The sequence below is a fragment of the Crocodylus siamensis genome, chromosome 2 (assembly GCF_052110815.1).
Source record: "Crocodylus siamensis isolate JL-2025a chromosome 2, ASM5211081v1, whole genome shotgun sequence".
Taxonomy (NCBI): domain Eukaryota; kingdom Metazoa; phylum Chordata; order Crocodylia; family Crocodylidae; genus Crocodylus; species Crocodylus siamensis.
Window position 1 is genome coordinate 56,132,143 of NC_143396.1, and position 144,179 is coordinate 56,276,321.

A 144,179-nucleotide genomic window follows, 5' to 3' on the forward strand; every position below is an offset into this window, starting at 1 on the left:
AGCAGTTGCAGGGGAGGCCTTATCCAGAGCCACATGCTGGGAGCTGCACCACCAACAGCACTTCTCCCAGGTTGCGGGATGAATCCAGCTTCCAGCCAGAGGGAAGCTGCATCGGAGAAATGGATCTGGAAACTGCTTCCGTGCTGCTGCTGCTTTTCCCTGCCCTCCCAAGCAGCTCAGCCCTATTGCAGCTTTACTCAGTCTGGAAGTTGCGCTCGCGCCACAGCCTTTGAGGAAGTGGGACAAGGGAAGGGGTAGGTAGACACCAGCCGCAGCAGCATGGGAACAGCTTCCAGCTCCGGCACAGCTCTCCTTTAGCTGGAAGCCGTGCCCATACTTTAGACTCCTGGAAGGGAGACAGAAGTGGCAGCAATGTGGAAAGATTCCAGCTCCCCAGCCCTGATGCAGCTCCTTGCTTGTTAACTCCCACATAGACAAAGTCCTGCTGCTCTGTGGGCTAGATCCAGTGGCTGCAAAGGCCAGATCTAGTACATGAGCCATATGTTGCCAGCTCCTGTTCTAGGTGAGCTTCTATTGAGCGGAAACTTATGAGAGAATTATTTAGTTTTGGCTTTTGATGAAAACAATATGTCTGTACAAGCACACAGTTACAGTTGTTTTTAATAATTTTAGAAATAAGGTTTCATTCACAGTATTACATACTAACAAACAGTATTTGAAAGTTTTGAAAATACCAGCTTCATGCTGACAATGTAAAGGTACATTATTTAATCAAAGTGCTTTGTATGTGATGGGTAAAAACCTTCACCTTATTTAATCATTAAAAAAATATTTCAACCACTGTCATTTCAAGAGACTTCCAGGAATTTTTCACGTAATGTGTTCATAATTTCTTTTATAAATGGAAAGTAGCAGGTGGCCAGGAGTTTCTGCTGCTCACTAAAGATCTTTGATTATTATAATGAATCAAATATAAAAAAATACAAACTTAAAAACAGAGCCTTGTGCCCTAATTTATCTTCAGTTCTTTCTAAAGGGTGTTTCTTTGACAGGTACCACTTTTTGCAAGACTTGCCTTTTCTTGATGTGCAAATTGACAATTCACAATTTTATTTTACAAATATACATTTGATCAAAAAAGTGCAGAGAAAAACTTATGTCCATGTTAAGGAGCTTGTTTTCGGTGTCAAATCATTTGTTGCCTTCTATGAATGCATATTTTATAAAAAAGTTCCAGGCCATGACACGATAGTAAGAGTAATTTTTCCTTTCAGTTCTTTGAGCATCCTTGCCAAACAGGCATGCATCATTCCTGATGTACTTCTTCCATTGACAGCAAGTAGGATATCACCACATCTGGAAAATTAAAGATGGAGATGGGATGTTAGTCGTAACACTCGAGAGTGTTTATGAGATTAAGATCATGTCAATTAGGCAGCTGCTTTGGCTTGTCTGGTATATTTGTTCACCATTTCTCTACCAAAAGGTTGGTAGTAACTAGGTAGGACCAAAGAATGGGATTGAAATTCCTTCTTCTCTGAAGACAAGTTAGTAAAAGACAACTTTAGTTCCAGCTATAATATTTGCATTTATTCTTTCCTGGTATTCACTCCTTTACAAATCAGACATTTGGAGGGAAATGAAAGATGAACAGCTTTTTTTAAGATCTGAATGCATCAGTATGACCCACTTTCTCAGACAAAACTTAGTCTGAGAATTTTCAGGTCTTTAATTCTCTTATGTTTTTCTCTCTCTCACACAGTTTATATTATTGTTAAGTTGTAAATGTGGAAAAAGTATATATTTTTTCAGTTTCAAATTACTATTCACTGGTGAATACTGAACACAATGACACCCCTTTCTCAAGCAGTATATGTACCTCTTGATACACTTGATAATATTCTGCAAGTGATGCATATTGTTAAAGCACAGTATTCGAGGTTCTTCTACCATGTCACAAAGGGCCCAATTCTTGTACTCCGCTGACTTCAGTGGAAAGATTTTATTGCACTTAAACTTCAGCAAGTACTTTGGCCTGTTTGAGCTAGTTTCAAGTTTTAACATACAATCCATGAAAACCTGTAGCTTCTCCAAGTTCCTGGGATAAAAAATATTTAAATGTCATCTTTATATGTTAGTTGTTGCCATACCTAATTCTTCCATCATTGTATGCCGGTGTTCCCCCAACAATGGATTTGATAAAGAATGGTTTGTTTCCAGTATGTTCTTCATAACCTCCTACAATACTGAAGCCAAGACTTCCTGCTGTATTCCTCCGCAATACAATTTCTTTGCAGCTGTACAAATACCTGGAAGAAATTTATTAGTATCAGTAATGAAGCAAATTTAATTGTTAATGTGCTGTTAAGGATGCCTCCATCTTTTCATACATTAGCAGTATATTTTGAGTACACCAAAAACATGAGAGCTGAAATGATCTTTTTTGGTGCATTGTTTTAGTCATACACTGCTGATTTGGGTGTCTCGATTTCCACGAGTGGTCATTCCAAAATCACAAATATCTGCTTAGTATTTACTTTAAAATGGCAAAACCATATAGAACCTAAAAAAGGGAGGAACATAACAATTTGTTTTAACTGAAAATCACAAAAAAAGGAAAATATTTCAAAGGAGATTGGACTTTATTTAATATTGGTAAATTCTACCTTTAAAAAAATCTTGAAGCTGTCTGTAGGAGTCAGTTTCCTTATTTGCCCTCCTCTAGAGAGAAACCTGCATCAAATCAACTGATCTATATGTAATATGTTTTCTTTAGGATGTGCTTTGAAAAGAAATGAACCATGGAAAAAGGGGGGTAGATATCAACTATAGTACATTTCAGAACCCAGAAGTCTTGGGTGCTTAGTAAGTGACATTGGGAGCTACAGTGTGGAGAAGTGTATGGTGCAGTGTATTGGACATTCATAGCCCTGGCAGTGAAGTTACAGAGCAATATCAAATGTTGGGAAGACAGATTGTTCTAGTTAAGATTAGTGCAGTGGTTTTTGACCTAAAGAGTGAATAACCTTAATCTCTTCTGTATCCTTTGTCTATGAGTTTGGCCTATTTTATACTACAATCCATTTGTTATATTACCTCTCAATATAATGTACAACCCAAATATATCTACCTGATGCAGTACTGAAGGAGATCAGTATGTTCAGTAAGCACTTAAGTTGGGCCATGTGTAGTGTTCAGCGTGGCTAAATCATCCACTTAGTTTAAGGCCAGGTTTTTTGTTAATTTTGCTAAGGGCTGTTATAAAACTAACACCTTGAAAATACTGCAGTGTTAGAAGCTGTATTTCTGTTGCAGTTCAAAAGAAGAGTGCTGACATCTTTATTAGCTATGCAGCAATGCTAAATCTGGCCCCAGATATGGATAAAACTTTACCATCCGCTCTAAAAGTGGCAGACAAAGCAGAAAAAGTCTTGCTATTTTAAATGAGAAATGTGGTTTTGGAACAGGCTGGTTAACTTACTATACACAGTCTAAGGCAATTACTCGCGTTATCACTGTATCAAAAAGCATTTTTCATTCTCATTGAGAAACAGCTGGCCCTTTTTCTGAAAAAGGGTAATATTAAAACTTTAAATACAGAGTATGTTTGTTTTAAAAAAAGAGGAGCTTAAGGTATATTTTTCTTGTAAAAGAATATGCCTTTGCTGTGTTTCACAGCAGGATTTTACGGTAGTGCTAGATTAGTCCCCTAGGATCTACAAATATTCACCTGCTGCCAGGATGTTAGGCTTAATATTTGCACAACAATTCACTGGCTGCTAATGTAAAAAGCAGGTGAAACTTGGTTCTTCACCCAAAGGCAGGATCTATTACTTTACCATCTGTGGGGTTTTTAGTGTGCCGAATCACTTAAGAAAAGAAAAACTCCAAAAACAAAACGAGAAAAAAACCCTAAGCTCAGGATTTGATGGTACTTACCAAGGTCATGGCCAGATGTTCCCAGGATTTAGCCATTATTAATATTAATACAGTCTTTTTAGTGACTGACAAGTGGAGTTGGGTAAATTCGGGTAAATTCACTGTATCTGAAAATTATTGTCTGAAGGAGGAAGTTTGATATCTCTGTTAAGGACAATTTTACAGTAAGCTTTCCTGTCCATTAAAAAATGTATAGGTTTTCTTTCACTCTCTGTCCTTACTTACTGTAATTATAATTACATTCTGTATAATTTTTACAAGGAACTAAACTGCATGAGTACATTCTGTAAGACTACAAAGTTGTCACCATAGGACTATATATTAACTAAACTAATGTGAGATCTTGTAATATATACATGTTGTCAATGTGACTGATCTGTTAAGCATCTAATTTTAGCTTCAGTGTTAGTAACCCAATTGGGTTACTATAAATTAGAGACTCAAAGTCCTATTAATAACAGATCTGGGTTTCAGATGTCAGACTGCTTTATGTTCTTGCCCATTGCCCATAGACACTAGCTAGAATGAGAATCCCATTCAATTTAGTTTCTATAATGCTATTTTTAGCTACAGCATCTGTTCCCTGTGGATGGATCAGGTAGGTCCACTTCTCTGTAATGCTGCGGATAAGATAACTTTGGCAGTAATTGAACATAACTGGACCTCACATTAAGCAGCAGTACTATGCAGGACTTGCGTTTGCAAAGAAATGCATTGGTGAAATCTTCAGAATTTTTTTTTCCAAAAAATCAGAGCAAAGCACAGAAACAATACTTTCTAGGCTAAAGTATTTTTTTTTAAGTTTAGTTTACATCTGTATGGGACAGCTCATTCTAAATGGGGTTAAGCTAATTTTTGGCTTTAATAAATGTGGGCTCATTAGTCAGGCAACATTTGTTCTAGATCACAGGGAAAGCATGTTAGTGGTTTGGCATCACTGTGCAATTGATCAGCTGAGAGCAACTGTGCTGCATTTTGAGCGTTTGCTGTTCAATAAGGCAAAAAAAAAAAAGGGCCTACTTACTGTAACAATTTCCAGCCCTAGGGGGACACACACATATCCCACGATGATTCAGCAACATTTCTCTGTGTGAAGTTACCATGTTCTGAAAACCTGGCTTGGTTTGTATGGAATCACAAAATGAGGAGTGTTGCAAATTACTTAAGGCAGGAGCTGATTAACTCAGTGGGATGTGTGTGGTTTTGTGCATCATGTGCCTTTAAATGAGCTCCCTGGGCAAAAGACTGTCCTTTCCTGAATGTCTGAAAAGCATACAGAGCATTGGGATTCCTACCACATAGCAAAATGGGCACCCATTAGTTATATCTAAGAAAATCCCTAATTGAGATGAAGATGGGGGTAGTCTGTGCGACTCAGGAGACATGGCATGAGAACTGGAGTCTCAGGCACCTGAGAAGACTTCTGTAGCTTAAGCTACATAAACTAGGACACTAATGCTGCCTGGCAGCTGGGTTGTCTCTGCCTCAAAATGTGCTGGAATACTCAAGGTGGAGGTTTTATTCCTGGGTTTGAACTAGATATGTTGTAGTTCTTCCTTCTTTAGTAACTGCACTTGTTGAGCTGTCCAGATATATCAGAAAACATTATCAAACTTGGAAATACCTGTGTTGCAGTGTACCTAAATGCACTGTTTAGACCAGTGATTCTCAACCAGGGGGTTACAGCACCATGGGGTGCTGTGAGATCCTTTCAAGGGTATTACAGGATAACACAACGTTAGAACTATTAGGTATACAGACATGATTCACAGGATAAACCTAGAGACTTCAAATTGGAATTGACAGAATTAAAAACAAATGAAGATGCAAATACTGACCTGCTCCGGCCTTTCTGAGTTCTTTGCAACAGAATTGTGGGGTGTGAGGCTTGTGCAGAGTGTGTGGGGTTTGTGGGGTGCAGCAGCAGGCCCTTGGGCCCTGTGCAGCTCCAGCCAGTTCCAGGAGCTGCATGTGGCCACAAGGAGTGGAGCCAGGCTGGCCTGTCTCTATTGCATGGGGGTCACATCAACTCCTGGGACTTGCACACCGTGGAGGGAAGCCCTGCATGATGGAACTGGCTGCCTTCCCTGCTACCTGCTACCACGTGCAGTCTGCAAGCCCCCTGAGGGCCTGCTGCTGCTGCTACCACCACCAGTGGCAGGAGCTGTGCACAATGAGGTGTGGGGGGGGGGGGGGGGGTTTCCCTCTCCTCGCATCCCACAAACCCCACACCCTACACACGCCCCCACAACCCTCTCGTACACACCCATATTCCCCACACACAGCCATGCCCCCTTACATACATTCTCCCACACACAATATACAAGAGTAAGACTATTTTTGAGCTATTATGCAATCACCTCTATACACATGATGCAAACTCAAATTAGGACAAAAATATTTTAAAAAATAAAATGTTATAATGGATGTTTGACTTTTAGTATATGATTTGGGGGTTTTTTGTTTCTAAGATAGCAACTCTGCCCCCCACCCCACCCCCACAGGAGTACTTCTGTGGGGTAGGTGGGTGCAAAAAGAAGGACTTCTGGTGGCAAAGGCCAGGGGTTAAGGGATGGGACATCTGATCCCAAGATGGCAACTGGGGGTGGAGCACCTGTCAAGGGGCAGGGCTACTTTGACCCTTGACAGCTCATTAGAACTCATTAAGTGGCCTTCCAGCCAAAATCATTACCTACCCCTGTGCTACCTACTACTATATTTGCTGAAATCCAAGATTTTTTTTCCCTATTCAGTACAGTGTTGGGTTGGGGAGAGGCTGTGCAGTGGCAGGGGAGCTGCTTTGGTCCCAACCCAACCCAGCCCAGCCTAGAACTGCTGCTCAACTTGGCTGGCCAGAGCTAGAGCTGGAGCTACTACTGCTACCTACCCCAGGCTGAAGCCAGAGACCAAGCTGCTGTACTGGGTAAGCAGTGGCAGGAAGAGGTCAAGCAGGGGCACTCAGCAGGGGGGCAGGTGCAGGCACTGATGAGGAGCAACTGGCAGGGGGGTAAGTGATAGGGGTCAAGCGGCAGGAGAAAGGTACCAGGAGAGGGTGGGAGGAGGCGGCAGTGCTAGTGGGCAGACAAGGGGCAGAAGTCTGGCTGCCTGCTCCCGTGTTGCTGCTTTCCCTGCTATAGCAGTAGCGGGGGATATATTTAAGACAACTGTCCAATAATTAGATTCTATACGTGGAAAATTGTAACAAAGTTATAACTTTCCATTTAATGAATGTAATTATTGGGGGTCATCTTAAATTTGAAGGTGTCTTGGGTTCAGGTAAACATGGTAATTTGTAATAGTAAAGATACAGAAGTTTCTCTCTGTTATGGGCTCTCACTTCTTCAGGACCTAGAATCAAGTAGTCCCATGACACTCAGAGTTTCAAGAGGACAACAGCAAACACTGATAAAACGGATCATGCACCAAATACGATCCATTTCTACCTTGTTATAATGGATAAAAAATACAGAACACTTTGGCCCGGATTCTCAATCCAATAAAAGTGGCATTGTTGCCATGGGACTGGGATGATTAGAGGGATGCCTGAGAGAGCTGCTTACAGCAAGGCACAGTTCTCTGTGTAGTTGCTAAAATGGGGGAGCTCTCATCCAATTGCATGTGTTATATCTACTTTTACCACTACCTCTGTGTGGTGTTGGAGAACTCATATAACCTTTCACTCATAAGCTTTCACTTCACCTTCTAGATGATTTTAAGAGGGCTCCAGTGAAATACTAATGTTCCTACATGTTAGGGTGATCTATAAGGTATTTTCAAAGTACTGGTGTGTTACTCAGAGCAGGGTAGGCTCAGAAATGTGAATAGAGAAAGGAGATATTAGAAAGGAAAGAAAAAGGACTGCAAAAAGCTGGAAAAACTCCCCAGGTGCTGAACGTTTGTTTTTTTTTTATTGCTTTTGAGCATATGCACTTCCTTCAGCAATTAACTGGGTTCATATTCCTCTGCAACCAATCAAAACACAAGTAGGTTTGCAGGGCGAGCCACTTCAATAAATCTCACTCTCTCACATCTACCAAATATGCCCTCCACTCATTTAACAGCTCTGCTCTCAAAACTGGACAAATACTAGAAGCCCACATGCATCTTGTCTTTTAACCACTACACAGTCTGTCAGTCTTACAACCATCTCACAGTCTTTCACACTATGAAGTGAACGGGTGAGTTAGGTAATTTTGAATACATTTGTAAAAAGACAGAGACCAGATTTGATTATTTGTTTAGTGTATAGCTTTCTCCTCTGTGAGCCCTTAAATAGGGTGAAAGTTGCAGTTATTTCTAATACCTGTGCTGTTAGAAATGCTATGGGATCCTGTGAGATATAGAAAATATTTGGCTATTGGACAAGAACATCATAAAGTAAACAAAAAATATACCAATTCAAAGTAAGGCACTTTGGAGACCTGATTAGGACAAAACAATCCTACCCTCATGCTTTCCCCCAAATTCACACGGACCTAAAATACTAAGGTGAAACAAAGCACAGCTGCTAAATAGAAAGCATGTAGCACACTTACAAGGAGACCAGATGCTGAACATGTTCAAGTCTCTTAATGAGGGAAAAGTGTGGCTATCTTGGAAAGCGATAAAAACATTGTCAGAATAGCTGTTCTGAAGAAACAGGTACAGGAAGGGAATGCTTGGAAAATTTGACACTTTGAAGCCCAAATACTAGACACAAGAATTCAGTTTATGGAGGACACTTTGCTGAAAAGAGATTCATTTCTTTCACGTAAGCAAGGCTCTCTAGAACCTGAGGTTCGTTAGTCTGAATACCACTGAACCACTCATTTGCAGAATATGATCTCTGGGGTAGGCTAAGTCTGAGAGAGAGTAGTATTCCCTACAGTAACAGACCCAAATTTGTAGCCCCAGGGGAGCCCCACAGATCAGTTTCTGAGTGTTGAGCTCCTAAAGCCGCAACAATTAATTCTGCCTTCATCAGGTCCAGCCCATGGCCTGGCCCTGCGCTCTGGCCCACAGGGCTGGAATTTGACACCCCTGATGTACAGCAGGTCTGGTCCAAGGGGTGGTGGTGAAGAGAAGACTAGGTAATAGAATCAGACAAAGTAACTAGCCAGTAGCAGGCTGGGAAAGGGACCCAAAGGAAAGAAAGTGAAGGGAAGGAACAGTTCACAAACTGGTATAAAATGGGAGCAAACAGGAGAGGACAAGACATGATGCTGGTCTCAGTAACAACTCAGAGCAGCTTGGAGTCCCTGCTCTCCTGGAGGCAATCACTGCTGCATATTATAAGTCTTTGGGCTTTGTTTTTTGCTGGTTATAAGTATTGGAAATGTGCAATGCTGCACTAATACAGAACCTCTTTCTCATCCAAATCCCACTCTGTGTCCTCATGGCATTTGGCACAGATAGGAAACAAAGGACTTGGGGGTCAGTCAGTTTGCCTAGGATCCTACTGAAAACTAAAGTGTTGGAAATCGTAAAGCTAAAGTGTCTGCCACTTGCTGCTTGTGTTCTCCTCTAGCAGTGTGGTGTTGTTAAATTGACTTGTAGCTTAAATCATCCACCCCCTATATTACAGACTTTTTTTCTTGCCCAATACTTTGACCTTAAGGAAACCTATATTAACAGTGACTAATCAGAAGTGTATTTGAATTGGATCAGCTCCCAAGATGGCTTGGTAAATGCAGCAAGAGTTTAGAAAATATCTCTGCGTTCCAACTGACCCCTTGAGATCTACTGGGGTGTGGCCCCTGCCAACAACATACTAGAAGGCCAATCGGGAAAGGTTAAATTCTCAGACTGCAGGGAAATGAGTTAATGTGTATTAATGTGATACATGTCCTGGTGAGAGAACTTGCTGAAGGACTTCCAGATGTATAATGCAGACCCCAGAGAGGGCAAAAAAGCAGAGGGTAACCAGTATTCACGCTAAGCAAGATTGAAGTATCCGATAACCTGTATTGTTAAGTGAGTAAATCCAAATCTGATGCTTGGGTGCTTACCCAAACAAGCAAGCACTAATAAGGATGAAATACACCTCTGTTACTGTCAGTTCTAATCATCTTTATTCCCTGTCTTTAATCTGACTTTAAGATAACTAGTGTACCAGTTCAGCATACTAATCCCCCCAGTCTTCAGGCACACTGTGGCCCTTTTCTGTGAGTTGCATTGCAGCTGGGGATATGATTACAATGAATTTCCTGTTTTCAGACTTGCTGATGTGGTGGGTAATTTTCCTTCAGAGGAAGGGGGTGGGGCACTGCACGTGCAGCTTTGGAGCAGGAGCATAGTAAGCTCAGATGCTGCCTTAGGTTCTTTTAGCCCCTAAATCAATGGTAGTATCTGATTGCTTGATGGGGAGCTGCGCATCTGCCCTTCACCGTGACTGCAGCTGTCAGTGGGTGGCTACAGAATGCTCACTAATGGAGGGTCCTCCATCAGTGTGGATACTAAGACAAGTAAGCGGACTGTAATCACGGCTCAATTAGAATTACAAAGTACATCCTATCACTGTGGAAACTGTAGGAGGAGAACTGCCAGCTGTACACATGGGAGTTTCCAGAATCTGTCCACACAGCAAATGAAGGTGTGACTGTAGCACTCCCAAAGCAAATTTAACCTGGCTAGCTAGCATGGGAAAAAGCCTAACTTGCTCTGAAGACACGGGAGTACTGGTTTCAGTACAGGCAAGCAGCCATGTCTTGTTTATAGTATCACTTTTATTTTGCCATTCAGACAGCTAGCCTGTGGGGGCAAAAGAGTTAATATACACAGCAAAGACATGCACACCTTAGCACTGGTGGAAGGGATGTATGGGGTGGATCACCAGACCTGCTGGAGGAATGAAAACCAACCCACCCTCAAAAGTAACAAGTCTAGCTGAAAACAGTCTAGCTCAGGGGTGGACAAAATATGCCCTGCAGGCCAGACCTATCCCACCAACTGACCTATCCCACCAGGGGCAGGTGACCACCAACTCATGGAATCTGGCGCATAGGCAGCTGGTGGCTCTGGCTGCCACTGTGTGCTGTTTCTGCCACACTGGGTGGATGGGTGGGACTACTTCCACCCAACAGTGGACCCAGGTAGATGCCCTGATCCCCAGCCAGAACCTGCTTGCCACATCCACAGTTGATGCTGGCACCTGCCCAGGGCTGCTTCCACTATGCTGGGCAGGTAGCAGAGTAAGCTGTGGATGGGTCCAGTAGGTTACAGGTTGGGGAGGGAATCAGGGCATGCTACAGCTTCATGAGGGAAAGAGAGGGAGAGAGAGGGGTGTCTCTTGAGAGGACAGCAAAACTCATTAATTGGCCCTCGGGCCAAAATAAGTGCCCACTCCTGCTCTAGCTCTTACATCAAAGGGGACAATTCATTGGACCAGCTGTTCCTATCCAAAGAACAAATGGTAGCAGACCCGGAATTGTCTTTTCACCTTGTGGTCTCTCACCATCTATGTGGGAGCTAGTTACTTCTTGCCCTCGGTCTAAACTCAGAACCATGGGCAACTGGTGCCTCCTGAGTTGGGGGAGTCAGCGACTGGGGAGAGGGTCCCCCCATGGCCGATCCTGCTGACCCGCAACTGGCAGTGGTGTGCCACTGGCACTTCCAGGCATAGGAGACTGGTAAGGGGTTCATATGCTCCCCCTACAGGGTCAGTGCTCCCCCGATAGCCAACACTGATGCCGTTGGTAGGGCTGGTGTCTCCCCTGACAGGGCCGCTGCTGTTGGCGACTTCTGTGGGTGCCCCCCCAGATTCAGGAGGCACTAGTCACTCATGCTTTTGGGTCAGTGGAATTGGCTGCAGGGGGACCACTTCTCCTGGCACACTCCCCAGCTGGCACACTCCCCAGCTGGCGCGCTCGGGAGGGGGGGCACCAGCACTCTTGCCTGCCCTGCCTGGGAACATTTCTGTCAGGGGATGCATATGCACCCCTGTGCACCCCCCATGCATCACCTCTGCTCAGAACCATGTCAACACAGGCCCAAGTCAGTGAAATATAGAAAAGTCCAAGACCTTCAATTTGGCTCTGGCCTTGTTGCAAGGGGAAGGAAGGGTTGTGGATAGCTCAATGAAGAAGAAAGAAGAATGAGCAATAATAAAGAATGGAATCTAACATAATGCACGACTAGTGTGAACAAGGAGCCAGGAAGCCGTGTATGTCATAGAAACATAACTCAACTGGTTTCACTCTTGCCTTTGCTGGAATGGGTCTACTTAGTGGTGCCCATTAATGGGGAAAGGAATGTTCTGAACTGCTCAAAAGTAGTGTTGGGTTGAATTCTGCACTCCTTAAACTCAGTGGGAGCTCTGCTTCATTTAAGAAAGACAAATTCAGCCTTTGCGTGACTTATGTCCACGTAATCATAAAATTGTGACACATCTTCATTAAAAACCCAAGTTCAGAGAAATGTTGCACAATCACAGAATCATGTATGCTGAAGATGTTCAAAATCCCTGCATGTGTGTCAGACAAATGACACGCTATGTGGCTTTTATTATTTTTACTAACGTTACAACACAGCTGCTTCCTGTATATTACAAATGAACTTTTTTCAGGCAGGGGCTGGGGTGAGAGGAGGTGATTCTGAGACATTCGCCAACTGCGTGTGCTTTTTAACATCTGGGCAAAGTCAAACAATTCAGCTGTATTTAACTAATGGAGGGGCTGTGCAGCTTGAAAGCAACAGCAGGGGTAGTTCTGGACTTTACAGGGTGGTCCAGAGAGATGAGATCCCCCACTCCAAACTCAATGAACCCCTGTGTTCAGACAAGTTTTTCCCTTCATTCCCTGAATGCCAGATCCATTTTCAAGAATAGGCACTGCTCAGGCGCTGCTCTTAAAGTATACCTATGTGTATATTTCTCATCTATTTAATACACAGTTACAAAGGGGAAGTATTTAAAACAACAGTCCTTGACAAAGCCTGGATTTAATTAAAATGTTAGTACTATGAATCAGACCAAAACAAAGAAATGTCCAAGAAATATAAATCTTTCCTCCCACTTCCCTTTGACAAAAAGATATAGTATTTGGACTTACCGTGGCAGCCCAAGCCACATAACCCAGGAAGGTGACCATTCGCTGCTCTCAGATGTGTTCTGACTGGCAGTGGGGAGTGCTGCATTGCTCCTGTCCCCCTGAGCCTCACATGCTTTCATTTCCAGGGCTTTGAGCATTATGGAGGAGGTGGTGTTTTTCAACAGGGCTACTGCCTCACTGCGGTTCACACCAGTCAGGTCAATTCCATTCACATTCAGCAAAATGTCACCTGAGGGCCAATGAAAAGGGCACAAATACTTTATGATTTTAATTTCTCATTTGAAACAGAAAGAGGACTAAGCATTTTAGGACTGACCCAGCCCTGGGAGCTTCCTACCCATTTAAAATGTTTGTTAATATTAATGTGAAATTAAAGAAAGGCACAATAACATTGAATATTAGAGTAACATGAGGGTTAAAATCTTCCTTGCAGTTAAGATGGGCAATGGTGTTTTGCTTTGTTTCTTAAATAATACATCTTCTTATACCCTGGATCACAGAAACTGCCTGATGTAACTGCAGAGGAGTATAAGGGCTGCTCTAAACTGTAATGGGTTATAGTGGCCCTATCCCATTTATTATGCACTGAAAGACTACCTTCCTGGCACATGGCTACACCGGGGAAGACCTGGGTAGCATGCCTATGTGGACTCTGTGCCAGTCCAGATTTCCCCTACAATAAGGGAATCTTCAGCTGCATATTTAAGACCACCCTCGTCCCCTCTACACTCACAAGCAGCACAAATGGGACAGATCATACCCTAAGACACTAAAACTTGGATCTTCTCCAGGATGCAGACTTCTTCTGTGACCTCCACAAGCTAATCAGAGCAGAGTTTTGCTGTCTCTAATATAAGGATAATGCGTACTTTACAAGAGTAGTAAGATCTACCAAGTTCACTTCTAATTGATGCTATATTGTTATATTCAGGTATGTTTTCAATCTGAATTTCAAACATAGAGTTATGAAGGTGTAGGTTTTCTCCTTGAGATGTCCAGAAGTGAAGACAGCAATTGTAGTAGCATTTCTACAATTTTTTAGCCACACCCCCATGAACCTCCAAGGTACCTCCACTTGAGTGTTGTTTTGCCCCAGGTGTATGATCCTTAGAGACAGGGGTTAGGCATTTAGGCTTCCAGCACACTGAATGTGGAAACCTAGGAGCCACCCAGGATTGACTAGTTGCTTAGCAAGGAGGAGGAATAGGACTGTGCTCCCTAACAGCCTAGTGGCAAGAGCACTTGCTCAGGAAGTGGGAGAGCTGGGTTCCCAGAAACCCAAGCACAATGGAAGCTTAGCAAGAGATGCAACACTCTGTTGGGGGTTAGAGTAGATGATTTCCTGAGGTCCCTTCCAAACCTACTTTTCTATGATTTTGTGATCTTCTTGATTAACTTTATCAGCTTCTTTGGAGTTGGGAGAGTGTGTTACTCTCTCATTCACTTCAACATGCCTCATTTCTACACTACTGGTACAGACCTAAGATGACACAGAGATGTTCCCTCAGTGGCTGAAATAAGGTTCTTTTGAGGAGCTAACTGACACACTGTTCCTGGGGACTCCTATCTGTAAGTATCAAACAGTTTCTATCAAGGAACCTGTCTTTTTAAAAACACCTCCAAGGCTTTTTGCTCCCTTCTATCTGACAGAAACCTACATGGGTACTGAACTCTACAGGACATGACAGCCTTTTGTGATTCGTGTATTCTTAAGCAGAGGGCTTTACATTTACCCAATCCCACTGGCCTTACCTGTCTTTATCCTGCCATCTCTGTTGATGACTCCTCCAGGTTCAACACTTATCACATAGACAGGTAAATCCCATTCCCCATTAGATGCTCCACCTGCAACAGTCATTCCTAGCGACTCTGTGTGATCTTTCCGCACAACCACGACCTTCTCATGACAGGTGACAGCATGAAAGACGTTCTGTGGGGGCCAAAGAGTAGGCATAAGTGCAGCATAAATGTATAGCCCTCTGACAGCGTTATCATTTATTATCTTTAATGGAAATTAACAGGCAGTTCTACAATGATCTCAAAACACTTGACAGTCACTGAAGCTCACACCTTTCTGTGCAGGTGGCAAATATGAGTACAGGCAGTCCTCAGACTTACGACACAATTGGTTTGTGAAAACTGAGTCTTGTGTCAAAACATAACTCAGAACCGATTTTCCCATAGGAAACAATGTTATAAATAGATTGGTTCCTGAACCAAGGCCCGATACCCTATTTTCACCAAAAATAACCCAGAATTTTGTACTCAATCAATTATACATGAGTAACATAGCTACACTAATATATTTATATTGTAAATAGCAACCATATTGATTTGGAAGGACTTGTTTGAGGTGACTTTGCAGACGTTTTGAAGGATTCTTGGCTGGAGTCTTCTCAGGAGTCCTGGCTGCAGGTTTTTCTGGAGTCTTGTCTGCTTTCTTAAAGGAAGTGTCCAAGGAAGTTTGGAGAGAGATTCTCCAGGGAAATGGGAGACACAGCGAACTTGTTCACTGGTGTGGGATCGCGTTGGATTAAGCATTGTAAAGTTAAAACTGATGTCAGAAAGTTGAAACAGGGTGTCAATTTATAAACCCTGTAAGTGTGAAACACTGTAACTCGAAATGTCATAAGGTGAGGACTGCCTGTAAATGCACTGTATAGGATTCTACAATGTTGGAGCTATAACCAAAGCATTCCACGTTTGGGTGGATAAAGTCAGACACCTAGGCTAAGTACAGATCATCAAAGGCTAGGGACAGAAATTACACATAAGTTGGTATAAGTGATTGGAAACTGGTTCAAATCTGTTGTACAACAGAAGTTCAGTGCATGTAAACCACTTTCAAAATGTCTGAAACCAGTTTGAGATAAACCTGGATGGATATAGTATCAGACTTACCTGATTTAAGTTAAATCAGTTTATTGAACTTCTGTCCCACATCCCCTACAGATTCAAATTAACTCACACTCCCCCAGAATCCCAGGATGCTTTTGATCTCCTCAGCAAGCCCCTCCTTGCAGGGTGGGTGGGCTAGCATTGGCCCAAGCTGTATGCTCCAGCCAAGCAGGGAGGCATGCTCTAGGACCTCTGTATATATATATATGCTTCCATAGAATGTTCTGGTAGAAATTGGAGGAGAGAATGTGAATTTAATTCAGAATAATAAGGACTTTTACTGAATGAAGTGCCAATGGCTTCTGGAGTAATTCATTCATTGCTGATTTTAAAAGATCAAATCTTTGAGATGGCCATATGAAATTTATGAAGTCATTCATCTTTTTCTTCCAATAAGAAAAGTTATCCACAAGTTACTAGACAAGTCATCCACATGTTGCCTCGTTTGTTTATGCTTCTTGGCTAAGTACAGACAGTTAAAAAGCCCAAGGCTGAATCAGTTCAATCTTCAAAAATTATTCTAAGCTATGTAGATTGAACCGATAAGCAAGTGAACAAACATTCAATTTTCATTCTGGAAATGCTGCCACACGCCTGCAGTGGCCCAGGCTAGAAGCCAGGGAGCACTAGAGCACGCCTCCCTGCTCAGCAGGAGCAGCCAGCTTTGGCCAAGCTTAGCCTGCTTACCCTGAAAGGGAGAGTTTGCAGGGGAGGTGAAAAGCAACCCAGGATGCTGTAGGACAGAAGTTCAATAAACTATAAACCTAAATCAGTTGTCTGATACTACATCCATCCAGGTTTATCTTAAACCAGTTTTGGCCATTTTGAAAGCGCTTTATGTGCACTGAACTTCTGTTGTGTCAGATTTGAACCAGTTTCTGATCACTTAATGACAATTTCTTATATGTAATTTCTGTCCCTCCTTGTTGGAAGAACAAAAGGTAGCAGGCTCTAGAATGTAACACTAGCCACAGAGCATCTTCCCAGTGTCCAAACAGAACTTTTTCCTCCTTCTGTAACCTGAATATGTCAGTGCTCCCAATCCCTATGGAATACTTCATGCTTACAAAAGAAACAAGGATTGAGCAAAAAAGATCTGGAGTGAAACACTACGGAACAACTTTAAGTTCCCTAAATATTTCATATGCCTGGGATTTTCTCCCACCCTCTAAAGCAGGAGCAGCACAGCATTTTAAATGCATTAAGCCATACTAAAAAGAGATTTCGCCATTCACACACATGACCTCACACCCCTAATACACAAAATAACCTATAAATCTCATCCATGGTTATGCAAGTCTCATTCCAGCTACGTAAAATTCAAGCAAGACATTCCACTTCAACTCCCTGGCCAATAGCACAGAAACAGAGCAGTCAAATCTATGCTTGTTTTGCAATAGTTAAAATGAACTGTGAGGAAAGACAGCACCAAGAGATTTGTGTGGAAGGAGGGATAAAGAGGGAACAACTCCAATGGGAAGCTTGCAGATAAATGGGAAATGGGCTCAAATATGTGTATTATTAACAGAACTTTTCTTATGAAAGGCACGCTTGGAATGACAAGACTATAATTACATAAATTCATCTCAAGAGTTCTCCAGTTATGCAATCAAACCAACAAAACAAAACAACACAACACAACTCCCAATTCATATTTCATGCATAAAATAAGTAGAGAGAACTGCAAATTGATGACGTTTCATTCCAAGAAAAATAAAATAATTAAATTCCACTAAAAACGCTCCCTTCTTCATTCATAGGGACAGTAGTTGCAAAGATAGTAGTAGTTTTGGACACGCCGCACCCTAGTACCTCTGACTGGAATGGAACACAGTGTCAGAAAACTTGATATTACGGCTTTAGGAAGGGGATTTAATTCCTGCAAAACATTGACATGTTTTTTTCATGTTAAACATACAAAGCTCTAATGACTCCAATCCTGCTTCAACTTTTTACGTAAAGTTGTTCTTCTACCTTGATGATGCATTGATTTTTCACTGAAAATGGCCCATTATAAAGGAAACTAAGTACTAGTTTGGTACAGAAGGACAGTTGTTTTGTAGCAAAATAAAAAAGCTGTAGTGACATCATATTTTGGAACAAAATATGAATTATATCCTGCAATTCAGAGCATCCTAGTTATTTATGCTGTGCTCTTTCTGGCTCAGACATCAAGAATCTTACTGATAAAATACATTGTTTATGCTTTATTTCTGAAAAACAGCATAGACATTATTGGCTTTCAAAAGTGATGCCCAGGAACAAATTGTCATATGCTACGGATAAATGAAGAATGATGAAAAAATGTCTTTTATACACATATACAGTATTCAGCAATATTCAGCTTCCTTTGAAGATTCCCTGCACCATCTTATTTTTAACATGGTTGTAGAAGAGAATTTTGGAGGCTCAGCTGAGGGGAAGATAGCAATAAAAGGAAATGAAAGCCTTTTTAATAAACACATGTAGTGCTTTCATGGAGGTATTACTGATAATGAGTAAACCAGTTAAAAGGCCATGTTTATCAGTCAATACATTTTAATACATTCTCCTCTAAACAACTGCTCTTTTTCATCATTTGGAAATGACCTGGGAGGCCATGGCAGGGAAAACCTAACAGCTTGTGTTGTTTTTTTTTAAAGTTTACTGTGAAATAAATATTTATAGCAGATATCACAACCTCAAAGTCCTGACGCGTGTCTCTCAGGCAATGGACACAGCTGAATCTACTTGGAAAATATATACTACCTGAAGGCTAACCAACTAATACAGATACAGACTATTATGTCCCTGAGCAGCAAGGGCAATGGGTACAGGTTTTATGGACTGGACAATGTGTAATAAACAACAGGAGTCAGAAAGTAGTTATCATATAGAGACAAGTCATATATCAGAGGCCAGTACTGTACCCCCACTGAAGTCAATGGCAAAACTCCCACTGACTTGAAAGGAGTGGAATCTGGCCTATTTATGTATTATAAACACTTTTTAATAGTTCTCTTTGCCATACTAAAGAGTGTTTCTGACATCTTCTTTATTGTGGGTCCAGGCAATGGCAATGACTCTGACTATACATTCCCTTTATCTTTGTACATGGGAGAACAACTTAAAAACAATTCCAGACATGAGCAATCATATAGCTCACTATATGCAAAATTCACTCCCACCCCACTGAAGAGGGCATGGTAATCACAGATTGCCTTTCTACTTCATCACTGTTCAGTTGGCTGACCTGCTTTTTTTATTGGCATTAGCCTGAAAGAAAGTCTCTTTGCAGATGGAAGCAGGATGTTGTGAGGGCAAGGACTTGGCCAAAAAAAGTTCCTGAGCCATGATTCAATAAAGGAGAATACTGAAGGCTGGAGTTTATTCTTGAAACTGAATAACATGGAAACTTGAAGGTAAAATTCAACAACTATACTCTTCAGATACGCAGGGGAGAACAGACACACAGACAGGAGCTATGACACTAAAGTTCACTCCTTGGAAGGAATGAAGGAAAGAAATAAAGAGAAAGAAAACCTTGGACTTCAAATCACTGATACTTAAAGTTAATTAACAATTTATCTATTATAGCTACATTTAATGTAGCAAGCTCACTGGGAGCAAGTAAAGAGTTTCATCAAACCACGCTCCTAAATAATGCCTTTGGTTTCAAGCCACAACTAAAATGTGGAGTAGATCTAAACAGGAGTACACACTATTTTGGAGACTGCACATATCTGCAAGCCCTGAATTAGGGTCTGGTTAAAAAAAACAACCCCTTTTCTAATGGCCGCTCAAGCTGAATTTTAAAGACAGTGAATTAAAAGAGTGTGTAGAACAGAATTTAGGCTAAAGACAAAACAGTCCAGACTGATGCTCTCATATCTGACTGAAGAGCAAACACCACAAGAGTGAAGGTACTACAGTGAAGAATTACGGTTACTGCAAATAATCAAACCCATGCGTTTCATTGGCTATTTTTGAATGGTTTGGTCTATTGAATTCCTGCAAGGGGTCCTTCTTAGCAACAGCTAGATTCTAGTTACCTGGCGTGAGAGCACCTGGATTCAGCTGAGGGAAACAGGAGCGCCTGCACTCCCAGAAGCCAGACAGAATCACGGTGGTTGATCTACTTCTCAGAAAATTGAGAACTAAACAGTGCCAGGGGTATGTGAGCCAGAGTGAGCTGCGTGCTTGGAGAACTGCAGCAATCCCAGAAACATTCTCCATTACAGCCCCTTTCCCTCAGCCTTCCTATGATTCTCAAGACCAGAACTGAGTCTCAACTCTAACTATTCAGCACTCAGCATATAGAAGTATTGCACTGTGTAGCTAGATAACCTATTTTTCAAACAAGAAATACCCAAATAATTATTCATTGTCAGTAGCTCAGAAACACCACAGAAGCTGCTACAGCAGCTCCTTAAGTGAAATTGCATTAGATGAGAATTAAAAAATAAAGAATCTGAGATCCACTTTTGCTGTGCAAGGTGGAAACCAATAGAAGTTATGTGGAGCAGGTGGGGCTACACAGCCTATTCTCTTGGATTTTAATTACATAGCCACTGCAAAATCTTCACAGCAGCCCAAAAATCATGTCAAACCAACAAAGTAAGGGGCATTAGCCCTATGGGGAGAGCTGCAGTAAAAACATAGTTCCCTAAATTCCACAAGCCACCACAGCTTCCAGAACAACTTCATATGAATTCAGAATTGCCTTCCTGCTGCTTCCTGTACAGGACAGGAAGACAGGAGCCTGAAGTTTGGTATGGTATGGAAATCTCCAAAGGGCAGAATAGTGAGAGAGGCACACTGGGCATAGCAGGTGCTCAGGAATCATACAGTAGTGATATAAGTTAATTGCTGTCACACTCAGAGATCTCCCTGAGGGACTTGAAATCATTATTTCATTAGCAAATAATGACTTGCAGATGCAATATCAGTTAGGCATTTTCTTATGGCAGGCTGGTAGCTGACTTGTGTCATCTCTGCTGTTCTAGACAGCACATATGGTTATAATCTCACTATAGCATGATAGAAGAATTATGCTTGTGAACTTTATACTAGAGGATGGGCTACAGGCATGAAGTATAATTTCTGATACTTAAAACAACATAAAATATGTGCCCACTCTTTTCTCCTAGGTGACTGCAGAATTGGACTATAAAGACACTGCTGGCTGCCTGGCCAGCTGTCTCTGTACACTGAGGGCTGTCTCTATGAGCTTTGGATTATGCTCTAGCACAGATCACCTTCTAGGTAATTCCATCATATTTGCTGTCACTCAGCAGGCACTCTTTGTACATCTCCCTCTGCCTATTTCTCCTGACTTCCGTTAAGGGTGGTGGATAAGCTGTAGCTCTGCTTTCCATATACTACACTTTTAAGGTTTCTCTATGGAGGAACAACAAAGGAAAATTAATCTGAATTTAGAACAATGTAAATGTTAAAAGGGCACAAGTTGAACCTTCCATTTATTTATAATTAGTTGGTTTTAATTCAGTTTTTTGTAACTTGCTTGGACAGCAAATTAAACTAAAATGAATTAAAGCCACTTGTACTCAGAATGAGAACATCCATACAAGGGCTTAACATGGTTTCAGTCAATGGTGCTCAAGGTTTTGTCCCTGTGGGCCAGATGAATGATGTGGAGGCAGTCTGCAGGCCAGATCAGGCCCCATGCCACCCCATGTGCCACTCCTGCCCAGGTCCACATGCCAGGATGGAAGTAGTCTGGACCAAATTCTGTGTGGATGTATATGCAGCACACGCCCACTGGAACCAATTCCTGCTGCTTTCTGCTCTCAATTTTCCCCATATAATGCATGTGTAAAATACTACAGGAGCAGAATGCTAGCATTATATACCCACTTCTTGTGAATGTAACAAGATGCAAGGCTGAGGAAAATCATAGCAACTGTCTTCAAAGCTTGTAAGTCAGCTTTGAAGATGGTCAAGATACTGGAGATACAGTTAAATATGTAGCCTCACATCTACTCTCTTGAGTAGATAATGGTTATTCTAATAAATGAATGATGGGGCAGTAATCAAAATGATCTTTAACCAGATGGTACAAGTATGTTAAGTCCATGTGGGGAAGCTTCTTGCCTTCAGATGCTGTAAATTCATACAAGTCTCTTATTTTTATTACAACACATTACATTTGGCAAGCTCAGAATAGTTTGTATACAGTTCAGTATATATGTGTAAAGCTTTGCCCCATTATTATCCTTCAGTTTCCTCTTTCACCAAGTCTCCCCCACCCCCACAAACTGAGTCAAGACAGAAGCACTTCCCAATGTATAAATAAAGATGACCACAGTTTTTATATGTACATAGCACAACAAGATGTGCTTCTTTCGATGATACAGTCCAGAGACAACACCTAGAGACATTAAAACATTAGCCAACCTTCTCATCCCTCTTTCCCACAGAAGAAGCAGTAACTATAAGATAGATCCAGGCCTCACCTTGTTAGGATTGTTTTTTTCAGTGGGGCAGGACTGAGGGTTGCTGCTGTAATTCCACCCAGCCTCCTGCAAGATGTCAGGGGTCTGCTGTCTGGTCTGCCGTGACACAATAAAGTGAACTCGCTTTTCACTGGCCTGCATGATGAGAGACAGATGTAAATCCTGCTGTTATGCAACTACAAAGCCAACCTTTTCAGCACTACAAGTTCACAAAGCACAGGTCTCAATGAAGCTTGCTCTTGGTTTGATTTCCCTTTTTAAGACAATTATTGGATATTAGATTTTTCTCAATTGAACAATTCTTTTCTGTTCCTCCACACTTACTGCTTAGTCATCACAAGAGGAAACAATAATTTTCAGCTCAATATAATGCAGAACTAAAACTCAATCATTATCTCTCCACAAACCTATTAGCATTTATTCAGAATTGAAGTACTGAGGGCATCACACTTGAGTTCTCTTTGATTTTTGCTGTAGACTTGAATAGACTTCCAAGTGGCCTGTGAATATTTAAAACAGCTAACTAATGTGATAGAAATGTGAGAAATATATAATACTAGATCTACTATCATTTGATGGAAACTATGGAAGAGATACCACTATTCTCAAAGCACCGCCCTTGGCAAAAATGACTAGTGGCTGAATCTGAGGTCAGTCGTTCTCAACAAACACACCTACCTTAGTGAAGGGAGCTTATAATTTTGAACAGTAAAATACAAATGGATGCAGAATAAAGGGAACAAAGAAGCACTGGCAAATGAGGTAAGCACAGGCCTGGGAACCTGGCACAAACTGTAATCCTGGGAGTACTAATAGCTGGTACGGTCCAGGAAGTCATGACATTTCTTGACCTTTCTGCAAAATGGGAATTATAAAAGGGCACTGGGCGCATCTACATGCAACTCTACATTGCCACAGTGATGAACTACAGCAACGTAGCATCAGCGGACACAAACCATGATACCGCTGCTACATCACTGTAGTGACAAGCTACCTTGCTATAGTGCATCGCTACAGCAATGTAGCTGCTAAAAACAACAGTCCACTGCTGGGACTGTGCAGTAACAGCTGTTACTGAGCCATCATTTAGTACTTCCTAAAGCAAGTACTAAATGACAGCGCAGTAATAGCTGCACCATGGGGGTCACATGGAGATGCGCTCACTGTAGCTCACACAGGTGTCATGAAGATCTACACATTTTGACTTGTGCACTGCTCTGAAGATAAAAATGCCATTTTAGTACTATATTTTATTATTATGTAATGGTGTTGGACCAGCATGTGAGGACCAGTTCTCCATCTGGAGTAGACAGCAACATTTTGCTCACAGCTGGACTCAGGCAATTCCACTGAAGTCGACCATGTTGTACTGGTGTAACCAAAAACAGAATCCACCTGAGTAAAATGATGCCTGGTGCTTGCCTGCCAAAAAATAAACTAATACAGTAAAGAAAAATGGAGTAGTAGCTTCAATTTTAGAGGTGTCCTGCTGTGTGGGAAAGTCCAAATGTAACCCTAAAATCTCTAACCTCTTGCTCTTCAGGCTGAAAAAGCTAGATCTGTTGCAGATTTAGGAAACTCAGGGGCCGCCAGAGGAATCTTATGCATTTAGGCTCAGAAGAGAGCTGTAAGGTTGAGCTTCCTTGTAAGAGTTTAATGAGGATAAAACAGCACAGACCTTTGGAACTCTAAGCAGGCTGCTCTGTTGGAATGGTCTCTAAGGAGAGTTGAAACTGGAAAAGGATTTAAAATATAAAAGAACACAGAAACCAAGTCCAGGCTCAATTCTGCTCTCAAAGTCCAATTTCTCCGTGAATTCAGTGGGAGCTGAAGAGGCACCTGGGTTTTGTATTTTTACTGTTTAACTTCCTTTGCTACAGTCAAGAGAATTTCCTATGTGTTCAGCACTGTTTAGATAAATCCTATAAGACTGCTGGAAACAAGCAAATTTCCACATCTTTGAAGTTGAGATCAACAGAAAACTTGCACTTCCCTCCAATCCTTAGAACTCCTTTGGGTTTTCCTTTATATTAGATTTTACCAATAGCATAGAAGTCAGTCACACTCTCTTAATGGAGACAACTTACATACATATACTCACATACATATATATTCATATTATAAAAGCTAAATTATCTGTTTCAAGTATTTATGCCCAACTCATCACTATGGTACACTATTATTTGGCATCTGAATCCATGTGGCACCTGAGAGTGGAATCTGGAATCTCAGTTAAAAACATGCCAATCCCTATTCTGTGAAGATGTTTAAAAAAAAACAACTATGAACATAAGGCTAAACTGCTTAACAACAGACCTCATGAAATCAGAACTGCACTGCAAAACTATTACAATGGATAGAATATTCACTCACTCAGCTTGTCTCAAAATTGATTATTCACAAGAAGGTTGTCAATTTGATTAATTCCTTTTAGAATGACTAGGAAAATCTCAATAAGGATATCTACTATAAATGTTACATTAGCCAGGTCAGACCTGTAGAATGCCTTGCATTCAAGAGCTTGTCTAACTTTATTCCAACTATACAGTTGGCCCACTAAAAGATATTGCCTTAAGATATTCTTATGCTTGCTTTTTTCTTCAGGTCACTAACTATGTCACTTATCATAAAGTCATGGGATTTTATGAAGTTATAAAAGAGACAAAAATCAGCTTTTGATTTAGCATTTTTCCATATAAAAACTATTAACATTTTTTGCTTGGTCTATTAATAATTGTTTCATCAGATCTAATTCTCCTGCTAGTCGAGAACATAGGCATTGGTCAAAGTGCACAAAGCACAAATCAGGGACCGTGGACCAATGGTGACTTACAAGTCATCTTTGCACTCTCCTAGTCCTAGTAGTGTTTTATACAGGCTATCGTGCCAGCCCCTACAAAGCCAAGTTGGCCTTAGAGCTGCTGTAAATACACTGTGCTGCAACAGGCAGAGTTATCATTTGTATTATGATATAGCCTAATCACCACAGTTGAGGCTGCACTGGAACCCTGCACAATATAGCATCAGAGAAAGACCTTGCCCCAAACAGTTTACAATGTAAATGGGCAAGAAGACAAAGATACAGTGGGCAGTTGTGAGTAATGCAGGGGATTGAGAAATGTCCCCTTTCTTTCAGCAACAGGAAGAGTAGGTTTCTCCAGAGATGTAACAATTATACAGGGATTAAATTATACCAGTATAAAATATTCCGATTTACCTATTATATATGTCCACAATTTTTGGCTGAAGTAGACGTAAAAAGCTGTAAGTTTAAACCAGGGGAGGCCACGTAGATAGTTCTGGGGAGCTGCCACTGGCTGGTCAGCACCTCCTATCCCCCACAACAGCCCAGAGCCCATGTGCCCTACGGCTCCTCATCGCCAACCGTGCACAGCCACATCTCTGACCCCGGCCCACCCCATGCCAGACTCACCCTGGCCAGAGTGGACCAGCCAGGACCCACATGCACAGGCCCGAACCCAGCCTCCCCTGTGCCTGCTCCAAACTGCCCACCCACACCAAGCAGTGGCAGCAGCCAGGCAGAAGCTGCTGCTTAGCACAGGGGGAAAGCAGCCTCTCCCCTGCGCCGCTGCTGGGCCCTTCTTGCTGCAGCTGCCTGGAGCCCCTCCCTGCTGCTGTCACCACCACCTCTGGCCTGCCCAGAAGGGCAGTGGTGGCAGTGGAGAGGAGCCACAGGGCAGCTTGGGTGAAGGCTCCAAGTGGCTGCAACAAGAAAGGACCGGCAGTGGATAAGGAGAGGAGTCATTCTGCCTCCACACCAAGCAGTAGCTTCTGCCTGGCCATCATCACCACTGCTTAGCCTGGGCCCCTGAATCTGGAGCAGGTGCAGGGTGGGCCAGGCCAGGGCTGCACACATGGGTTGCGGCTGGTCCAGAGATGGGCCACTCCACTGGACCAAGTCCAGAGTGGGTGTGGGGTGGGGTTGGTGCTGTGCGCGCAGGTCCCCACCAGTATCATGGGGTTGGGGCCAGCAGTGGTGGCAGTCAGAAGGAGCTGCTGCCACTACCTGGGCTTCCTAGAAAGGCAGTCTAGCTACAGAGCACCTCTGCCCTGCCATGTGCCTAGGGGTGATGGGACACGCCATAGGCCAGATGGTGCTTGGGCCAGGCAGGGCTGGGGGAACTACCACTGGAAAAAGTCCCTCCGTGGACCAGATCCAGCCTGCAGGCCATATTTTGCCTACTCCTGGTTTAAACCAACTTCATTCATTTTGACATAAGGCCTTGATAATTGGTGGTGAGACAAATGTGAAGGATACAAAATTAAAAAATTGTATCTGATGTACAACCCTAATTATCACCTTTATATTTTCTTCATTTTGGCTTTTGTGAATGAGCTTATGAGAGCCAGACACCTAACCCACTGATTAACAACTACTTCATATATGCTAATATCTAAACTGCTAGGGCTAATGAATCAGACCTCTTTCACTTATTTGTTATTTAGAAGCGATATGTAAAGATGCTGTACATAAACCTGATGTTCTCTCAGCTATATTAAGTGCAATGAGTCAGGACACTGAAGCTATAGAACAAAATGATACAAGCTTATCTGCTAACACCACTAGAGACATATGGCACTTTGCAAATGTTAATTAAGGTTATGTATTTTTATATTATATTTTAAGCTTCAGGCAGTATGGATTTTTAGGCTTTTGCTGAACCTGAATGTCTCACATTTGGGTTTTGGAAATTGAAGAAATTAGTGACTGCAATATGTTGTGTAAAAAAAATAATCCAACATTACATGTTTGTGGTCATGATACGATGGCTTGCCCCTGAAATAACATGAAAAAAAGTAAGGCAAAAGTAAGACAAATCATAATTTATGAAGCAACATGACAAAAAGGAGAGAGTCTGGGGAGAGAGTCTGGGAATTCAGTCCTTCATGAATCAAACTCACACCAGTGCACTAGAAGCCTGGCCTGCATGGAAACATGACTGACTCTTTGATGGGCCTGTTGTTTAAATTCCTGGAGGCTGCTGTGTGTTTCAGACATGTGTATAAATAACAGACACTCTCTGGATTTAGTAAGATCTTTAGTTGTGTTTTTAAACATTTGTGTGAATGGTCTCGTTATTCATTTTTTCCATCTCATCCCAGGGCTGTTTTCTGCTTATAAAGCATTATTGCTTTGCTTTGTAAGCATAAGGACATGTTCCAGGAATACTGATTTTCATGAAAGGTTTCATTTGAGACTTTGTTCTCTTCAGAGACCATTCCCCCTTTCCGTTCCCAGTTTACATAAGAAAACCCAGAACTTCAACAACTGATTCTATTTAAGATGGCACCGAAACACACTCCTCAGCCAGCATGTACTCTACTTGGATTAGAGCTAGTATGGAACATCTATCTCTAGGCACACACCCATCTCCACTACAGACTTTCAATGAACATTGATCCCTGGAGTCCATGAACTATGCTAAAAAGTATGCCTGTTAAAACGGTACACTGAGCCAAATGCCAAGCCCATGTACCCTGGTTAAATAGGTATGCCTGAGGAGAGAACTGTGTTTGCATTTATGCATGTAAAAATCTTTGCTACATAAACATTGTGTACCCCCCTTCTAAACCAAACAAACAGATTAAGCATGAGGAATGCCAGAAATAAAAGGTTTAGCAGTTGACTGAGTGGTTCTTCATTGTCTTGCTGGCTGCTTTGTGGATTTTTAAAAAGGAATTTGCAGGGATTAGATCTGAAAAAAAGACAAAAAGGTCTCGGGAGGGACAAGTTTGGAGGGAAGTCAGGCAATGTACGTAAGTTTGTTTCAATAACTTTTGCTAAGGGTGACTTGGAGAGATGCTATTTTAATATTTTGTATAAAGCTAAATCAGTAAAACTGGATGAAATTATAAGAATTCAGGTGCAGTTTCAATCTTTCCAAATGTGCCTGGCTGTCTCTGGATTTAGGCCTCTCTCTAAGTGACTGTAAGTGGGATGCAGCCATTGAGACTGAAGGTCAATAAATGTCCTCAATATTTTTCTCTGTTGGGCACAGAGCAGGTGTTCTTAATCATCTTTGACAAAAGGTGCATATTCTAAGGCTGCAGTCACTTCATACCAGGTTGCCTATCCCAAGAATTGTAATTGTGACAAATGTCAGCAAAACTAGCATCCAAGAAGTTAAAAACCTTATTACATACAAACAAAATATGCAGAGATTAAAGTTAATGTTTAAGCTTTTTGAATGACCTTGAACATATAGCAGATATCCATTAAGGCAGCCTTTTTATGGAGTATTTGGCTGGCAGTAGCAAAATTTAGGCTCATTTTCATTTCATGAAGTCAGTGGGATCACATAGGTGTCACCTGTCTGCAAATACTGCCTGTGGGATGCTCCTTCAACCCCCCACAGTATGTGTGGCTAGGGGTCTGGCAGGGGCATGGCACTGGGTAGAGAAAATGATTTTTCACTCTAATTAAATGAAGCTGGGGTTAAGTCACCATGACAAACCTGTATCAGCTGGGCTGCACTTTCTGGGCTGCCATACCGATGATCATGCCCATTAATAGCTAAAACCCGGTCGTTCTCTTGAAGCTGTCCATCACGGGCAGCCACACCTCCTTCCAGCAAGTTGAAAATAAATACCCCAGGTTCATCTGCCTTGCGGACCAGTTTTATTCCCAGCTGCTCATCTGGGCTGCTTTTGCTTAGAACCACATGAAAACTGTCATCCCGGTTGTGAGCTTCAAAAGAAAGTCCATTGTTTCGGCATCGGTACCTCTGCTCTCTGAGTACTGTGAGTCGGAGCACTTGACAGGGCTGCTTTAGAATTGACAGGGCATAGTTGTGAGGCACATTTTTGATGTCCATGCCATTTACCTAGAAGAGAGAATCATAAATCAATGGTGAAAAGACTGCCTAATCTGAACTGGCACTGTAGATAGCTCATCTATTTGCACAGATGCGTTCATGTTAAGTGACATGCAGCATTGCAAGCTGTGACACACAAAAGGCCAAGTTCCTATTACATAATATTATTCCCCTCAAGGAAAGGATGCAGCATATGGATGATTGCTGTCTTTTTCTTTTCTCACTGACTGTCTCCAGACATGACTGTTATTTTTCAGTTTTATTACTATTCCTCCTCAGGCCCCAATATCTCTTCATATATCTTATCTTTATTCCACTAACTTCTAATCTGAAATCTTCTTCCCTGCTATCCTTCCTTTCACTCCCAGTAACTTGTCTGCAGTGCCCTTGTTCATTATCTCAAAACTGCTACGGTTACAGTAGACAATCTGAATCTCTCATTTCCTACCTAATCAAAAAGCTGATCAGAACAGGGAAAACAAGCCTGCATAGTTTGGTCCACTTCTAGTCCAGATAGTTAGCTATAGCTGGACCTTAGGGTGATTTATTGCATCAGAGAAAAAAGCTTTCCAAGTTTTCCAAAATGTTCTGTTTTTTCTTTTCTTTCAAGTAGCCACAAATGATAGAAATATAAACCAAGCCTGCAATTCTTGCTTTGCAGAACAGACAGGATATTTCACTTTATCACTACAAAATGAAAAATATTTGCCTAGTTTTAATTTGCTGTTGGGAAAAGCAAATTAGACAGCAATTTCTATGCAGTTTTACATTATGATGAGTGCTGCTAGACTGCAACAACAATTATTCTTGGCATAGAGAAGAGTTCTGCTTGGCTTTGTTTGGTAGGTGGTTAATATTGTCACTCTTAGAAAGTCAACACTGAAAATCCAAAAGAGCCACTACAGCTCATTTAGACATGAACAAGCTTGCTTTAAACTCACTAGACTTGGGAACCAATAAGTGCTATCAGCAGCAGAATGATATTCATCATGGACTACAGAGTTCACTCAGGACTCTTTGTAACTACTTGGGTGGCTAACACACTGGAGTGCTGCTATGGCTCTGTTCTCAGCACTCAAGCCAGTTAGTTTCAAGCTACCTGGGGTATGTCTATGTAAACTGCAATTCTACTGTTGGACTGCAGTGTACGAATATCCTAAATTCAGTGTCTGCTCAGCAGTTCTACAACTCTGTTACTCTGAGCTGGGACCAAAACAAAAGAAAAACAGAAACTAAAATTTCCATGATACTGGTTAAGTTTTTTCTTTTAGTTAACCTAGAACTGGTGCTTACTGGAGGATTTAAACAAGACAGTGGATTAATAGAACAAGCATCATTGACTACAAATGGTGAGTTTCGTTTTGATCTTGCGAAATTCCTTTAATGACCATAAGAATACAGAACTGTTAAGGCACTCCATGGCCATCAAATCTAGATCCCTGGATTCACAAGCAACTGCTACCAAAGAATTCCCAAAATTTCCTGTATCACTTCAAACTCTCAACCATGAGGCATAAAAGCAGGAACACCCACCCCCACCCCACAGTGTGCTATAGATAAAAGCTAGGGAGACAAGGGCACCACCAATGCTTTACCACTGCAATGACAGAACTGGTTAATATGTGCTTCTACATCTACTCAACCCCCAGCTGATAGGACAGATTCAGCCCCCAGCACTAGGTCATCTGGCTTGCAGGGCTCTCCCCATGGGTATGTGGGGTGTCCCATGGGCCACAGCATCGCATGCTAGATCAGGCTTACAGGGCAGCACTGGGTCCGATCCCAGGATATGGGGCCAGGTGGAGGTAGTGCTGCAATTGGGCTTCAGGGGCCCTGTAGCCTGGCAACCAGCATGCAAAGCTTGGCAGAGGTGGTGAGGGGCCCTGTGGCTCAATCTAGGCACTCGGGGCCAGTGCAGGGCCTGAGCCTGGGACTGTGGACTGGCCCAGCATTATTCATATGGCCTGTGGGACCTAAATGTTGAGCACCACTGATTTAGACTAATTGGTAAATGGATAAAAATTATATAATCTGAGGTCACAATTCTGCAAGGTGCTAAGTTTTCTTAGTTATCACTTATCAGTGACATTAATAGAAATTGATAAAGCTCAGCAATTTACTGGTGGTGCTCTGTATTCCAAAGGATCAGGCCCTGTTAGATTACTGGCAAAGAAAACTTAACACAAATCTGCAGAGTACGGTGTTGCTGGATATACTTTCTACCAGCAGCCAAAAGGCAGGCATTATGAAGGAAGCAGCAAGTTGGCTGTCAAGAGGTATGCCTCTGAGAAAGCCTTGGTGTTATATATTGGCAGTTTGTCTGCACTGAAGTTCAAATAATTATTTACAGCTCATATCTGTAACAGGGTCCCTACCCTATTACTGAGAAGGGAGGGCAGAGTCCTGAGGGTCAGCTGGTCAGACAAGCTCAGGCACGGAGCAACAATGGGAAAAGACTGGAACAAGCACTTACCACCAGAGCCAGCACCAGTGGCAAGGAGCCCTGAAGCTGCCTGAGATCGGCTAGGACATGGGTCCTGGTAACAGCTCAGGAATGCAGGTGACCAGCAGGTGCAGGGGCCAGAGTGCCCTATAAATACAGGCCCTGCAGGCTGCACAGAAAATAAGCTCCTTGCTGAGAACTGGCCAAGGGGTGCCTGCAGGACTGCTGAGCTGCCTGGGAACTACTGGCCAAACTGTGAGAGCCCCAAGGAGGGCCTAACCTGGGAGGTGGCTGCTCTGGGTGCTTGCCTGCCTTTTGGTGGGTGGGGAGGGAAGATATTCCTGTGGATTAAAGGGTTATTATGCTATTTTTTCTGCCGAGTGTTATTCAATTACCCAGGAGGGGAGAGTTTTGGTTGTAGCCCAGGGGGCTTTTCTTTTGGTTATGGTTTACTGCCAGTGGCTTAGGTTTGGGACTAAAGGGGTTTTTTGGAGGTCCTGTTGGTCCCCAAGAGGCACGTATCAGCCCTGAGCACTCCTGAAGGCAGACTCAAGGTGTTACGGGGAAGTGGGAGGCCCAGAGTGGGGTGCAGTATAGGGGCCAGCGAGCCCAGAGTAGGGCAGTCCTGCAGTGGGCCAAGACAAGACTGGGAACCAAAAATCGGATCTGACCCAGTGGGCCTAGGCTGTGAGACCCAGCTGAGATGAAAAAGGACTGAGGCTAGAAGTGCCAAGTCCTGGAAAACATATCTGAGTGCCCAGACATTAGCTAGCCCACAGACCAGGGGCTGGGACCTACTTTGGGACTCTCAGAGGCAGCCTCGCTCAAATACAGAACACAACATCAAGTTGTGGCAGATGAGAGGGGAGAAATACTCAGAAGAGGAAACTGAGCAGGGGCTGGGCAACTATCGGGGTGTTGCAGTCACTCCTCTCTTCCCCTGGGATAGTGCCTTGTTACAATATCACCACATCTAAGTGAGCTTTAGACTAGCTAGTGGGGGTACTGATAGTGGTGTATTCTCTACAGCATTGAGTTCAACTCAGCTTACTTCCTCAGACAGCTACCCAGGATCCTGAAAGGGTTGCAGACTGAGGCTTTTGGGCCAGGGACAGAAGTTACATATAAACTGGTTTAAGATAACTTTGTTCGATGTAGTATCAGACTTAACTGATTTAGGTTAAACTGGTTTGTGGAACTTCTGTCCCAGATCCCTTCCTCGTTCAAGTTAACGCACAGTACCCCAGCATCCCAAGATACATAACAGCCCTGGGCTATGCTGCCTGCTCCAAGGGGCATGCCCCTTGGAGCAGGGAAAGCCCCTATGGTGTAGGCTTTTTTGACCCTCAGCTATCCACCCCCTGCCCAGCTGCTGATTGCTTCAGTGGCTGCCACAGGCAGGAGGGAGAAGCAGTCCTCCTGGCCAGATGCCTGCCCTTGCAGCCCAGCATGGGGGCACTGGGAAGCTCCTTCCTTGCTGGGGGCTTGTCTCTACCCTAGCCCAGGGTCCTCCAGCTGGGGCAGCTGCAGGGAACTGATGGGAATTCATCCCCTCCTGAACCCCAGAGTTGCTTGCTTTAGCCCCTGCGAAACTCAGGAATAGCTCTGGGCAGCCTCAGGGTGTGAGGGGAATTCTCCTGCTCCTCTGCAGTCAGTTTTGCCTCAGCTGCTGCGAGTCTGAGACAACACTAGTTGCTCAGTTGACCTAGTGATGTTTTCTGAATAGTGTTGACAATGTCTCAGCTGGCAAAGTGCTCAGCATTTCTAATCTGATAACTGAAGAAATTAGTAACTTCATCCAGATTAGGCCCATAGAAATTTCAGCCAATTCTGTGCTCATGTAACTGGAGATTGCACCAACTGAGAGTTAGCCCTCAATTGGAAACACTTCCTTAAAAATCCTGATTCTGGCTGGGTCACAGCCTCCTGTATTGCACTTCAGTCATCCCACCTCAGGCTAGAAAGAGGAAGCCTGAAATATAAGGGAAAATAACCACACTAATCAATCAGTAAACTTCAGAAATGGTTTGATTCAAGATCTGAGCAAAGGTTACGGTCAGTTCTTATTTATCCATGTAGTTCATCCAACCTAATTCATTAAAGCAGTAATTCAGGAAAGCATCTGTATTCAGGTCAGCATTTAACCATGCATGTGAGTGATTTTCTGAATAATTGTCAATTTTGTAGAAAAAAACTTCACAAAGCAGCAGTCTGCAGTGTAATTTCACATCTTTCCAAAATTATGCTGTTTTACAGGCCCACACCTACATCCCCTAAGTCTGCTGTAGTATTTTACCTACATATCTTTTTGTTAAGATTTGTCCTTTCATCAAGCCTCCATAGTACAGTACCTTTAGTATCATGTCTCCTGGCAGCAATCTTCCATCTCTGGCAATTGCCCCATCTCGATAAATATGCTGTATAATAATGTGAACCAAAGGAGTCTCACTGCCTCCAACAATCCTAATCGCCAGATTTTCACTGGGATCAGTACGGTTGATCTTAATACTGGTAATTTCACCATCTGGGATCAGGTGATACAATCTGGGAAAACCTGAAATGCATATAAAAAGATATGTATTTGGAATAATAATTCTACATTAGTAAAACACTTAAAACGCACACAGCTTTGAGGCATCCACAGAGGCATCCACAGCAGATCCAGCTGGGTTAGGCTTTATCAGTAGGTATGAAAGGCTAGGGAAGGATGCACATGATAGATTTGAAATGATTTATTGATTAATACAGTCAAGCTTTCATTGTTCTGCTTTCAGTTCTTCTCTCTCTCTTCTACCATTATGTACTGGGACTCCTGCCAGTCTGCAGGATAGTACCCCAAAATATAATTAGGACCTTTATTGTGATCCAGGCAGATCAAATTTAAGAAGACTGCAGTAATGTGTTCAAGTATCTCAGGAGAACTCAATATGTTCTTTGCCTTAAAACTTGCTCCCTTCCAGGCAGTCATTCTTTACTGGGCCAAGGACTATAGCATGGACATGTGTAACCACCACACCAAAGGGAGAGCAGGCTATCCTACAAACACTGCCATCACATCATGATCCATCATAGGCTTTCTTTACTGGTGCATGGCAGTTTTCAGAGGTTGCCTGAGCAGTGTATATGACTGCTTTACTAACCTTGTGTTTCAGCACTACAAAAGAAAATACCAGGGGGTGCTTGGCTCACAAAACCTGAGGAAATATTTCCTCAAATCTCAACCGCAAATTAAAGGAGAACAAGATGCCCTGCAGTTTCTCTACAGAACCCATCCTACTTCACTGTACAGTGTTCAAGCATACTCAGTGAATAGGAGCCCCAGGCTCCTTTCTAAATGCTGGTGCGCAAAGTCTTTGGGTGTCTGGAGGAAGTGCACATGGAAACTATGAATAAAGATGAGGTACATGCCAAACTTCTAGGACTTTCCAAACTCCGTCAGCTCAGCTACATATAAAAATTACTTTCTTCTAACCAAACCAGTCATATCTAATACAATGAAGGCTTGGTTTAAAACCTCATTGGGAAATGCAGGCATAAAAAGGTGTCTCTGCTTGGAATCCATTTAGCTGAAATGGCAGAAACAGCTGAAGCTATCAATAATGGATGTGACTTTTCTACATTATTGCCTGGTGAAATGTTACTGCAGGCCTGTAAGTATGGGGCAAAACTAACAGACAGTTGCATGTCCCAGACTTTACAACATAGCTTTACCTCCCATCTACAGAAAAAAACAGTATGACTATATTCTCTGATACAGATCCCAGCTCAGCGTGGAATGTACATGCCAAATGTTAGACATCTGTATAGGCTCCCAGAAACAACAGTCTGCTCTGTATTTTGAGTCTGGTGTGTGCTTGAGTACATCTTTAATTGGCACTATACAATGCAATGTAGAGAGAATGATTAATTTGGAGTAACGGGCAATTATTTGAACAGAAGAATGATATTTTTCTCCCCATGCCAGAATTTGGATGACATTTTCACTTGACTTATAAAACCACTAGGTAGCATATAACCACTTTGTCTCCCAAGCTGTAGTGAGCAGGATTTTACTGTAACCAAGGAAGGCTGAGTGGTTGTTTCCTCTTTTTACCTATATTTCCTAAACTTATGTTTTAAAAGGCACAGCTGTCTTTACAGCATGCATTTCTGTCACTTCCTTTTCTTTAAGGAGTACTAAACTTTCTGATAAGAATCCATCCCCAAATCATCTGAGTCTTAAGAGCCACTTAGCTATATTAGCCCCAAGTCAGGTAGAAGGTAGGGGCATCCGCCTTTGTTGGCAACAGCCAGCTTTGTCAGATTCTATGAATGGATTTGCAGAAAGAAAAGGATTAAAATACACAAGAATAAAATATAAAGGAAGAGAGTAGGGGGAGGAAGCAAAAGGTGGGTAGAAAAGATCTAAAAGAGCAGAGTGGCTGCGTCCAGATAAGCATGGCTGTGCAGTGTGTCGTGCCATGGACACATCTGCAGTGCCACGTACCACGTGTTCTGTTGTTGTCCATGCTGCAAGGGAGCAGTAGAGAGGGGTTTTTTTTGGCCCGGAGATATCCAAGGGTCAAAAAAACCCCATGGAAAAAAAGCAGAGCAGTATACATGGCAGCAGTGTGCGCTGCCCGAAGCCAAAGCCTGGCTGACTACAGCTGCACTCTACTGCTGGCTAGGCTCCGTGTGGCAGGATCACTGCTGCTGCAGCTCTGGGATGCCCCCAGAACCCCAGATAAGGCTGCTGGAGACAGCCTAGTGCTGGCCCCAGCTTCTCCTACCCTACCCAGGGTAACCTGCCACACTCCAGAGCATTGGTAATGCATAGGGGGTGCATGCAGGTGCATGCGCACCCCCCCCCCCGAGATCAGCCATGCAACCCCTGGAAGCACCTGCCATGAAATCAGAAGTGCACTTCCAGTTTCACCGCAAGCTTGGCGATTGGCTGACCAGGGAGGGAGGGTCTCCCAGCAGCCATCGGCCACTGGGGGACCGCCCCCGTCGGCAATCTGGTGTCCCCCAAAGAGTCAGGAGGCACCAGTCACCCATGTTCCAGAGCACACGTGGTACAGATGTTCCCCAGGGACAATGAGCAGTGGTGCAGGGTGCATTGCCTCTAGTTGTCCCCGGGGAACCAGACGTCCACACGCGTCTGGACACAGCCATTAAATACAAGCCTATGAAAGCTCATGTCTCTCTGAACTAGTTAGTCTCTAAGGTGCCCTATTTTTTCCTGAGTCTAAGAGAAATCAAAGGAGTTATCACAAGGAAATAATCCTTGGCTCAGTATTATTTTACAGGAATATCAGTATATATTAAATATATTAACCAATACTGAATATATTAACCTGTTAAATATCTTTTATTGATGTAAGTCCCCTGTACATGAGGGAAGCTATTTTGAATCTTTGCCACATGGGATCTTTTGACCCCTTTTGAGAGCTATTATGAATACATGTGAAAATAAATATTCTTTTACAATTATGGGTAAAAAATAATTTGCCACCATTTCTTTCAATTATTAATTTAAAATAAAGAGGTGGTAGGCAAAGAGTTTGTACATCCCTTGGACAGCCAGCTGCAGAATCCAAGTCTCAGTTTTCATGCATCCCATTTATCCCTCTCCCTCTCACACCCTCATATATATAATTAGCTCTCTAGCCTTTTTAACCAGGTTTTCCAGAGTAGGAAAACCCCAGAGCATGCATGTCTGCCTTTATGCTTTTACATTTCCAGTTTTTACACATTGATGAACTGCAGAATCTAGAAAGAAGTAAACCTTCTGTCCTGTGCTTGGTGATTCTTGCAGATTTTTTCCTGCACGACTGTATTTGTCTCCTCAGGAGTGATATGGAGTACTCTGAATCTGTCAATAATAATAAAACAGATATCTGGTTTACTTCTTCCTTAAGCAATATTCCTTTGATATAAGCCTGTATAATTATTGATGTACCAGAGGCCCCACTGCAGTTACAAATGACATGGAAGAGAACAACAAGCCCCTAACACCTATGCTCAGTTGGAAAGATGTAGGGTATTTAACTTACATTAGCACTTTTGCCACAAGATTTTCCCATGAAATGTTAACCATGCTTGCCTATTTCTCCCCAAAGTTTATGCTGCTTAATATTAGCCAATACTTAAATTAAATCAACTCACAGGCTTGTTGTATACCTGCTAATAATACTGATATTGAAATATTTTGGCCCTTAATTTCCAAGCCCAGGTTTGATAATGTCAGTTGCTTAGCTCTAATATATCTTGATTGTATTATCAACAGATTTGCACCCAGTGCTGTATATCTTAGTTAATTTTAGTTGACCTGACACACAGTGTAGTCAGTTGAAGCCCATGGCATTATTTCCCTGGTTAAAATTTACCCACATGAATCTTTTTGTAGGAGCATATTCTTGCCTTTTTTTTTAGCTTTGTTTCCAGAATTTAAGCAAACTTTCATTATCAAGAGGTCGTCAGTAGTTCCTCAGTACAAGGATGAGACATCCAGTAAACACGGACGTCATAGGTGAGTGACAGAGGCAGCTAATCCAAGTACTACATGTTTGATTGCAGACATGACAAATAGTTCTGGCAGAAAGGAGTATATCCTGGTGATATCAGATCTCAGCTCTTTCCTTTTGTCTCTCTTGTCTATCCACAATCCATAGTGAGGCAAGTTTACTTGAAATGACTAATGCTTTGTTGTATATCACAGCACTACTGGGGATGACTCAGTGCTCGAATCTCCCAGGTATTGTTGTTAATACTGATAATAAAGATCCAAATAAATAATTCTGTATTTTTCACACATGTTTGTCCTGGCTTGGATTTTGTACTGTTTTCAATCATCTTAATTTTTCACATTGCACAAATTCTTTTAATATTTCATTTTCCCAATTATTTTTGGGCCCCACCGGCGCCGGCCCTGGGACACTGGTCCCAAGACATTGGGACATTGATTCCAAGATGGTGACCGGGGGAAGGGAACCTGTCAGGGGGGAGGGCACCTGTCAAGGGCCAGGGCTACCCATGGAGTCCTTGACAGCTTGCCAAAACTGGGTAAGCGGCCCTCTGCCCAAAATAATTGCCTGCCCCTGTTATATATGCACCCCCATATATATTTATACACATCTTGTTAACCACCAGTTTCTTGTGAGAACTGGACTACAACTAAACAACATTTGTAACAACAGGATTGGAAATCCCAATCTCCTGCTGCAATTTTGAATTCAAATTTGGTTTGGGTACTAGATTCTTGGCTTGGCTTATCTCTAGGAAAAATTAGGTTTATAATGGTTTGTGTAAGCCATTTTTCTTTCTTTGTACAAGTTTCCCTCGCTTTGTGCTGTATGTGCATTCCTGGAAAAGGGCACATAACTCAAATTCACATAAAGGGAACTCACTTTACAATGTAACAAATAGAGAGGCGTTCCAACACCTCAACTGTACTGATTCCCAGACCCATTTCTACTACTTTTACAAGACAATTTTGGTACTCACCAACAGCAGACAGTACACACAAGCACAAGGAACTATCATAATGGGGATAGCAAGTACAGAAACACATGTTGCAGACAATGAGCAAGGAGCATGGCTCCACACAGGAGACTATATTTTTGGTGCGCGTCACTCCCACAATCCATTGCACAAAGCAGCTGATTGCAGGCTTCCACCACACCGACTGCATACGAGTGAATTTACCTCACATATAACACATTTTTGGCATAAAAAGGGTCATCACATAAGAGCAAATATGCACATACAGAACCTGCATAAAGTGAGGGAAACCTGTACAAGAAGTATCACAGGCATGTGCTTGAAATAGTTTTCTAGTTCCCTAAAGCCACTAACCTTTCTTAGCTTTTTTGTACAGTACAAATTATTTTAGACATCTGCCAACCAAGTGGATACAAGCCATTAGGTGAATCTTATTGCTTTCTATGGCTGTGGACAAGCACACCTTTAACTGTTTTAAAAAGGGAGGGGAAGGTGATACTCAGGGAGTACACATCAGTTGGTACCATGTAACAGTTATGTCTGCATAGTACTGAAATGATAGGAGTCAACTAACTGCAATAACTTGAGCCCTGAATGAAACAAAGATAAAGTTGCAATGGTTTTTTCTGTATCTGGAACACTACAGAATTATGTAGCTATAGCAGTTACATTATAATAGTTTTTGTCAGTGGTTTGATAATGATACAATTGTTATATTTGCTTATATCGATATTAAAGACACCACATAAATTAATTAAGAATGCCTACTATTACCTTTTGGAATCCTGTGCACTGATCATACACCTCCCTGTTAGAATCTAAGGTTAGTAAAATTGTAAATCAGAGACTGGGCAGAAGCAAGTCATCTATCAAGAAGATGCCAGTTTCACCTTCAGTGTTAGAGACTAAGCCGACTGCTATACACTACAAAGGTCTGATTACAGACCTAAAATGCTGGTGACAAAACTTTGTCAAACACCAGGTCCAATGCTTAATGACCTCCAAAGTAGAATCCTCTCCTCACTTAGGAAGTCAGTGGAGTCACGCTGGTGTAAGGGGACATGAATAAGATTCTCTGTCTGAAAAAAGTTGAAGAAGCAGGAAGTGAATTTGGCAACAGTTGATAGAAAATAATCCCATCAACTGGAATAATCTGTAAAATGATGTAAATGATGGCTCTTTTGTCCCACTCACCACATCAAAAGATCTGCCAGAAGCAGGGACAGAAGAAAGAAGACAGATTACAGTTCCACACCATTATTTTCCAGCTAGTGTACAGTCAATCCCTTGACAACCAGGACCAATGATCATAAGATACTAGAGAAGTTAGATCAATTTAATTTGGGCCAGATTTGACACAGCTGGAGAATCAAGGTGTCATAACAGGGGCCTCATGACTCCAAACTTTTCTACACTAAGCAGTTTTCAGTGCAAAAGAGAGCCTGGCTGTTGAATCCCATTTTGATTAATATTGCTTCAAACAGAACACATATTTAGAAATAAACAGAAGACGAATGGACAACCACAGAGAAATAATTTACCTGCACTGCTGCTGACCTCAGTGTAATCATGAGGTACAAAGTATAACTTAAGTTAACAACTGTCAGATCTAAAATGGGGGAAATTCATCTGAATATCGATGAATCCACAAAGTAGGTAATGAAGCCTGGAAACCAATGGACCATTGAGAGAAGGGCATTGCCCCCCTTAAAGTGCCGCAGTTTCCAAGTAACAGTATCCTCAAACAAGGGATAAAGGACTCAGTAAAGCAGAGAGAATTTGTAGCAAGAAGCTGACAACACTTGGAAAAGCTGACTTTGTTATTATTAGCCAACTCCATCCATCTTTAGTGTGTGATCCAACAGCAGCAACAGTCAAACTGTAGACTACAGAGAACAACTGAAGGGGAAAAAAACAAAAAATGGAGCATGTTGCTTTTTGTCAAGATGATTAAGATTGGTTCCTAGGTAGAAGAGTTTTCAGTTCCTCTTCCAGCAAGAGGAAAGAGACTGATAACTTTTGAGTATACATGACAAAAAGCACTAGTTGCAAAGAACTTATAAACATTTTTAGCAGGAATGTGTTCATCTTGTTTCAAGTTATTCACTTGTGTTCTTGTTTCCAATATGTAACTAGGCATTTAGAAACACATTTCAAAACTGTATGTGCATAATTGCATATCTTATTTGCATATGCAACTAAAGTCATCTTAATAACTGTCCATGCAAATAGTCAGTTAAATACATAATTGGACATTTGAGTGATGCAACAGTAAATCCAATGTAGATTTTTTTTCTCCCATAACAAGGAATAATATGTGCACAAGTTGTTTAAAACTTCCCATCTTTAAAATATCAATGAAGTTATCAAAGATGATATCAAGTCAGAGACCAGAGTCAGTATCACCTTTATAAAAAGAATCAGCAGATTGGAGTTACCTATTTGCCTTTTATGTCAAAGCAGGGCAGTCCTACCCTTTCCAGGTCAGCTCTGTACCCTCCCTAGATATGCTACAGAGAAGAGGGGACCCGGGGCAGCTCTGGGGAGCCAGCACCATGAGGCTGCTGCACCTGAAAGACAAGCTTGCCAGATGCAAGAATCTTGTGGTCCCATATAGGACTGTCCAGCTTCTATGGCTGGGTGGTGCAAGGCTGTTTGCCTACATAGCAAAGACTTACAGGTTGGAGGGGACATTCTGGTGTCCCTGCTCCAACTGATGTGTAGTGACCTTGCTGTGGAGAGAGCTGGAGAAGGTAAGACTCCTCCCCACCCAGAACTCCAGTGGTCAGCAGTCTGCCCAGGATGCTGCAAGAGCACTCTACCTTTCTGGTTCTGCAAACCATTTGAGGATGCAATACAATGGAACTATTTATGCTGAGAAAGCTAAAACTGTGGAAGACTGGGCCTGAACGAGTTTGGTCTCAGAGGGTATTTCTACACAAGACATGTACTGTGCAATTAACTAATTAACTATGCAGTAAACATCTCAGTGTCTACATATCCACCTGTGTTAAGGCGCACAAAGCTAATAAACTCCACAGCAGGATAGGACTTGTATATGAATACAAGTCCTACCCTGCTCCAGAGTTTTTCTGTGCACAGTTGGGCATGAGGGTGCTTCAGTGCAGGGGGCAGCCAGCTCCTCTACAGCACACCGAGCCCAGTCACAGCAGCCCTGGATTGGCAGGCTCCAGGACCCCCTGCCAGCTGGGACTGATCTTGACCCAGCACAATGTGCTGAGGTCTAGATGCACTGTAAACTGTGCATCCAGGAGCTTCCCAGGAGCAACAAGCTCCACAATTTATTGCTGCACACTAATGGCACATGTAGACATGACAAGAGGCATCTAAAAAAAACTTAAGTGAAATTTGGACACCCAGTTCCAAAGAGCAATCCAATTTGCCCCTGCTCCACAAGCCAGAAAACTCAGTAGGTGCCTAAGTTTAGGTGGTAGTCACAGTTTGAAGTTCACTGTTTCCTAGATGCCTACTCATGAGCTTTTGATCTTTTCAGTGTCTAACATACCCACCTAGGCTCAAAAAAAATCCCATGTTTGGTGTTCGGATGACATGAGAGTACCAAAGAGATCTGATCTACGCATACCAAAGTTGTATTAATGAGCCTGAATTCAGCTAAAAAATCATGGTGGTGTTGTGGAGTCTACCCCTGTTATGGTACTCACCTGGGAGGGGTAGACCTGCATCCCTTGCTACCCTTTTCTTCTTAGCTTTTAAACCCATAACTGTCTAATACAACTTACATAAAGAATTCTGGGAACAAACATGCAATCTGCCTCTGCAACTTAGAGGCAATGGCACTTAGGTGGTGGAAGCCTGGGTTTTGAGCCCCATTTTCAAGAAAGCTTATGCATTGTACATTAGACTTCGATTGTTTTGAATAAAAAGATCCTGCAAACAGACTCTGGAATCCAGGATTCCTATTTCCAGGGAAGTTTCATTCTCACTAGGTTCCAGAGTCATTCTCCCTCTTGTCTACTGTCCTTCCAGCTCCATGACCTGCACTTCTGGGCTAGGGACAGAAGTTACACATAAAATGCTTTAAGTGATCAGAAACTGGTTTGAATCTGTAACAGAACAGAAGCTCAGTGCACATAAACAAGTTTCAAAATGGCTAAAACTGGTTTAAGATAAATCTCATTGAATGTAGTATCAGACTTAACTGATTTGGGTCAAACTGGTTTATGAAACTTCTGTCCCAGACCCCTTCCTGGTTCAAGTTAAATCACAGTCCCCCAGCATCCCAACATGCTTTCTAACCCTGTGCTGTGCTGTGCTGTGCTATCTGCTCCAGAAAGCAGGTCTGGCTCTGCCCCTCTGCCCCCTAGCTGGAGCAGTGAGGGCTGGCTGACAAGGGGTGGGGTGGGGCGGGGTGGGGGGCAAACCCAGCTGGGGATGCAGCCCCATCTACAGTGGGGGGACTGCCCCCTCAGACAAACTCCAGCTGGTGTCTGGGACCAGGGAGAGGGGTTAAACATCCCTTCCCCATTCAAACTTACTGCTCGGTGCAACTGTGGACTACAAATCCCAGAGGCACCTGGAAGCAGGAAGAGGAAGTGATGAGAAACCCTGCAGAATCCTGCTGCTGTGACTGTAGACTGCAAAAACCCAGAAACCTCAGGGGCAGCAGGAACAGGAGTGAACACAGCCAGAGAGCCATTGTCTAGTGCCCCCTGGCCTCTGGCCTGAGCCACTGCAGGCATGTGGCTGCATTTCCTGTATCAAAGGTAAATGCCTATTCACTTCTGTTTCAATTTAATCTGTACAGTTTAGACTAACCTGCAAAAACTGAATTGATTTAGCCTCAGGCTTTTTGACCATCTGTACATAACCCTGGACTCAATAGGAAGCATAAGCCTGGTGGTTATACAACTCTCTTGGGAAGCAGATGTGGGTTCAAAGCTCCTGAGGGTAAGATGGACTCACCACTCAGGTTTCCTACTTGCTGAGGAAATATTCTAAGCACTAAGCTATTGTTGAGAGTGGGACTCAGGGTTGCAAACTGCAAGTCAGTGGAGGTACTAAGGATAAAATTCTGGTTTTGGAATTCTGCTGAGGTAGCAAAACTCCACATTGTCCCAGTATGTCTGGGCACACAGAGTAAATTCAGTCTTGGTCAAAGTCCAGAGCACTCATTTAAACCCACTTGTAAGATATGAAGTACAAGTTACTGCCGCTTTCTGATTTTTACCACAGGCACCCACCCCCAGAAGTAGGGCTAGATTTTCAAAAAGCCCAGTGACTGAAGGAACCTTACTTGCAGCATGAGTCAGGCATCTAAGCCCCAAAGAGGATAGGAGTTTCAGATATGTGTGTATGTCTACAGTTTCCTGCTGACTACCTCCAGCTTTCTGGGTTGTCCAAGTGTCTACTTACCTCTATTTTTTCTATAGACTCAAACCTGGTCAAATTGCACTGTTATTTTCAGGCACTTAAATCTCTCTATTAACTGGACAGAGATCCTAGGTGCCTAAACCTAGTCAAATTAGATTGTTTTTGCAGGCTAAGACCTAGGTTTTAGATAGCCCAACTCCCAAATGTAGGTGCCTCTGAGTCCAAACTGGATCAGGCCCTTTGAGATGGGCTCTTTGTTCCTCTGTATCTAGTGTAATCACCTGGGCAAAGAGGATGTAAAATGCAACCATTCTGATTTGACAGCATTTTACACTCATTTTTGCATTGGTGTCACTATCTGGACAGGGTACAGAACAATGGGGAACTGGGCATTTTCCTTTTTAAAATGCTGATCTAATCAAACAGAAATATGCAACTGGATACCTGGTTTGGGGGCAGAACTGATATTCTGCCCCACGTACCCATCACTGAAGTTCAAGGTGAAGTAATAATAAACTTCATTTAGACCATTCTCTTTCTAAAGGTGTTGTCACTTCCCCACAGTGCAGCAGTGCTGGAGTCTCATATACAAGCACCATAAATACAATACATTTAGTTTAACATTTGAGTAGTGCTTTGAGCATGTTAAGTGCTAATTAATGTTTCTTCCACTTCCTTATCCTTACATTTGGTACATAGCAACTTGCCTCTGTTTCCCTGTTATAGAGCTTGGTGTCCTTGCAGTGTTACCTATCTGGCTATGATGACATACATGTGCTACCAAAAACTCAAATGCAAATGATGGAATAATGATAATATTTTAAAGAGATTCCCTCTGGGGATCTTCCAGATGCTTTATAAACATTAACAAAGCACCACAACCCCTGTAATATGGATGAGGTAGTATCCAAATATCTTAGGGGAAAATAAAAATGCACACATTGATTAAATGAATTGATCAGTCACAGAGGGAATTAGTGACAGAGCCAGCAACAGAATCAGGATACCCAGTCTCCGAATCGCATGCCATGGTTGTCTCTGCAGCAAGCCTTCTATTAGTAGAACATCCCCATTTAGATGTCATGCGTCTATAACTTGTCACCCTGAGCTCACAACTGCATTTTCTTTTAAAGACAGAATAATGTTATATTTTAAAAACCACTTGCAAGATTTAAGACCCATGCATCATGTCATGTGAAGCAACTTGTTCATACCGTCACAGTATATAGCACAATACACAACAAAGCATTACCTTCTTCTGAGGCAATAGAGTTGCCAGTATTTTCCCTCTCCCGGTCAGCCTGGTTTGATACTGCACTTCCACTTTTTGTTCGTCGAAGAACGCTGAAAGCTTTATTTATTTTTTTAAAAGACCTACTTCTTATAGTGGAACGTTCAAAGTGCTGAGCTGCAAGACAGGAAAAACAGAGTGCAGCAACTTTGGGTTGAATGACATAAAAAAACATATCTTGTCTATCACCTTAGGTATGTATGGAGGACACAAGTCATAGAAATGGTGAAAGCATTCTGTAGTCTCCCCTCCCCTTCATCTTTGCACTTGGCTGCCTAAATTTTTCACCTGGCCCCATAGATATATCAGCCTTAATTCTAAGAATCGTTGTGCTACCTTTACCTACCTACACTCTAGAACATGGACTGACAATTTATGGCTCATGGACCAGGTCCAGCCCCCGAAACCACTGAATCTGGCCTGCAGACCCAGGGGGCTTTGGTGGCATTCTGGCAGCGCTGCTGACTGCTGGTCTATAAATCTTTAATCCCATCTATGAAGCTAGTCCGAAATATGGTGTTCACTTCTAGGGGGAGTGTGTGGTGGACTACATTATCCAAAGCTAAAGCATTGCTATGGAATGCCTAGTGGAAAACGCATGTTAAAGAAAGGATCACTGCCCCAGCAAATGAGCCTTTTATGTTCCACCAACCTGAAGGGAGGCAACTGGGACTATTGCTAGGTCTTTCTATGGAGGCAGCTTATGACACTGCTGTAAACCTACCACAGTGCTCTTTCACCATTCACTCCCTTCCCTTCCCCTGCTCCCTCAAAAAACAGACTACTGTTAATATTTTAATAGATATAAAGAAGAACATGAGCCTAGAGGAGACCTTTGGGCTCATCTAGTCTGACCTTCTGTAGTAAAATTAGTCACAAATAGAGAGGTGAAAAACCAGAAACAGATCCTAGTTTTAAATAGGCAATACATTAGAACATTATTTTTTAATTTAAGCAAAACTAATAATGTGCTTATTTAATGAGGGAGGAGAAAAAAAGACTGAAACTGACTTGGCAAGGCAATATAAATGTATACAAATTTAAATACAAATAATGTATTCTTGTTTTTGCTGTGCCATAGACAGAATCAGGGCACTTGAATTACTCTGCATCTTTCCGTGCTATGCATGTAGTGGCACAGAACTCCCCCAAACCAGATTTAACACACAAAGATTCAGCTAATCTAGCAGGATTCAATTCTGTGCCACCAGCCTTGGATTCTGATGCTCAGTATGCACCTTTCCTTCTGTTCTTCCACCACATGTCCTCAGAGCCAAAGCTTTGCTCTTTAGTTTTTATTTCAGCTAATTTTTAATTCATTCTTTTTTAGACCTCTGTCCATTTTCCCAAGACAAGAAATGCATTACTAGCTCCTGCTCCCCCCCACACCCACGATTGTTTCTGACTTTACCAATTCTTTTTCTTTGGCCAAAACTCATGTCAAGATTTGGCCAAACTGTATTTTCAAATTTGCCACTCCTTTGGAGGTAGTAGCATGCTAAGGAATGAAGAAACATGGAAAGACTTCTTGGGCCCCCAGGTTAATTACGTATTAAATTGTAACTTGGCCATATGTTAAAGCAATCAATGGCATCATAAAATAAGGAATAAACCACATGGTGACTTCCAAAAAATGTGGAATAACTTTGTGGCTGGTTCCTATCACAACATTAATTGAATGTGTGGCCCACGGCTGGGAGCCCCATCAGCTGATCCAGGTTCCCAGCCACGGGGCACACCGTACATTCCCACGGCTGGGAGCTCTGTCAACTGATCCAGGCTCCTAGATGTGGGGGCGCACCATGTTCTCTTGCAGCTGAGAGTCCTGACAGCTGATTCAGGGGTACCTCTGCACAGGCAATGTGGATGATGTGACGTGATGCGTGATCCCACAATCATGCCTCCTGCTCTGATGTGTTGATGATCATGCATCAGATCCCATTTGGCTTTACCTACATGTCTGCCAGGGGTTTAGATGTCACTTCTTTTAACCATGTATTTCGTTTTTAACAATGCCAACTTCCTTGAGTGACATAACCTTGGAATTTTAGGGAGAGTTTTGAAAGATTTGTTTCCTATGGTTTTCCTATGAAACCACTGTATCCATAAAACACTAAATCATTTCAAAATGTGCCTTTTTCATCCTAAATATAAATACTTTGACTAATGATTTTCTATGATTTGATTTTTCTATGATTCTGTTACAGAACACATACAGAGAAAGGCCTCTAGACTCCAAGAAAATCATTTTTTAGCACTTACTTCTGTTTCGGTTGCTTCTATTGGGATCTCCAGAACTACTCCCCGACTGGCTGTCCTCAGAGGCGGGGTTGAAGCCTGGATTAACTAGGCCTGGTTCATCTGTCATTAAGGCTATAGCTGCAGCTGCAGAGAGCTCTGGGCCAAGAGCCGCTACTGTTAAAGTGGAACTACAGTCTGGAGAGCCATCTTGCGAACGTCTCTTTCGTTCCTTTGTAAGGCCATAATGGGATGCTCCTTTACATCTAAGACAAAGCAAGAAGAGAGGTGGGAAAAAAGGAGATAATAGTAAAACTTGCATTTTGATATCTCCTGCTTACAAGCATTTGGCACTGAGGAACAGTTAACTGCATCAAGGTTAACTATTGCAATCAAACCATTTTGCTAACCTATGAAATGCAGACACTATGCAACATTGAAGAATGTCAGCCTTGTCCAGGTTTCACAGAATCAAAAAGGAGGAAATAGATGCCATCTTATAATTATCTATGTTATTATTTTACTTGAAAAGTCAACATCCAAGGAAGAGAAAATTTAGAGATATACTTGCTTGTAGACATAGTTCTGGAGGGTCCAAAAGCAAAAGATAGACATAGCAGGTGGTTGATCAAATCAAAGACTAGAGTCTATAATCTGCCCTTTGTCTTCTGCTAATGAAAGAGATCAGTGTGTGGCCTGAAAGCTTGTTCGTGAAATAAAATCCCACATGCACAGTAGCTTACTGAATTCTGCCACATGGCAAAGGTTTTCTGCTGTAGAAGCTGTCACTCTACTAGCACACCAACACCCTGCTGCACACACAGATGATCTCTCTCCCTTGCCTTCCTTTTGAATTTTTGTGACAGCTTCTATTTCAAATTGGATTCTTATCTATGAGCAAAACCCAGAACTTCAGAGCCAAAATACTTCCAAACTTATGTATATTCAGACCTAGAACACGAGATGAAGCTAGCTTGACTTGTTCTGAAAGCCCCATTTTATGTTTGACACAGGTATTTTTTTCAAGCTAATGCTGCTAATGTAATTTAAAACACACCTAATTGGTGTAATGTGGGGTTTTCAGTCTACATTGGTGTTATGTGAGGGTTTCAGGTAAGCTACTGGGATTGAAAATACCCACCTTTTTCCTAGTCTAGATAAGGCCCAAGAGATAGTAAGTACTGGCCAGCTGGCATTATCCTGAGGGGTGAGGTGGGGAGATTTGTGAGTCACATCCAGAACAAAGCAGCAGTGAGTGGCATGCCCGTAGGGGAAGTAATGGCACAGTTCTCAAGGCAACAGCTGTTCATTGGATCTCACTGGAGCTTGACTGCTCTCACAAATAAAAACCCCAACCACAAATCCTAACCTTAGCAGCAACAAGATCCTTTCTAGGTCTAGTGCTACAAAATAAAAAAAAAAAATTTAAAAAGAGAAGCTAAGGATAAGGCATCATGAGAGATAAAAATACAATCCATTTAATTGTACATAACCTATTTTCAGTGCCTACTGAGCCTTAAGACGGATTCTGTGTGACAGAACAAGCATCACACAGACAGTTGCTTTCAAACCCCTGGGGCTGCCTGAGGAAAGTCACTGTGATGAGCTGGAAGGGTCCCGAACTCTTAGTGATTTGATGCTTAATTAGAGTCACCAAAACCACTGTGGATAAATCACTCAGCACCAGAAACTTTTCACAAACAGCACCTCCACTCTGCCACTGCAGCCATTAGAAAGGCATTCATTAGAATGAATTCTGCCTTTTAATTACTGTCTTGTTACTGGTATTCTCTCTTCTTCGCGGCTAAAGTTAACTGACGTCTTTCACATAAAAGCCATCTAGGACAAAATCATGGAAATTACTGCAGAAACCCTCAGGGACACAAAGTCTTTCGTAAAATGTGACGCATACACCACACACTGCATAACATATACCGTCCATGATGCTGATGTGCTGTGTGTCAGGACAAGTTTAATGTATGAAAGGTCCAGGAAACAGATACCTTGTGGAAATGCTTCTTAGCATGCAAGTGAGGGGTCAAGCTACTCAGACAGGAGAAAGACAAGCCACAGAACATTTGGTGTCTATTTCAAAACAACTTCTTAATTCAGTTTACTCTTAATTAGGGTGCTTGGTTTATTTGGTGAGAGAAGTAAAATGGCTCCTATAATAGTAAACTGTTTTTTCCTCATTATTCTTTCGTTGGTTCCATCATCAGCTCCATACTGAGCTGATAACTGTGTCAGTTTACTCAGTTTTTAGAGTTAAGTGACAAGTGAGGATATATTTGAATGGTCTTTTGAACTGACAAATTCTCTTTAGTGAAATTGTATTTGTGACCTATTAGCATCTGCCTACTGTGGTTGTCCAAGAGACTGAACTGTAGTAATGCTAATCACTGGGAGGAGCATGTCAAAGCTTGGACATTCAAAAAGGACCTTTAACTGTGTGTTCAATTGTAACATAAGGCTCTGCCCATGCTCAGCTGCCTCTGCCATCAGAAATTTTGGCAGCAGAAGGCAGGTGCCAGAAAATACGTATATGTGCAGCTCTGCCTAACAGCTGTGCACCATAGTATCCTGAGAAGACACTGTAATAGCCAGAACATGAAAAAATATCATAGAATCATAGAAGTAGGGTCAGAGGCGACCTTGTAGATCTTCAAGTCCGACCCCCCGCCCGGGCAGGAGAAAAACTGGGCTCAAATGACTCCAGCCAGGGAGTCAAGCCTCTTCTTAAAGACCCCCAGGGTAGGAGCCAGCACCGCTTCCCTTGGAAGTTGGTTCCAGATCCTAGCCCCCCTGACTGTGAAGTAGTTCTTGCGGAGTCTACAGGTATCTTCTGCCAGCTGGTAGATGGTAGAAAAAGCCATACTGTGCTCTACCGAGGTGATATAACTCTGAACTCAGATCTGATGAAGAATGCCTTGCATTCAAAAGTTTGTCTTTTTTCTCAGCCATGCTGGGATAATAAATAAAGATATCACTCACAGGCCCAATAAAAAATATCACCCACAAAATCTTTGCTTCTCATAATTCCTGGACCATTACAGCTACATCACTCCAACACTACTGCTGCTCTAGAATCTCTCTCAAGACGAGGCCTTAGACATTTATTGTGACGCAAATTATCCTGCTGGGCATGCAACAATGCTATGTCTGGCTACCTTGTATAAATTTCAATTTTTGGATACTGACAAACTAAAAGAGACCACTTAGAACAGTGGTTTTCAATCAGGGTGAGCACAATCCTTTTAAGGGTATCACTTAATATTAGCAGTATTGGGTATGCAAATACAGGAGTCACAAAACAAACCCAGAGATTTTGAATAGGAATCCATAGTACAAACAACATTCTGACTTGCTGTGGTCTTTCTGAATTCTTTGCAACAGAAGAACTCCTGTATTGTTTATCCATAGTCAACAACAAGGGAGGGCTAAGAGGGAAGGAGTGGAGAGCTGTCCCTTTCCTAATGCAGCAGTCCTTTCTAGCAGACTGGCCTTTTGACATTGGCTTCCAGAAACTAGGTGCAGCTGTCCTTCTTCATTCCCTTGAGATCTTGAGAGAATTACCTGGAGTTAATGTTTCCATTAGCCAGTAAATAGACATTGCCACTTTTGGTCAGGGAGCATCAGTATCATGCAACCCCCCATTTTGGTCCTGAAAGATCTGTATCACTGCAGCCAAGTTATACTCTCATGTTGGGTGAGGAGAAGAGATATCAGGGAAGGGGACAGAAAAACGATAATAAATATTAATTCAATTCAGTTTTATAAATAAAACACTAGAGTGGTTAGTAATGCAAGGAAGTCACAACAGGGAGCAATACAATTGAAAAAGCAGCAAGACCACACTAAACCGTAGCTAGAATTCTTAGAATAAGAATATTTTGAATCTTTCTACCAAAGTTCTGTTAAACGTCTACATTACGGGCTTCAGCCCTGCAAATGGATCCAAAGGAACAGGCCCTTACGGAGCTCATATAAAAAAAAGGCATATAGGGCCACCCACACAAAACTTATTCCTGGATCAGTGCCAGATTGCTTTCTTAAAGCAGTCTTTTCTATAGTCATCTCTACTCACTGTTGTTTATTCTATGGAAAACAGCTAGTTAATAGAATCAATGAAACTATTTTCTTTTGGAAAACAACGCCTTCAGATAGTGACATTTAATGTGGCTCACTGGGGAAGTTCCTCACTGGGGAAAGGGATGTAAGTCGAAAGACATCATATTCTTCTAATTCTACCAGAAACAGTTAAGAGAGAGATATACAGCTCTTTAGGAGTGAACACTTAATTTGTACTCTAGCTTACATAAATGCTTAGCAGGCATAAATCTATAAGGCATAAGCATGCTCTGTATAGAATAACATAGTGTCCCTTGAAGAAGAAGAAAAAAATCTCAAATCTGTAATAAAGAGCATCTCTTCTCTTTCAAAGATCATTGTTTTATTTATGCTGACACTACTGTGATAACAGGAAACAGAATTAAGAAACACATGTTCCCCTAGCCATGAATAGAGGGTCCTGCTTAAGTGGCCGTATAATCATATTCATATGGATTCAGTTTTCTTTCCAAAAGGCTCAAAACAGAGAAATCCATGAAATAGCAACATACCATTATTAATCACAATGAGAGAGGCAATTAGAAATCACCCCCACCACCCATGATTTATAGCTGGAAGAGAGGGATGGAAAGGAAAGTAAGACACCTGATTAGCATGAGCAAGTCGTAAAGCAAACTGAACACTGACTAGGGCCAAGGTAAACTGCAGATTTATATCCCTGCTCAGCTGCTCTGAACAGCAAGTACTCTTGTGATGTTATAGAGTAGGCCAACAATTTGAAGGCCAGAAATATGAGATAACACACATTGTCCTTTTACAGAACCATGGATTTTTGAAGCAGTACCATTTAATAAGTGTAATAGTGAACATACACTGGAAACTGGCAGAAACCCTTTAACCTTTCCCTGACACTACTTGGCTGCAGTCTTGTCTTCAGTAAATCCTAAGAACTGGAAATCACAGGTTCAAAGGACAATGGCATGTTGATATTGGTCTTCCCCCTTTTAAACACAAGCTCTGCTGGAAATCAAGACTAACAGAAATATTTGTATTTTGAAAATTCTCATGAAAACAATAGTTTTTACTCAAAGACATAATTTCCCTTGCAATACTTGGAAGCTGTACTGCTCAAGGTAAGAGATAGACAAAAAGTAAACAAGGACATAAATAAGGACAACTGAATTAGCTGTTCACTATTCTTTTACTTTTAATCAGGGTGGTGGATGGCGGCGATGGCAGTGCAGGGAAGATTGCATATGGCTTGCATGTGGCAGCAGTGCAGGATGGTGAATGGTGGCAGTGCGGTGGCAGCGCGGGGTGGTTTCATACAAAAGTGGTGACACGGTAGTGAATGGCAGCAGCATGGCAGCCACAGTGAAGTGCCAGTTAATAGAGTATTCCAGCTAGCAGAATGCCTGAAAACAGGGATTTTGCTGTACATCCTTAAAACACTTACTGGGTGCGTGTACATATGCAAAAGATCTGGGAACAGTTTACTCTTAAGTAAACTACTTGAGAGTAAATGCTCCTGGGCATGTGTCTATATGTGCAGGGACATGGGAGCAGACTTGCTACTCCTAGCACTGCTTCTGCTCCATGCAGCCCTGCAATTGGCCCCTGCAGCAGCCAGGTGGAGCTCTAGGTTGGGAAATAAAGATTTCCCACTGTGGGCCCCATGACCACAGGGCTTAGGCTGGGAAACAGGGACCCCCCAGCCTGGGACCTGCAACCATGGGGATCAGGCTGGAAGATAAAGATCCCCCAGCTCTGGTCCCCTGATCATGTGGGACACTGTCCCCACCTGGGCTCCAGTGGCAGAGCCTGCCCCAGCAGCAGACAGCTTCTGGGGGCAGGGAACAACCTCCCACCCCCTGTTGCCTGGGAGCACATTTGCTCCTGGTCAGGGGTCTACACGTGCCCTACTGCACAGCTACTAATCACAAGTAAATTTGCTACTTGTATTTGCAAATGTATTTGTGATTAGAGCTAATTACTGCACAGTAAGCATCTGCACATGTAGATGTGGATGCTTAATGTTCAGTAATTAGCTCTACTGTGCAGTAAAGCATCTCGTGCAGACACACCCACTGATAATGCAAAAATCACTTCACGGCCTGAAAGAAGAACTAACTAGTGGGCATTCTTGAAGGCTGACAGATTCTGTCTGCTACAAAAACTGTTACAGCTATTCTTCAAAGAAAAACTCAGGTAGTTGTATAGCCCTACGCCACAGCAACAGATCTGAAGGACCTCCCAGCAGAGGAACACAGCAAAATGTAAAGCAACCTCTGCAGCCTGAACACCAAAGGCCATAATCATGCCCCTATTTGTATTTAACATTTCTCTCTGCTGATATAACCCAAAGCTCATCTACACACAGATCAGGCTGAGCCTGTAAACTCCCAGTCTTCTAGAGGCAGCACAGTAAATTGAGTGTGGCACTGGAACTCATGAATTCTTTTATTCCCAGTTCTGCAGATCATCCACCACCTGCCTTATGGGAGTTTGTGTAGCCTTTTAGCCTGTTTCTCAATTTATAAAATAGCAATAACAATACTTTCTTACCTCAGAATGGTTTTGCAATGATTAGTTAGGCAATACAATTTGCATATAAGAAGCTTACATGAATCTAGCAATCATTTTCAGCCCGCTTCCTTGTTCCATGGTTTTAAAAGACGATGTCATGCTGTCAGCATTGTTTAGAATCGCTCTAATCACTGGTTATAACTAGGAAGCTGACAACATATTTGGAAGGGAAGGCTGGGCTTTTCTACCTTGCGTTTCAAGATCCATTATTTCCAAACTCAGCAACAGGAAGTTTGGTTTCATATCTCACTGTTTAACAAAGAGTAGCCTGATTTTTGAAAGTGTTGAGTGTTTGAAGTTCCCATTAACTTCAGTGGAATTTGTCAATGTTGAGCAGTTTTATTTAAGGGGCTCTAACTATGGGCTTGAGAACATAATGCACCTAGGTTTTGAAACTGTGGCGTAAGTCTCCTATACCATTTACAGTACCTCAGAGTTTTGCCATTTTGTTTGAACCCTGCCCCCCATATTTTACTTAATTTGTGGGAAACCCTCCAGTTTACTATTACTCATTCATAGCTACATTACATCCATTTATCAATGCTCCTATAAAGAAGAGGCCTTTTAAAGACAACTTTTTAACCAAAGATAACAACACAGAGTTGTGATAAGGAAAGAGACCTCAGGTCAGCAGTTCAAAAGCTTGAGTCTAGATGAGAGACTGCAATATACCTAACTCTTCTTTGTTTCAAGTGTGCTATACTTAAAGAACATTTTTACATTGCATGAACTGCTTTTCTGTCCAGGTGTCAAACATATTTTCCTATTACTTTTGCTTCTTATTGTCAAACAGTGATCCTTGCTTTGGAACAAGTGTAACATGGATATAGTGTTTTTATTCTCTTTTCTTCTCCTGCATTTCTATGTTAAAATATTTATGAATAGGGGTCTATCCAACTCAAGGTGGCAGCCAGCCAATTTTGCAGGGAAGTCGCAGGGTTGGCCACCATTTTCACAGGCTGATCATGGCGAGGCCCCCATGCCTCGGAATGGCTGAGGGGCCCCTGTGGTCACACTCCTTATTGCTGATTGGCTGCAAGTGCAGTCCATCATACAGCTGTGCCCCTCACTGCTGATTTGTTGTGAGGGTGGTTCATCATGCAGCACCTCCCCTGGCCACCAATTAGTGTAGAAGGGTGAGGCCTCATGACAGGCAGCCCTCTTAGCCAATTGGCAGTGAGAGACAGCAGCCATCTTGGTCTCCCATTTGTGCAGCAGCCCCTGTCACCCCTTCCCCCACACAGCAGGCTGCATGGCCAGGCTACAATGCCACAAGGATTGCTGGCTCCTTCTAGGAGACAGTATTTTGTGTTTTTCCCTTCTCAGATTTCACAGGCATTGCCTGATTTCATGGGCAATGCCAGATTTTGCAATTTCCACAAAATCTGTGAACTCCTGATTTCGGTAGGTCCCTATTTATGAGTCATGCCTACTTAAATATTATTTGTTTTAGGTGCATTAATTCTAGTTCCATAACCCTTTCCTTATAAGCTGATTCAGAAGTCCATTTATTGCTGTAATTAGCTTGGTCTGATTTTTTTTCTATAGCTTCCCAGTTTATTTTTTAAAGAGACATCAAGATTCAGCAAAGCTTAGTGCTACCTTATTAATGGAGCCCAAAACTGCCTTGGGCTGTTCTGAAAAGATCCTGTGCACAAAATTTCCCTTTTAACAATGCTCTCAGCACTGTACTACTGGTGGAACAAAATATAAAAAAAATATAGTGTGTCATTTAAGCATATGAAAACTTGTATCCCTTCTTCAAGAGAGAATTCATTTACTGTTGGTTACCCAATCCACTTCTCACTTCGTGACTGCATTTTAAATACCATTCACCCAATTTTGTGAATACTGTGACTTATTCTGCAAAACAGAGACACTCAAGTTACACTTAATTGCTTTTACTAAAATAAACATTAAAAACATAACAGGTGAAACTGAATTTAATTTAATCATTTTCAAAAACATCTTTAGGCCTTCTGTTAGCTTATTTGTCCTTGTCTTCTCACTTCCTGTTTAGAGACATACTGGATCAACTCTTATCCTGTTCATTTAGGTGTCTAAGTCCTATGGACATGTCCTTGTTCCACTCTGCTCAAAGCCTGGAAAAAATACTAGTACAAATGTGGATGGGTTCTCTTTCTTCTTGTTGCTTTTTATGACTTGGTTCAAGGCTAAGATGTTAAGTTTGCTACAAGAGTAACATTTTTTCAAGGACTTGGGAAGGGTAGAATGGGATCACACTTATATGCCTAAATGCCACTAAAATGGCTAATAGGTGGAATAGAATTTTGGCCCACAGTAGATGCATCTACATGTTCATTAATGCACCGTAGTTACTGCATTTTCTCCCTGCCCCCGGCTTAGGAGTGGCCAAAGCTGCCCCCCTGTTGAAGCCCCCAGTGCTCATCTGTGTCCTGGTGTGGATAGAGTCCCCTTTTGCTGAAGCCTCCAGTGCCCAGCTGCAGCACCATGGTGAGTGTGTGCCTCCTAAGAATAACATCAACGCTGTGGCAGGGAAGCAGGAGCAGCAATCAGATCACATAGGTGGTGCTGAAATCGGGATCTCACCCTGACATCGCTAGGGGACAAGGCACTGGCCAAAAAGGGGTCAAAGCCCAACAACACTATCAGTGACAGTGAGAATTACAGGGGAGCTCAGGACAGGAGGTGGGGGGGTGGGGGTGCTGAGCCCCCGATAAAAAGACAAAAGCCTCCCTGTAAGATTTGAAAATCATAACTGGGGGGTCTCTCATCAGATTGGTCTTTCCAATGAACTGGTTTAATTGTTTTTGCAGACTCTCTTGCAAGAGTCAAAGTGTAATTCATAGAACCCTGCGTAGCACATCATGGGCAGATGACAAAGCCCCCATACCTGACTGTGGCATAGAGCAAGCGAAGCCTCCCTGCCATGGCATGCTGCTGAATTCAGCTCTGGGGGCCCAATCTAAACCCTCTGTGGGCTGGATCTGGTCCACAGGCCATACGTTACTGCTTCCTAATCTAAAGGAGCACGCATACCTCCACCTGCAAAGTTACGCAAGTTATTATTTCGCATATGCATTTTTTGTATAACACAGGACACCAGAAAATACCGCAAAAGAGACAGGCCAAAAGTCTTAATACATTTTCTCATTAAAAAAAAAAAAAAAAAGAAGAAGACAATTAATAACAAGATGTGGTGGGGGAGAAAGGGGAAGGAGGGAGACGGGAGAGGGAAAGAATTTGCCATCCCATTATAAATGTCTGGTATTAAGCACAAGGACTGACAGAAGCACTCATAAAATGTAAATCCAACTTCTTCCTCAAATTCCAAAGATTATGGGTAAGACAAGATAAAAGTCACTTGAAGCAAACAAGCAGGAATTGTTTCCTGTAATACAATGCAAAAAATGCTCATGTTCATGTTGTGAGTTTTCATAGGAACAGGGAAAAAGAAAACCTTTTAGAGTTTTTAAAGAATTTTCATAGGAATCCAAAAATGTAGTTAGAGTGAAAGATCCCCAATTAATAAATTATGACCTTGTGAGATATAACATTTTACCATATTTAAACATTTTTCTTAGAAAATGAAATGTAGTATTTTATTATTGGAATCATCATGAGCCTCAGTCAAATAGTAATGGCCTATCTGCATACTCTTTACTAGCAGGTTCAAGCAGCATTTCATGTAACCTGAATCTAAAGGCCACACAAATTCAACCTTCTGTAAAAAAAAATTGTAAATTGCTAGCTACTAGGACTGTGCGAAACAGCAGCGTTCTGTTTTGACCAGTGTTTCAATGGAACAGCGTTCTGTTCCCTTCCATCGAAACAGTTTCGCTGTTTCGCCGTTTCACCCATAGGATATAACAGGGAAGGTCGACACAGCCTATAACTTTGTCATTTCTGGCCTAATTTGGATAAAACCTGCAGGCATGCTAGCCCCTGCTGAGGCCACAAAGCCTGCCAAGTTTCAAGGAGATAGGTGCAGGGGTTTGGGGGAAATTGCACCTCAAGCTGTGGACAAGCAAAAAACTCGTGACATGGATGACACTGTGCGTGTTAAGGCGCAGCAGGGTGAAAGCTGCAGGCCTGCTAGCTCCTGCTGAGGCCATGAAGCCTGCCAGCTCTCAAGGAAACAGGTGCAGGTTCTGGGGCCCTGCACCTCTGGCGGCTGACAGGCAAAACTCGTGTCATGAGTGCTTGTGGGACTGTGTCTGTCTTAGGGCAGAGGGGGGTGAAAACTGCAGGCCTGCTGGGCCCTGAAGCCTGCCAGCTGTTACGGAGATAGGTGCAGGGGGCTTTGGGCCCTGCACCCCTAGCTGCTGACAGGCAAAACTCGTGACATAGGTGCCTGGCAGCAGTGCGGGAAGGCTGGCTCCACCCAAGAAAAGTGGTGAGCCTGATCTTTTTTTTTCCTCTGGGAGTCTGCCTGCCTGAGCTGGATGGGGGCCTGGTGCTTCCCTCCACGGCTGCAGTGCCCCTTGGGACCGCCTGAGCTGGGTGCCTGTGGGAAGCCACCGCTTCTGCGGAGGGAAGCACCAGCCCCCCCTGCAGCCAGGGACCTCTCTGCCTGCTGGCAGCTTGTCCTCCCCACCACCAGAGAGGCAGGTAAGTTTGGGTGTATGCACAACGCGGGGGTTTAAAGGGCCCTAAACTGAGGTGGCGTTTTTAAAAACCCACCCACCACTTCAATTTAGGGCCCCCCATTTCATTTACACATGCCCTAAGACAGCAGAGCTATCTTATTTTTCTTTCCTAAAAGAGCTACTTCTTTAAGAAACTAATGCTTATAATTCAATTTGTGGATTCACTTTTTGTTTTTCCCCCCATGGTCATTAATGCTTTGAGACACTGTACAGCATCAATGACAGTAATGCTATATTCTCCCTTTACATTTTGGACATCAGTTTCAGGCTACAGGGATCGGTTTCTCCTCTCTCTTTCACTTCAGTGTAAATGTAGTTCTACTAGTATGGGTGTAGAGCTAGTTTGCAATAGAACTGAGGAAGCAAAATGCTTCTTCCTTCCCATAAGTCAGCCTAACAATTATCCTCTGTATTAGTAATGCATATATTCACCAGAGGAAGATTATTGGCTTTAAGTATATAATCAGGGTGATCTTGTAAGATCAACTGCTGGTAGTTTTTTAAATCTGTGTAAATTTTTGTGGTGAAGAATTGAAGTTTGTATGATTAACCTAACAATATTAAACATGGTTTCCTGTGCGTTTGGTCTATTCAAGAAAGAGGGAAAGAGATGGGTTTAATTCTGCTACTTAATTTCAAACAGAAACTCTGATATTATAATGAGGGGAAACCTGGCATGAGAGTGTGTTTTCAGAATAAGACGTAGGAAGTGAGAGTACTCGGGGTCGGAACTTTTGACATAGCCTTTAGCTTCTTTTGACGGTCAATGGGATTTGAAGGGATTCAGCCATTTGCATATTGAAACCTTAATCTGGTTCACTCTACCAATCCTAAAACACGGTAAATGGGCTGTTCCTGGGATGAGCCAAGTTACACTCAGCCCCCACCGACTTCAGCACAGCTTGATCTCAGTCAGGACTCTGCACTGGATACATGCCTTACTTTGCAGCACTGGCCTTGCTGTACATGAGATACTTTAGAAATGAAATCAAGCCTAGGATTTTTCTAATGGATATGACATTTCAAGAGGGAAAACTGAAAACATTAATTAAAATATGTTCTGACCCCATCAAGTCTTGATGATGAAAAGCCTATGTGTTTATTGATTATCAGTTGTCCCCAGCTGCTAGACTATTCTTATCTATGGATGATTAAATAGAGAAGATATGTATTGTAAATTAACTATGGGTACATTCCAAAAGGAGAGAGCCTGGCATTTAGACAGTTTCATGTGCTTAAATATTCCCCAATTAACAGTTGTTTACTACACATCTGGTTTCCGAGTCCTTCCAGAAACCTCCACGGACAAGAGAACTGGTATTTAGCAGGCAATTCTGACAATCAAATATATCTTAAAAAATGAAATGATAAACATAATATTTTCAGTAACACCACACTTAATGGGGCTGCAGGGGCTTCCAAACTTACGATGATCATTTTAACGGAGGAGTCTATCTTTGCCAAGAGCTTATTATAGAACTTCAAATTTCTGATCTTACTTTTTTGCCCACTTCAAAAATAACTCATGTAAGGACTGAGTGAAATTCTCCAAGTACTGCAATCATATGGCTCATAACTCGATTACATTCCACTCTACAGGTCCCATCCTGTTTTTCAGATTATACAGAGGAATACATAGTGCATTGGTTGTTAAAAGGCTGTTAATTGCATGATGTGTTTTCCGTGATCGCTGTTCAGTGTTTTGATCATTTGATTATATTCAACAGGTGTGACTAGTTTTCCGGAGTCTAAAGACTATCCTAGCATGATCATCTCCTCCCACATCCTTACCTGTGCTTTGAAAACTTTATGCCATTGTACAAAATATACCTGCAAGAAGGAAAATGGGATTCGGTCCATTATGAACAATTGAATAATACAGGGAAGGCTCTGTCAGTAGTAGTACTAATTATGTTCAGTTACCATCCCAGATCTTTAGGAGAGTCTTGAATGTCACAGCTCAGTCTCTGATGGCTCCCCAAAATGCCCAGGACTTTGCCTTGAATTTTAAACACTGGTCTCAGAATTGTGCCAATGTCTTGCTTTTGCTGAGAGGCTCTCATATTTGTGTCATTAATCGTCTCTGCCTCTTTGCATCATAAATTAGCCTGTCCATAGCACTACACCATGGTGGCTACAATACTGAGATAGACTCCTTCCAATTCTAGGAAATATCCAGCTCCTTAAAAGCTAGTAATTTTTAATATCAAATGCAAAAAAAAAAAAATTTACCAAACAAAAACTTTGAATGTACACATGCTTTATGTAAAAAATATTTTCATACAATTACTCTGCTCTACTTAGATCAAAATGTCCTGTTGTAAACTCCTATCAATATAAAACAATAATGTAAGGCTTCTGTTTTGCACCACGCGGAACTTTAAAAGCATCATAGACGATTTCAGAGAACTTCCAATCACTGCCTTGATTTTACTAACATGCATGCTGAAGCAATCTGAGATTTCTGACAACAGCCCCAGGCACTTTACTGAAAACAATGAACACAGTCTTTACACCTTTTTGTGTGATAAAGCATGGTGTTGACAGCTGCCCAGAAGTCTGGATACAGTGACACTTGCCTCTGACTGCAGTGACCCTGAGATCCTCCAAGGTCCCTTTTAGGTCAGATTAGCTAGCCATTGCTGGCATATCTTGACAATGGAAAAGTATCTGCTTCATCCCAGATTAGAAAATGGTGTTATTCACATGCCTGCTCAAGTGGTAAAATATGAAGTGTTCAATCAGTCCTTCATGTGTTCTACATGCTCATGTGAGTGGGGAGCATAAAACTCTAATGGGATATCATAAATTAAATATTTTACTGTAAAAAGTGTTTTCTTACCCTGTTGAATGGGGCAAAACACAAGCATGTGAACAAACAAGCAAAAGCCAGAGTGACTTGTGAATCACAGTAACTTGTCCAAAACCTCAAAGCAACAGGGGTCTTTGCAAGGGCAGGAGGAGTTGGGGGTGGGGAGTGGGTTGGGGGGAGTACAGAACATTTCCTTTCCTATTACATACATGAATATCAGCACTGGAGTAAAAAGTAGATTAAATTCATGTTACTCAATAAGCATTTCCTTGCATTGAGGGTTTTCTAGCATACTCATCTATCTCTAGTAAAACACTAGCAGGGCCATATACACTCCTGCTGTGTGAATTGCTGCAAGAGGATTTGGTTAAGTGCAGCCAATTTTCAGAATGAGGACATTCCTTTTCCTAATGCCTGTTTGAAGGCACACATCTTTATTGTGTGATGATTTAATGAGATTAAAACCATCCACTAAAATATGCTAACATATACGTGACCCACCATTTCAGTAAGGTATGTTAAAATAAAACCCATATCACAAAATAATTTTAAAAGTGTCAAAAAGTCCTTATTTGGCCACAGTACAAGCTTTGCTGATGTGTCATTTACAGTCCTATGAAATCTCACATACTAAGAAGCACATATTGTAAAAAATACTAAAATGTACTGTTTTGAGTTATTTTAAAAAATAAAACCAGAGTTGTTGGTAAGATCTTTTTCTGTAAGCACCAAGAGCATGATCCCACCCAGAGGTCTAGAAGTAATGAAAGAACATGAGAGAGATTCCTTTCTCTTGTATATCAGAGCCACCTCTGTAAAAAATAGTCTTTTCAAAGGGCTCCAGCTTAAGATGGGATTTGACTCTAGATGTGAATGGCAAGATATGCAATTTTTGGGATCAGACCCTATTCAACTCTGCTTGGGTGGTAGGAGCTCCAAATCAGTGGGCATCTTTACACATGTAAGCGCTGCAGCTCCGGGACCTTTGAAAAGTGCCCGGTGCTGCAACGTTTGCAGTTGTATAAGTGGTGAAATGGGGATCAGCACTGAAAAAAATGGTGGCAGCAGCATGCTTTTAAACTCAAAAGTGCTCTACCACCATTTTCTGTGTGCTGATGTACATTTCACTGTTTATACAACTGCATGAAGCGCAGCACAGTCCATGTCAGCTCGCATGCAGAGCAGACTCCAAAGCGGTGAAACGCCCTAATGTCTATGAAATCTATGAAATCTCTGGCGCATCCTGGGATGAAAAAGTATGTGTATAAATGCCCAGTGAGCCCTGATCCAGGGCTCCAAATCCCTGCAACCAATTTCCTGATGCCAGGCTGCCTGACATGCTTTTCAAGGGGAAAGGTGGTTGTGTCCCAGACCACAGCCTGCCCCCTCTGATCCCATCATTCAACTGATCAGCAGGACTCTGTAGGACAAAGTCCCTAGTCTGGGACACAGCCACCCCCATCCCTTGAAAGGTATGCCAGGCAACCCATGTGACTTTAACTGTCCTAGCACATGGGCTGCCCTGGGTGTCTTTCAAAGGGCCCCTATGTTCCAGACCCAGAAGGGTCTGCCTCCCTGGTTCAGGACACAGTTGACCAGGTAAGGGGCAGCCCTTGGTCCAGGGCACAGATGCCAGCCATCCTGGACAGCTGCAATACATGCACTGGGACATTCAAAGCTGTGCAGCATGTAGGCTGCATAGTGCTCATGTCAAGGGGCAAAAGGTGTTACATTCTATTAAGTATGGAACATCTTTGTGCCTGGTTTTCCATCTTAGTGAGGTATAAATTGTTTGTTGCAACGTACAGTGTGATTGTGTTAATCATGCCATAAATGTAATGCTTGCCAGGGGCCCAAGAATGATAATATTATCATCATACCTCATGGACAGGGAAATTGAAGTAGAGAAGTGAAATGATGTAGGGTCACACTGCAAAACAATGTCAGATCTGGGAATAAAATACAAGTATCTCTATTTCAACTCCAGCACCCAATTTGCTGTCATGCTACTAAAGTCTAGACAGATATAATCAGGTTTAAATTTATGAATTAACAAGAAAAAATATTTTATGTTTTACTAATTAAGAGTAAAATATACAATGGATTCACTTAAATTAGAAAGTGAAAAAAACGTTCTTAGAAACTTTTTTTAATGATCTTAGGGTAAAAACAGATGTCATCTGACATCTCATTTGTGCTACCATTTTTATGGTGGCACAAATGCTGAGCAAATAGACATTGATATGTTTTGTTGCATCACATAAAATGGAAGTCAGTGGCATAACAAAAGGTAGTAACAAACTCTGCTGCATTATTGTGGTGGTAGTCTATTACCTCTCTGGCCCTTTCCCCACTCAGCCAGATTTGGACTGAGTGGGAAAGGACTTTTCCAGTGGCATGGGTGTGGCTGAGTGGGGAAAGTGGGATTTTTGGCTCTGCCTGGGTGGCAAAAAGGGCTGCTTTTCCCATTCAGCCACGTGTGTGCCCTGGGTCTGGCTGAGCGGGTAAAGCAGGGAGATCACACTGCTTCTTGTTCCACATCATTAAGGGCAGAGCAAGGGCAATGTGAGTTTTGTCCAGTGAAGCTGATCAATTGTGCCACAACACATTGCAGCGCAGCTGATCCGCTTCATTCAGTGACATCTATTTCTAGCTTCAGTCTTCATAAAATTTGTTTTTGCCAAATTTCACTTTCAGCTTAAACTGCCTAGGTAGTTTCCTTTTATAGTCTTGATTAAAGCATGCATTGCTTATCCCTGCAGTGGTATAACAGGGCAGCTTTGTACCTTGGGCAGCAGTGGCACACGTGGGACAGTGTTGGCTTGTGGCAGCAGCATGGCCAGCAACCAGCTGTGGTGGTGGTCTATTTTTGTGTCATCCCTACCCACCACCCCTAGCTAATGCTTAGCAACGCTGCCCTGGTCTTCTTCCTCAGTTATGCTATTGCATCTCTGATAAAATATATCCAAGTCCATAAAACAGGCTTCTATTTTTAGCTAAATATGAAAGCCAACAACTTAACTGGGGTGCATTAACAGATGTATCATATACAAGTTACAGGAAAGTGATTTTTCCACTCTATTCAGTACTGGTGAGGCCTTACCTGGAGCACTGCCTCCAGTTTTGGTCACCATGCTTCAAGGAAGATGTAGACCAGAATACAGAGGAGGGGATCAAAAATAATGAACAGTCTAGGAAACATGACATAGTAGGAAGAGTTGTGAGAACTGTGTTTATTTGGTCTGGATAAGAGAAGACTGAGGGAGGATTTTGATAAGAATTTTCAAATTTAAGAAAAGGATTATTATAAATAGGATGGTGATCAACTGTTCTCTGTGTCCACAGGGAAGAGAATAAGACAATAGGATTAAATTGAAACAAGGGAGATTTAAGTTAGATATTAGGAAACCACTCTCTCACTAAGAGGAAGGTTAAGCATTACAAGTTCCCTAGAGAGACTGTGGAGTCTCAATCACTGGAAGTTTTTAATTGACAAATAGACAAAGGTTACTCAAGGTAGTTTGGACAGAAACAATCCTGATAGGGTGGCCACTAACACATCCCCAGAATACAGAACATCTTTTTGGTGGGGAGCGGGACCACCACCCCCACTTGGCCAATTGGCAGTGAGGGGCAGGGCTGCTGCCTCCACAGCCAATCAGCAGCAAGGGGTGGGGCTGCCACAAAAAGCCCAGCTGTAATTAAATAAGCTCAAAAAGACCCCTCACCATTATAATAAAATGAGCACCGGCCACTTGGGAGCCAGGGGCACAACGTGCCGGGACCTCCCCGTCCCGCCCCCATCAGCATTCAGCACAGACACTGGGCACCCGGGAATCTGCCCTGGCCACATTCTGGTCAGAGCTGGGCTAAGTGGGGTTGGTTGGTTTTTGGATGCCTGTGGCAGTGCAGCCATCTGCCTGGTGGGACCTTCTCTTCCTTCCCCAGGAGACAGACAGGTTTGCCTGTCCTGGAGAGGAAAAAATGGCTTAGTGAACTGGCCCAGCCACCCAGGAGCCTGGAGCCTCCTCTGCCCAAAGCTCCCCCTCCCAATGCAGCAGGGCACCCCAGGGACTCACCGAGTTGCTCTGTGGGTGCAAAGATGTTGACCAGAGCCTCCTCCCAGTCCCACCGGTGTTTCAGCAGATATAAATGCAGTGCTCCACCTTCCTGCTCTCAAAGCCGTTATCTTGTACCAAGGCAGTGCAGAAGGGTGTCTGTGCAAACCAAACCAACTGCCAGGGTCTGGCAGCTCAGGTATACCTGGGGTCAGGGCCCACCCACACATGCCCAGTCAAGGGTTAGGGAGCTCAGACACACAGCATGGCCTTGGCTCTCGCTGTTCTTGTATGTGCACTGCAGCCACAGCACCTCACGCAGGTGCAGAGTGACCAGCTCCTGGGATCCTCCACATCCCTCCTGTGCTCCCTGGCTGGCTCAGAGCCTTGCTCCCCCTGCACCACCCTACCTCCAGGCACAGCCAGAAGAATCGCAAGGACAAATGATTGACATATATTTCTACCAAAGAACTGAAAAACAGGACATTTGCAGTCTGTTCCTCATTCAGAAACAGACAGAGAACAAAGCATTTAAAAATACGATAGTCTGGTATAAAATAGGACCAAAGGCCACTCTTGATCCTGCCTTGAGTAGGGTGTTGGGGTAGATAACCTCCTGATGTGCCTTCCAGCCCAATTTGTCTACAAGTCCACGATTCAAAAATTAGAAGTTGAGAAACTGCCACTGAGCATTTAAGCCTGGACAACTAGGTTCGAAGACTTGGATCCAGGGTGAGAACTGACCCCCTCAAAGTCACACTGTCTGGACATTTTCTGAGGCACAAGGCCTTCTGCATGCAGTTCTAAGACAAGCCTCCTTTATCTTGTTGCTACTATAAAATGGATCTAGGTTGCTATTTTTTTTTAAAAGGCAAGCGAGACGCTCAAGATTTCAAACTGTGAATTCTTTCTGACAGGTTATGACATCTTGGTGACTCAGTCAGTCTATTAGCCTGAGGCCATACCATTTCAGGCTGCAATTTTGCTAGTGTCACAAGTCAAACAAATCTGGTTGTGGTTAGCTGTGATGGCAGGCACTCAAGAGAAAACAAGGCATATAGGAAATGATGTTGGTTCTCTCTTGACTCATACACAAGAATACTTGTATTCAGCCTCCCTAAAAAACTGTGATAACCCCAGTCTTTCAGAAGTGAATAATCAGAAAATAAATTTACTCAAGGAATAAATTCAGAAAATGAACTCCAGCAACACATTCAGAACATGGCTCATCTCCGGCTAATTTTTATAGGAGAGGAACTACTCGAGTCATGTAAACAGACTGTGACCCAAGGCCATCATCAGCAACAACAAAGAACTCCAGTGGGACATTTAGACTTGTGTCCAGCGGACTGCAACACACTGTGGCTATTGGATGTGCTGACAGACTGAATCCAGACATATTTAAAACAAATCCCACTTGCTTTCTGTAAATATTACTGTAACAGCCTGTCATTGCAGATGGCTAATCCACCCCAACTGACCAGCTTTTCAATATGTAATACTCTTATATCTACAATAGGAAATGTTCTTCAGCTTCAAAATAATATCTCAGATATGAACACTGAGGATAAAAAAAGTTTTTAACCACAGGAGACAGACTAAACAAAAACAGTAATGCTTTCAAATATTTGTATTAGTAGTTGGGACATCAGATTCAGTCTTTGTGGTTGTTTACATGCCTTGGACAATTGGGTCTTGGTTTATCTGTCTTCACCTGATTGTACCTTTAGTGGTATAGGCAATATTAAATTGTTAGTGGTATACGGTCTCTTCCTGGAAGGCAGGATGAAGATTCTCAGTAGTTCTCAAGTTTTCTTTATAAGGGTGGTATGTGGAGAAGGAGGAGAAAGAGAAAAGAAATGCCTAGCAACTTATGGCTGTAAATGGACCAAAAGTCCTTGCAGCAAATTGTTTCCTGTTTACTTTTTTAAAGATTATTGGAGGTGCTGCTACAGAATCATATTCAAGGACTGCTAAGAAGCTAGACCTTTGTTTAGAGAAGACCTTTCAAACAAGAACAACAGCTTTTTAAGTATTACCACTCCAGCTTACAGCTTTTTAGCATATAATATTATTTACAAAGTGTTCGTCTCTGCTGGGGATTGACTATGATAACAATTGTGGAATAATACAATAGCCACAATAACTATTTCAAAGTTATGATCTCTGTAAAAGAAGAGTATTAGGATGAATCCTGCAAGAAGAGTATTAGTGTAACCGTATGTCTCATTTTCATCAAGACAGTCTGCTCCCTACCCCTGTTCTCTGATGTGCTCAGCTGAGATGAGCTCAGAGACAGCTGGGTGTGCTAGAAAGTGGGGGAAGGAGGGAGGCTGGGGAGGGGGTGCAGCACTGTAGTGTGTTGGAGGTTATCCTTTTTTGATACTTGGGAAATATGGTCCCCTGAAGAGGGTCCATTTGGAAAGCTATTCTAGGATAAGCTTAACATTTTAAGTTCACATCTAACCCTGTTCCAGAATAACTTCCCTATGTGAACAAGCTCTCAAACTTGGACAAACCCTTCTCCAAAGGGGCTCACAGCACTGACTAAAAACTAAGTCAGTCTTCACAGAAAAGATGGGGTGGAATCCTTCCTAGGTCATTCCAACCTACTGCTCTATGCTTTCTAGAATAAGGTGGGGTTAAATAGGGCCGTAGTATCTATTAAAAGGTGAGTCACTCCTGCCTCTTAGATCTGCACAGGGACCAACTGGAGAGCTGACTCACTGCACACGTCCTCCACCAAAGTCTAGTTTCCCCACATTATACTTCCCCAATTTATGCAATGAATGCCCTGGGGTTTTGGTTCAAGCTGATGAAGGGTAGGCTTCATCCCTTAGAATACAGAACCTATTACTGCTTTCAGAACGGGGCTTGTAGCTCTTAGTCACTATATCAAATGGACATCTACTTTGTGCAGTGGTATGAAAGCTGCCTCCACCAAGTTCTTTTACCCTTAAAACTCAGCCCAATTCAGTTACATAGGGAAGACCTTGAAAGCAATGCTGTCAAACTGAAAACTCCTTTTAGATTTAATTAAAAAATATAAAGAATTTTCATGAATTATACTTGAACTTTCAAGTCCATGAATGTATCTCCCCTTTGCTCTTGTCCACACTAGCCCATACTGGAGCATGGGCAATCAAGCCCAGAGGTATGAATAACACAAGGCAGTGATTGCACTGCATTGTGGGAAATTATGAAAGTCTTTTTTTTTTTTCTCTCCTTTGCAATCTTGTCACCATTCATTAATCTTTAAAAACATCCCTCACTGGTTCCTTAATTAATTGGGGGAAAAGGCTTTCAAATCAAAAGACTTTTTCAAACCCTGTACAAAAAGAATAATCATTCTGTAAAAAAGAGTCCTTCAGCCATCACTCTCTAACCTCTGAATCAGTGTCAAAGTCAGCCAGGAGGCAGTGTCTTCACCCATGTAACATACAGCTCTGGGATTTGGGAGAGCTGATCTCTTATTTCTCACCTTGCCATGGGCTCACTGTGTGACATTGGGAAGGTTACTTCAGCTTATAATTTTCCAAGGTGGCCTCCTCTAAGGACCCCTCAGACATTTAATTACCTGCTTAAATTTAGTGCCACTGGAGTTAGCAGCACCACCTGTGCCCATGCACTCAAAAACATTCATAAATCTCTGAAGGCCTGCACTCATGTAGCAGAAAAGAATTTGGCCAAGGAGAGGCAGTTTGGTTCAAGGGACAGGGCACTAGTTTGGGACATCAGTGCTTCTGGCTTTCATCAACCCGTTGTGCTACCTTGGGACTTTACCCCTCTGGCTGCGACATTATAGTTGATGGAGTGGGTACATCTAATTTGGCTTTACTCTAGGTATTGGGGTAATAATACCAGAGAAGATGGAGTGATGTGGACTATAGTAAGGGCTCTAGCAATCTAAAATAAATCCAAGGGTTTTGGGTAGGTTTGCACAACCCAAGCAGATGTGTGTGCTGCTGTCCTCATAACTATTAAAATACATGCAAACCAGATTAAAATTAGCCTGGATATACCTACCACACCCTCAATTACAGAAGACACACACCCTTTATCACCCTATTATCCCTTACAGCCTCAGTTTTATGGGCAGACATAGGATTGTGAAAAGAGGAGTTCAGGAGATGTTGTGCACCATCCCATAACACAAAAACCCATTTTTCTCCCATTAAAAATAAGCTAGAAGCTTAATTAATATGCTAGGGGTCCAAGGACATATTATTCAGTTTATGAGCCAAGCAAAAACAAATATGACTGACTGCAAGACTCACTTTGGGCTCCAGGGCAGGCACCTGTGAGGAGGGAGGTACAGCTTTTATTCCCTAGTCTGGCCATAGACAGACCTGCTTCCTGTACCCCCAAACGTGTCCTCCATCATGGCTCCAAACTAGCTCTCTCTGTCCTTTATGCATTGGCCCTGCCACCTCAATGCTCCCTCGTTTCACTCTGTCCCCCATTATTACACGTCCATGTTCAGCTGCATCCCATCGCATCCTAAACCCAATCAGACTCCACCATCCCCCTCACACCTCACTAAGTCCTACTCTGTCCCCTTCACTGCCCCCATGGATCCATGCACCCTGAAAAGACTCACCCCACCACTTCCCAGCCCCTTTGAGCCTTCACCATTCCCCTCACACCTGCTCAACACTTCCCTGCTGTTCTGAGCATTCAAACCTCACTGCAGTCCTTCACAATCTCTACCCCTTGACACCCATAATCCTTTGTGTTTCCAAACCCCATTACACTCTATTTCAGCTGACAGACCCCACCACCCTCCTCAGCCCCAAACCCCATCTACTCCTCATACTTCTCAACCCCATACTGCTGCAGCCCCAGCCCCAGACACTCCTCACCCCACACCACTGCAGCTCACGGGCCCCCCTGCCCCCAAAAGTCCCTTGGTGCCCAATAGCCCCTCCTTGGTGCTATTGCCCCTTGGTGCCCCCTCCAGCCCCTTATTGCCCCAGGATTCCCTTCCCTGCAAACACTCTCCCAAACAGTTCCTCCCACCATTCACGGCCCCTGACCATGGGGTCAGGTGGAAGCAGGGCTGTAATAGCCCCTCTACTGTCTCCCCCTCCTCACAGCATGCCCATAGCTGGTGTCAACTGCCCTACACCCTCCATATATCAAAACAATCATTTGAGGTTGTGGGAGGACTAGCTTCAGCTACTAGCAGCATCCCAACCTTGAGAGAGAATGGACCTCCTCATCCAGCCATGCCTAGCTTTATGGTACTATTGGTTCAGCCTCCCACAGCCTCTGCCCCTGCTGCAATTGATAACCCAGGAAATAGTCACTGCGGTAATTTGCCATTTTGCTTCACCTTTGTTCCTTCCTCTGACTGCTGCACCACAGCACAGGTTAGCCTGGTTTGAGCCCTGCACCTCCTGCCTCGATAATTTATTGTGGGTTTGAATCCCCTAGGAACAAAACCTCCTAGGACAGGTCCCTGGATAGCAGGGTACCTTCACTGGACATATTGGGGAATGACCAGAGAAATGTTACCAGGAGTAGATAGTAGGATAATTATAGAAGAAAGGTTATCCTGAAGAGAGGAAGATCAAGGGGGTTAACACATATGAAGTAATGAGATTAACAGAAATCAAGTGGATAATAAGCCGTAATGTCAACTGACTCTCTCAACTCTCAATAACCAGAAATTCAGCTGCCTCTACCAGGCAATTTGTTTTACACTTTCAGTGGAGCAGGAATCAAAGCGGGGTGCAACTGCACCCCCACCTCTCCACCTGGATCTGTCCCAGGTCACGTTTATTTAGGATGCAAGCTCTTTGGGTCATTCACTGATTTTTACTGTAGGCTCCTATGCTGCCTCTCAGAGTGGTGCTCTGATCTTACATATGGATTCTCTGTACTAATTCCGTACAAATAATTATACCCGGAAAAAACAAGACAAAATAACCCTCCCTCCCCCAAACCACCCTAAAATTCCTAACTGTAAAAGCAGATTTTTCCAGGATATTCTAAGCACTTGCACCAAGAAATATTGAACTGAGCAGAAATAAAATCCATACATTTTTGAATTCCTAATAGAGCTTTAGTTCAAGGTTTTGGCAGATTTATTTTGTCTGAGATATATATGAGCCTAAGATATGGCTCCTGATCCACATTTAAATGTGTTGCCAGAGTTGATGTATGTTTAGACAGGGGTTCCAAAACAAGATCATTGCTCATTTGAATTATTTTTTTTAACTTTAGCATTAACAATGCATCATTGGTTTCCAAAACTTACAAGGGCAAGTACAATTTTTCTCCAATATGCATATTTTAGACCTTTTTAAAGGACTCCAAAGGAAGGGATGACAATAACAAGAGGTTTATTGGCACAAGGGATTGTAGATGGAACAGCTGCTCTTTTTGGAAACAATGAAAAAATCAGTGTGATGGGAGGGATCATGACATTAACTCACACACACTACAGTAGATTACAAATTAAAGCTTTACATACTGTACTTTCTTGCACATAGCACACTCTGGATTAAACTATACACCTTGCTTTGGGGAAGGTAGAATGAAGAAAAAAAGATTCTTCTAGAGTTATGGCTGTGTATAGCAAGGCCAAAGCTAAAAGCTCTGCTAGGCTATGAGACAGGAAGAGAGAGGCCAGGAGTAGCTAGCAAATAACAAAGTTGCCAGAAGAAAGGTTAGCTGGATTAGTGCAAGTCAAAACTGTTACAAAGGAGAGACTATTGTTAGCACCTGTGCACTAAAGGATAATGAGCCATCAAGTCAACTGGCTCCCTCAGCTGTGTGAAAAGAAGTACCACTTCTGCTCCTGTGCAGTTGATTCTGGAACAAAAATCAAAGCACAGCACTTCTAGTCTGGGCAGAAAAATCAGCTTCCCCCTTAAGACACAGACCTCAAGTTTGGGGGGCTAATTTTTAAGAAATAGATGTATGTAGTATGGGAGAAAATATAGTATTTAGATTCTTTTCTTTAAAATGCATCATAAGAACTCTGGGTATAGTGAACTTTATGGGTGATGAAGACAGTTTTAAAAAAAGATAAGACTTGACATTTCAATTATAATGATCCGTTATCAAATCACGTAGGATCAAAACTCTCTTTTGACTTGTAAAGAAGTGAAAACCGAGTTAGTTGGTTTGACCACATAACGAGACAACTTGGTTAAACAGCACAATAGTTCAAGGAGAAGAAAGAGGGCTGACTGAGGAAAATGTGTCTAAATAACATCACTTAACAGAGAGATTGATAACAGAGCTTTTTTAGGGTCAACAATGGAAAGTGGTCATAAGCACCATGCAACCTTGGAGATTACAGGAAACTGATTACTTAAAATGCCCCTCATGCACTCAGTATTGGACTGTCTCAATCCAGATATACCGATAATACCAGATACTATTAACATCCCCATGAGACAAACGACAAAGATGTATTGTCCCTATTTAACTAAGTCAAGATCGTATACAATGAATGTCTGGCCAAACTGGGAACTAAATCATAGCTTTTTTAGAAATGCTAGTGTAGTGCTATATCTAAAATTAAAAAATTGACAGGATCGGAAGGATACCCATTTAGTTTGAAGGCCCCTTAACCCAGGAACAATGTGATCTGTCTCTCTATTCTGTACAAGCCCAATTATGTTCTCAGCATCCATGCAAACAAACAACATGCTGTCCATGGGCTATACTGGAAGCCATGTACATTGGAGGGCATTAACTCCGTTAATGGATTTCCATACGGCACGATACTTGAGAACTATCAGGCAGGTAGGAGACACCCTTCTACTTCCGTCTTAGGAACACACTCAGCACTTGTAAACAATGCTAAAGGCCATGCTATTGCAGATAGAGCACCCAGTACACGTGGAGCTACCTGACTTAACCTATTTTTTTATTCTTTATAGCCTGGAGAAGGGATAGGAAATATTCCAGTAAACAACACTCTAGAACTGGGGAGAACAGAGAGACATTTTGCATCCATTGACTGTTGCTAGGAATCTGTCTCTGTAGTGGTTAAGTCTTGTATATTTGCCACTCAGTGCTCTGTGCCACTCTGTTGGGAATATCAAATCTAAAGAGATTTTTGCTAAAGACAAGATGGACAGCATGGGAAGATAATTAATCAACAAAAATGCACAAACATTCACAGTGATACAAGATCTAATTTTACGTCTGCCACTATCCCCAGGAAGGGCACTCAGTGGCAGAGCATTTAGTTAGGAGGCCTTGCTATGGCCATGCTCTGGATTCAGGCCAAAGTCTGCTCCGCAGTTAGTGCAGCTGTAAACAGGTACCTGATCATTCACTCTGGAGTGTCAAAAGGAGCCAGAGATGCTGCTAGTTATATTACTCTCTTGTGTGCCATTGGCTACAGAAATGCTAGCTCAGTGAGCTGTCAGCCTTGGGCAAATCTTTGAATTTATCACTGGAGATAGAAAAACTTACAAGGTCTGAGGTTTCATGAAGCTCACAAACTGTTTTTGTATTTGGCTTTGCAGAATCTGGAATGCACGGAACTTTGTTTTGTAATTTAAACCTATTTACGCTGATGTCCTTGGGGAAAATTCTTTTTTTTTTTCCCCCCCCAAAAAAGATTAATGTTACAGATGGAGAAGCTAGTGGTATGAATCAGAGATAGAAGCAGCTTGTCCTAAAACCTTGCTTGAATATCTTCAATATATACCCTCAAAAATGGATTTTGGAACAGTGCACCATGCAGATGGTGTGGTGCATCATCAGGATGTCTCATTTGGCCCTGTGGCCTGAATTTGCACTATGGGGCTTCTCAAGTGACCCACCTCTGGCAGTGCGGTGGTGGCTTGTCAGTGCAGATGCCACACTTGCAGCCACACTTGCAGCCCTAGTGTCGTTTCAGAACCCAGGGGGTGAATGCCAATGTTGCTTGGCTCCCCTTTTCCTGTGCCACTGAGTTTTATCACTATTGGCAATTGAAGAGCCCAAATTCAGTGGAAGGCAAGGGGGTAGAGCGGTGAGCAGTAACTGTGTTCACCCCCTGGGTTTCAAAGCAGTGGCTCTGGCAGCCCATGTGCAGTACAGAACTGAAGGGAAATGTCAATGGACATCCCCCTCCCCTCCTTAGATCTCCGCTCCTGTATAGTTACCTGTACACATTTACTCTGGTATCTCATTTACCCTGATGAAAAATCAAACACAATTCCACTGAAGTCCAGGGAGTAATACAAGTGAGAAGAGAATCAGGCACGACAATACAACTTTCTTCACTTCTGGCACCATTTTTCATACTTACTCTTTGTTCCATTTCATTTCTATCCCTTCCCTGCTCCATTTTTTATACTGCTTTTTACTGTTCATCTTTAAAAAAAAACAACAGCCTCTCCGAAAAGAGATACAGACTCAATAATATTGTAGTCACAGTTCTTAACTCTCAAAGTTCACATAGCTTTGAACTAAGGCAAACAGAGCTTACCCACCTTTAATTGTCAAACCAAAATAAATGACCATTAGTAAGGGCTAAGTTCTGCTGACTTGGTCAATTTGGCCATATATTTTTAAATCAGTCCAAATACTAGTCCACAGTCCCTAGACCCCCTTCCTCCATACTATTGTCTAGTATTTTAGAACAATTCCCTGTTAACCATGACTCACACTGCTGTCAAGAATGGGCATCTTGGATTGTTTCATCAGCAGCTTGTTGGAGAAGGCAAGGAGATTTTAAAGGCAGGAATGAGAACTAAGGCTGAAAGAGGGGGCGGGAATAGTGTTGTTAAGGGAAAGAGAAAAGATTTCAGCAGTAGGATTTTGGATAGTTCGGAGTGAAAGAGAAAGCCAAACACAAATAATTACAGGGGACAGAGAGATGATGAAACTTATAAGACATATTTAATATCAAAAAGAATTTTGTACAACTTGTTTCAAACAAGTATCTTCTCTCTAATTCAAAACATATATTACGTATAAGCTGCTGCCTAGTTTCCTATCCACGGGTGAAATCAGGAGGATTAGCTAATAGTTATGTAACACTGCAAAAAAGGTAAATACCTATTTAAGGGACAAATATTATTTTTGTAGCACTGTTCTCCTTCAACAGAATGGATACAAATTGGGGTCTATCAATAAAGCAGAAACCTGTGAGCTTTCAGTGTATATAAATGCAACACAAAGCACAGAATCTTCTTAGGATTTTTTTTTTTTGCTTGTCAACACATGTATTGGACATTTGAGACAACTAAGGAGATATTATGAACAGAAAGAAATCTCCATAACGACTAGTTGACATTAGCTAAAAACCAAAGAGCCTATTACAGTTCTTTATAAAACCATTAAAAAAACCCCATGGCTTAAGTAGAACAAGCACCTTAGTATGCTATCTCAAAGCAAGCACAATCAGCATAAGCTAAAAGACCATGGTTGGCAAGTTGGGACTGGGGGAGAACTTATAAAAGGGTAATTTGGTCTAAACTTCTCTTTATAAACATCCTTTGTTCACTCAGGCTACATTACTATGCAAGCTTAAATTCAGAAAAAGCCTGATTTGTGTAGCTTTACATTTATTTGCTCTGTCAGCTCTACATATTAAATACAAGCTTAGATATATGCTATATATCTTATGAGATGTTCTCTCCTGTTTGGCTGTATTCTCATCTGATTTATTCTGAAGTCTAAGACTGTGACTGTAAGTGCCTTCAAATCTACAGATGCTTAGACCACTGGGGACACAAAACAAAAATGTGAAATGCAGCAACCATTACTGTCCAATTTCATTATGCTCATGCCTTGGAAGGCTAAAACAGGAATGTACTGGAATTCAGTCTCTCCTGCTAGGAGAAATTGGAAGCAGAAAATACCATTAGAGAATACATGCATTCAAGCCCCTGGAAATGACGAAGATAAGCAAAATTTACATGCATGACACATTAAGACTGAAGACATTTGAGAAGTAGCACCAAAGAAAATATACACACAGCTTCTTGGCCTAGGACTTTGCAACTGAGAAGCTGGCAGATTGAGAAGTTGTCAGCACAGATGGTTTAGCAACTGGTGCAGAGCTGGAAGACCCTGTCCCATGCCCCACCTACCATGAGAAGAGTTTGGCCACAATATTGTTGTATAGCTGCCTGAGTAGTCCCTCTTTAGCACAGCAATTTGAACAAGCTACATACATTAATGTAGTCACCCTTGGCATTTATAATCCCTACAGGGATTCCAATATAAAATAATTACAGTACAAACAGAAAAACAATTGGCACCATATGCATGCAATGATTGTGGAAGATAGTTGTAGTCCATCTCTTTTCATAAAGGCTCTAGTGCTCTCTTAGCAGCTGTTCTTGTAACTTTTAATTGGATATTAACATACTGGTGAAAGACATGCCAATAGTTTACACCAAAATTACTGGTGAGCCTTCCTTTGGGGGATAACCAATGCAAGTCACAGCTGTTTGCAAAGCACTACTGGAAAGCCAGTTCTATGAACAACTACTGTATTAAAACACATATTGTATGCAGTGGGCATATCAACATGTGCATTAACATGTCGTAATTATGATGCATCAAGCTTAATACCTGTAATAGTACCAGTGCACGCTTTTTATGTGATGCTAACATGCAGTAGACTAATTCTACTGTGCTTTAGTGCATTAGCATGGCTTTCGCCATTGAGAGAGTGCTTATGCTAAGCAAGGCCTAGCATTAGAACAATGCACTAAAACTCCCAGAATGCTTCAAGGAGGTTGAGGAGTCAGTGATTAACTTTCTGGTAATCACTTTCTGACCCTTGGATGAAAATGCTAAACTTCTGACCTTTGAACAATGATAAAAATAGCAGACATGCCGCTTAAATTGTTAAGAATAGGAAACTGCATGGCTAAATCGCAATGACGAAAAAACGACCGCATATTATGTCAGTTTTGACATTTTAACTCTGCAAAAACCAGCAAAACATATAGATAAATAATGTATTTAGGTTATAAAAAATTAGCATAAGAAATATAAAAGTCATTAAGGATTAACATAAGAAGCGTAATGATTATAATACAAAGCGTATCACCTGATATTATAATATAGATAAGTTAACTAAATAACCAATAAAAGTAAGAATTAAAAATGCATATGTATAAGTGTTATCATATATAACTAATAGTAAAGTTATGTTAGATGCCTCACTTCCACCATGAGATCAGTTTTCTATCTTTTGCCTACAAAAGATAAGGGACTCCTTTTAAATGAGCTGTTGACCAGTTCTGAGACTACTGAATCAGGCAGCCGCACCTAGCCTCCGGGTTAAAGAGCAAGGGCTTGATCTGGGAACCTCGTGAACCAACAAACCTCCTTTAGTTTATGACTTTGTGAAACAATAAAAGTTTTAAATTGAACAGGTCTGAGCCTGTGCTTAATTCAGTCCTATATAATTCAGCATCAAGCTCACACAGCCATGATGCACTAATGCACAGTAGAATTAGTCTACTGAGCTTTTAGCATCTCGTGTAAATGTGCCCAGTATGAGCTTTTCAGAGTGCAATTTAAACTCATCAGTAAGAGGCTCTGGCATCTATTAAGAATAAGTGGAACAGCCTTGTTCATAAACTTCAGAACAAACACAGCACAGTGCACACTTTAATTTCATTGAACCATGGAAACTAGAAATGGAAAAGTTTTATTTAAGCATACAGCCAAACTCCAAATCTACACAACATGCTGCCACATGGTACATTTTTCAATATTTCATATAGTCTGGTTATAAGCGTTACATCTAAGGAAGATCTGTTGAGAGACCTTTCTACCTCTCATTTGACTATGGGAAGAAAATAAAAACAACTGAATATTATGGATATTAACTGAATGTTAAAAACAATGTGTGAATGTAATGCTTATTGCACATGGGTTAAAGAAGGATTTTTTTTAATACCATCAAGTTCCAACAGTACAGAACAAAAGGAGGCTGATGGTCTATTTCTGGTGAACTTTCCATTTTACTGAAGGCAAATGGAATCATGCTAACAAAAAGAAAAAAAAATATCTACAAGGTGGTGAATCAGGATCGATACTTGCAGTTTACATAACACAAACAATTGGTGGGGGAAGGAAGATACGGTGTGTAGAGACGATGAATCAGAACATTAGAAGAAAAATTCAGCTTTGCTTAGAATGAACTAATCCACTAGCTGGGATGTAGAACATCCTCTCTCTGGAAGAATGTAAAATAATATATTGCAAATCCTACCCATCCTTTCAGTGTGAGAAAGTTCTCTCGCTATGGAAGGATGAAGGGGAGGATGACAACAATGAAAGAGAGAATATTTATTTGCCTCCAACAAATGATGCAGTGCTAGCAGATCACTAATCACGGCATCAAATTATAATTACAGCAGAGCTGAGTGAAAACAGGATGGTACACCTGCAGTTATGAGGATTCAAGAGCCACTGATCCTTCATACAAAGAATAGTGTACCAGTTTTTGACTAGGGTGACAGCCACGGGGTAACAATATGCTCCTTAAGGATTAGGGAGACTAAAGGGAAGATATTCTCCTTTCCTATCTCGACTCACAGGACTCTCTCATATGGACACTACTATGCTTAATCACAACAAAAGTCCTTGAGCGTCTAGGTCTCAGGGAAGGCAGAATATAATCTATCAATGAGATTTGATAGGCATTATTAGTAGAAATACTGGGTATTGTTATAAACATAATTTCATGCAACATACAGGAGAGTTTAAGTGTTAGAATCTTAGCTACAGTTTGCTCCTTACACTTTGTAATAGGATGACCGATTATAACATATATAGAATATATGGTATTTTGATGATGCTCCTTTTGAACTGCACTTATATAAATGATAGAAACTAAGACATCCCATGAGGATGCTACTGCACGTGTTTATTCTATATTTTGAAATCACTTGACAATAGTGAAATATACAGTATATTCCATGTAACAACCAAGGAAGAACAAAGACTTGGAGGGTCCAGCTCATCTTTGATGAAGTACAACTCCACCAAGGACAACAAGAATGAATTTGACCTTGAACGTCAAGCCACTATTTCACATTCTTCTTTTAGAGTACTATCGCAAATAGACTCAGTCACCAGACTAAAAGTCCTTTGGTGATTATAAAAAAGCACCCAAACCTCAAATCACCACATTACATCTCATGTACTAATAAAAAAAAAAAGAAATTCTACTGCAGCACCAATTCCACAAAATGGATCAGATTCTGCCCTCTTTAAGAAAACTGGATCCCCAATTCAATATCATTAGGGTTACATATGCTGCTGCATTCTTTATCTCTTGTGTCACTGAAAAGCCTCTTCCTATGTATCCTGTCTTGCAGGTATCTTTGCAAACATAGTCAGTCAGTCTTTAATACAACAGGAACAGCTCGGACACTCAATCACAAAACAAGATGCAGAAAATCAATTCTAATTTCTAGAAGATACAACTACTCATGGAGAAGGCTGCTAAACACAGCCAGCCACTCTGCAATGCTAAAAGCCTGAAAGCAGATTCTACCATAAGGTCATTAGTGCCAACCAAAATTTCAACCCTCTGGTCTGCTTCACTACCATAAGAAGTATACATCTTCTGGGGACCTGAGATGTTTATTCGGAGTAGGATGTACTTTGCAATGGGTACATAGCTATCTCCAAATAATGTATATCCCTTGTGTTGCAAGGTAGGAGAATTTCACCAGATTCATAAGAGAAGGAGCTTGGAGTACAGTGATAAACTGGGTTAACTGTACTACAGAGGGGCTGTCAAAATCCAGCCTACTGAAACATATTACCAGTACAATTTACCATCAGAAGGGGTTTGGTCCTGAAATAGCATCTGCTTCTTGGTATCCTCTTGCCTGCCCCTTCTTGCCAATTTTTCTCTTACCCTAAGTAGTGCTTGATCTTTTTCTTTCTCTGGTTCCCTCCCCACAATCTCTAGTGAATTCGCCAGTAAGAGGTGGAATGCACATTCCCTTTGTGCACTGGTTATACAACACAGACATTTAATGCACTCTCAAGCAGCTCATGCAAAAATTAAACATAGCTGAGGCATAACTAATTCATGGAAAGAAGCTTTCTGCCAGCTGTGATTACTGTATTACCTTTTCAGCTTGGTGAGGTTCAGCTTTGGCAAGTTGCTCAGATGAGAGCCTTGATTATGAAAATATTTACTTTAACTGACATTAACTAATGTCAACCTTCCTTAAAACTATCAGAAGGGGCTGAAGTCAAACTAAAATATACCATATTGTCATTAAGGACCAGATGTCGCCATATAGGCGAGTGTATGCAGCCACAATGAAGTAAAGATGATTTTACATAGGCACCAAAGAGTAGAATTTTTCCTCAAAATTAGGGGTATCAAAAAAAAATAAAAAATTACAGGATCTAGATCATGGGGCTCCTCATGGGCTCGGATCCAGTCTGGGGGAAATGGGGGCAGCCACTGTGGCCCAGCAGCAGTGGGAGGTCTGAATATGACAAGGGGTCTGGAAGTGGCAGCAGCGAGTCCACATATGCCAGTGGTGGTTTCGGACATGGCAAAAAGTCCAAGGATGGTAGTGGTGGGTCTGGATGAGACAGGGGTCTGGAGGCAGCCACAGCCAGTGGGACCAAAGGGCCCTGAATTTCACAGCAGGCCACACCCTCCAACTTCTAGTACCATGCTGGTAGCCCAGCAAGTTGGATAGGGGCTTGTATCTGGCCTATGGACCATATGTTTGACACTTCTGCTTTAAATTATAACAGATATGCCAACCTTCTTCATATGCAAAATTCCAAGGCAGAGATCTACATAAATCTTCAAAGGATCATAAAAAGGGCAGTTGTTCCCAGTAAGGTTAAAAGACAAATTATACACAGAAGTTGGTCCAAAACACTGAAAACCAAAAGCTACCCTGTTTCAGCAACACCACTTAGCATTCTGTATCTACATGATATTGCGTGTGTGTGTACACACGAGAAACCAATAGATACAGAGGCAGAAAGTGGAGTCACTTTGATATACAACGTTCTTTTATACCAAGGAAGAGCCTGAAGATCAGATACACTGCTGTAAGTCACTACAATATCCAAAAACAGAGGTTGTTCCTTCATTGACAAGAACTGTCATTGATCAGTCACTGGCATAGGCTGGTTATTGATTTCACAAAAAGGCTTACTGAAACCAAGTGCTTACATATGAACCTAATGATAGCACATTTGTGCCCTTTTATATACGCTTGTGTTTGTCCTCAGCAGCAGAGAGCTACTGAGGGGAATAAAAGGAGAAAAAGCAAGAAAAGAGAAAAGTAATTGAAGAATGGAGAGAGAGCATGCACAGAGAAAGCAGTAGTAATTCAGAAAGCAGTAGAGAGTAAATAAAGTTAAGGAAGCAGAAGAGATACTAAGCAGAGGCAAGGACTGGAAAGACACAGAAGGGTAAATGAAAGGGTAAGCAAAAAGACTGACAGAATAAGGTCAGACACCAGGTAGAGGTCGTCACCTCAGGCTGGGGAAGTGACAGTAACTGCTGCTGAAAACACTGAGAGAGGTCCCAGAAGTTTGGTGAAAAAATAATTATAGGAAAGGTTTGCTGCTTTGGTAAATGGTTTGGGATGAAATAAAATGAAAAGCTGGGGACATCAAGGGCCTGTTGCTCTTCAGTCCTATGGTAGCTAGTCACGTTAGATGGCCGGGCTAGAATTGGGAGATGAAGAAAATATCCAGATGAGAAGATTAGAGACAGGAAATATCAAGAGTCAGACAGGATGGTGAATACTTTGCTTACACTTCAAAAATATTCCCACACATACTTACAACACCAGCTTACTAACACAACCTTCTTTGTAAGGTCATAGAGCAGTGATGCTCATAGTTTTTGTCCTGCAGACCAATGAATGGCATGGAGCCAGTATGAGGGAATAAGGCCCTGGGCTACTCCTGAGCACTGGGATTGGATTCTGGGACCCCATGCAGCCTCTGTCCAGCCAAAGATTGATTCAGTCGTGTGCCTTTGCCCTGCCAGAATCAGGCCTGGGGTCCCTGCTACTTCCACCTGGCCAGGGTCAGGCTCCCAGGCCCCATGCCACCAGTGCCTGGCCAGGATCAGGTTCAATGGGCCCTGGGCCACTCCTTGAACACTAGGAACAGGTCCTGCACTGTCCTTCACACACAATGTAGCATGCAGGGCCACAGCCCACAGGGATCCCTACAAGATCTGTGGGAAGCCCAGCAAGCTAGGTGACATGGCACTGGAGGCCCAGATCTAGCTGTAGGCCAGGGTTGAGCACCACTGTTGTAAAGCTTGGGTTAACAGACATACTCCAATGAGACCTGAAGAAGACTGAACTGTATTTGAAAGCTTGTGTATGTCTATCCCAACTATTGGTCCAATAAAAAAATATCATCCACAAAAATCCTTGCCTCTCCAGTGAGCTTGTCTATTTCTTCTTTATTTCTTTTGTGTTTGGTTTTTCATTCAACATATTCCATCCTATTCCAGTACACTGGAAATATAAGACCTGCTCTAATTAAAGTGCCTGGAGTATCTTGTGTATCAGCATTCCCATGCTTCAAAATGGCTGTGGGAGCGCTTTATGTAAAGCTTGTTCAACAAGCTTTAAATAAAGCACCCCCGCCACCATTTTAATGCAGGAGGCTGTTGGAGCATGGTAATCGCCACACTCCAGCAGATCTAATTAATTGAGTCTACTCCAACATGCTGGAATCACAGCGCGTCTGAGCAGACTCCCTGCTTGTGTATAGGCACTCCATATGCTTAACTTCATGAACCTGGTTAAATGCTATGCTGGATTAGGGCCAGAGTGACCGATACCTCTAATGGATCAAGACTTGAGGCACCGATTTTTGAAACATACCAGGCATGCACAGCACAGACCTTAACTAGTGGAATAGGTAGGCCTCCAGCCTGTAAGCTAAGGATTTACCTTTTGAAGAACTACCCACGCATGCAAAGTTACTTATGTATGTGAGATTTTGTTGGATCAAAATCTAACCACCACATTGGCAAACGAATACAGCAAAACAGAGGTTGAAAGCATGGCCCTCTGGGTTTATTTGACTGGAAAAATAACCCTTTATAGTACGCTATGATTTTTCAACCCTCATCTCTCATGATGTAAGGAATTCCTCCTCCTTCTAATATCTTGATACCAAACTGTGCTTACAATATATGAGCCATGCCCAAGGAAACTGAAAGACAGCTGTGTTTGTTTCTTTTTTAATTTGATGAAAAAAGAAACTTCTGGAGGACTAATTTTTACTGGCAAATCCATAAAGCACGGAGTATTGTTTTAAAAGCTCAGAGAAGAGTTTTATCCTATAAAAACAAAACGGGAAACTTGATCTAATTAATTTGATGAGATTATTCTTGACTGCTTCATGCCAAACCAAAAAAAAAAAAGTAGGAATTTTCAGTGCTACACAAGTAGGTGAGACTGTGACTTCAGCTGATTTTTAAAAACAAATATTGAGATTCAAATTCATGGCAAACTTTGCAGATTAGCAGTAATGCCTATGACTGGGTGTTGTTTAAGCATCACCACAAGGTACAGCCAGTAGCCCTCAGTCTAACACCTCTTATTTCAGGCTTGAACCTCTGCTGGAAATATGTACAACCAAACCTTCTGAAATGACTGGTAGTTCTGTGGTTGGGTCCACTATGGACTAGGTGTAAACAGAAAAACATATTCTTCTACATGGCAGATGCCAGTTTCTTGGAAACACAGCGGAGTGGGGAGGGGAGGATGGTAGAGGAAGGGGGACGGGACTGGCCTGGCCCCCACCTGGCCGGGATGGGGTAGGGCCAGCACCTAGGGGGGAAAGTGGCATAGCTGGCCCCAAACTAACTGTGAAGGGAGAGGGAGTATGGCTCAGCCCCAATCTGACTGGGCAGAAAGAGAGGGCATGGTCTGGCCCAGAACCGGCTGCACAGTGGGAAGGGGTGCAGGGAGAAGAGGGCAGCAGGAAAAGTGGTAGTATTCCCAATATACTCCCCCAGCGCCAAATTTCCCAATCTGCAGGGAGTCCCTTTGGCTGGATTCCAAGGCTTCATGGGTTGCATTTGGCCCATGGGCCAGAGGTTGAGTATTCCTGCCTTAGGCTAGCAAGGGTACTGACACTGAATTTGTGCAACCGACAAAACTTAAAAAAAAAAAATATATATATACACACAAAATATAGTGGACACAATGTCCAGATAACCAGAAAAGCAACCTGTAGGCTTAAAGTTCATACAAATGATAAAACAAGACTGAAAACAGAATCTCCCTCCACTTGCTGATGTTGCAGGGGCCCTTGAACCCTGCCCACAGACTGCCACAGTATGTTGCCAACCATGCAGTATCCAGCAGTAGCCAAGAATGTTTAACACTCAAAAACAAAGGAAAAATTATCACATCCAATTCTAACACCAGCATGCTCTGTCTGCTACCTTTCTAGATTTTGTCAAAAGGGGACAGACCCCAACAGTCAGTAATATATGTGAAAACACCATCCCCTCCCTGACCTCAGTGTTTTAATGGATGGTGTTAGTGATTATGTGTTGTGGTATGATGGACAGGGGAAATAGATATACCCCTCCCATTAGTGAAAACTGGAGATGCACGTCCCATTCCATACCCACAAGATAAAGAACAAGCACCTACAAGACAAGCCATCAAAAATTAACATTTGTGAGAGTTACAGGGCAAACTATATTAAAGATGAATAACTGCTCTATATAGTTGCCCTTTATTTTAACGGTAGCTTTTAAGCAATGAACCAGAATTCCCCAAGAAAAAGTAGTGGGGCTATGTGTGTGTGCTGATTAATGTCAGCAGTTCATTTTCCTGGAAATGGGATGCCCAAAATGCCATTGTTTCTATTATAAATGTTCATCTGTTCTGGTTTCAGCTTGATTTTCATGTGTCTGCTTTGCTTAGCTGACTTCTTGTTAATAAACAAACATTCCCAACCGACATGCAATTAAATTAAAACAACAGCGTAGCTGTAATCCTCCAAACTAGATTTTTAAAATTATTTAAAAAAACTGTATGGCATATAGAAATCTGGAATAGTGTTATAAAGAATCATGGAATTCTTAATAGCTGCCATTCATATCAAACAAGAATTTAAATACGGGATTCTTGTTTCCTCAAAATGCTTCTATTTATGTGAAAGGAGAGACAATACCTACACAAATATAGCCTCTAAGTTAGAAGCATATTTAGTTACCACAATTATTATTTATTATTATAATTATTTTGCAAACATCCCCTTTACAAGCTCAATGTTGTTATTTTATAATTCCTGGTCAGAATTAATCACTTTATCTAGTTACCTCAAACAACAAGGTATCTTTTTACATTTCATTTTACTTTAGACCCATGTTTGCTAAACTGAAAATACATTGCTATGTAAACTATCATAAAATAAAATAGATATATGTATTTATAACAATCCTTTTTCCCTGTAGAATTAAGTGCTAATTATCGTGTTCATGCTACACAATATTTATTGGAATGTCAATAATGTGTTTTTAGATAGCAGCAGATGTAAATGTAGACCATCATATTCAAATGTGTATTACGGAGAAAACAACATTCTGCTCTAGGCAAAAACACACACATGGGAAATTTCTTTCCTCTCCAAAGTGAATTATGTATGGTGAAAGGATTTTCAGCGCTACATGTTATGCCATAGGCAAGCAGATTTGCACAGTAAATCTTTTTCTATGTAAAAATATATGCAAATACAGTGAGCTACAAAAGGTGTATATCTAGGATGCCAGCACTTCGCCCATATCCTATCTATTTATAGAAATAAAATGAGGCAGATTCAGAGGTGGGAAAAAAGGAGACAACTAAAAACATCAGCCCAGAAAAGCAAAGTTGACAAGGAAAGAGAGATTCACTAGCTTGCCTTAGCTGTTTCCACACTTCAAAAGTGGAAAGCACTAGAGAAGTACTGCTATTATTAGTTCTTCAGATCAGAGGCAGACAGCGCGTGGCATTATTTTAAGCTGTTGCCGAGATGTTTTATAGTTTATATACATACAGGTATCGCATATTGAGAATTTTCCAATTTAAGAAGACAATACACAGACACACACACACAGACCATGACTGTGAGTACTCACAGCTCTGAGTACAGGAAGTGCAGATTGCCCACATTGTCTATGTAGTTTGCAGGACTTAGCCAAGGTAGAACCAATAACAGAAGAGCCTTCATTTTCAGTGTAAGGCTGGCACTGCTGCTAGGTTTCCTCCTTCCCACTTTCTCTCTTTCTGTTGATGGGACACAGAACTTCAAGTTTTTGTCAGCCAAGCCCTTTCTAAACGAGCCTTTCCATTTCAAAACAATGGTAGCCCATTATGAATCAAAATTAAATCCCTTAAACGAAGCTACGCTGAAAAATCATTGACCTGTAAGAGGATTACTTGATTTGATTCTCAGATGGGTGGATGTGAGGGTTTAGGGACAGCACAGCATGGTTGGCGAGACAGTGACTTATGCTGCAGAGCAGGATGATGCACAGGAAAGAGACCTGCCTCCTGCAGTATTCAGAGTGGTTCTTCAGAAGCAGCTGGTACATTTACATCATTGGCCAGAAGCAGATGGGGTAGGAGCTAAACTGCATCAAGGAAGGGTCTAGTCTAGTAGCTTGTACATGAAGAGGGGCGGGGGTGGGGAGGAGGGGGGAGCACTCCCATGGAGTTTCAATACAAACTATGTAAGAGGGTCACACCTTTTTAAAAAATAAAACGCCACAGAGGATCAGTGTATGTTCCCAAATAAGCAAACACAGTCAGACATTTTTGTACAAATACATTACGAACCAAGGACACCTTCTGGGTGAAAAATGTACATATAAAAAATAGTTATCAATGAGCATCTTTTACATGAATGTCCATGCCGATTCCAATTAGCCATTAAAGTTCCCTAATTAATTACATGCACAAACACACAACAAACTCACCTGGTTCCATCGATGACTTCATTTCTGATCAGGACTGAGCTTTCTCTTTGAGAACAAGGATCAGTTTGAGATTGATTTATGCAAGAAGAGAGCATTTGCTGGGTATTCTGATATTTCTAATTGGGTCCGTTGTGATTTATTCACCAAAAGCCGTAGTCACATTTAGTTGAGATTTCAGACCACGGTTGGTCCAGTCCTCCACGGGCATCAGACTAATTTATTAGCAGAGTCACACACCTTCTCCCACCTATTGATTTACCAGTGTTAAAAAGAACACTGTCATTTTGATCTGCACTGTGCCTAGGCATTGCCAGATTCCTTGCCTGAAGAACACACTGCCCTTCTCGTCTCCTGCACTATTAAGAACTGGAAGTCAGATTGCAAGCAGGGTTTCTGCACCTCAGTAGACTGAATTAGTCAAATGCATGAATATTTCGAGTGATAACTGCCAGTTGGCTGTACTTTAACATACAGCACCCTGCCAGGTATCTACAAATACAGGGCTTGAAAATCCCCATGCTGTTTTAGAGGCAAGGAATCTCAGGAAGTCATTTAACCTATGCGAAAAGTGCGTTGGTGTGATATGCCCCCTGGAAAAGCCCGAAGGTATAGATTTGGGATCAATCACCGAAATGCCACCCCCCAGAGAAGCCCTGCCCCATTTGCACTTCCTCCTCCCTTGCCTGCTAGCCACCTGGTAACTCGATTCCCACGCTCAGGAAGGCGGCAGGGGGAGGAAAACGTAACATGAAGTGGTGGGAGCTTCCTAATGATTTTGTTAGCCTACACTTGTACTGCCTTGGCCCACATGTTTCAAGGACTGAGGGCCAGATAGTATTAGACAGGCCACCATAAAATAAGGCAATACTCTCTCTTTCCAGTTCCAGCTACTCAGGATGTGGAATTTTGTGGAGCTCAATCAGGCAGGATGGGAGAGGGATAGTAGTAGCTCACAGCTGAGCCAGTTCTTCCTCTTCCATTTGGACCAGGCCAGGGTGGGGCAGAGGCTCATGCCTTCTTGCACTTAAAGGGCAGACTTAAAAAGGCCAGAGGGAAGAACATCTGGAAGCCTGACTTTCTAGCCCCATAGTTAGGGAGCCCACCTAGAGATGAGTAGACTTAGGTTCAAGCCCCACCTCCCAGAATTGATAACCCACAGTTTATTTTCTGCTTCAGTTAATATATGGGCAATATTAAAATAAAGAAAAGGCAATCAAAGGCAGTACTTACACAATATATGAGATACCCCAGCTCCACAGAACTCAAAGATCATTTTGGATTACTAAATATACACTCTTGCTGTACAATTTACCAGGAGATATACTAATGGTACTATCCATAAGGACCTCAAGCTAGTTTGTTGCATTAAAAAAACAATAATGAACTTAAAATAATTTGGCTAAATTCAACCCTGGTATAACCCCTTTGAAAACAGTGGATTTATGTCTGGACCGAATGTGATAAATTTGCATTAAACTGACTGCCCATTATAAAACAGGAGTTTATTGGACTGCTTTCCAGTCACTGATTCTCTCAGCCCCTCTCAAGGAAAAAAAAAATGACATACCCATTTTGAAAATGCTGTTCAAGGTCACAACGCTGTAATATCTCTGAGCAGTATTCTGTGAAAGGGCAGCTAACCATTAGCTTATCCAGAAGTTTATATACTAATATGCTGGACTTTCTGCAAGACTGAAGAATCACAGGTTTGCGATCCATGGGGCAAAAGTCTTTTTCCAGTAGGAAATTTGTAAGGCAGATTGTGCAGTAAGTATGACCACAAGGAGTGTCCAATGGCTGAAGCAAAGCTTGTAGGCAAATATGGCATATTAGATCATCATCTACTTCTTCTGTGTAGCTGTACAAATGGGGCTCTTCTGGTAAATGTGGTTGGCCACAGGTAATACATAAAGCTTGAGGGCCATCTTCCATTTCTTCTGATGAGTCTTTCTGGCTCATAATCAGATCCGATGCAATTCAAAAGACAGCAGGTAAAAACTGTTCTCTATTTAGAAGAATATCAGCAAGTCCCGTGAACATCAAATCTGTAGGAAAAAGCCAAGGAATTGTGTCTCAGGGTTGTTTTTTTTAAATAATGTTTTTATGATTTATCTGGATAGTCTATATCTGGAAATAAAATGTTCCCATGATTTTACAGAAAGATTTTACCTTAGGGCAGGAAAACATCTAATCCTATAATTTATTTTCTGTTTGGCTTTACTTCCCCATCCCTGCTATGAAGAAGATATTGATATAGGGAGTTCAAATAATGAGGGCAGAGGAGAATGTTGCTAGCATTTAAGAGTTAAAAACATCAAGCCCATTTAAAACTGCAGCTCTAAAAGTTAAGCTCTTCCAGTATATCAGTTCAAAGCATGTAAGTCACCTGATTTGTTTTTCCTACAGGGAAAAAAAAAATCTGTCAGTAACAGAGCAGCATCATGTGAAGGCAAAGTAGTGTGAGGCTGCATGCAGAAATATCATTAAAAATAATGATTACCTCCCTTGCCATTGGCCCAACACCGAATGGGAAACCACTTTAATATCTTGTAACCTACTCTAACATATGTATAGTTACCCATTCAGCAGGAGGAAGGAAGGGACACAGGTTTATAACAAATTAAAGATTTAGAACTCCCACAAAAACAGGCTTCACCATGTCACATAAAATGAGAATGGGTTATTTTCTGAATAATTATGCCTCCATATCACCTCCCACATTTTTCTGCACTAATACATTTTGATGAATATCCATTCAAACATTGTCTCCCTTATGGAAGAGAAGAACAAAAGATATAGACAATATTATTGCCAAACCCACTGAGCAAGACTATTTCCTTACATAGATGTGAAAGATGGATCTTGGGAGGGCAGAAAACATTTCTACTGAAATGTGTGGGGTATGACTGTAATCTGTCTTCTACTGACTTCCCATGCAGTATGCCCACTGACTTCAAAAGAATTACTTCCTTACAACACAAAGCCAGATAAGAGCAGGTCTTTTGTATTGTTATTAAAGTAACTAGTAGCTATAGTCCAGTTTCAAGAGAACAAGTGTCTTAGCTAAATCTGGACACCCTACTGTAGTGTTTCCCAAACTGTGAGAAAATGGGGTCGCAACATCAGTGCTTGGGGTTACAAGATTTCTGCACCCATAGCAGGGTGCCAGGCTGCAATAGGGCTGGACCAGCTCCAGGCAGAAGCTGCCTCTGCAGCCAAGAAGGTGGGACCCCATGGAGGAGGGATCGTTGCACTGTCATAGCTGCCAAGGTGAGGTGCAGCAGTGGTGGCGGCATGGAGTTGTCCCTCTACTGCTGCTGGGTGGGCAAGGGGCACCTTAGCCATGATGGCATGGTGCAGCACTGCCTCTCATGCCAGGTCCTGCCCACTGGGCTGTGGAGCCCCCAGGAGGAGGGCATCAGGGCAGGGAGCCCCAAGCCCACAGCAGGGAGCCTGCATCCTTTCCTAGGCTTGTTTTCCTCATCGCCCAGAGGTCTCCTGTCTCTGGTGCTGGTTCTGCCTGCTGGGGTTTTTGTTGCCCAGTGAGCTACTCCCTCATTCACCTCCCCACAGTGGCTGCCCTTCAGTCTAACTGGCTCCCTTCCTTTAATGTGCCAGGCCACCCTGTTACAGGGTCCCAAAAGCAACAAGGACTGAATGGCAAAAGGAAACTGCCTTCTTACCACTGGAAGTGATGCCTCTAAGCTCAAGACTGAAACACATTGCTGTGGTGTTTGAGGAAGGCTGTAGTACTGCAGCTGTTTTACAACTAAAGGAGGTAAGTTTAGTTACCAGGGCTGCTAGCTCACCTACCTCACAAACAGTAAAAATGGCAAACATGCACATGGATCTAATAAAAAGTATCACACCATTTATCACAGACAAATGCATATGCAAATACATTGCATCAAAGCTTATTGACCAAAACCAGAGATCATTAAAATCTACTTATACTTGGAATGATAGATGGAGTTACCAGATACTGTACCAACAGACACACAGACATTTCATTTATCATAAATAATGAGCTTCCTAAGTACAAGCCAACATATTACATTCAATTTTGTGTTTAATTTTTAATACTGTGTTTTTGTTCTTAAATATTTTGAGGTTTTCTCTTGTATATAGACATACCATTAGCTCCTCCAAGAAGTCCATGCTATTTTAGACTGAGTATTCAAAAACTATGACATCATAGAACAAGGACGCAAGAGTCTGAGGTCATGTCTATATCACCTCCAGGACAAGCCAAGGTATAGTGAAGAAGGTTCCACCCGTTCACATCAGCACTGAGCGTGCTCAAGCCTGCAAATCAGGCTGTGGAAATGATGGCTTAGAGCAGCCTTGTGTGTGTGTGACTCAGCATTGCCCTTAGGCTCTTTGTCTCATTAGAACCTGAGCACAATGCTGAAGTGTATGTTCAGGGATGACCCAAGATGCTTATGCAACCTAACTGGCAGGTTGGGGCACGTGCAAAATGGGGAGGGTCATGTTTCTTTCCGGCACTCCCAGGCATGCTCTGGAGGTGGTTTAAACCTGGCTTAAAAGTCTGGTGAGGCTTTTCCATGTTCTGCAGCATGCAGGCCTCAAATTCAATATATTGCCCCTATTCAGCACGGTCCTTAAGAGCATAATAAAGGCCTGTTGAAATTCATGTGCTCATGCACAGTCTTAGAGGCCACCATGGCTACAACCTATACCCCATTCTTAGATGCTGCATTCAATAGGGTACGGGCTGGGGATTCCTAAGAATGAGCTCCCTCCGCTGCCTTTCCCCCTCCCATTCTGAAAACAGCAGGCACTGGCAGAGAGCTGTGACCATGGCTATGGAAACCTGGCTGCAGGCTCCCAGCTCACAGCTAGATTCCCTTCCCCCCAGAACGAACCCTGAATTTCTGTTTGGTCTGGGGTAATGTTGTAACTCAGAATAGTTTGCGGAAAATGTTCTGAGTTACAGCTGAGAGCTGCACTTCTGTCTGTACCCTTGTTGCTGTTCAGAACTACGAAAAATTAGACAAATTGAGAGAAGTGGAGGAGATGGCAGGAAACTGACTACAAGGATAGATATGAAGAGCTGAGTTCATGAAGAAAGCAACACCCAAGAGTCTGAGGCAGTCTGGGGAGGAACAGGTGTGAGATAAGATTGATCAAACTAAAAATATATCTACATGGTATAATGCAGTGCCATTTAGGCCCATGCAAACTCGGAACAAGCAGGCTTGGATACGAGAAGCAGTGCAATTCCATTAGTGAGCACTCTACCTGGATGACATAATCCTGCTGAGAAGCAATGCTAAACAACTGAGGGGAGGGCCACGTTAATGCAGCTGCACCATTTCCGGTAGAGCTGTGCAAAACACCACCATTTCATTTAAATTTCGGTTTCACCATTTCGAAGGGACAGTGTTTCGGTTTGCTGTTTCGAAGCACTGTTCCATTTCATTTTGTCGAAACTGCTCCGATGCTGTTTTGATGCATTTTAATGTTTTGCCTATAGGCTATAATGGGGAATCATGTAAATGCCTATAACATTATCATTTCTTGCCCAATTCAGATGAAAATTGCAAGGATGATAGCTGCTTCTGAGGGCATAAAGCTTGCCAAGTTTCAAGGATATAGGTGCAGGGAGTTTTGTGAACCTGCACCTCAAACTGTTCAAAGCAAAACTAGTATCACTTCACAGAATCATAGAAGTAGGGTCAGAAGGGACCTTATAGATCTTCAAGTCTGACCCCCTGCCAGGGCAGGAGAAAAAAAACTGGGCTCAAATGATCCCAGCTAGGTAGGCATCAAGCCTCCTCTTAAAGACCCCCAGGGTAGGAGCCAGCACCACTTCCCTTGGAAGTTGGTTCCAGATCCTAGCCGCCCTGACTGAAGTAGTTCTTACAGATGTCTAATCTAAACCTACTCTCCAACAAGTTGTGGCCGTTATTCCTTGTCACGCCAGGGGGTGCTAGGGGAAACAAGGTCTCTCCCAAACCCTTCTGGTCCCCCCTAGTGAGTTTATAGAGGGTCACCAGGTCCCCCCTCAGCCTGCTCTTGTGAAAGCTGAACAGGTTCAGGTCCTGCAGTCTCTCATTGTAGGGTCTGCCCTGTTGTCCCCAGATCATGCGGGTGGCCCTCCTCTGGACCCTCTCAATGTTGTCCACATCCCTCCTGAAGTGGGGCACACAGAACTGGACGCAGTACTCCAGCTGTGGCCTGACCAGTGTTGCATAGAGGGGGAGGATCACCTCCTTGGCCCTACTTGAGATGCACCTATGGATGCAAGACAAGGTCCAGTTAGCCCTGCCAACCGTGACCTCGCATTGTCGGCCCATGTTCATCTTGGAGTCAATAATGACTCTAAGATCCCTTTCTGCCTCTGTGCTCTCAAGAAGGGAGTTTCCCATCTTATAAGTGTGCTGCTGGTTACTACTGCCCAAGTGCAGCACCCTGCACTTGTCAGCGTTGAAGCGCATCCTCTTTTTGCTAGCCCACCCCTGTAACCTATCCAAGTCTTGCTGCAGTCTTTCCCTCCGCTCATAGATCCAGGGGCCTGCTTCCCTGGGGAGGAGTCTGTCACAGTCCTGCAGCCCTTCCAGGGGGCACGGCCCTGGAATCTGTGTGTGGGATGACAGCAAGCTGCTGCTGCCACCTGGGGCCAATGCCAGTACTGGGTTCTTCCTGGCGCTCAGCGCAGGCTGCACCAGGCAGACTCGGGAGCTGGCATTGGCCCCAGCCGGCAGTAGCATCTTGTTGTCATCCGCATGCTCTACAGTTGGTGTGTGGAACTTTAAAAAACAAACAAACAAACAAACAAACAAACCCAAAACCCCCGCACTCACCAACTCTGACAGTGGTGACTGGGGCCTCTGGGCACTCATGCAAGAGCCCTCCCCTCCCCCGGTTCAATTCCCTAGCCCCCCAACTTGATTCCCCAGCCCCCAGAACATTCCCCCACCTCTTCCTGGGGGCTTGGGGCCCTGGATCTGTGCACCTGGTTTAGCAGGCTGCCGCTGCAGGCTGGGGCCAGCAGCAGCATTGCAATCTTCCAGGTGCTTGGCGCATGCTGTGCCAAGCATCTGGTACTGGCCCCAGCCTGCAGCAGCAGCCTGCTGAAACCCCACTTGCAGATTGGGGGCCCACACCCCCTGGGAAGAGCTGGGAAAATGATCAGAGAGCTGGGGAATCAAAATGGGAGCTAGATGTAAATATCAGAGCAGTCTTTCCCCCCCTTAATTTCTGTTTAGCTGCAAGCAAGTCTGGTTTCAAAACTCAAAACGTTTTGAAACTTTCAAAATGTTTTAAGTGCCCTCGTTTTGTTTTGACGCTGTTTCAGAACCTTTCGTTTAGTTTTGATTTTGCTGCTTTGGGCTTGAAATGCGTTGAAATAGCTTCAAAGCAAAACACTCATTGAAATTTTGCACAGCCCTAATTTCCAGTACCAAAGCTAGCACATTTAAGACCTGCCCCAGGTTTCTCTTCATGGCACTGAATTTTGCACTATAGATCTACTCTGGGATAAAAAAAAAAGTTGAGTGCTGAAATTCATAATGAGCTGCCTAAATAAATAAACAAACCCATTTTGAAAAGGCCAGGAGTACCCAAACTAAGTGGAGAGGATGACGTGGTACTCAGAATTTCGTAAAATCTACCCTGTTTGAGTCATGTATAATACAGGTTTTTAAAAGCTATTTATCTTTAGGAACTCGGTTAGAACATTTTGGCCAGAGTAGGTACCCGTGGATGTGTCTACATGAGACGTTTACTGAGCAGTTGCCTAGTTAACTGTGCAGTAAATGTCTCAGCATTTACATGTGTGGCCCTATTAGGTCACACACAACTAATAAACTCTGCAGATGGGTAAAAAAATATAAGTGCTACCTTGCTCTGGAGTTTGTGTGCAGCAGCACACGCGTAGATGCTGGTCTGGTTGGCTGGGGCACGAGGGTGCTTCAGTACAGGGGCTGCCTGCCAGCTAGCTCCTTGCTGTAGCACTCTTGTTCCCCAGCCAGCCCCTCCACACCACACTGAGCCTGGTCAGAGCAGCCCTACGCTGGCAAGCTGACCCCGTAGGCTCCCTGCCAGCTGGAACTGCTGTGACCCAGCTCAATGTGCTGTGACCCAAGCACATGTGCAGATGTGCACCTGGCAGCAGTAAGCTCTGGAGCTTATAGCTGTGTGTTAATAGGTATGTATAGACATGTCCTGTAAGTATTTGAAAGAAGAACACACCAAAGGTAGAAGCAATAGTAGGAAAAAATAAGAAAGGTTTTTGAGAGTCACTTTCTAGTATGTATTTAATGAACCATAACAGCTTTTTAGAGCACTTAGGTTTCATTATGCTTATTCTGATAGACTTTCTTCAAAACTGAACATAAAGTTATAAATTCTGCAAGGTCTTAATTAGCACCCTAACTTGAAAATGTAAATTCCATTTGATACTGTGCTAAAATGTTGTAATCTAGCCTCCAGCTTGACTTAATTTGCACAAACCTGTATGGAAATGCAGAGATATGACAGAGTGCAATGTTATTTAAAACAAAGCAAAAATTAGTATTTTTTATGTAAAGCTTTTAAACATATACTTAGCTTTACCTTGCTAATAGCTTAATTGACACCAAGGTCATTTTAAGGAAAGATATGTATGGCACTGTTCATGTGCTTAAAATTAAGTACAGATTTAAATACTTTGCTATTATATTTACATACTTTGCTATGGCCTTATTTTGCTAAATCAGAATAATTACTACTAAATAATACTTCTTACCTGCAAGATTAAAATGCGTCTGAAAGATCTCTAGGTAGGCCCTGAGCTTTCCATGCTCTTATGCCATAAAGCAAACATCCTCTGCAAAAAAAGGCAAAACAATACAATTTTATACCATATGCATCTCAGCCACAACTTTAGGGAATTTCTGTTGAGAAAAGGGGCATGGATATCTGATTGCTTCGCCTTTGTGCTGCCATAGAAATTGTTATGGTGGCAGAAAGGTGATGTCTGTTTCCAGCCAGAGACTGGGGACTTTAAAAACAATACAACAAAACGAAAAGGAATAATCAAAATTTGACAAAATAAGAAAATTACTATTTTGCTTAATATAATGCCTTCATTGTTGAATTAACTCTGCTCCCAAATGGAATAGAATATTTACCATTGATTTCAATGGAAACAGAACTAGGCCAACCCTTAGTACTGAAAAAAATCTCACACTTAAATAGTCGATTGAAATTGATTAGGACATATTCATTGAAACGAAGACTTTGATTTCCATTATTTAAAATCTGTTCTTCACAGAATGATAGTACCTTTGGCTGTGATCTTATCAGTTCACAACTTAGTCAGGAGCAGGTTACATCACCGTTTAAATGACAGACCATGAGATACCATCCTTGGCACATCTACACATGCTATTAAATTGAATTAGGCTTACTGTGCAAAAAAAATACTGTACAGTAAGCCTACTGCACAGATTTGCTCCCAATGGGAGGAGCCCAGTACAGGGTTGATCCTGCCAGGCTCTGCTGAGGGTGGCAAGAAGTATGGGGCCAGGAGAGCTCTACCAACTGCAGCAGCAGCTGTGTCCTGGCCTTGAACACATTGGGAAAGGTCCTGATGTGCATTGGCTGGGAGACAACTGCTGCTGCAGAGCTCTCCCACCCCGTGCACACAGGGACAAGACCCATGTCTCCCAGACCATCCAATCCAACCTACCTCACCCTCCAGCACAGGGTGGAAAAACCTAAGTCAAAGTTCCTTCTCCTCCCTTCTCTCCTCTCCCATCCTGAAGACAGCACCAGAGCTGGGGAGGGAGGGAGGAAGAATGGGAACAGGATTAGGGGAGAGAGGCTACAGATATGCAGTCGCTGCAAACTGGATCTCCCCCCCACCCGCCCCAGACTGAACAGCGAATGTCTGTAGCCTTGGGGGCTTGGGGGGGGGGAGGGGGGAGAAGAAATCACTGTAACTCATGGTGCTTCCTGTGAAGAGCCATGAGTTACAGCAGGGAGCTATAATGTCTGTCAGTGCCATGTAATGCTTAGAAATTAACATATATGGACCTGAGTAAATCTAATTTGGGAAGCAAATTCCAAGATCATGTGTACTTTTAACTTAATGAAAATACTAGGGTCCTGCCAGATACCATGGTAATAAGTGAATTACCAATGGATTGGGTTAGTTAGAGTCATGTAATCCCATTTCTTAAAACAGACAAACAAAACAAAGAAGCAGACCCCAAGGAATTACTCGTTTTAGAACATACATGTTCACTAGCAAAGCTTTAGGACTGGTTGGTAAAGTCCTTTTTTTAAATTAAATTAAATTAAATTAAGAAAAAAAAACAAGGCATCTTGGCATCTCAAGGGAATTTTACAATTTAGGATTTTGTTTTGGTTTAAAATTTCTACCCTGGGTAAACATATAGCACCTCACTATGATACTAGAAAGCCATATAGTGAAGCAGGGCTTGTTCCCTTTGGGTGTGCAACCTCGTAAAACAGAAATATAGGTAGTTGAGTGTCATGCTAAGTATATGCCAAAAAGAGATTTATTTTGAAGCATAGCAGACTGGTGCATATTTAATGCTTAGCTGTCTGCACTTCTGGCTTGACTGGCCTCCTGACCTAGAAGAATCATAGCCAACTTAATATGTGTGGTGTGTGCATGTGTAAATACCAGTGTTGTTCAGGGGTAGTGTTAACTTGGTTCCTAATCTTAGTAGCTTTAGATAGGAAGTGTACTATAAATGCATTTTTATCTGAGTACTTAATATAAAGTGTTATTACTTTTCATCTGGGTGCATACACACATCCCATATAGATTGCCCTAACGAAGCAATCTAAATGGCTGGGTTTACAAGTGCTCTCAAAGAATTTTTTTTTGCAAATATCTAGTTGTTTAAATAAAAGATATCACCTGTGCCATGAGTTTTTATTTCTTTTGCCTGTAGACCAATACAGCTACAACCTAGATACCTGACTCATGGTTTAAGTTATTCTAAAAATGGCATGCCCTATCTAAAGTTAATTCTTATCAGACCTCTTCAGTAAGGGATTAACCCAGCCTAAAATGGGTTAACCTGATCTAGTGAACACTTGTACCCATTCCTAGCACAGTCCCAGGGCAGGGAAAGCCAGGCCACTCTCCACAGCCCCAGGGTTGTGCTGTTTTTACCCCCCTGATCCTGTTCAGGCTATTTTTACCTTCCCAACCAGCTCCCACCCAGACTGGGCAGCTCCCCGTCCCATCCTTGGACTCTCCAGCCACCTCTGCAGATATACCAGCCCCACCTGGATCTGCCAGCACCACTTTCCAAGGCCTGTCACCCCACCCTCTCCCCCATTTACTTGCCTTTGACTGCCTGTATCTCCTCCTGGCAAGTGGTGAACATTTGCATGCAGTGACCTAACTCACATTTAGGCAGCTCAAACTAAGCCACTTAAACCTCCTAAGCCAGGTTCCACAAACACCTGTCCTCACGCCTAATTTCCTTTCCTCCATTCCACTGAAGCTTGTTGTACCTCTGCATGGACTCTTGTCACAAAAATTGCCCTGTCTTTATGAAATTAGGGCTATGTCAAAAGCCAACAACTATCTAAGCAATACTGCCTGTAAATTAACTTTTTTGTTTCATGGTCACGGCTGAATCTAAAACTTGTTGAATTACCAACTGCAAGCTATTTCTAAAAAATATTATGTGTTAACACACAAGGATTGCTTGCACTTCTAAAATGCCTCTTTACCAAAGAATTTCAAAGCGCTTTGCAAAGATTTGTTAAGCTTCATCACTCCCCCTTGTCAGTAGGAAAATCTCACTTATGGTTAGAGATTAGGAAACAGAGGAAGGAGAAAATTGAGTGCCTTTTCTAAAGTCACATGGCAAGCTAAGTGTCAGAGGAAGGAACAGAACACCTGACCCCCAATCTCTAACTCCCCACATGTTCCCTCTTTCCCATAAGAAATACTACGTTGGTTTACCCGTTCCAAGTAGGTTAAACTGGAAACGGTGCTGTAATTAAGTAGATGTGCTTATTTTCACCAAAGAGAGATTTTGTTTCCTTAAGGCCATGTTCTGCAGCAGTAAGAAAGATCCTGCTGCAAACAAGTCTTGCTGAGGCAGGCCTCTGAAAGTGGCAATGTATTAGACAAAACAACAAACTCTGCAAGGCAGATCTTTGTGGTAGAGACTGCAGGCACCAGGCAGCGGTATGCCACAGAAATTACACACAGTGTCAAATTTGGGGGACATGCTACTGGCTGTAATTCTTTAGCATACCCTTTATAAGCAGATTCAGAAAACAGCACTGCACTGATTCTGAAAGAAGTTTGTTACCTGCTATATTAGACAGTAGAATAGAGATTATAGAAATGGCTATAAGCAAAAGGATAAGAGAAGGTGGAAAAAATTCTGTCTTAATGTATACGTAAACATTCTTGGATTTCAAATTGGCCATCTATATACATCTTCAGTGCTTATGAAGCAAACATCAATATTCGACTGCCACTGATTAGTAAGCATATCAATATAATACCTGAATCTTCGAAAATATGCACAAAAATATTTGCAAGAGTCCAAAAAAATCATTACGTTAACACGAGCTACTTGAAAGTTACTAGGGAAAAAGGAATTAGTACAGGCAAGTCCTTTGACCTATGTTATAGGAAGTCAAATAGATAATCACAAAAAGTTTTTCTGGCATCAAAAAAACCCCAAAAAACAAAAAAACCCAATGCCTCTTCTAGGCTTAATCTCTGATCACTTTACATACTCAACCACCCTTATTAAAACACTGCACCTGCTCATGTTATAAGACAATTGTGATCTTGCTTTTAATTATTAGCTTGTATTTTATTATTAACCTATAGTTAGGGTGTGTAACCAATTTATCTAAAACTGTCCATGCAAAGAAGGAATTAGTCTCCAACAGTGTATTTATAATATTAATGATCTGTCAGAGCAATGGACATAATTTATTTCATTAGTTTTTTTAAACTAGCATTATGCTGGTGTTAGAGTACTGTAGTTGTTAAATTTTCCTTGAGAAATGAGGATTTTTTTGTAAAATTAAGCAAAATTCCAATAAAAAGGCATTTTAAATTAGGTCTCAAACAATGCCTTGTACCCATTTTGTCTATTGTATTAATTATGTTTAAGCAATAATAATGATCAAGGACAACTGCATGCGACAACCATGTGAAAACTAAGAATTTCAGTCGCATACCCAGTAGAACACCTCAAAACTGTTTGGCATGAATTATATCCATTCCAATGCTGTCCTGTCAAAGAACAAGGGAGCAGCCTTCTTAGTAGTAGCTAGTGTCATGTTCTACTGAATTCAAAGTGAATTCTACTAAATTCAGCACCTTTCATACTGATGTAGCTTACAGTTTACATGCATACTCCACCATTGAATGGCAGTACTTCTGGGGTGGACAAAAGCAATCACCTAATATTTGGCATGTTCCACAAGAGCAGCAGGAAACCACATAGACTGACTGTAACAAGATCCTTCATAACCTCCATTCAGTCCATTACTGCTAAAGAACGTTTTATTTTCCATGGTCGTGGCTGAAAATGAAGATAGTAAATTACATGAAACTTCATTAATGAAATCAGCTCTGCCTAGATTTTCAACTTTTGCTTCCAGAGACAGAATAAATTAATCCTGATGTTTAGACCACTAAAATATTATTTCCATCAGATCTTGGAAGCACCATTCCTACTCTGTATTCTCACCATCTCTTTCCACTTTTCTTTTTAAAATCTGCTTTCATCCAGAGAAGAGAATCAAATTGTATTCTCTTTCTTTCATACCTCACTAACAGAAACCCTTGCTGAAGTAAGGCCTATTATGGATGTAGCTAAACTGCTAACTGAAGTGTATATGTCAAGGAAAGCATTCTGCACTTGAAGTTTATTCATTATTCCTTGAGATAATGACAAAGCATAGAGGAATTCAGCCTGACTTTCAGAGTCTAGGATGCATTGACAGAGCTGACTTAAAGGGAAAAATCATTTCACACAGTACAGGTAAAGAGGCCCTTTTTCAGAGTGTTTTTTCAGAATCCTTGCTAGTGGTAGCAGATCACTTTGCAGCACTGCCAGTAATCAAAGCCACACCCTAATTAACACAAAAACCTAACAGCACATAACTTCTAGACTGTAGGTCAAGCTTGAAGTTTAACAGAAAATCCACAGTGCTCCTTTATGTAAAGTAATTAAAAACTCTGAACCAGTTTCTTTGACATACACTATATTCCATGGCTCTCATGGAAATTTATACAACAAACTCATTTTCAACGAAGTTTTTCCTTACTGTGTAAGCAAAACATCTGATCAGAACACACTGAAGCCTATTCTCTTCCCCTCCGTCACACACAATCCTAAACTTCAGATAGAACGTTTCCAGCTCTGAGAACAAGAATTAAACATTTCAGATCCAAAAGAATTTGAGAAAGGTTGGAATGGAAGGAGGATTGGGTAAGAGGTACGCAGAAATAGGGGATATAGCACAAGAGAATTACAAGTTTCTTATTATCTCAATGTCAGGTATCCAGGTTGTAGCCATAGTGGTCTAAAGGAAAAAGCAATCAGGACTTGTGGTAGAGGCGATAACTTTTATTAGACCAACTAGATTTTTACCAAAAAATATATATATATTTATATTTAAAAATATTAATTTATTTCTAAATAGCAGATTAATAAATTATAATATAGATCATTTATATTAATGTATAAATTATATTGATAACATAATACCTTGCAATAGATAATAATAAATTTAAAAATTAACTTATCTCTACAGCAGTTATTCAGATTACAATGAATATGAGCATTAATAGACTTACCATAACAATATGTGGTACTTCTGATGAGATTCACAATGGTCAATAATTTGAAAATATACTACAACTGGTATCAGATGTTTCCTAAGGTTTCCTACTTTCTGTATAGTTCAATAAAAGCAGCCTTTGACTGACAGTCCTGTAACTGAACCACTGTCTAAGATTACAAAAACAAGTTGTTGTGGCAAAGCCAACAGGCACAAGCAAACTGCTTCACAAATGCATACTACCTATCCTAAATCAGCCAATCATATGGTCCAAATAAAATTATTGTGAGTAATTCTGATTGGTTCCCAGACTGCTTCCTAACATGTGCTCCCTTAATTGGCATACTAAATGCCATCACCATTTCATACACTATATTATACAAATTATATTAATAGTTAGGTAACAGAAGTTGCATTACGCTGTCGTTTGGCTGACTGCTCTAGCACGCACTTGAACTTTATGGTCATGTTTTTGGCATGGCAAAATGACAGGATTTTATTTACTTTGGCTGCCTATCTCTGAAGACAGTGAAAAGCCCCCCATCGCAGAGACCGAAGGGAACCTGAAGGGTCATCTCTCCTTTCCTTAATCTCAGACAGATGCCTATCCAGCCTCTTCTTGAACACCTCCCAGGAAAGGTTTTTAAGACCTCTTCCTGGGACACTTCTTCCATTGTCCTGCAGATCCTACAGCAGAATTATTTTTTCTGGGTTTTGATTTAAATATGCTGGTTTGCTTTGACGTAATGAAAGCTGCACCACATCCAGAGTTACGACAACTTGACAAGAATCCATATAGACACAGTCCCTTTACAGTCTCTGGTACCTATAATCCATCACAGAAATCCCTACAATTATAGAATAAAGTGCTAAACTTAAAATAAAATGTATTTGTTTGCACCCCTGGATTTCTCACATGCATAAACACTTCGGGGGGAAGGCTTTAATTCCACACACAATATTTAACTCTAAAAGCCAGTTTTCTTTCCCCTGCTATCTGTGGCAGATCAGGCCTGGTAGGGGCTCATATTGTCAGATAAGTTACACACCTGCAAGGAGGCATGCCCCAAGTGCGCATTTGTTTTGTAGCTCACCAGGCGTTAGGAAACATCTAATTTTTACTAGTGCGAAAGACCTGATCTCTAGCCTCCTTTGGAGAAGCCAGTGAATCCTAAAGCTGCTTCCCAGGCTCTCCCACTAGCTGGAAAAGGATGAACTCCCAACTTTTTCCCTCACTCCTGTCTGGTGGTACAATGGGCCCTCAGGAAAGTCCCAAGCTGTTTTCAGTAGGTGCCATATTTACCCAAATAGAACATGACCCTGAATTTAAGACAACCCCCAATAATTAGATTCTATATATGGAGATTTTATAAATTTATTATAATCTTCTATGTATGTATTCTAATTATTGGAGGATCATCTCAAATTTATCCCCTCCCCCACACTACTGCAGGCAGTACAGGGAGAGGTGATGAGGGGGCAGAGAGTAGGGGAGGCAGTTCAGGGCATGTGGAGGTGCCGGGCATGTGGGGGTGGTGGAGGGCAGTAATGGGGCATTGTGGAGGCAGTGCAGCAGGCAGTGAGACAATCAGGCAACTTGCCCCCTCTCCTATTTACCCCTGCATTGTGCATACCCCCTGCAGCCTCAGGCTCCTGATCCCTTTCCCCTGTCTCCACCACTTCTGCCCCCTGCATCCTTGGGTCCTGGCCCCCACTCCTCCCATTTCCCTTCCCAAAGTCTCTACCCCTCAGCTTGCCTCCCCACCCCTCATTATCTTGGCTCTGCACCAGCAGGCTTCACCTCTGCTGCAGCCTGAGCATGGCTCCAGTCTGGCCCTGTAGCAGGGGTGGAGAGCCAGCACTGCTGCTACAGGCCTGGCTACAGGATGCGCTCTGTGCTCCATGCTCCAGGGAGGATGGAGCCTGCCTGTGCAGAGCAAAGGTAACAAACAGTGTGGCAGAGGGGGGAGAAGTGGTAAGGCAGGGAGACTGGGGGCAGTGGGGCTTGAGTCTGTGGAGGAAGAGTGGAGGCAGTGGGGGCAGGCAGCAGCTGTGGATTTGGCTCTCCCAACCCTGGGCTGGGGCTGGAGCCAAAGCTGCAACAGCTGCCTGCAACCCTTTGCTACCCTGTACTCAATTGTAGGGTGAGGGGTTTTCCCACTATGTTAAAAGGGGGGAAAAAAATCTTGTCTTTTAATCAAGTAAATACAGTAAGTACTGGGGAGAAGAAAGAGACTGGAAGAAAGAAGTGGATAAGGCAGTTTTGGTTATGAAGCTGGTGAGGAAGAAACAGCTAAATGGTGGTAGAAGGTGTGATCAACAAGTCCTTAACACCATTCTTTATGATCAACAAGACCATAACACCATGTTTTTAGAAAGGGATTTGCTTGCTCTAAATAAATTGTTTTTGCTTCCCACAGTTTGAAAAATCTGGTTAGTTGTGCAAGAGGGTAAATCTCCATAGCAGACAGTCCAGTCTGAGAAACAGTAAGAAAGAAACAAACTACAAAACCCTCTTTAAAATATTATAATGTAGCTTTCCTCCATAATATGACATAAACAAAAATTTGATTCTGTGGCATAATATTTATGTTGGCAGTGGTTGAGAGTGACCTGCTTCACCCAGGGATTTGTGACATGGGAGTAATGCAGCCAATGCAAACTCACTGCGCTAACAACTTTATACTCCTTTATTAAATTAACATTCTATACAAACATAAACCCCAAACCACGACATGAGCTATACCATCTGGATGAATGTATCCACCAAAGAAGTCTAAGTTGAAATAGCTCCCTTTATTAATATTTTTCATAAATTATGGCCCTGCTTTATAGGAACTAATACATGTTAAAAACCATTGGATATTTGGGAGGCTTAATATATTCAGATGGCAAACCAGGAGGAAAGTTGGTGGGTGGACAGCTTGACTCTGCTTTGGTCTTCATTTGGTTGGCCTTAGGAAAGCCAGGTGGTTTCCTGATGATTGTGCTCCAGATTCCTGGAACCCAAGTCCAGGGAAAACTAGAGTAACTCCCAGGCAAACCTGAGAGGATGCTTGAGGATTTCAAATAGCTGGGTCTGGGAAGCCAGAGGTGTACTGCACGTTTGTATGCTCAACCAGACCCTCAGTGAAATGACCCTTCACACGTGCAGTGGAACATTTTCCCAGTCAACATGTAAGCCATGCACAATGGTGAGACAAATGTCCAGGCTCTACTTACTTCACCCATATATTAGAAGAATTACAGTAGTTTACAAAGGAACTAAAAATAAACGGATATTTGAAAGACTTAACTTGAACACAGATTAACAATAATTCTTAATCTCTGTACAATCCTTTCTGTGGCTCCACATTGATCAGCAGAGCATACTGGCAGTATTATATTTACATGGAGAATTGAGCCAGTATGACTGGGGCTATACATCACAGGGTAACAATACATAGCACTGGTGTGCTCATTCCCAGCTCAGGAAGAAACTATTCTGATCTACTTTCCTTTTCCAGGTTCAGATACTCCCTTTATAAGGCTCTCGCACCCCCAGTCAGTTCCTGTTGCAGTGAGTCCTTTGGTTGGCTCTCTGCTGTGCTACCTTCAGAGAGTGGGACACAGCATTGATCAGAGATGCTGCTGGGGTGGAACTAGAGGTGGGGGAAGCACCATTGTACTACACCACAGAGCGTTGTTTCAAAAAACAAAACAGCATACTGCAGGACTGCCAGATGATTAATCTCAGGACACAAACAAAGATGAAAAGAAGGGCAATAAAGTCCAACAGTGCCAGCAACTGCAGTAAATGGGAAAAAGATATACAGTGAAAGAATAAGGGATATTGTGTTTATGATGAGAAGGACTTTGGAGAGAACACTCTCATTCTCCCTTTCGCTATAGCCCTTGTCTCTCATTAGTAACTTGGAAGTAGAATGCACTTAAAACTATTCTTTAGGCTAAAGGATACATTTTTATAAGCCTCTACATTACCTAAGAACTTCTGTCACAGTTTCAGACATTAGTTAGGAGCAAAGGATCAGATCCAGAAAAGCGCTGAGGAGGGACAGAGGCACTGGAGTATAACAATGTGATCTACAAAAATTCAGCCTCAGCCCTTACTTGCATCAATGTTTCATGCAAAATGTGCAAGTAGTCTTGGACTAGGGAATAAAACCCAGAACTCCCTTACTGGGAAGCAAGGTCATCTGTAGGCTACAGTCATGCTCTGAGTTTTATCTGGCCCTGTGAATCTTGCATCACTTTTTACACAGCTTCAGTGGGAAGTTCTTACCTGGTGGTTAAGGCACTCTGTAAGAGGTGGAAACGTGGATTAGAGACACTTCCAGGCTGAGGATATTGAATCTACATCTGCTTAGTTCCTAGAGAACACCTGTAAATGACTAGGCTACTAGGACAAAAAGTAAGCACTTCCTCCTCCAGCAGTTGTATTTTCAAAAGAGAACTGAGATAAGTATCTGAATCTAAAAGAACAACTCATGCATCTGAGTGCAGGAAGGCAGTACAGGCTATGAATCTGAGTTTGACACAAGCTCCTAATCGCAGGCCAGAGTCCAGTCATATACACACTTCAGCATTTCCTTGTTCACCATGCTGGCTATTGTCAACCCCACTCCTAGGTGCCTACCACTTGTCATTCAGTCTATAAGGAACTTAGGTGGCCAACTCAGGTTTGCATGTTCTACTGTGGGAGCTCAGTATAACTGTAAGTAAGCTAAAATACGTATTGCCTCATCTCAGTCACTTTGTGAACCTGGTTCTTTGGAGCCTTAGGTGCCTCAAGCACTTTTGAAAAAGGGCACTCTGGCCTTGCTGAAATTTCTAAAGTAGAGTTGACTCTTTTTTATATTTGCTACAATCGAACAATGAGGATGTTTTATCAGGTTCTAACATGAAATAACCATTATATAATATTTAATAATCTAACTATATAACAGAGAACATGTGATTGCTAATTGCAATAATACTGCACTGGTGAGTGTGTTGCAGTTTAAGATCCATAAATGAAAGGGGCTGTGTGATGATATGGTGTAATTAAAGTACTTTACAAACGATTTAATTAATACTCACAACATCCCATGTGAACCCAGGTTTCCTCTGCCCATTCCACGGATTGGTTTGTTGAACCTCCGAGGGCTTAACTGACTTTTCCAGCATCACACAATGAATTCCTGTCAGGCAGGTACAGATCCAGGAGTTAGATTCCCAGTCAGGCTGTGAATCTCAATTGGACATAGGCATCTAAGCGCAGGCAAGAGTTGTCATATACTCCCTTCTTCATTTCTTATAAGCTATCTTACACACCTTCCCCCTTTCACCATACTGGCTACTAACTACATGTTTTTGACATGGGCACATATTTTTTATATTGCATTATAACAGTGGAGACACATTCTGATATAGCAGCAGATACAGTAATCCTGGATCTCAGTAAGAAAAAAGAAAGATCTTTTTCTTTCAGGGCTAGATCTTCTGATGGTACATCTATTTGAGTAAAAAAGCATTCTGGGTGAAATCCTGACTCCACTGAAGTCAATGGCAAAACTATCACTGGATCTAAAATTTCACCCTATGTGCCTATGCTCTATTGGGATTACATCTACACTGCATTTGAAGGTACAATGGAAGCACAGGTTCCTGAGCTAACGCTAATCTAGCTAACTCAGGTGCCAACAACAGTGAAGTAACAACAAGAGAGGAGGCCCTGTGTGCATATTGCAGATAGCTGAACCTAGCAGACCTGTACAAGGCTTCACTGTTAGTGGGGGACAAGACAGGTAAATTAAAGCCAGCTCATGTATGTGTGCAGGTGCTGCAGTCTTCCCTCCAACTTGAATGTGGGCACAACCCTAGAGTTTGTTAGTCCTGATTCTGCTGACAACGGGCAGTCATTGATATGACTACTGCTTGTGTGCCCAACTTGTGTACCTGCACACAAGTTTCACACTAGCTAGCAGGGTAGCTGTGGCAGCATGGAAAGTCAGCAGGAACTAGAAAACACACCTGAGAAGCATGTGACTTCACTACGGATGCATTCTAGACTAGCAATCTATTCCCAATTCAAATACAGTTATTGGATCTCAAACATACTGCAGTCAGTTGCTTAAAACTGTAAGGGGTTAGTGGAGGGGTGTCAAACTCAGGGCTGATCAACTCAAACAAAAAGGCAGCAATGGGGGCTGCGTGATGGGGCTTCATGGGCTGGATCCAGTTTGTGGGCCATATCTTTGACACCCCTGAGTTAACGAATGAGGATGGAATGATTCTACTCATTCATTTAATCTCAAATGGAGACAGATTTGGGGGGGTTAGAGTGAAGGATGGGCTGGTTGAATTCAGTGTCAGATCTTACGGCTGGTCATTGCTAGCTGATAGTCAAGGAAAGAAATTATTGGAAGGACAAGCAAAAAATTCTTTAGGTGTATCTAAAAAGCATACCAGTGGTGGGTGCTAGTGATAGGCAAACTTATTCAGAAAAGGTGGGGAATTTAGTTCCAATAATTTTTTCCATTGAGGGCTCTGGATAAGTTGCTGTATTTTTTTGCTGAAGGGAAACATAATACATACCTCACCCACCTTTTACTTCCAGAGGGCAAGCAGGGAAGTTTAGTTATTTTCTCATGACACCTCTTCCACACCACTCAGATACACATCATCCCTTTTATATCGTCTCTAACACTGACTGTCTTCAGCGACTTGACAAATAACCCATCCATCTGGCCCTTTATTTCATCTAGAAAATGGATTCAACAGCACTCAGGCCCTGTCTTGCAGGATGTTGTGAATTTATATTTATAATACATTTCCAAAATGAAAAATAAGATGAGAGTGCTAAGTATTGCAGCATGAATACAACAGCTAAAGTTAAAGCTGTATAAATGTTTCCATGCTATACCACTGTTTCCAACAGTTTACAGTTACTGACAACAACACCAGGTTCCCTGCTCTGCAAATATGAATACTTATAAACTTTGATCACGTGAATAGTCCCATAAGGGAACTGGACAATAAACCATTAAAAAACAAAACAAAACCTAACCACTCTTTAGGGTCTGATTCTGCCACACTTACTCATGTTGAGTAACATGTGTGAATACTGCCACAGAGAATGGAATGGCACTACTCACTGAACTTGATTCATCACTGCCTTGCTTCAGATTGATGTCAGTGTAACTCCATTAAAAATACTCCATTTAACATGCAGTGCTAATTAACATACATGCTTTGCTCCTTACCATTAATACACTCATAACATTCTTTGTAATATGAAGAGGCTTAATACAGTCATGTTTTTGTCAGTCAGTGCATGTGGGCAATTTGTGGGTGAGGAAAATAGTTACTTCTGAGGCTGTAGTGGTGTCTCTTTCTAGGACCTGGTTCTGTGGGTGTGGACCCCAAGTTTGCTATAACTTAGTCCAGTGGTGAAAAAACAGCTAGGAGTTATGAGCTGATACTGTTCTGTTCCCTGTCAGCATATAACATGGAATAAGAGTGAAGGGGTTGCACAGATCAAGGTCTAACACTTTTTTTCTCCTATGAAGCTTAGACATTTACAGTAGCTCATCTTTTTTCTGCCACATTTCCATACTTTCCTAAGTATAGTACAGTTAGATGACTTCAATGAATTGAACCTAGGATGAAACATGGTTACCATAGAGTTCCATAGTATTAAATTCTACTCGCAAAGTACTGCTGTAGTTCTGGCACTGTTAAGTATGTTAATGAATGTCTGCAGGCAAAACTGGCCTTAAAAGGTGGACAGAAAAGGAAATGTAGAAGCAGTTTTTTAAAACATTAATATTTACACAGTACAAGTAGGCTTTGAAAATCATACAAGATAGGGAAGGGATGAGCTCCCACCATTCACACTATTGAGCCAAATCTTTCTCTGTCAGTAAGAAATCTTGCCAGAGTCAGAGCAATGCACAGGAAAGCTTCAGAAGGACTCTTAAAGGAACCTCCAGCCAAGCAGCATCTAGAATGTACTCATAAATCATTGGTTTGCTTTTGGTTTTGTTTTCAGAGGAGTGTGTTTGGAGTATTGCTGAGTTGAGTACAACCAAAGCTGGCTCCATCCACTTGGTGCAAACCATATATTTATTTAAGGTAAAGGTTTCTATTTTTACAATCAGTATCCACAAATCACATATTTTGATCTGATATTAGGTTGTGATTTTTAAAAAACAGTCAGACTTGAGTGTTCCAAAAAAACAGACGGTGTATTCTGGGAAGATTCATGCAATCGTGCTGCTTTACACATCACATTTTCTTTGTGTGAATATTTGGTGAAACAATTGTTTTTGCATTTCAAGCTGGTGCAAAATTTTAATGTTGTCATGCTTTCAATATGTGGACATTTTCACCAAAAATGGGCTCTTCTGTACCCCACAAAGAGGTTCGCCTACAGGGAGTCCACTGAAATTGATAGGCCTTTGGTCCATGTAATTGATAAGCCATATGGGGTCTACCTAAGCAAATCAGTCTGAAAGACTGGGGCTATTTTAAAAGGTAGGCCATGTTTTCAAATTCTCCACATCTGACAGTATCTCTTTGAATTGCACTCTCAGCAAGATAAGCCTTTTATTATTTGCCTTACTGCATGAAATGACTGCTTGATTTATTATGTATTATGTGCAATGCAATAATTGAATATTCTACAACTTAAGTGAGTATATCATCTCACTTAATATTCATTGAATAGTCATCTCATTGGATATTCTACAACTTAACTGAGTATATCATCTCATCCCATATACGTACCGTATTTGCATTTTGCACAAAAATTTTGTCTTGCAGGAGAGACTGGATGCTTCAGACTTTTCACACAGACTATTTCAATTTGCTTTTCTGATCAACAAAAACTATATTGAGCCAGGAATATTTCTTTTTCCAGCTCAATACTACAATAAAGGCCTGCAGTAGTTAACGCCCAAACAAAACTCACAATCCTCTATGAAACAGTGTTCATTTAGTGAAATGGAGGAGGATTCCAAGTGAGTAAAAGGAATGGCAGCAGCAGGAGGAGTATTTTCAGGTGGCAAGCAAAGGCTAGCTAATGGACTAGCTTTCCCAGCTTGTTCCAATTTATATTTTTGGAAAATAAATATAGGCTCAGAGTTTTTTGGGTGGATGAGTATAAAATAGTAAATTATTAACAGATTACTTCCTTAAGAAGAATTTTCCAACTCCAGTCTCAGGAAAGAAGTGGATTAGAGTATTTTAGCATAGAACCCCTCACAGGAAAGCATCTTTCCAAGTACCTTACATAACCCAAGGATGAATCCTAAAATTTCATTTACAGATTATTGCTTTTGGGGTTTTTTTTCAGTACATATAACATAAAGTGTTGTTCTTATAAACTGTCATGCTAAGTACAGACAGTAAAAAAGCCTCAGGCTGAATCAATTCAATCTTCACAGGTTAGTCTAAGCTGTGTAGATTGAAATGAAAAGTAAGTGAACAGACAGCCACTTTTGGTTCAGGAAATGCAGCAACATGCCTGCAGTGGCCCAAGCCAGAAGCCATGGGGTGCTAAAACATACCTCCCTTCTTGGCTAGAGCAGACAGCTTGGGCCAATGCTAGCCCACCAACGCTGCAAGAGGGAGGTGGGTTGCAGGGCAAGTGCAAAGAATCCTGGGATGTTGGGGGACTGTGAGTTAACTTTAATCTGGAGGGGATCTGAGACAGAAGTTCAGTAAACTGATTTAACCTAAATCATTTAAGTCTGATACTACATCCATCCAGGTCTACCTTAAACTGGTTCAGCCATTTTAGAGTGATTTACGCGAACTGAACTTCTGTTGTGTTACAGATTTGACCTGGTTTATTATCACTTATACCAGTTTATGTGTAATTTCTGTCCCTAGCCAGAGTTGTCTTGATACCAATAGTAACTGCAAGAACCTTACTAAGCAAATAGAAGGACCCCTAGGAAAAGGCTCCATTTTTACCTAGTATCCCACAGTATAGTTACATGTAAAAACTGATAGGATGATATAGCTCCTACTGAGGACTTGTAAGACCAGATTTGCTATTTTTATTTATGGCTGAATAATTCTGCTATACATTAAAACTGTAAAGGAAAAGCATGACATACACCTGTGTTCTGGATACTTTATTTATTTTTAATCAATTCTTATGGATGTTAAAGGAATCTAAGAGGTCAATCAACAAAACCTTTAGGTACTTGCTTAATCTTAGACACCTGCCTATGTCTTTTTGGCTCCAGGTACATAAGTACTTTGCTGAACATGGATGATTTAAGGTTGTTTAACTGTGTTGCTGAATTGGGCCTTCATATTTATATTACAATATAATTTCAGGACCTGTGAACTCCTGTACATGTGCTCAGCTTTATGGACGTGAGCAGACTCATTGAAATGAATTCACTGTCATAAAGGTATGTATCTGAATTCACAAACTGTCTTTGCCTTCATTACTGCAGCTTGTGGAGGAAGATGTCAGCTGTTTTCAGTTAAAATTTGATGGTAAGACTAACCACATAGAATACAGTATGTGCCAAAAGACACTGATCCAAACTGAACTCATTTTTTAAAAGGCAATTAAAATCCTGAGACTGGGAGATAGAGCAAGGAAGAATATGGCCCTAATTTACACCAATGGCTTAATGAAATTACAGATGCAAAATGGTGGGGGGAGGGGAGGAGTGGGGATGGGTTTACAGAAGTTTGCATACATGCAAACAATTTGTTGAAGCAGTTTTTGTTCAATAACTTTTTTCCATACACACCAATTCAATTTTAATATTCTTCATCAAAGACTTAAGTTTTCTCAGGAAAAAGAAGAAGAAACAAAACAAGACTAGCTAACACAATTTAGTGAACTAAGTTTGCTACTGTCCCTGGCAGCTAGACTAGTATTTTAAAACCAGTTAAGATTGAATACAGTAACACTGCAATTAAGTTGCAAGGCCTTCTTTCTTTGAGAATGCATCAGGTTACAGAGGGACTGAACCATAAATGTATGCTGCAGTGAAAATTCACTGCTGCTGCTATGGTTTTACTTCATAATTACAAAGGCTATGATACTATCCCACACTTAAAAGTTTTGTTTCTAAAAAAGTATAATGTTTGTTCACATGAGTATTTCCTTTCACATTTGCTTCTTCAAACAAGTGGGAGACAATTGAATAATAAAAAGTCAGAACAGAAGATGGTTTATACTTACCTCTCTGTTGTCCTGTGCCTTTGAGTCATATATGGGCTTGTGGGCTGTGACCAGCTTTCTGCAGGTAGAAATCAATGGACTTTAGCAGTTGAACATTCTGCCCGACAACAGAGCAGTAAGTCTCAATTTGATCTCTATAGGAAGAAAACCTTTATTGGTTGTGGCACACAAGGAAATAGGTGACATCACTAATGGTAGAAAAGAAAAGCCTCACTGCATAAACCTAAGTAATTTAAGGTTCAGCAAACCACGCCCTACCTGTCATTTATCCTAGAGGCAGGGTGGCTGCACATACCTGCATGCACAGACTGACTGCTTAAACAGTTGTTTGGAGCTTTTCCTTTTCGTTTGAATGTGCATTCAGCTGTATTTTGAGTTACATTTTCCTTTATTGTGTGACCATCTTGCCACTAAATCTGAATCAGAGCTGAATTAAAAAGCCTAGATATTGAATCAGTGGCAAATTATTTTGTCCTGAACTGATCTGACACTGGGAAAGCTCTTTGAGATCATTTGTGCCATTTTTTTTATTTCTTTACAGGGCAAAACATAAGACATGATAAGTTCTTAATTTGCAATACCTAGGTGGCAGGAACATCAGGTTCGGTAGGTTTGTTTTTTCCTGCTTTTTACTGAAACACCTCTGGGAGGATTGTGAGGACATTCATTGTGAAAGCTAAACCTTAACTGCCAGGACAAGAGAGCTGACTTTAAACAAAGACTTCCCTTGTGCATAATGTTAGCCAGTAATTGTAATTACACAGGTGTTAGTAAAAACAAAGACTTTTTAATGAGTTTGAGTAGAAATCATTTCTGCTCCTCAACTTTCACTTCTTCAGCCTTGCAATGTGACCACTTCACTAATTCTCCAGTCATTATACAGCTCTCAGACAGAGATTGTTCTAATAGAAAAAAAAAGCAGGAAATAAAGTATAAAAATACCTCACAGGCCTTTCAAGCCTTCTTTTACATAACAAAGGTACAGAAAAACCAAAACAACCCCTCCCCTCGCCCCATACCCTCTTGCCCCCCATTCCTCCCCCCCAACACAGCTATTCTGCAGGACTCTTAATTTCCAAGCCTCAGTTTATCTATGTATTAAATAGGATGGGTATCTTTTTACAGGTACATATTTTAATGCCTTTAAAACATTTCAGTATCTACAAATGAAAGGTATAGCATAGGAACTAAATATTTTTTTTAAATATTTTTTTTTATGTCTTCATGCCTCCATCGGCGATCTGGAATATGGCATAGAATGCATCCTCAGCAAGTTTGCAAATTACACCAAGCTGGGGGGAATAGTAGATACAATGGAGCGTAGAGCTAAGATTCAGAGTGATGTAGACAAATTGGAGGGCTGAGCCGAAAGAAATCTCATGAGATACAACAAGGAGAAGTGCAAAGTCCTGCACTTAGGACAGAACAATCACATGCAGACTGGGAACTGACTGGTTAAGCAGTATATCTGCAGAAAAGGACCTGGGGGATACAGTGGACAATAAGCTGAATATGAGCCAACAGTGTGTCCTTGCTACAAAGAAGGCTCACAGCATACTGGGCTGCATTAGCAGGAGTGTTGCCAGCAGATCAAGGGAAGTGATTATTCTCCTCTATTCAGCACTGGTGAGACCACATCTGGAGTACTGTGTTCAGTTTTGGTTCCCCACTAGAGAAAGGATGTGGAGAATTTGGAGAGAATCAGGAGGAGGGTAATGAAAATGGTTAGGGGGCTTGGGCATGTGACATTTAAGGAGAAGCCCACATTATTCAATTTCTTTATTAGCGACTTGGACGATGGGGTGAAGAGCAGCCTGTTTAAATTCGCAGACGACACCAAGATTTGGGGTGAGGTAGGCACAGTAGAAGGGAAGGACAGATTACAGGACCTGTACAGGTTACAGGGGTGGGTAAATGAAAATAGGATGGGATTCAATACTGACAAGTGCAGGGTGTTGCACTTGGGCAGTAGGAATCAGCAGCATACCTATAGGCTGGGGAACTCCCTTCTCAAAAGCACGGTGACAGAAAGAGATCTTGGAGTCATTATTGACTCCAAGATGAACATGGGCCAACAATGTGAGGACACAGTCAGTAGGGCTAACTGTACCTTGTCGTTTATCCACAGATACATCACAAGCAGGGCCAAGGAGGTGATCCTCCCCCTCTATGCAACACTGGTCAGGCTGCAAGTGGGGTACTGCATCCAGTTCTGGGCACTGCACTTCAGGAGGGATGTAGACAGCATTGAGAGGGTCCAAAGGAGGGCCACTTGCATGCTCCAGGGACAGCAGGGCAGACCCTATGAGGAGAGGCTACAGGACCTTAATCTGTTCAGCTTTCACAAGAGAAGGCTGAGGGGGGACCTGATGGCTGCCTATAAACTTACTGGGGGGGACCAGCAGGGTTTGGGAGAGACCTTGTTCCCCCAAGTGCCTCCCGGAGTAACAAGGTATAATGGCCATAGGTTGCTAGACAATAAGCTTAGACTAGACATTAGAAGGCACTACTTCACTGTCAGGGCGGCTAGGATCTGGAACCAACTTCCAAGGGAAGTGGTGATGGCTCCTACCCTGGGGGTCTTTAAGAGGAGGCTCGACATTTACTTGGCTGGGGTCATTTGAGCCCAGTTTCCTCTCCTGCCCATGGTAGAGGGTTGGACTAGAAGATCTACAGGGTCCCTTCTGACCCTACACCTACATCTATGAATCTCAACCTCCCAGCCACACTGGCCCTGGCCCTGGCCCTGGCCCTGGTTGCCTCAGCTGCCTCCTGGCCCTGGCACCTGCCCCAACTGCCTTCCAGCTACACTGGCCCAGGCCCCAGCTGCCTCCCCACACTGGCTTCCTTCCCACCATGGCTTCCGCCCACCCTGGCCCCGGCTGCCTCCCCACACTGGCCAGGGGTGCCCAGAGCTGGGGCCCACAGTGAAGTCAGCCTTGGCTGTACTGCCAGGTTGGAAGGGATGGAGACCCTGGGACCCCTGCGCCCACCCTGCTGCACCCTGTGTCATCCCTAGGAAGAGCCGGTGGCTCCTCCAGAGGCGCAGCACTGGGCAGCCAAGAAAGGGGACAGAACATGGACCCCTTATCTTTGCATGGGTGAGGGCAGGCCAAATCTGTGAGCTTGGCACAGCCCCATGTCTCTGTACCTCACCACTGCTGCTTTGAAAGCGGTGCTTGCCATTATGTGCATCCCACTGCTGGTTGGGCTGGGCAGCAAGGAGAAGGAGCTCCTGGGCTCTGATTGTCCCACAACCTGGCCGTGCTGCAGCCCCAGTAATGGTGAATGGGGGCTGGGCTGGGTCATGGGACACTCCCCACAGTGCAGGAGGGAGTGGGCCAGGGCCAGGGATAAATCACTTGCCCTTCCCCTACCCCACTCTCTCCTGCACTGTGTGGATCTCAATCTGCCCTCCCCGCAAGCCCATGGAAATAAACAAGACAAATTAAAAGACACTTACCTGCCGGCAGCTGGTCTGTCTGCGAGTGCTCAGGGTAGCTTAGTGTGCCTGCCCTTCCACCCTTCCTGTAGGATCCTGTAGCCGGGCTGCCCTGAGGCAATGCCTGGTGCTGCTCTGTGTTTGCGTGGGGGCTGAGCCCCATTAGCCCCCACTTCTGCTGCCTATGTGCAGGGGGCCTCTTAGCTGCAGGGCCCCCTATGGCCACAGGTTTTGCAGTATTGGATGGGATAGCTGAATAATCTATACAAGATTGATCAAGATTTCAATATGAACAGCTAACCCCCTGCCCATACTCTAGCTTTCAAAATTAACTGTTTCGGTGGGTTAAATGTTACTCCCCAAAATAAAATCATATGGACTCAGAGGAGAAAGTGTCAGGCCAATAAATAATTTAAATAACTAAAATTGCGTACAGGTATGCTGAACTAAAAATGACCAAGTATGAGCATTTATAAGAACAATGAAAGCAACTCTTTTGTTCTACTAGATTCCTTAGTGAAGGAAAACTAGTTAACTCCTTGAATCACTTCATGAATTGTCTTCAATTATCATAATAATTTTCCACTATGGAAAAAAGTGCTATTTGATTCAAACATTTTTAAAATGAACATTCCCATTTCATGTTGAAAACAATATGGGGCAGGGGAAGGAACACAAAAACAACACAAACACGGGCATGCTAAAAAACCCAGCAATATCTAATGTAGAGGTATGTGGGTAATGGATTTAGTTTATGTTCTCTGGATTCATTCAGTAAGAGTTTTATTCTTTCAAAACACTCTAACAACAGGATTTCAGAAGCCAATATAAAACTGTACCTAAATATTCAGTAAAAATCGATTTTTTAAAAACAGTATGTTTAAGCATGTTGCATATTTAACAGTAAGCAAGTGCTTAAATTCATTCCTATTCAGTAAGGAATGTACTTAAATCACCCTTCAGCAAAAACAACATATCATAGAACTACAAGGGATTTCCGGGGCCCTGGAGTTTGGTCTCAGCTCTTTATAAAGGCAACATATCAGACAATCCTAAACAAACTTATTTAAACTCTATTTTAAAAGTAGTTAGATTTTTTTGCTCTGCTAGGATTATTGGAAGGGTGTTTCAGAACCTTAAGCCACTGATGGTTAAAACCTTCTAATTTCTAGTCTAAGATTATTCACAGCCAGTTTATAATTCTCCTTTGCTCTTGTGTCATGGTGTTCTTTTATTTTTCTCTTTCTGGTGTTATTCCCTTCCTCTGAATGTATTTAATAGGGAGATCCGAAGCTTTGCTTTGTTAGGCTAAAGAAGCCAAATTATTTCTGTGTCCTTTCTTTAGGATCACAGTCCCCTAATCACCACAGTAGTCGGGTTTTTTTGGCATATGTTTGATTTAATTGTTCTAAAATGTGGTTATCCAGAACTTTACATGGTATGCTAGATGAGATATTGCCAATGCCTTTGAGAAGGCATTAATACTTCACTGTCTCTACTAAAAATACTTTGCCTGATGTGCTTGAGAGGTTTATTGAATCACAGAGCCAGTGACTTTTTTATGGGAGGTCCCATGTTATATCTGTCTTTAATCTACTCAGGACAAGGACACTAGGAACTTCTCTGAATTGGAAACTACCATTGCATAGTTTAAAGTTGGTTTTTTCAATTGATTCAAGACTTTTTTGGATTTTCTTCATTAGCAACATAAACTAAAAAGTGGGAATATTTCCAGCTGGGACTCGTTCTTCTGCACTAAAATAAGAGCAGAGTCTTGTGGGCCTCAATTTGGCAATGCACCAGTTAATGAAATTACACTATGTGAATTAGTAGTTTATGTGCTGTGTGCAAAAAAGGGCTCAGTCTTGTTTTATTTTGTTTAATTTTAATACATATTTGTCCAATTTGTCTCAATTGTCTGTGTATTATAATGAATGCTGGCAGATCCCATTTGATTTTAATGAGAGGCCTTTCTAAATGAAGGTATTCATAACTGCTGAAATTACTTACAGCATGACAGTATAATACACAGTCTGAAGTCAGTTTATGGTGTATTCATTGGCAGCATGTGGTAGGTACTCAGCATAACATGAATTAATAGATTAGTCCACATGCTGGGCTATGTAGATCTGGCATGGAGCCAAGCTGTGAAGAATGCCCTGCATACAATCATTTTCTTTCTGTTGAATAGCACATACAATTCCAGCCTCCTGGATAGATTTCTGTAAGTGACAATATTGGATTAATGCAGACAGAAAGATTAGGACTCCAGGTCCTGGAGTCATGGGATTACATCAAAATCCAAATATATCTTAAACCACAAACATCTTGCATTCTATAATTTTACACAGAACCTTGAAAATTTGCACTTCAAGAACAAGTTGCAGGGCTCCCAGTGCAATAGGCACACTGGAAATTTTTTTTTATATGAATTACTTAGGAAATAAAGTTTCTTTTGTCATTTGGTGGCTAAAATTGAAAGCCCATGGGTGCTTTCCATTTACTTCAATAGACGTTAGATCAAACTTTGAGTAAGCTGCAATGAGTTTTTTGTTGGTGTATGGAGTTTTATAATTTAGGATCTCATTCTCGATGTGTTGCATCTTTAAACTTCTAGAAGTCTGCTGTCTGCAGAGACGGAGCTATGTTTTGAGGTGGAGTGGATATAGCACACTATAAAAGTGGCATGCTGTACTTTCTCATGGAGGTTGCAGTTTGTTTTGTGTTTTAGTGCTTCCATTACACTAAAATAAAAGTATCTAGAAATGAGATGGCCATTTGTCATTCAGTCTAAACAATTTTCAAGTTATTCTTTTTTGTGATATTATTTCAAGTTACGTGGGATAGTTGCAAGAATTCTTCCTTCTGTGGAAGGGTGTGCAAAGAGTAGCAAAACCTAGCTTAACATGTAATATTTTATAAATCTAAACAAACAAAATTATCTAAATTCCTAGCCAGCTATGTGGCTGTAGGGTTTATGGACTAATGGAATGAAAAAACAAACAAAAAACAGAGCTTGTGGGGGCTGGGGGTGGGGGAAGGACTTATATATCATCTGCTCTGTGGAACCTATCCATGCACTTCCTCTTACCCTGCTAATGAAACCTAAACCAATTTGTATTGAGGTTTGTGTGAAGATGGGGAATGTTGTGGAAGGCTTTAATGCAGTTTGATTTTTGATGCAGGAATCAATTGTCAGCTGATAGAAAGAATTTTTAAGCTAGTTGGACATATTTTAAGTTTTATAGTTGTTGGGTTTACATGAATAACTGCATCTTCCATATGCAGTAATTCAGAATATAAACTATAAACATGCACAAAAGACAAACAACGGAAGTACAAATTCTCTCTGACTGTTATGAAAAGATAATGCTGCAAATAACATGCTTTGTATGCTCGCTCTCAGGAGAAAATGTTAAAAGTTAAAAGATTAATCTCATCTCTCAGCCCATTCATTAGTTAAATTGAAAAGCTTGTTACATAACCAATCCTATGACAATTGTATTTCTCTTTCAGGTTGACAGCACTGAAGGATTTGTAAGCAAAGAAGAGATCTATAGAGATGAAAACAGTTTAGAAAGCTTTTTCCTATTCATTGGACCAATTGTCAAACTAACTGCTTTTTTCCCCCCAAATAGTATTTTACATGCGTATAGCATGTACTAAAGATCTTAAGCACTTAAACAGCAGTGAATTTTCCCTTGCAACCTTCTACCACAGCAAGAAAACAAATACCATTCCCCTTTTACAGATAGGGAACTGGAGACACAGAGGTTAAGGCCCAGATAATCAATTAACCAGCTGGGTCAGGGGGTAGAATGAGTTAAAAGCCTATATTCTAGATACAGTGAGTGCGGGGAGTTACCTAAGAATGAGATTTACAACAACACCCGGTGGTCTGAACTAGGGAACACCTAAGTGAGTCAAAATCTGAATAGGGAGGTATGTGTGAAATCCTGTTTTTTTCCTGGACTTGGGTGCCTGTGTGATGGTGAAATTCACAGCCCCATACGGGTCCTGCATAGAGGTACCTAAATCATTCCATTAGGTAGAAGGACTACTTCACTCTTTTTTTTCTAGCAAAAGTCCAATAAAATAGGAAGAGGAGAGATGCTGCTGCCTACTTTTTATATAATAGCTTAGCGGTTATAAGACTCGCAGAGGAAGTGGAAGGCCCAGATTCAAACATATAATTACCAAGAAAGTGCTGAAAACTGTTAGGCTAGAGCAGGGGTAGGCAATGTTTTTTGGCTGGAGTGCCCAAAACCCCCACAATGCCTACCTTGGAAGGTGCCAGAGTGCCAGCATGCCAGAAAAACAAAACAAGGGCAGGGGGTACATGGCAGGATGCCCTGCATATTAGTATAGTTAATAATCATAAATACTGCCCTTTTTTATGGTAAATACCAGATTTTCTAAAAATTGTAAACCTAGTGACAATAAATAAAACTTCTGATACTCCCTTTGATCTTCCATATTTGTTTTGTGCTGGTCCCTCCACAACAGCCCCCAGCCCTGCTCATGCTCCTTGCCCCTTACCCAAAGCCTCTGCCCCCAGCCCTGCTCATGCCCCCCACCCAAAACCCCTGCCCCCCAGCCCTGGCTCCGTGGCTATCAGCAGCTACCCGGAGCCTGGGCCAACTGCAGCCTCCCCGCCGGGGCCCTGGCCCCGGCCCTGGCCCCAGATGGGAAAGGTAGCAGATGCTGGCAATTCTCCCCGCTGTGCTGCCTTCCCTACCGCTTCCACGTGTGGAACCCTTGCCCCCAGCTGCAGGAGACGCAAGCGGCTCCATGGAAAAACAAAGGATCAGACCCCTTGCCATTACTGTGACAGAAACCCCTAAATTGAAATGGTGGGTTTTTAATAGTCAAAATTAAAAACCCACTCTTTCAATTTAGGGGACTATACCCCTGTCACGTATACAAGCACCCATAACCTTTAATTAGATTATATTTGAATGGCTCATATTACCAAGTAATTCAGGTAGCTCTGTATGACTATGCAGTCTTCATTGTTATTTACAACACCACTACCTTTCTATCATCCACAAATATTATTAGAAGCAGTTAATATTTATGTCCACAGCTTTGCTTAAAATGTTTTTAGTGCTGGACCTAATACTGGTCTTTGTATTGAGCTATGTAATGACCAACTAGAAACATTCCCATTCAGTTATGATTTCCAGTTGGTGACTGCTTTTGCAGAGCAGTCCATTTGGTAGTACTTAATCCATTCAGTTTGTGCTCTATTGATATTGTAGATTGCTGAAGTTTAATAGAATGTTCTGAGGTTTTATATCAGCCTTTTCCAAAGACTACTATATTTAGGCAGTGACCTTAACACCTAAACCATTTATCTTAAAAAAAGGATGAAAACAAGTTTGTTAATACCTATATTTCATAAAACTGTGTTTCATAGTTTCATAGTTGGTAGGGTTGGAAGGGACCTAAGCAGATCATCAAGTCCAACCACTGCCATGGCAGGAAAGAGTACTAGGGTCAAACGACCCCAGCAAGGTGTTCATCTAACCTCCTCTTAAAGACCCCCAGGGTAGGAGCCAGCACCACTTCGCTCGGAAGTTGGTTCCAGATCCCAGCCTCCCTGACCGTGAAGTAGCGCCTCCTGATGTCTAGTCTGAATCTACCCTCTGCCAGCTTGTGACTGTTATTTCTTGTTGCTCCTGGTGGTGCTTAGGGGAACAGGGACTCCCCCAGTGCCTGCTGGTCCCCTCTGACTAGTTTGTAACAGGTCACTAGATCCCCCCTCAGCCTTCTCTTTCAGAGGCTGAACAGGTTCAGGTCCCTGAGCCTCTCCCCATAGGGCCTGCCCTGCTGCCCCCTAATCATGGGAGTGGCCCTCCTCTGGACCCTCTCCATGTTGTCCACATCCCTCTTAAAGTGCGGCGCCCAGAACTGGACGCAGTACTCCAGCTGTGGCCTGACCAGTGCCGCATAGAGGGGGAGGATCACCTCCTTGGACCTGTTCGAGATGCATCTGTGGATGCATGACAAGGTGCAGTTGACCTTCCTGATCGTGTCCCTACGCTGTCAGCCCATGTTCATTTTGGCATCAATAATGACTCCAAGATCCTTTTCTGCCTCTGCACTGACAAGAAGGGAGTTCCCCAGCCTGTAGGTATGCTGCTGGTTGTTCCTCCCCAGGTGCAGCACCTTGCACTTGTCAGTGTTGAAACTCATCCTGTTCTTATCCGCCCACCCCTGTAACCTGTCTAGGTCCAATTGCAGCCTATTCCTCCCATCTAGCGTGCCCACATCCCCCCACATCTTAGTGTCATCAGCAAATTTGAACAGGGTGCTTTTTACCCTCTCGTCCAAGTTGCTGATGAGGAAGTTGAACAGTGCGAGCCCGGGGGCTGAGCCCTGGGGGACCCCACTGCTCATATCCCTCCAGGCTGAAAATGACCCATCCACCACCACTCTCTGGGTGTGGCCTTCCAGCCAGTTAGCAACCCATTTGACTGTGTAGGTGTCGACACCACAGTCCCCTAGTTTTTTAATGAGAATGGGGTGAGAGACAGTGTCGAAGGCCTTCTGAAAGTCCAGAAAGACTATGTCCACTGCTAGCCCTGCGTCTAAGGATTTTGTGACCTGGTCGTAGAAGGCCATCAGGTTGGTCTGACAGGACCTGCCTCTAATGAACCCATATTGGTTGCCCCTAAGCATAATCTCCCCTGCTAGCCCTTCATGGACATGCGCCAGGATAATTCTCTCAAAAAGCTTACCCAGGATCGAAGTAAGACTAACTGGCCTATAGTTTCCTGGGTCCTCCTTCTTCCTTTTTTTAATTAGCATTACTTCGTTTAATATCTTTTCATTCACATTAACTAAGTTTTGAGTTATCTAGTTCAATATTTCACTTGGAACTGATATAAAGCTAACTTGTATATGTTATCAGAGTCATCCTACTTCCCCTGTCTGAATAGTGGCACAACATTACCAATCTTCCATTCTTACAAAATTCTTCTAGTGTTCTACGATTTATTAAAAACTGACAACAGCAAGCCATGGATTTAGGACTCCTGGGTAAAGGTTAGATAGGCCTGCTGATTTATGAATAATCATCTCTATCAAATGTTATCGAACATTGTTCTACCATCATTTTCTTTTGTTCTTATCATCAATAAGAATTTCTGTTTCCTGTCACTTGTTGTCCAGACATCATACTTTCTTTAACACATTGCTTCAATTTGTCCATGACACAGTGAGTTTGAGTTTTTCCTACATGTATCTCCTTAGTCCCCCAAGATAGTAATTTTGATAACCTCTTCATTATTATAGGCAGTCTCTAGCTGAACAGATTTCTGTCCTTTGTTACATTATTTATGCTCACTGACTTCTATAGTATTGCATATATTTTAAGTCAAAACGGAATATTACTTAAATAAGTGCATTTTGTCCAAAATACAGATATTTTTCTTGACTTTTAGGATTGCTGGCAAAGACTATTTGCATCACAGCTTAATTAGTGGCATTGACTATTGCTGTTCTATGTAGAAATACTTGTTTTTGCAGGTTACTTTGTAGTTTAATTCAACAGATTCAATTGTAACAGTTCGGTTGGCATCATACAATAGTGAATGATATAGCTTCAATACAGCCACAGCCTGCAGTATTATAAACCCTTAGTACTCACTCCCCTTTAGCTAAAAAGTACTTTTTGAAATACTTCTACAGAAATGCAAACTTTTTTTTCATGCAACAGGAAGAAATGGGTTGCTATTTTATGAGAAGACAGTCACCCATTTTTAAGTCTTCTCAACACAAAATACAAACCATTTTGGAGCAGACAAGACAGTCGCCCACTTAGTGCCGAAAGCAATTCTAGCCACCAGACACACAGGCACCTGTGTTACATGGTTTTTTTGAAAGAGAATATCAGGAAGTATTTTTCCTAACTATGGTCTTGAACCAACACCACAGATTTCATGCATAGGTGAAACAAGCCCTAAAACAGCAGGCCCAATTCTTTCTAGAGAATGAAAAATTGGTAACAATCTATAATGAATCTTTAGCCTACATATATAAACTAGTAGTTTTCAAATGTGTAAATTCAAATGTTTTGGTCCATAATAGGTTTAAAAAAAAAAGGCCTTGAGATGTCACATCGATGCATTGGTATGGACTGATATATTCAAACTGCTGGACAGCCAACGGGACAGTGTGCAAATGAAAGGGTCTGCACTGATCCATCAGTATGCATCAGAGCCTAGTACAAGTATGAGTCTCAAGAAGAAAAATAGTTATTGTTGAAAAACTCTAAATGTTGTACAACTCAACACAGCTTGCAAAGACCCAAAGGAAAACTGACTGACACCTTATTTTACAATCTTCACTTCAGCAAAATGTTCATATGTATTTCAGGTGAGACTGTCAGCTCTTTGGAGAAAGTATCAACTTTTTATGTATTCTGTATAGGTAGTATAAAAAGATCTGTTGAAAGATTCTACAATGCAGCCTCAATTACAACATAATGCCAGTCAGTTATTTCAAACCATGTTTGAAAGTAGTTTGCTATGTGCCATGTGTATGTGTTATAGGGCCTAGGTCCCTGCCTGGTCAATGTCTTCCCATCCAGCTAGGAAGGCGTTAATGTTGCCTTCTCCGATCACCCTCTGTTGTCAGGTTTTCTCACCTGCAATGACTTCGGTTTTTTCAGTGTTTGAGATTTGGTTCCACAGGAGAATCGCTTTCATCCAGGAGAAGGAGACTCTTTGTGGGGCTCCATCTCCCCTGCTGAATGTTTTTAGGGAATGGCCTCTTTTAGCCAATCCCCTACCCCCTCACACTCATTAATTACTGGCTGCAAAAGAGAACTTCATGCATCAAAGTCCCAAAAACAGGAACCTGAGCCAACCCTACTTGCCCCAACTCAGGGCCCTTTACTGTCTGGTCATAAATTTTCATGAGGTATGTCTTAAACGTGTCCTTGTAGTATTTCCTCTGGCTACCATGAGCGAAGCGAATAAACAGGTAAGAGATAGAGGCCAGGGTAATGCTGGAAGTAGGGGGTCAGTACACACATCCACAGGAGGCCTCATATGCCTCTACACTAATGCTTATAGTATGGGTAACAAGCAGGAGGAACTCACCCTCCTGCTGGCTGACACCAGCCCGGACATAGTGGGGATTACGGAAACGTGATGGGACTCAACGCATGATTGGGCGGTGAATGTCAAGGGCTATAGGCTGTACAGGAGGGACAGGATAGGAAAGAGAGGTGGGGGCATGGCACTCTATATTAAGGAGGAATACACATCCTCGTCAATTAGCAAGGAGTCAGGGGAGGGGCACTCTGAAGTGCTTTGGGTTAGAGTACAAGGCAGTCAAGGGGAAAGAGACTTAATGGTGGGAGTCTACTACAGACCACCCAACCAGGGAGAAGAGCTTGACCAGGAATTCTTGGGTCAGCTCACAGAGGTAGTGAAGGCTAAGGATGTGGTAGTCATGGGGGACCTGAACTTCCCAGACATCTGCTGGGAAGAACAGTCAGCCAGGTCTGACCACTCACGTAGGTTCTTGGACAGAATGCAGGACCTCCATGTAACCCAGGAGGTGCACAGCCCCACCGGGGGGACGCCCTGTTGGACCTAGTGCTGGCCACGGGTGATGACCTGGTGAGGGCTGCGGGTGCTTGACCACCTGGGCGACAGCGATCATTGCCTGCTGGAATTCACCATCCAGAGTAAGGTGGCAAAGAAGTAAGGGAGCGGCTCTAGATTTTAGGAGGGCAAACTTCAACGAGCTAAGGAGGATAGTTGGAGAAGCGCTGAGGTCCCGGAGGGGAGGGGAGCCTGGTGTCCAAGGAGAGTGGTCGCTCCTTAAGGAGACGATCCTCCAAGCCCAAAGGAAGGTAATCCCAACGCGGATCAAAGGGAGCAGGAGAGCACACAAGCCTCCATGGTTCACCAAAAGCATCTGGGAATGTCTCCTTGCTAAAAAGGAGGCTTACACCCAATGGAAAGAAGGGGTCATCACCAGGGAGGACTATTCTGTAGTTGCTCGGGGATGTAGGGGGGTAGTTAGGAAGGCCAAGGCAGAGATGGAACTGGGACTAGCTTCCCAGATTAAGGACAATAAGACGTCTTTTTTTAAATACATAGGGGGTAAAAAGAAGGTCCCGGGTAATGTGAAGCCCTTGCAGGATGCGTTGGGAAATTTGGTCGTCACACCAGACAGCAAAGCTAACATGTTTAATGATTTCTTTGCCTCCATATTCCTAAGTAAGGACCAGAACAGCCACCTCCCTGCTGGGCCCCCCTCGGGCCACGGGGGAGGCACACCTGGGCCACGGGTTAACGAGGATTTAGTTAGGGAGCTTCTGGAGGAGTTGGACATATTCAAGTCAGCTGGTCTGGATGATCTCCACCCTAGAGTTCTAAAGGAACTGGCCAAGGTCATTGCAAGTCCCCTGGCATGGCTTTACGAGCACTTGTGGTGCTCTGGTGAGGTACTGGAGGACTGGAAGAGGGCCAACGTGATTCCCATCTTCAAAAAAGGCAGGAAGGAGGACCCGGGAAACTATAGGCCGGTTAATCTTGCCTCGATCCTAGGCAAGCTGTTCGAGAAAATTATTCTGGCACACATCCAGGAGGGGCCAGCAGGGGACTGCATGCTTAGGGGCAAACAACACGGGTTCATCAGTGGCAGGTCCTGTCAGACCAACCTGGTGGTCTTTTACGATCAGATCACCAGATCATTAGATGCAGGGGTAGCAGTGGATATAGCCTTCCTGGACTTCTGGAAGGCTTTTGACACTGTATCTCACCCCATTCTCATTAAGAAACTGGGGGGCTGTAGTATAGACACCCACACAGACAAATGGGTCGCCAACTGGCTGGAGGGCCGCACCCATAGGGTGGTAGTGGATGGGTCCTTCTCAACCTGGAAGGACGTGGGCAGTGGGGTTCCGCAGGGCTCGATCCTCGGGCCCGCACTGCTCAACATCTTCATCAGTGACTTGGATGAGGGGGTAAAAAGCACGCTGTTCAAATTTGCTGATGACACTAAGATGGGGAAAGTGGGCACACTGGAAGGATGCAACAGGCTACAATCAGACCTAGACAGGTTACAAGGGTGGGCAAATGAGAATAGGATGGGTTTCAACACAGATAAGTGCAAGGTGATGCACCTCGGGAGGAACAACCGGCACCATACCTACAGGTTAGGGAACTCCCCTCTTGTCAGCACAGAGGCGGAAAAGGATCTTAGGGTCATCGTTGACTCCAAAATGAACATGGGCCAGCAGTGTGGGGAGGCAGTTAGGAAGGCCAACCACACCTTGTCATGCATCCACAGATGCATCTCAAGCAGATCCAAGGAGGGGATCCTCCCCCTCTATGCGGCACTGGTCAGACCGCAGCTGGAGCACTGTGTCCAGTTCTGGGCGCCACACTTCAAGAGGGATGTCGGCAGCATGGAGAGGGTCCAGAGGAGGGCCACTCATATGATCAGGGGATAGCAGGGCAGGCCCTATGAGGACAGGCTACGGGACCTGAACCTGTTCAGCCTCCAAAAGAGAAGGCTGAGGGGGGATCTTGTGGCCTGTTATAAACTAGTCAGTGGGGATCAGCAGGCATTGGGGGAGTCACTGTCCCCCAGGAGTGACCAGGAATAACAGTCACAAGCTGGCAGAGGGCAGGTTCAGGTTAGATATCAGGAGGCGCTACTTCACAGTCAGGGTGGCTAGGGTCTGGAATCAGCTTCCAAGAGAAGTGGTGCTGGCTCCTACCCTGGGGGTGTTTAAGAGGAGGTTAGATGAACATCTTGCTGGGGTCGTTTGACCCCAGTATTCTTTCCTGCCATGGCAGGGGGTCGGACTAGATGATCTGCTCTGGTCCCTTCCGACCCTAGAAACTGTGAAACTATTTCAGGCGTTACTAAACTGGAAGCAGAGCACTTGTCTTGGGAGCTGAGAGTCAGGCATCCACATACAATGTCCAGGCCAGCAAAACAAAGTTGTTTAAGGAAAGCTACTCTGAGGTCAGTGGTAGGATGTTCAGAAGTTTAAGTATTCTGCCACAGGTTTGTGTCTTTCTTGAACTGACGGTAGATCAGAGTCCATGAATTCATGTAGGAGCTGTCCCATCAATCCAATGCAGACAGCAGAGGGGCACTGAAAATAGAAATGGTATATATGACATTGGTAGAAAGCCGGTGAATAAACCCTGGATGTTATAATCTGTGTAGTTTGGTCCAGCGATGATGTGGTCTGTGTTAGTGAGGGGGCACAGCTGCCATATTGCTCCATTGCAAGGCTTCGTTCTTTGGTGAGAATAGGAATTAAATAGCCTTTTGCAAGAGAGGCATTGTTTGAAGTTGGGGGCCTGGGAGGCCTGCCTGTAAGAAGGTTTAGACTAGGGCTGTGAGAACATTTGGCAGCCATTTCATTTTGGAGGAGTTTTGACCCATTTTGGCACGTGAAACACTAAATCTGAAACAAAACAGAAGGCTCTGAAACATCTCCAAAATGACACGAAACCATCCGAAACATTTCAGAAAATCTCAGAGTTTTGAAGCCGGGCTTGCAGCCTGCTGTCATCCTGCCTAAAGATTAGGGGCCATCACCACCTAGGAGGAGTCTGGCACAGCCCTGCTGCCCTCCCAGGGAGAGTGGGCCCCTGGATCTGCGTGTGGGATGACAGCAGGCTGCCACTGCCAGCTGGGGCTAATGGCACGGGCTGTGCCAAGCACCGGTTCCAGCCAGTAGCAGTGCTAGTGCCAGAGTCCTCCTGGGGGCATGGGGCCCCAGATCTGCGCATGGGATGACAGCATGCTGCCACTGCCGGCTGGGGCCAGCAGCAGCACAAGTCTTCCTGGCACTTGGTACAGGCCGCACTGGGTGCTGGTCCCAGCCAGTAGTGACAGCCTGCTGTCATCCTGTGCACAGATCCGGGGCCCATCCCCCCCAGGAGAAGTCTGGCACAGCTCTGCAGCCCTCCCAAGGTGCGTGGGCCCCCAGATCTGCATGCAGGATGACAGGATGCTGCTGCTGCCGGCAAGTGATACACATTTTGCTGTGAACAGTTTAAGGTGCAGTTTCACAGAAACCCCTGCACCGATCTCCTTGAAACTTTTCAGGCTTCATGCCCTCAGAAGGGGCTACTTTCCCTGAAATTTTCATCTGAATCAGGCAAGTGATGACAAGGAATAGGCATTTTAGTGATTCCCCATTATAGCCTATGGCTGAACCACTGAAACAGCGTTGAAACTCCGAACAGATTTGGCTGAATTGAAATGGAACAATGATCTGAAACACTGAAACTATTCACTGTCCCTCCAAAATGGCTAAATCTGAATTGAAACAGTCATTTCTCACAGCCCTAGTTTGGATCAGCCTTAGGCATGGTATCCTGAGGTCCCTTTCTGCTGCATTTTCCTCTCATTCTAAGTCCATCTTGCTAAATTCACTCACTCAGTAAACATGGGATGGTGGGTATCTTTCAATTAACCTTTCTTATATTTTGTTAAATGAGCTCATGTAACAATTACCTAGGCAGAACTCCATTTACATGCAAATTAAAAGTTTACACTGGCAGTTCATTCATGCAAGGGCAAGTATAATGTATACAGGATAGGTTAGAACAGAAGAAAAAGTCATTAAGATAAACATAGAAAGGTTCTTGAACAACATCCATTGCAAGTAAGAATATAGTGTACTTTGAAAACATCTCTTAGCACCTTGTCACACAGGGTGCTTAGTGTATGTTTTATTTAAATTGCAGTAGTCATTACCATGCTGTATTAAAAGCTAGAGCATGTTCTGAGCAGTCACATGGTAATGCTTACTGCAATCATTAAGTGTATCATGCAACACAGTGCAAGACTGTACAGAGCTGGTTCTAGATTCCCATGTGGTTTTCACTGTTTAAAAATTGTGAAGTCTCTGATTAAAACCCCCCAAATCCACGTTTTTTCACGATTAAAATGAAATGCCACCATATATATAGGTATCAGTTGAACATAAAGTTCTATTGATATATTTACAATTTCAAAGCAATTTGGAAGCCTACCACTACCCCAATCACTACACTAAAATAAATTCTAAGTACCTATAAATTTGGGGGTTTGATTTTGGGTTTTTTATTATGGAAAATCAGAGTACCCCCTGCCCACTTCGCTTACCAGGATGTGGGGCCAGTTACAGCTGAACTCCCCCACTGCCTTGTGGTGCTGAGAAGCCCTGATATGCTGGTGCCCTGCCCATGCTTTTGCCCCTTAGTCCCAGCCATGCTGGTGCTCTTCATTCCCAACCCACTGCCCTCTGGCCCTGCTGGTGCCCCTCACTCTCCACCTACAGCCTCCCACACCCCCTCAGCCCTCTCAGAGGGGGCCCCATCTGCCAGGGCTATGGGGCCAGGAACCCAGGTCTGCAGCCCCCTGCCCCCACACCTGAGCCCCAGCTGCTGTAGCAGAGCAGAGCACAGAGCCCATCTCCCTCTCTCCCATGAGTGCCACAGGCAGAACTAGTAGAGAGGGGTGGGTGTCGGTTGCCCGTTGTGGGCTCAGGCAGGGGGGATGGCTCCCTGCCACTGCATGCACTCCTGGGGTGGGTCATGGGGGGCATGTACCCCCCAGATTTGTGCATGGAACAGGCCTGAGCTGTGGGCATGGGGCTCTCTGCCCTGCTGCCCTGCCCCTGGGGTCTCTGGAGCCCAGTAGGAGGGACCTGGCTCAACAGGGCAGAGTGGGGCTTGGTATCACCATTGTAAGCCCCGTGCTACCATGGCAAGGTAGCCTCCATGCTGTCACTCCCACTGCTGCTGGGTGAGCAGGGGGAACCTTGCCATGGCAGCACGAGGCTCCTAGTAATGGTGGCATCAAGCTTCCCTGCCCCACTCTACTCTCCTACACCAGGTCCTGTCTGCTGGGCTGTGGAGGGTCAGGGGGGATGGCAGCAGGGTGGGGAACCTGAGCCTGCACTGGGCAGCCCACTGTGTGCACAAGTTTGGGGGGCACATGCCCCCCCAGAGAGTATGTGCATTGGTGGGGAGTTGCTCCCCACCCCCTGCCTCCTGGATGATCCACCCACAGCTCAGGCCTACTCCCGGCTGGGCCCTGTGGCTGTGCATTCCGGCCCCAATCCCATGCACCACCCAGACTGGGCAGCAGGTGTGCCCAACTTCCTACCTCCCTTCCACACTATGGGGGCCTCAATTCCCCCCATCCCCACTGGACTTAGCAGTAGGAGCTGCTCTGCAGGCTGTATGGTGGCCATGTGTATGTGCGCATGTGCACATGCACATGGCGCTCCTGCCTGAACTTGGGTTAGGATCAGAGTCAGACCCACAGCAGCCTCCTGCCTCTGCCCTGTCCCCTTTCCCTCTCCCACCTAACTATCATATACAGCTTGGCTCCAGCTTGGACTGGGTTCTTTCCCAGGCACATAACACATTGAAACTCTGTCCACTGCCTGGCCAATCAGGAGTGCTGACACTGCTGCATGGCCTGTCAAGGACTGAGCTTCCACATGCTGTTTTCCAGGAGGGAACAGAGCTTGAGGAGCATGTAATAGTAAAGGCGTTGAGGGGAAAAGAGGCAGAGACTGCAGTGAGCAAGGGGGGAAATGGCAGAGATTGTAAGGGGGTGGGGTGCAGAGGTTGTGTGGAGCTGGGAGTAGCGGGGTGCCAGTGGTGGGGGTGGGGGGCTGGAAGGCAAGAGGGAAAGAAGGTAAGTAGGCCCCTAGCTACCCTCCTGGCCACTATTTTCTTTGCTGTAGCAGTGGAAGGGGGATACATTTAAAGATAACCCTCCAATAATTAGATTCTGTATATGAAAAATAATAATACATTTATACATTTTCCACATATAGAATTTAATTATTGGGGGATCACCTTAAGTTCAGGGTCAACTTAGATTTGAGTAATATGTTATATTTCAGAAGCTCCATTTTGTGCATATTTTAAAATTGGAATAAAAGTGGCCAAAATCAATTTTATGTATTCAAAACAAATTAATAGTGTCCACAGAAAAGACTGCATTGATTTAACTTAACTGTGGGCCTGCATATATTACATATGCAAAGCAATTAATGTGCTAAATGCATGGTAAATGGCAATGGTGCTTTAGATGCATCACATCTAAGGTGCCATAAAATGGCAAACCAGTCATAAAAATGTTCCACATATAATACAGAACATTTTTATGGATGGTTTTTATGGTGGTTAAAATTGAACTTGTGGCATGTCCGCACACAGGGACTGCCTCAGGCCAATGCCTGACAATCAGCTAGCCCATGGGTGGGTAATTAATTTGGGTGGAGGACTGCTTAACATGTTTTTGTGAGCTGTTGAGGGCCACAAGGGTAGCTCCACCGCTTGACAGGTGCCCTGCCCCCGGTCATCATCTTGGGACTGGAAATCTTGCTCCCTAACCCCTCCCCTTGCCCCCAGAAGTACTCCTTTTGGGAAGAGGGTTTGCCATCTTGGAATCGGAAAAAAAAATTATAAGTAAAAATCAAACATGGATAATAACATATTTTATTTTTTTAAATAGTTTTGTCCTGATTAGTGTGTGTTTGTGTGGTATATATAGAGATGACTGCATAATAGCTCAAAATTAAGTTTTACTTTTTTATATTGTAGGGGAGTGTGGAGGGGGGATATAGAGGGGTGGTTATGGGGTTTGTGGGGGCTTGTGGGTGTGTATATGGATGGGTGTGTATGTGGGGGAGGGGTGGAGGTGTGTGTAGATGTGGGTGGGGGGGTATGGAGGGTTTGTAGGGAGGCAATGTTTGTGGGGATGTGTAGGTGTGGTTGTGGGGACTGCAGGGGAGGGTTTGTGGATATGGTGAGGTGTGCATGGGACCCCCTGCGCATTCCCCACTAAACTGGTCAGCACCTACCTCTGGCACCAGCAGCAGCGTGCAGCCCCAGCCCTACCCTATGCCCGCTCTGGACTCACCTGTCACTGGAGTGGATCAGCCAGAACCTGCACCCAACCCCAACCCCAACTTAGCCTGCCCTGCTCCTTCTCTCCACCAGCCGCCCATGGCATGTGCTACCACCCTAGACATACAGCAGGGCTGGGAGAGCTCCTTAGCTGTACTGCCTATCTAGGCAGCCTGGGTGGCAGGATATGCCACAGCTAGACTATGCCTGGTCCAAGGGACTGAGGGACCTGCCGTGGCTCAGACAAGGACCTGCTGTGGGCTGGATTCAGCCCACAGGCAGTATTTTGTCCACCCCTGAGCTAGCCAATCTCTAGCTGATTGTTTAAGCTGATGGTTGGCACCAGACCCCAGGGCAGCTGTGGCTCACTAATCAGGCCTGTGGCTGCCCTGTGAGCTCTTGACAGTGGGAGTGGAAGTGTTCCCTCCTGTGCCCAAACTCCCCTATGCCTGGCTGTCCTGGTGGAGATGCCAAGAACAGGAGGTAGGCCAGGAGCCCTTGATCACCTGTACATAGCAGCCCTGGCAGGGCTGCCAGCAGTTTCAGTCTTGGGATCTTTTCCTGATCTCAACAGTCGCATGTTCTGATACATGCAATTGCTGGGATCCGGGATCAGATCCTATTGTGCAATAGTTTTAATGTGTGCCAGTGGCCTGATTTACAAATTTACAAATTCAAGTTAAATTGATTTTGTACAAAATCTTTGGGTATACCAGGTCACAGATTCAATGTACTTCCCTTTTAATCAGGACATCAGAGCTCACAATAAAGGTCTTCTTAAACATCAAAAATCCCTTCAGAAAACTAGAAAGGCTGGATTTAATGACATTTCAAACAAAAAACAACTGAACAAACAACTTCCTGGTTTAGACCTTCTGTTCAAATGGGATGCACCCGAGGGTGCTGAGGGAGTTGGGAGATGTGATTGCAGAGCCACTGGCCATCATCTTTGAAAAATCATGGTGAGCAGGAGAAGCCCCAGATGACTGGGGAAAAGGCAAACATAGAGCCCATATTTAAGAAAGGGAAAAAAGAGGATCCAGGGAACTATAGAGCAGTCAACCTCACCTCAGTTCCTGGAAAAATCACGGACCAGATCCTCAAGGAATCCATTTCTAAGCACTTGGAAGAGAAGAAGGTGATTAGGAACAGTCAGCATGGATTCATCAAGGGCAAGTCATGCCTGATCAACCTTATTGCTTTTTAGAATGACGTGACTGGCTCTATGGATGTGGGAAGACCAGTGGACGTGATGTACCTTGATTTTAGCAAGGCTTTTGATATGGTCTCTCACAACACCCTCGCATGGGCTCTAGATGAATGGACTATACAGTGGATAGAAAACTGGCTGGAGCATCAGCCAGTCAAATGTGATGGGGTAGTAATCAATGGCTCAGTGTCTAGGTGGCAGCTGGTATCAAGTGGAGTGCCCCAGGGGTCAGTCTTGGGGCCTTTTTTATTCAATGTCTTCATCAACAACCTGGAAGATGGCATAGAGTGCACCCTCAGCAAGTTTGCAGATGACACCAAGCCGGGGGGAATAGTAGATATCCTGGAAGGTCGGTTTCAGAGAGATCTAGACAAATTGGAGGATTGGGCGGAAAGGAATCTCATGCGGTTCAACAAGGACAAGTGCAAAGTCCTGCACTTGGGATCAAACAATCCCATGCACCAGTACAGGCTGGGTGCTGACTGGCTGGGCAGCAGCTTTGCAGAAAAGGACCTGGGGGTTACAGTGGACAATAAGCTGAATATGAGCCAGCAGTCCAGCAGAGAGCAACACAAATGGTGAGTTGGCTGGGGGACATGACTTATGAGGACAGCTTGAGGGAACAGGGCTTATTTAGGATAGAGAAGAGAAACCTGGTGAGGGAGGAGGATTGAATAGCAACCTTCATCTACCTGAAGCGGGGTTCAAAAGGGGATGGAGCTGGACTGTTCTCAGTGGTGGCAGATGACAGAACAAGGAGCAACAGTCTCAAGTTGCAGCAAAGGAAGTTTAGGTTAGATTTTAGGAAGAATTTTTTTACTAGGAGGGTAGTAAAATACTGGATCAGGTTACCCAAAGAGGTGGTGGAAGCTCCATTCTTGGAGGTTTTTAAGACCTGGATAGACAAAGCTTTGTCTGGAATGATCAAGTTGGGGATGGTCCTGCTCTGAGCAGCGAGTTGGACTAGATGACTGCCTGAAGTCCCTTCCAACCCTAATTTTCTATGATTTTATGTTTCTTGCAGAGGTTTTCCATTAACGCTGTACACATTTCGAATTTTTTGATTTTATTACAGATTCACCTAAAGAATCAGAAGCATTTCATACTATAAGGGCAGGAGTTTGGGTCTGGTAAATATGTACATTTCTGTATGTAGCTTTGACAACGAACATTCAACCTGGAATTTAAGATGGCCAAAAAGAGAGATGTGACTAAAATCACTGAACTGGTATTTGTATTGAGCACAGGGCAGGACGTGAGCTTAGGTCTCCAGAAGTTTGAAGAGATACCCTATATCCTACAAGACCACCTACTCTTCCCTCTACTAACTAACACATTAGGTTGTGATCAGAGCACATCTCTCATTATTTACTTAAAGGGCACCAATTTCTATACATATTTTTAATCTGTCTAAGTTTTGAGCTAAAACAATCTATGTAATGTAGTCCTACTGACAAGATAACTTTACAATAATGTTTTTAGGGAAAATTACCATCTATACTCAGGATACTGTCATATTGACAATGTTCCTTAGATGTTTGCTCTCTGTATTTGGAGAAACAGTATTTTAACAATTTTCAAAATGCTGGTCTTGAATTTCAAAGCCTCCTTCTTGTAATAGCTAACAGAGAACTACTGTTGGAACACACTAGTTCCCTAACACCACACTTTAAGTATGTTGATTTGTCGAGTGTGTAGAGACTGCAAACTCCCTTATATCCCTCTCCCTCCCAAAAAGTTTAGCAGTGGACCATTATCTTTGATTTTGACATCTGAAGAAAGAATGCAAATGCCAGGAAGGAAGTTTTCAGAATCTGTATAAAAATACTCTACAAAAGACCTTCCAAAGGGAATATTACAACAGGATACAGAAAAGAAAAATAGGAGAAGAATTTGAGGGGGAGATGCTTATACCATAAATGAAAAGCACTTCTGAGAAAAAAAACAAGACACATCAACCATGGCAGAATGACTTTTGCCTAACAGAAATATCTATCATAATAAGTTAGCTACTTAAAATAGATTTAGAGCATGCTAGTGAAGTACTTACGCATAGTTAATTTGTACCCTCCTAAGGTACCTGGCTGGTTTACTTAGCACAAGGAAGGTGAATGTATGTTTGTGTTATTCCATCTAGGCCACCAAAACACAGGGAAAAAGAGACCGGTCCTGCATGCTAGGACTCTGAAATTATGTGAAGGGATTCCCTCTCATAGACAGAACACCTCCTGAACTACTAAAGAAAAAAAATGAATGAAAGACTATGAAATCTTATTTCTCAGCTGTTCAGTTATGATAAACGTAACTTTGAATTACTGTGCTTTGGAGGCAGTGATTTGCTTAACGTGTGTCAGTACCCCAAGAATAACAGTCTCAGATAATAGCAAGTAGAATGGCAAGCATAAAAGAAAGGTTTTTTTAATGTTTTCTTTGGTCTAATTTCAAAATCCTACCATTTCTTTGTTATGCAAAGGCAATATGCTCAGTACGGTATAATATAGGTCATACGTCAAGGAGTTTACAAGTTAAGAAAAAAAATGGAAGAGAGAGGCCTGCAGAAGGAAACACAGAGGAACCTAGCATTAACCAAACTGCAGTGTGCCTTTATTCAAAACTTGAAAATAATAATGGAAAGAGCAAGTTCTATGGAAAGATTTAAATACGAAGGAGGTGGTGGCTTGCAAACAGGGTTAAAAAAATCTTTACAGTTCTGGAACACAACCGACTGCTTTAAAATCAAGCTTTGCTGTTACTGACAGGATGATCTCAGAGAAGTACAATACTGAAGGTAGGGCCTCAAAAGATAAACAGAAAATCTTGCTTAGTTTGTCGTTTATGCAAAATTATTGAACCAGCAGATCTTTGGATTCTTTCCAGGCTCAAGAACCTTATGACAAAATTGGAATTGACTTTTGTTGTTGTACATAAAAAGCTGCAGATTTGTAGTGGCTGAGTTCTGTTGGTTTGAACTGAGTTTACAGCAAAAGTTCACATGGGGTAAATCACAAACACAGGTATTGAAGGTATGATTGAAAATGTTCCTTCCTCTAATCTGAGAGGACAACCATAATACAAACTAAGATTGTGTCTTCACAGCCTGTACTGAATGTCACTGAATTCTAAGCCTAAAATACAAAATTCTAATAAGAAACTCTCATTAGCTATGCAGTGTTAAATAATCTGAAAGTAACAAAGGCTACCTACAGGAAAATAAAAATTATGTTCTCTTATTGTTGAGAAAAGCCAATCTTTTGTTGTCTTTTAATGAAAAATCCAGAAGATGCTATTTAAAATATAAGACCTTTCTAATAATATTTTTTGAAAAAAGCCGATCAACTACAAACAACATTAATACATGTATTAATAATTTTGAGGAGTCAATATATTGCAAAAATATTTTGATTAATCTAAAGACAAAAAAATTAGTAAGACAGCTATGTCTGGCTGCACCTGGTGTCCTGGTCCCGTGGTGTGCAGCGTGCAGGTGCCCAGCTGGGGACCCCTTAGGGGAGGAGCTGGTGCTGCTGATGGCTGTCAGCGACATGGCCGGCCATTCCTTGTGGTGGGGACTGGGGCTATGCAGCTGCCAAGGCAGGTGCTGGCCAGGGCTCCCCAAGCTACTGGTGGACTGCACAGCCAGGGAGCTGGGCAGAACGGGATGCTGAATGCCTGAGGGTCCCTCCTCTGGTGATGTGTCACTAGAGGGATCAGGGTGAGGAGAGGGCTTAGCAGGCTGTCTGTGATGGTAAGAACTGCATGGTTGTGGCTGGGTCCCAGGATGCCAGAATGTGGTCGGCTGCTGCATAAAGGCCATGGTCTTGCAAGCATGGCTAGACCCATAACTGTGGTTGGTCATGGCCACCCACTGTGCCCACAAGACCTCGATCTTTATGTGGCACCACACCAATGGGTTATGCCCTCGCTCCCACATACTGCCCAACAGGACCTCTTAAATATGGATGTTTGAGTGCCCACCCCGCTCATATTGCTGCTGCACAACTGCATTTCCTCAGCATGCCGCGAGGTCACCATCCTCCTCCTGGCTCCAGTTGGGGCCCCGGGTGGACGGCACAGGCGTGTGCATGCCAGACCTGGATGGGGAAGAGGAGGCCATTGTGGGTCCCCTGCCAGCTCTCTGGGCCCCCATGTGGCTGTCTCATTGTTGCCAGCCCTGGGCAGCCACCAGGAGTGCCCAGTGCAGGGGCACAGCACGGGACTGGCGGCTCCACAGCAGAGGCAATGCGCTACAGCAGTTGCAGGCACAGGGCAGGCTGCTGGGGGTGTGCACCTGGTAGGTGGTCCTGGCTGTAGTGCCAGAAGTAGCCTGCAGGCAGCCCTGGGGTGCTGACAGGCTGGCTCAGGGCTGCAGCAGCCTGCAGCAACTGTCCTGCACCCACCCAGCCTGACAGCAGTGTCCTGGAAGCTGCAAGAATATATAGGGTCAAGCAGCAGAAAAGTAGGCACAGCTCAGCTGTGGCCTTCCCAGGGGGACACACAGCCCTCAGGCTGTCTGTGATGTGTGCCCCAGGGCACAAAATGGTTTCAGGTTCTTCTAGCCTGCAGCCTGGGGCTGCTAGAGGCAGCCCAGCCTTGGAGCAGGAGTGGCTCCTAGGCTGCAGCCCTCTAGCGGCTGGGCAGGTCCAGCACCAATTTGTGCTGGGTCACATCTACACCTGTATTACTGCGCAGTTATTAATCATGTTTAAATTTTCTACCTGCATTTCCAGGTAGAAAATTTAATTGCAATTAGGGGTTTTTACTGAGCAGTAAACATGTGCATGTGTAGATGTACATGCTTCCTCTGCAGTAAACTAGGCAATGGTGCAATAAAGCATCTCATGTAGACACACTCATGAAGTCACACTTTTCTTGCAATAAATTGCAATTCCTTGCTAAGCTGCTAGGTGGAAGGTGACGATGAATAAAGGAACATGTAGGCAGCTCTAGTTAGAATAAGTGCAATAGAAAAAAAAAAGGACAATAAAGCAGTATTGCATTTAATGTGTGGCCATCTATCTTCATTTTTGACAAACTATTAGAGCAGACACAATATTTTTCCACAAAACTACTGAAAAACCAATGTAGAAGTAGTGTCAAACAGAGTATATCTCCTCTCCAAAGGCTTGAAAGAGAATTTTCTCATAAAAAGAAGAGCTACCCCTTCATGTGGCATTTTTGCAGAAAGTATTTACACCACAGATGTCTCTCTTGTGACAGACTAATTTGTTCAGTGCAATATAATTTGTCAGGATTATGAAGACAGAAGGGGTGAGGAAACAAAAATACCCACCCCACCCACCTTTGGACCTCTTGCTTCCCAGATGAGTGCCCTAGGCACTAAGATATAGGGGGGAAACAGGCTTCTGCACACACATAAATCTTTTATTTTCCTGAGGCTAAGTCCAATACACATAAATTTTGGCCAATTCCATTTTTAAACTGCTGCATGTCCACATGAATTCCACTTAATGTGCTCTGGGCTGCTACTAAATCATTCTCAGTCTGTGTGACTGAACTTTGTCATTCACATGTGCAGGGCTCCATGGCCAATGATAGATTTCCAATCTGTGTATAAGTGGCATTTTTGGTACATAGATGTGGTAGTGTAACAAGGGTGGAGTCACCAGGCAACTGCCGAGCCCTGATTTGGGGATGAATAGGCTGCTGTTGGCAGCTGCACTGTTGCAATCCTGCTGGCACTACAGTGGTAACCAGAAGTCATTGTTATCCCTGTGCCCTTGGTGCCCAGCCATTTTGCTATGCTGCTGCAGTTGACTAAATCTGGACACTTAAGGCCTCTCTAGACATTCAGGTAAAGGCATGATAGGCTCTAATGCATGATCCACAAAATTGCACTTCCTTCTAGGCCACACATACATGGCAGGAGGTGTGTTTGTGGGATCCAGCATGAGATCCAATCACACCTTATTGCGGGTGCAGGGGGAGCCCAGGATTGTGATCCCAGCCTCCCTATGTTCAAGTAGCAAGCTCCTATAGCCTGGAGCCCTGACAGCTGTGAGTCCTGAAGCTGATAGGTCTTGCAGCTGCACCAGTGCACAGGGCACTCCCACAGCTGTGAGCCCCATCAACTGTTGGGACTCATAGCTGCGGCAGCCTACGGTGCACCCTCATGACTAGAAGCCCCATCAGCTGATGAAGCTGCCATCTGCAAGGGCTCATGTGGCCACACTTTCAATTAACAGCGTGATAAGAAAGAGCCACAAAGTTATTTCACATCTTTTGTGGAATAACTTTGTGGCTTATTCCTTATTTTACCTTGCCATTAGTTGATCGAACATGTGGTTGGGTCACAATTTAAGATATGATTAACTGGTTAATCATGTGTTAAGTGTAACATGTAGATGGGACCTTAGGTGACTAGGACGGGAACAGAATGTCACCTTAATTACTTATGCATTTTGCAGGTTGGATTGCATTTGTGATTATGTCGTGCTGAATGCTCCTGTCTACCATCAGGACTGTTTACATTCTTTACATCCTCCAAATATTAGCTGACATTAGCAATATGTTTACACCAGATGAAAAGCTAGTTAGGGAGTTCCTCATCTGAAGCAATAACAGATCATTACCAGGCTACTTGGGCAAGTAGTTTAGACCTTTCCTGATATTGCCTTTCCTATCTCATTTAGTTCCCCATAATGCACACCCATAAATTATAACTCATTCTAAATTTTAAGCTTGTGTTTTGCAAGAAGGCTTTGCAGCTTTCTGGTTTGGGTTGCTGATGGCACTGAAAGGTAACCTTCAGTCCCCTGAACCTTAGAGCAATCAGATGGAGCTGATGGGAGCCTACACCATAAGTGCCAGGCTGCTTTGACACATTGGAGTTCCAGTGCATGAGAGCAGACTCAATTACTGCGCTCCAGCAGGCTCCTGCATCTCACATATCAGCGCTCCTGTGTTTAAAAATGTCCAACAAGCTTTAGTTCAAGTGCCCCAGTTGCCATTTTTAAGCACGGGTGTTGATTCATGAGACACAGTGGTGCTTTAAAGCGCCTCCCCATTCACCCCCGGAGTATGTGCCCGATGTTTTCAGTACTCTTCAAAAATATATAAAGCAATTTTGTCATTTTTTTACTTAGGATTTAATCCAACTCTTCCTAAGGGTAATGAAAGCCATTCCCTGGCCTTTAATAGGCTTTGGGTTCGATCCTTAGAAAGGCCCTAAATTTGACCTCCATAAAAACATAATGTAACAAAAGGTCTAAGTGTAAAATATTTTTTAAAATTATTAAAAGAAAAAAAAAATATAGCCCTCAGGCAGTCCATCTCTAAGAAGTCAACAAGGCCTCCTTTATTCCTATTCTAATAGCTTATGGGAATTTCCCAAAAATAATACCTTAGGCTTCTATCCTCACACTGCCTAGTCTACAGTACAAGTTAAATAATAAGCCTTTTTCCTGGCTATGATGCTGATGTGGGAACAAGAAAAGTAATATTCCATTTCCTGGTACTCTTTTCCAAGCATGCATTGGGAGAAAGGCAGTGTTGTCTCTGTTTTAGGAGTTTGAGAGTTGAAGTATTCTCCACTGAATATGGATAAGAGCCATGCTGGATATTACAAAGGTTTAAGAACATTTTCTGAAGGTAAAGAGGAAGCCAGAACATATGTTCTCTATCTTCAAGTTACTATAATATGACATCTTGCTTTTTCTTTCTTTCATCTATACTGGACGTTCTAAGCAATTATTTCTTTTGTGTCACAGTTATTACCACAGGCTTAGTGGCAGCTTGACAAAGGAGAGCCTAAGCATTAATTTAGAGTTACTAAAATAACATGCCGTTTAGAACTATCTGCCTTGAAGTACAACTAGTCCTGCCTCTGACCCTCCTCTGCTGTTATCTGTCCTTTCTCCTGCTGAGTCAGATCTTCTCTGGACAAATTGGACTGATGGATATTTTTTAGTTGACTTCAAAAGGATGCATGTCATCATTCTCCAGAATTACTTGTCCCCAAGGACAAAGATGAAGTTGAAGGTAAAATTACTCTAGTGATTCTCCCTTGCAGCCTAGACTGACAATAAGCTGATTAATCCAGTGTGGATCAACCTTTTTGGCAGGCATGCCATAAATTAGCCCCACACTCTCCCTGAATGCCACTTCCATCCTCTTCTCCTGCCTGATTGGCTGTTCTCCTTTCTTTCCTTGCCCTCTGCCCCTACCCAATCTGCTGCTCTACTTTCTGCTTCCTCCCCTGCACTCCCTGCCTGATTTGCTGTTCTGTTTATGGCTCCTTGTCTTAGCTGCTGCTGTGTTGCCTGTTCTCTCCCTGCTCTGGTACATGCCATGCATAGAAACTGCTTGTGCCACTTGTGGCACATATACTGCAGGTTGGCCACCCCTGAATTAATCTAGAAAAAGCATAAAGAGAGGTGCCTTGTTTTACAGGTGACCCCTTTGTGTTACAAGGGCAATTTCCTTGATTTTAGTGGTCCCACAAGTCATTGTGTCCCCCTAGACTCACCTGCCATGCCTTGATGGGAGAAAAGAAGAAGAGAATGTACTAAAAGGGACCCCGACGACCCATGTGCAATGACAAGTACCTGGCATGCTGACCTCCATTGCAGGGCTCCACCACCCC

The 144,179-nt window shown here is 42.7% G+C and overlaps 1 protein-coding gene across 1 annotated transcript; it reads right to left on the reverse strand.

The window, feature by feature from the left end:
- Window positions 1–603: 603 nt before the first annotated feature.
- On the reverse strand, window positions 604–117,559 carry LNX1 (ligand of numb-protein X 1). The gene is made up of 16 exons (XM_090035925.1): window positions 117,482–117,559; window positions 114,019–114,076; window positions 109,398–109,563; window positions 107,901–108,001; window positions 96,757–96,837; window positions 89,572–90,049; window positions 47,946–48,187; window positions 45,645–45,800; window positions 37,326–37,412; window positions 33,910–34,112; window positions 28,756–29,124; window positions 22,280–22,414; window positions 14,679–14,856; window positions 12,927–13,155; window positions 2,112–2,270; window positions 604–1,317 (listed from the first exon to the last, which is right to left on the reverse strand). The coding sequence occupies exons 6-16, from the start codon at window positions 89,961–89,963 to the stop codon at window positions 1,182–1,184; spliced, it is 2,286 nt and encodes a 761-aa protein (XP_089892051.1). The 5' UTR covers window positions 89,964–90,049; window positions 96,757–96,837; window positions 107,901–108,001; window positions 109,398–109,563; window positions 114,019–114,076; window positions 117,482–117,559; the 3' UTR covers window positions 604–1,181.
- Window positions 117,560–144,179: the final 26,620 nt, after the last annotated feature.

Bases quoted from the DNA above. Each gene is read 5' to 3' on its own strand.
- LNX1 (XM_090035925.1), bottom strand. From the start codon at position 89,963: ATGAGCCAGAAAGACTCATCAGAAGAAATGGAAGATGGCCCTCAAGCT. The intron at 37,413-45,644 runs GTAATGCTTTGT...TATTATTGACAG, and splicing joins CTCTATTGCCTCAGAAGAAG to ATTCAGAGTACTCCATATCA. The intron at 13,156-14,678 runs GTAAGGCCAGTG...ATTGGCCCTCAG, and splicing joins AGATGGCAGGATAAAGACAG to GTGACATTTTGCTGAATGTG.